The 129,572-nt window shown below is 39.9% G+C and overlaps 6 protein-coding genes and 1 long non-coding RNA gene across 8 annotated transcripts; 5 read left to right on the top strand and 2 right to left on the bottom strand.

Moving 5' to 3' along the window:
- Window positions 1-13,377: 13,377 nt before the first annotated feature.
- chrnb1 (cholinergic receptor, nicotinic, beta 1 (muscle)) lies at window positions 13,378-52,560 on the top strand. Of its 2 annotated transcripts, XM_012854222.3 has the most exons (11): window positions 13,515-13,578; window positions 20,091-20,224; window positions 26,217-26,261; window positions 26,702-26,811; window positions 34,225-34,333; window positions 34,428-34,572; window positions 34,841-35,026; window positions 37,694-37,917; window positions 43,436-43,614; window positions 51,575-51,722; window positions 51,840-52,560. In XM_012854222.3, exons 1-11 carry the CDS (start codon window positions 13,515-13,517, stop codon window positions 51,984-51,986), a joined length of 1,491 nt encoding a protein of 496 aa, XP_012709676.2. In that variant the 3' UTR covers window positions 51,987-52,560. The 2 variants fall into 2 exon arrangements, with proteins under 2 accessions (XP_021167209.2, XP_012709676.2); XM_021311534.2 differs by lacking the exon at window positions 26,217-26,261 and having other exon boundaries at window positions 13,378-13,578.
- A 639-nt stretch (window positions 52,561-53,199) lies between these two features.
- On the bottom strand, window positions 53,200-55,731 carry LOC118565749. Its single transcript, XR_004932573.1, has 2 exons — window positions 54,401-55,731; window positions 53,200-54,095 (listed from the first exon to the last, which is right to left on the bottom strand). It is a non-coding gene; the product is annotated as an uncharacterized LOC118565749 (long non-coding RNA).
- A 2,616-nt stretch (window positions 55,732-58,347) lies between these two features.
- On the top strand, window positions 58,348-74,599 carry chrnb1l (cholinergic receptor, nicotinic, beta 1 (muscle) like). Its single transcript, XM_012854224.3, has 11 exons — window positions 58,348-58,886; window positions 61,345-61,478; window positions 63,172-63,216; window positions 63,397-63,506; window positions 64,748-64,856; window positions 65,285-65,432; window positions 65,518-65,703; window positions 66,748-66,971; window positions 67,052-67,233; window positions 73,970-74,108; window positions 74,249-74,599. Exons 1-11 carry the CDS (start codon window positions 58,799-58,801, stop codon window positions 74,387-74,389), a joined length of 1,506 nt encoding a protein of 501 aa, XP_012709678.3. The 5' UTR covers window positions 58,348-58,798; the 3' UTR covers window positions 74,390-74,599.
- A 7,436-nt stretch (window positions 74,600-82,035) lies between these two features.
- On the top strand, window positions 82,036-92,405 carry cldn7a (claudin 7a). Its single transcript, XM_012854221.3, has 4 exons — window positions 82,036-82,337; window positions 87,794-87,958; window positions 88,910-88,994; window positions 91,363-92,405. The coding sequence occupies exons 1-4, from the start codon at window positions 82,115-82,117 to the stop codon at window positions 91,529-91,531; spliced, it is 642 nt and encodes a 213-aa protein (XP_012709675.2). The 5' UTR covers window positions 82,036-82,114; the 3' UTR covers window positions 91,532-92,405.
- A 5,173-nt stretch (window positions 92,406-97,578) lies between these two features.
- On the bottom strand, window positions 97,579-102,561 carry si:dkey-112a7.4 (calcium/calmodulin-dependent protein kinase II inhibitor 1). Its single transcript, XM_012854220.3, has 3 exons — window positions 102,276-102,561; window positions 101,633-101,985; window positions 97,579-98,887 (listed from the first exon to the last, which is right to left on the bottom strand). The coding sequence occupies exons 2-3, from the start codon at window positions 101,811-101,813 to the stop codon at window positions 98,808-98,810; spliced, it is 261 nt and encodes an 86-aa protein (XP_012709674.2). The 5' UTR covers window positions 101,814-101,985; window positions 102,276-102,561; the 3' UTR covers window positions 97,579-98,807.
- An 11,172-nt stretch (window positions 102,562-113,733) lies between these two features.
- Window positions 113,734-114,607, top strand: LOC110367074. The gene is made up of 4 exons (XM_036146934.1): window positions 113,734-113,877; window positions 114,011-114,076; window positions 114,245-114,355; window positions 114,431-114,607. Exons 1-4 carry the CDS (start codon window positions 113,811-113,813, stop codon window positions 114,487-114,489), a joined length of 303 nt encoding a protein of 100 aa, XP_036002827.1. The 5' UTR covers window positions 113,734-113,810; the 3' UTR covers window positions 114,490-114,607.
- Window positions 114,608-118,558: 3,951 nt separating this feature from the next.
- LOC105919013 (placenta-specific gene 8 protein) lies at window positions 118,559-126,284 on the top strand. Its single transcript, XM_036146693.1, has 4 exons — window positions 118,559-118,567; window positions 118,655-118,761; window positions 118,852-119,006; window positions 125,278-126,284. The coding sequence occupies exons 2-4, from the start codon at window positions 118,662-118,664 to the stop codon at window positions 125,449-125,451; spliced, it is 429 nt and encodes a 142-aa protein (XP_036002586.1). The 5' UTR covers window positions 118,559-118,567; window positions 118,655-118,661; the 3' UTR covers window positions 125,452-126,284.
- The last annotated feature ends 3,288 nt before the right edge of the window (window positions 126,285-129,572 follow it).

Below are 129,572 nucleotides of genomic sequence, written 5' to 3'. Positions count from 1 at the left end.
AAAATATGCAGATTTTTTCTATATTTCAGTCATAAATCCAAACTGTGCTACAAACCTATATGGAGGTGTATATGCTGATAATGTGCCAAAACATAAAAAAAACTAAATCTTGCATTCTGTCTCTTATACTCCTCTCATTGAGTATGTTTGAGTGTGCCAAGTTACCTCGCTAAATCTGTAACTCTAACCAAACTCAAACATCTGTGTTTTTGGTTCATTTTATGACAAATACATTAAGCAGTTTGCTTCCACCTGGTGTTTATGTTTGATTATGCTGGTGTAGCAAGAACGCTGATTTGGTGAGGAAAATGATTAGTTATGCAGATGGTTTCTTTTTTTTTATAGAATGCCAAGTCCAAGTTAAGGTAACGCTTTTTAAACTAAGAGATTAGAGCAATGGGTTTCTATTTATTTCAGGTATGCCTGCAGCAGACAACAGTCAGGGTGATATTAGTTTGGAAATGGAGGAGGAAAGTCTTAATGTAGAGTCTATCAAGCAGCTTCCAAAACTCAAGCTAGCAATTGTTTTTATGTAAGCGCATCGCCACTCGGAGTCAAGCTGACATCTTCTCAGCGTTAAGTAAGAACTCGATGGATCTGAGCGAAAGGCTACTCAAAGCAGAGCTAACAGTTACCCAAGAGAAAAGAGCTGTGTCCAAATTCGGGGGGCTGTTAAATTGGCAGCTGGCTCTGCCCTCACCTCAGGGTTATGTCGCCTAGAAACATGAAGCACAGAGCCATAAGGACGCAAAAGCCTGAATTTCTGATTGGAATTTGGACACAGCAAAGCTAACACTTATTTAAAGTAAAGCCAACAGCTGATACAGTCAGAACAGTATTTACCCAGAGCGTTAATTTTCCCTCTGTGGGACCAAAATGGATATTTCTATGCTGCTCTAAGTGAACGTTTACTCAGAGTCAAGGTAACAATGAATCTAGCAAAATACTACTTAAACTGGAGCTAACAACTAATTAGAAACAATCAAGGATTTACCGAGACTAGGGCTGTACGATAATTCAATAACGATATATATTAATCGATAGACGTATATCCATGATAGAATAAAAAGGTCAATAAAAAGTTCAATAGCGTTTTAGTCATGTAGGTTAATATTACAGTCACTACATCCTCCCAACCAATCACAAACGCAAACCCATAACCTCCATAACCAAGCTCCGCCCCTTTGAAAGGGGCGGAGCTTGGAACTTGCAGTGTTGGTAAAAAGTTGGTTGAATAAAGGGTTGGGCATGAATTCAGTCTGTGTGTTCTGTATCTAAAAATAGATCATTAACAGCCTAAAATGGCTAGGGCTGCACTTAAGATATATGTTTTGAATTTGTTTATAGTTATCAATATCGATCAATATGATTTCTATTTTATCAATATGCTTTTTTTCTATATCATCCAGCCCTAACCCAGAACATGGTCTATTGAAAAATCATTTCTTCAGATTGGTGGAAAAATGTTCTGTTTTTTGTCATTTCTTAAAAGTAGAGAACCAGTGGTGTTGCACAGTTCCTTACAGCCACCACATTCAAGACTCAATTATTTTCATAAACAGGGTTCATGAAGATAAATTCCAGGTAACGGCTGTAAGGCACAACGTTTTATATATATATATATATATATATATATATATATATATATATATATATATATATAAACATCAATCAATCTTCAAGGTGATATTTCACCAATGCAAACTAAAATGTGTAGCCGGTCAGACCTTTTCTTTTACCTTGGTCCTACCTCGTGACCCCTGGGTTTTCTGAAATTTTCAAATTGTCAACAACACTTGGAGACTAAATTTAAACAGCTTATATAGGTTTTCAGAACATAATACCCTGTTTTCTTGACAAGGTGTCGAAAGGATAAATGTATGTGGGATGATAGGAACTGGAGAGTACGGGGTTTGGGTATGTGCAACGGAACATGAAGTGCAATAATATTTTTCACATTAAACTTTCTTGGTATAATATGCTTAGAAGAGTAATTGTTTCTAGCCTAGCAATAATGTATTATAGAAAAATTAAGGGAGGACCATTTGTTCAGGAACTGGAAGTAAAGCAACATAAAATATCTGGGTGAAGAAAAATGAGTCGGATAAAGGAGGCAAAAGGACATTTTAGAGAGGGTAATTAGTGATGATAAGCAGAACAAAAAGAGATTGAAGAGGGAATTATTGCACTGGACGGATGCACTTTTTTTGCACGCCTCTCCTTCCATGCATAATCTTCTGCTCCCTTGAACCTATGCTTGTAAATAATTACAAACGATAATCAAATCGGGCGAAGCGCTGAGCAAAGTAATCTGCTACCTGAAGCTAAGGCTTTCCACAAGAAACCAAAAGCAGTGTCAGCAGCTGATGAATAAAAATATAAAAGGAAATATACTGAAAGAGAAAACGAGGAAGCAAAGAAGAGAGGAACAGAATAAATAAACTAAAAATCTTTAACAATATATCATCTGTTGCATTTTCTTTTCCACTGACTGGCTTTTAAATCCTCACTTTCACACTGGGGGCCTTAAGAAATCCACCTAAACAGAAGGCTGTTTGTTTTTGAGCTTACAGCCTCAATGAAGCTATATCCACTGCTTGACAATTATTTGCTAAGCAAGTTAAATATTTAATCAAATAGGGCTCCACTCTGCTAGATTAGAATAGACTGAAACTGTAAACTGTTAGGTGAATATATTGAAAGAATTTAGCAAACTTGACTCTGGCCATAACCTTTCTAAAGGGCCTGGAAATTCACAGACATTGTTTTCACAGTTTGATTCAAGTTTATATTAAAGAATAAAAAGGCTAAAATGAGAGTTATGTATGTTTTATGCAATAAGTACTATAAAAATATTTATTTTAGGTTAAGGCTGAATACAGGCTCCGATTTAAAGGATATATTGGAGTCATTTTATTTTATATATATATATATATATATATATATATATATATATATATATATATATATATATATATATATACACATATATAGAGGAAGAGAAAGAGAGAGAGACTTTCTTTAGGGAAATTATAAAAGCAAGGGTGCTCCATTGTGATTGGTAATAACCTTTGAGATGATACTGATTTTAGTTCTATAGGTTATATATATTGATAGTTTGCTTCCTATGAAGTGGGACTGTATAGAGTAGATAGCAGCTGTCAATATCCACAAATCAATGATTGCCAGAATTGTTAGTTTTGGGAATCCGAATACAAAGTTAAACCTGAGAAATCTATTAATATTTTGACTTACAACAATGCTGAGTATTTTGCACTTAACTAGTTTTGGATGAGATAGTTGTAAACATTTTCTTACAGAAGTGTGCTAGTAGGATAACTTCATAAAATGAGATTACAGTTAATTTTCCTTTTTTCCCCTCTGTAAACACAGAACAACTGACACTAAAATTCAGTGACTACAAAAAGCAAACACAATCTTTTTTGGGGGGAGAGAAGGAAGGTGATGAAAGCATATTTCATCTACTCTTGCTGGTAGACTCAGCTGATAAGCTAAAGTGATTTTTAGCAGTAATAGTGCACAAAAGTATCCTAAAAAAGAATCTTCACTCTCAAGTCTCACGCAGCGAATGTGAGACACGTATTTTTCTGACTTCGCACGTGCGCACATTAAAATAATATACCCATACTGTCCGTTTAGAGCTCAGCCCAAGCCCCGCCTTCTGCGGAGCTGCTTTGGCCTTTTTTCGTAGCTTGGTGGGCATCTGTAGTTCCTGCTGCTGTTAGCGTTAACCAAGTAGCAGAGGAGCCAAAGTCCCCCCAGACCCGCAAGAACCTTAACCAACTCTCTTTGAACTTACTATTCAACTCAAAAGCTCTGAAAATAAATGACTTAAAGGGTTCCAGCAATAACCAGATTTTGTCCCCTAAACTACCAGGATAGTTTTGGGTTTGAGGATGAGCACTACTCTGATTCGCTATTAGCTTAACTCTTAGTTACATTATTCTGACCACTTCTTGTAGCTATGCTCGACATAAAGCTCAGTAGGTCTATAGCTATTAGCTCTAAGCTTAGCTATGAGTAGCTTTTAACTTGCCTCTTTTTAGCTATTAGCTTTACTACAAGTACTCATATAGTAGTAGTCGTGTTAGCTTGATTCTGAGTAGCCATTAACTTAGCTATCTTTAGCATTGGGAAGGAGTCACCTGTTAGCTTGACTGTAGTTAGCTTTTAGTTTTACTCTCTGAAGTGCCAATAACTCATCTTTTGTCAGCTGTAAACTTAACCGAGTTCTTTTTTCACCCGATTCTAGTTGTGGGCTTGACTTCCTGAGTAGCTGTTTGCGTTACTCTAGTCGGGTAATATTTTGACTTTAAGATGTTGTTGATTTGACTTTGAAGAGCTGTTAGCTTTATTCTACTTAGCTCAGAAGTAGCCATTTGCTTATTTAAAGTAACTTCTGACTGACTATTAGGACTTCCTACTTTTTTTATCCAAACTGAGATCATGCTCACTGTTGGCTGCTAAGATGCAGATTGCTCATAACTACTCCTGAAAACCTTCCATGGCCTTAAAAATGCATGGAAACTGTGAGTAAGATGATTGATTGTATGTGGTAGTAGATGTAAGAACAAGCAAAGCTAGAATGTTTTGACCAATACGTCAACATTTTGGTTATTTTTCTAGCAGTCCAGAAAAGCATACTGTGAATTTTTATAATTTTTAAGGTATACTACACAAAAATTGTCTGTTCCTTTTAGCCTCTAAAAACCAGTACCAGTCATGCAAAAAGGTACTATACAAAGATGGCTGACAAATCTAATTAGGTAAATGTAGTTTAACATTTTCATATTATTATTTTTTATCAGACCTCCCCATAATAATTCTGGACTATTCTGATTTCTCTTTAAAAACTATAACACAACATTATATGGACAACTGTTTTTTTTTCTGGCTTTCCTGACAAAAGCAGGGAGCAGATGAACACTATGTGTTAGAGCACTTGCTGTAAAACAAGGTTTTATTGTTATTTAAAGATGGACAAAGTGATTACAGAGATATTAGCATTTAGCATTGCCATATAGCAGCGCTAAATATGGTCACATTTACTTTATTAATAATAGATAGATCCTTACCTTGACTCTAAGGTCTCAAAAAGGCTGCCAACATTACGTAAAGATTACGTAATTTAAAATGTCTTCTTTGATCTTTAAGCATCTTCTGACCTCAATTATCAACACAGAATTGATGCAGAAAATATCTAGCACTGAGTCGTCCTCTCTCAGTTAGCCAACATCCCAAACAACGGCTCATTTATCTTTGCATTTCTTGAGTTTTCTGAGCACATGCGATAATTTTTGCAGAGACTGAATGGATATTGTCATTTAAGACCAGATTCATGATTCTGTCTACTTATTGTTGTGCTTTTTAAGCAGAAATATAGACCGGGCAACTCCCTGATTGCAGTGCTACTGCTTTACTTTGAGTCACATCAAGATAGAATTACTGAATCATTTATTGCGAGTTGAGGGCACGATTGTGCGTCTTTTCTGTCCTCTTGATCTGCTGTTAGTCTGCTCTCCAAGCCTCCAGGCTTCACTTCCGATGATTCTGCTTGAATTACACCACGTAAAGTTTGTCATTTATCTCTACACGGCGTCAATCGGAGCACATGTTTGATTGGTGAACTCTGCCTCCCGACGGTCGAATTTACCGCCTTAAACCCGCAGATGAATGTCTCCGGTTTCCAACTCCAAAACGTTAAATATCGGCCCCTTCCAGGAGTTTGGCATCGCCATTTGTTCGAATAAAAAGGAGATGGGAGCTGTGTGAGCGCCTATCGAAAGGGAGTTAAATGATGTATATCTGATTCAGCTGCTCTCTTCACACACAAGTTCACACACACCTCTCTCCCCGGGGACTCCCTTCACTCCCATTTCTCTCGAGTCAGGGCCTCCCTCCCTGCTTACAGGGCGAATTACAGCTGCAGAGAGAGAGGGGGGGGGGGGGGTCACGCAGGGTTTTGAAGGACTCTGAGAAACCAGGACGGGCTCTTGCTTCCGATAAAACCCACCTTCCCTTTAACCTGGAGGCAGAACGACTGCGTGAGAGTCCTGGTGTAAAATCTTTGTATACGTGTGAAGAAAATAAAATCAATATGCGGAAAGCAATAAAGTTCGTTAACAAGGGTGCCACTCGCATAGTCCGGGAACGGACGTGGAGGGATATCGGGCTAATGTGTGTTTTTATTTATTGCAAAGCTTTTATTTTTCCAACACTTTTTTTCCCCTCTTTTGTGTCGCGGCTGTTTATGAGTGGGTGCATTAGTTTGAGGTGGAGTCCCTCCGCCACATCTGCAATGCAGCAGAAAACACAAAAAAAAAAGAGAGAGAGAGGGAGGAAGAGAGAGGCGTCCGCTAAAGAAGGGAGCCTCTCTCAGACTGACTTTTGGTTGAGCTGCCTCATTAAAGTGCTTTTATACTGGAATCCAGAGTGCCTACTGTCACATCCTGTGTAGCAACAGATTAACTTCACATGTACACATTTTTAAGGCACATCTGCATTGCTGTCCCCCCCCCACCTTGCACCTCGCCAGCGTAGGAAGCAGAATGGATAGCTTTACAAAGACGACTGAAGGAGGGACTTCACCTCTCAGCAGCTAACACACTTAATTGTAACTTTGACCTGCTTCCTTAACTTGTTCCTGGCTGTTCTGACTGGATTTTAAAGCAATGTGGACTGTGTTTTGGGTATTGTTGGTGGAATTACTGTGAACTGTATTGACATTGAGCTTGGTGTCAATTGTAACTCCATAGTCGGTCTATATATGTGTGGATTCTTTGCTTAATTTGATGTCTAAAGACAGAGATTCATTATAAAAATGACCTGGTCTTTACCAGCTTATGAAAATATGTAAATCTAACTTAAAGTGAATGAGAACAAACAACAGGATCCAATCTGAATTTATTTATCAAACATAAACTGAGCCAAAATGAACTTTACAGCCCTTAATGCAACATCTTTTAGAACCACAACAGCAATAACCCTCGTAGAAGAAGTTTGGCCTGCTCTGATTAACAAAGCTGCTTCATGTCATTGAGTATGACTATTCACACAGGACCCTTAAGGTCCCACGGATAGTATTTCAATCACATTGAGGTCCGGAGTTTACATAGACCATTGTAACACCTTATCATGATTTCCACAACCTGCAGACTTCCTGTATCTGCTAAACAAGGTCAACTCATAACACCACCACCACCGTGCTTGGCAGACGGTTATGAGGCGTCATCTGACCGGGCTTGTGATTCAAATCTAAGCCCTAAAGTCGTATTCTTTATGTAGAGGAAGCACTTTTACATGCCGTTGCCGCAAAACAAGCCTTTTATTGTTCCAATTTTCCTGTCACGATCTTTACCATTTAACTCGCTGACTCGCTCTTGGGCCGTTTTGCATTCATTCCTGACTTTTACCCGCTTAGACCTTTAGGCCAATTTGCTGGGAGGTCGCCTTGACAAATTCTCACACCATAAAACGATGAATATCCAACAGTGTGGAAATGGCCGACTATTCCTTCCTAAGATCGATGAGAGAAAAAAAAAAAAAGCTTTTTTTTTTAAACTCAATGCCATGATGCTTTCATGTTGTCATTCTGGTGGCACACTTCCAAAAACTCTTGCTTTTGCATCTAGCTGCTACTTTCCTTGTTTAACCCTTAGGAAGTAGCATTGATTTCCTTATTTTACAAAAGTGTTCCCCATTGGCTTCATGTTTGTTTGATGAATAATGTCAGCGTGGATTCTGTTGGGTGTTTTTTGTACCCTCAGAGTTAGTTAGACTAATTTTAGAACTGGGTAAAGATCAAATAGTTTTTATTATACTGAATAACATTGAATGACAGTGTACTTTCTTTTTACCATGGCTGCATCTTTGTGTGTTTTACTTTTACGCTGTGGCACATGTGAGTGTAAAAGCTAACAAAGAGAGGAACATCTCAGACCAACCTACATTCAACACTTTGACTCCTCCTCTGGATTTTAACCTACAACTCTCACACACACACACACACACAAACACCACCTCCCCCCCATAAATGAAATCTGTTATTTTCTTTGAGTTTTATTTATTTCTCTACTCGTTGTGATTCTTCCAGAGAAACTGTAAGGAAATCATCGCAATGTTATATTTTTTGTTCCCTGTCTTCCAAATGCAAAAACAGCGCTTCGGTCTTCCAGTTATCAAAGCCACAATGAGACTATTTTTGTATTCTACTGGGGCAAACAAAAAAAAATAATAATACATATATCTATATATCCCTCTATATATGTGTATCCATGCAAGCGTGCCAGGGGAAACAGGGTAACTCCCCCTGTTTCCGGCTAGGTGGAACGACGCCGCACCTCTCTGCCATTCAGACCTATGGATCATTTGGGGGGGGGGGGGGGGAAGGAGCTAAAAGGGGGATCATAGAGAGAGCGTTGGAGCTCACAGACGGCATCGGCGTGGAGGGACGATGAGCATGCATGCGCTGATCTTTTTACTGGACACCTTCGGAGAAACAGGAGTTACCCAGTATTTACTCTTTGACCCCCTTTAACCACCTAATCGTCTCACTATCCCAAACTCTCTGCGTTTGCAATATGATCTGTATTTATTTCTATAATAACTTACACAAAGTTAAAAGGAGATGTATTATTGGATATAATTGAATAAAACAAACTAATATATTTGTATGATTGTAACACTTGTCTCTGAAGAGTTTGTTTATTATAGGGAGAGGGTTGATGGGGCTCGAGTACGATTTCTTTTAGAAGACCCGCTGGTGATGTACATTTCATCACAGTACTATGTAGTAAGTAGTACTTTTACTTATATATGACAACATTGGTGACTAAGCAGTAATGCTAGCAGTCAACATTTATCCTATACTCAGGATATACATTGATAACAGGACTTTTTCAGGCTGGGACCCCATTGATTAAAGGGGACATCATGCAAAATCCACCCTTTTAGCCCTTAAGTACATTTTGTTGTGTACTTGGATTTTCTGGGAATGCAGAAAATTTGAATTTAGTCTCCCCAGGAACTGCGTTGGGTATCTTGTTGGTATTTTTGGGTCATATTTTTCAAACCGTTCATCTTTTTTGTTTTGTTTTCTATTTTTGAATTACATCACAGTATTTGCTGCAGAACTGGTGAACAAGGTCTTAGAGGTGCGGCAAACCAATTTTGTGAACCCGCCACTTATTTCTCAGTGGTTTTGTAGTCCGAGGTCAAGATTCATCAGTTGTTCACTACACCGACCACCAGCATCCTACAAAATGGCCGAACAGGGTGGAGTGGAAGACTCTGTGACTTGGAGGGGGGCGGGGTGTGAAGTACCTCCTTTAGATTTAAAGAGACAGCACCAAAACGAGTTGTTCTCAGACGCACCTCAGAACTGGGGTAAAAAGGGGGAATGTGGGGATAAATGAACAAGGATTTCAGACCAAAGTATTGCAGTTCCATTTTACATAGAGCTCAACTGAATGATTTCCATGTGAAAAGGAAGAACTGAAAAGCAGGATTTGTCCCATTTAATCGAGAGGCTTTGCAAGGGCCGCCTTCCATGAAGACCTCTGTATTTGGTCTTTTTGATTGTTTTGTCACAGATAAAAAAATAAACAGAAGATAATCTCATTAGATAAGAAAGAAAATCTGGTTATTATTTTATTCATTATGAAAAAACAGCTGTCCAAACAAATCAGGCCTTATGTGAAAATATGTTGTCTTTTGCTGAATTAGGAATACTTTTGATTAAACACGTTTTTCTTTGGTTGTTGTTTCATTTCTCCAGCTACACCAAGTCACGAGTCCAAAAATCACCTAAATACAATCTCACAGCATGAAGCGGGCAAAAAAAATATAGACAATATAACAACATCTTACCAACAATCAAACATGGTCATGAAACCAAAAATGATAAGTCCACCTTTGAATGACTCAAAAAAATGCATAAGATGAAGGTTTTTAAGTGGCCTAGTCAAAGTCTGAAATTCAGTGGAGATGCTGTGTTATGACCTTGATCTGGCATTTCATGCTTGAATTCCTCATCTTATGGGTGAATTAAGTTTCTGCACCCCAGAGCCCACGGTACGGCGTGTTTCAGGTGTTTCATTTCAGCCACACACCTGACGTAAACGAATAGGTGATTAACAGGCTTCTGTAGCACTTGATGGCACGCTGAGGAGGTAATGCAATCATTTAAATCAGGTGTGCTGGGGGCATTTAAAACACGAAGGGCAATGGGACCTGAGGGCAACTACTGACTGATGCAAATGCTTGATGGCAGTCTCTTCTGCCAAGGGTAGTAAAACCAGGTAGAGGTTTAAGGGGTGGTTACTTTTTCACATGGGGTCAGTTTGGTTCGCATGGTATTTTTATTCATACAGGTTGTCTCTGATTTTTAGACATTGATTGAGTGAAACACAAAAGTGTGGCGGGAAAACGCAATAGCAGAAAACAATCAGTAAGGGTGCTGCGACCTTTCGCTGTATGTATATTTACGTGATTTTCCAAGAAGAAGGTACCAACTGAAAGGCAACAATAATTATTCCTGGAGAGAGACAATCCTGTTTATTTTTATCTGTTTTTTTTTTACCTTTTTTTTTATTTTGCCGACAAACCGAAACCCTGAAGTCAGGTAGCTTGTGGCCCAGTGCCGCTTTAGCTGACTCCGAAGATCTCCGACTCGATCAGCAGCTCATCCGTGTCTCAAAGTGCCCCCCGATACGCTCGTCTGTACGCGTACGAAAGCGCCGCAGCACAAAACGCAATGCAAATATGTGATAAGAAGCTCTGTCTGGGTGGACGAGAAACACATTAGGAAGCAAGATAAGTCTTGAAAGCCGCTTTGTCAGTAAACACCATTTACTCCCCTTTATGTCCTGGCCGGAAAGTGCAAGCTCGCCGTGTTTACCTGGATCCGCTCCAAACAGGCCAGCGCTTTACATTCACGGCGCCCTTTAACCAAATTAAACATTCATCCAGGTACATATCTGCAAAAAAAGGGATGACGCTAAACTGTAACCTGATTATTTTAATCAAGCTCAAGTCATGCATTGCTGGAAACAAGAATGAACCCTTAATGCGATTTAAAGGAAGCCGCCGGTGTGACTCTGAGTCAGTGCACACATCATCTTCGCCCGCTCCCTGCTGATCGCAGATGTGCCGAGTGACTTGACTCTGGCTGCTAGCTGTTAATAGTTACCTTCTTTCATAATTAAATTGGCCACAGGCCAAATGGCACAGACAGCGGATCGTAAATTAAGGCTGAGTGGATCGGTGAAAGATGGGTGTTAGAGCAGAGCGGCGTGAAAAGATGAGCGGAGGGATGTGTTAAAAGAAGAGAGAGAGAGAGAGACGTCTCACTTCATGGGCCTACGGAGAATAAAGCAGCATCTGGCAGGTAAATCACATCAACTCACTGGTGGACCAAAGCACCGGTTGCCTCTGTGTTGCCAATGTCTGCCTAGTTAGAATTTAGTCTTATTTGAAGTAATTTTACAAGACACCCTAAACTCAACAGCTAAGTATCCACTTTCATTTAAATGCAGTTAAATATCACTTAGTCAAAGGCTACTAACTACAACATTATCTAACAGAAGCAGGACGTAGGTTTAGGTATTTCGTTTCTGCAGCGACTTACCGAAGACAGTTATGTGAGGATTTGGGAACGGTTGGTGGAATTTAAGTTGTTTCTGATAATAAGAAGGAGAGCGATCACACTAAGAAATCTCACTGACAGCTTAATATGAAGACATGACCAATTACTACATCTATTTTTGAGCGAAGACTATGTTAAAACGGCAAATTTCCAAGAAACATATAAGTAACATTACATTATGCTACAGGGGTCTAGTTGTGTACAATAGAACAAACAGCAAAAAAACCCATTTATTAAATTTCCAGTAAAACAATATACGTCAAATGTTCGTCCCGTCGGTTTTCACTTCGTCTTTTCTGAGCCTGAAAAGAATTTTGCAGTGAGCGTACTGAGCAGACATAAACACTTGAGCTTACTGATTGCATGTAGCATAAGCGATATCATACCCCCTGTTACATTGTGTTGTTGTGGTAAATATGCAGAAATGTTTTTTGTTTAATAATAAATAGAGCATAAGCAAAGTGTGAAACGCAGATAAATTTAAAATAAGCCAACAGGGTGAGCTAGTTTAATCAGCTACTAGAATTTCTTAAAGTCGTGGTACATGACTGGGCCCTTAAACTTTATTACTCTCTGCCAGGGCTCTGCAACCTGTGGCTCCGGATAATTTTGGCAAAGCATAATGGAAAGATATGCTGGTGAAGATTCTCAGTCATCCAGGTAATGGTCATTCCAAAAAAAAGGTAAAAAAAACAAAGCAACTGGACTTGTTTTTCGTAGTTGAAGACGTTTCGCTTCCTCTCCAGGAAGCTTTCTCAATTCAAAAAGTCTGGAGTAATGATGAGTAACAAGCTTTTTACTACTGCCTAATAAAGGACTTGTAATGGCAACATCGCTCCTTTAAGCCAGGCCAATAACGACCCTAACGACTCCTCGTTACAGAGGAGTGGACCAGTTTCGGTTCAGTCTGCTGGCTTAATGGCTTTAATGACCGTCCGTTACTAAGTGGTGGACCTGTTTCTGTTGAATTTGCATGTTATCTAAGCCATTACAGCTTGCACCTAAACCACATTTCTTAGGTGTATACATATATTATGTGAAGGTTTGAGCCTGTGAGTGTAAGAGAAAATCCACAATAAATTCTGATTTATGATTTATTACTTCAAAATTATCAAAATATTGTGATTAATTCAATATTTATATAGCGCCAATGCACAACACAAATCCTCCCAAGGCGCTTTACAAAGTCAAATTCAATCAAATCATACAGAATGGTCAAAATGTTTTCTATCTAAGGAAACCCAGCAGATTGCATCAAGTCTCTCCAAGCAGCATTCACTCCTCCTGAAAGAGCCACAGTGGACAGTCGTCTGCATTGTTGATGGCTTTGCAGCAATCCCTCATACTGAGCAAGCATGAAGCGACAGTGGAGACAAAAAACTCCCCTTTAACAGGAAGGAAAAACCTCCAGCAGAGCCCAATAATTAATATGACCATTACGTCCACATTGAGCACATTTAAACATTTTCAGTGAAATCGCATACAGATAAACTTTCCCTCCCATTTAGTCATTTACCAGTTGAAACTAGAACATGGACACTGGTTTGATTTCCCTCATACCTTAAGGTACTTGTATTGTACAGTGTATTTGCTCAGACACATGCCTCAATGACATGGACTGAGAGCCTCTCTTGCAAAAACACCCGCCCCCCCTCCCTCCTGGAGGTAATCGGAGCGTGCACCAGTTGTCGGGCCTGGCCTGACTGACAGACAACAACAGCTCCGGCCAGCCAAACCGAACTCAAAGTGACAAAACGTTCCCGTTTGCTGGATGAGAAAAGAGGAAATCTAAATCTCAGGAGTTGGACTTAACCTGTTTGAAGATCCCAGTTTGGTTCCAGGGGCCACTATGAAAAGCCTGCCGAGCGCGTTGCTGTTGGCATGTTGCTTATTCAGCCTGAGCTCGTTAGGAGGTAAGGAGCAAGATCACAAAATGTACCCAGAACTGAGCTGTACAAAATGATTTAATCTATACGCAGATGCTAGATAAAAAGAGCATGTATGGAATAATATTGTGTCCGGTCAAAACGCCAATCCTGCCGTGCCCCTGGACAGAGCATAAATTACTGGAAAATGAAAGAATATTGTAGCTACCGTTGAAGAGTAGACTGAAAACCTGGTCATGTTGCTAGCTGAGTTGATGTGTTGCAACCTTATGCTCATGTGTGCTGCTCTGCCTAAGTTCCTTTCATAGCTTTGTTGGGAAAACTAGAATACCAGACAGTTACACACGATGACTTATTCTGCTCCACAACGTTCAGCAGATCCAGAACGTTTCTTTGGTGTTCTCATGATAAGTCACAATGACGAATAAAATCCAAATATGTGTCATTGTATGGCAGAAAAAAAGTAAACGAGTGCATTTGAATAAAATGCTCATTGATTGCAATCATTTTATTAGTTCATTTACTTTGAAATGTCTAGAATCTACCAAACCTGACATCATCAATGACTGATTGGTTAATCAAGGGTCACTATGAAATGGTATTGGTCAATGCCAATTGTAAACGCCCCAAATGGGGTTAAAAGTTCAACTGATGTACTTATTTCATGGCTGTTTGAGAAGGATAGATGTTAGATTGGTCTATACTCTGTGAGACAAATAGACGAAATAAGAAACTTCATATTTAGTTACATTTACAGCTGACTTTTTCTTGCAGTTGCTCTGATGACATGATTGGGAAAGTGATCTTTGGTAGGTTATTTTGTTGTCTGATTGCACATTATGTGGGATGCCTGAATGGGCAACGTTTTTTCTTTGGTTGTGTATATTTTTTTATGGCTCTAAAAGTTTTACGCTTTTAACATTGGTTCAAATGTTTATTTTTTTAAGTTGGGTTGGGTTTTACGTTGTGTTTGGGCTGGGATCTGTCAGTCAGATCTGGCAACCCAGGACATAAATGTGTGACCAGGAAAACTGAAACAAACATTGCCAATATGCACCTGAATTATTAAAGAAGAAAAAAAAAGGCTTCCACAACAACTGCATATTTTTGACTCAGCATGACTTTTTCATTTTTTGGAGCATTAATGACTAAAGAGTGTTAATAAAATGTTATTTTCTACATTAAATTTGATTTATGGAAATTTTCTCAAGAGCCCTCCATGTGTGACTACCTACAAATTGGTAGAGTCACGCGTTAACTTTGGAAACAGATAGTAGGCTTTTCAGTACGAAGAACAATAATTTACAATGGGGAAAAAAATGCTAATTCAAAAGAAATTATTGCAAAACAAAAATCAAATAAAAAATTATTTAAAAAAACAAGATTGGCGGTTGCAACGTTTGCCCTAATATGTACAAAAGCTGTCTGAACAAAATTATAATATTATGTTAACTTTAGGGCTAGCGTTGTCTAAATACCTTTCAGTTTAATATGAAGCTGTGGGTGCTAAAGGCTAAAATAAAAAACACATTCAAACTCAGAAATGCTACTTTGTAATGTTTGTTTTTTGTTTGTTTAGCTGCTGCAATTTGTTAGAGAAAAAACATATACAGTTTAAGTAACATCTCTGTGTGTAGAAATACAATTTACAACCAAATGTTTAAAATTGTATTTATTCACATGCTAATAATAAATGTTTAGCAACAGGTTTAGCAAGCTGCCTTAAGTATTTATTTAGCTTGTACTTACCTTGGTTATAAAATTAAAAAACTTGGTTTAAGTTAGATTTTTGACTCATTGTATTTGTGGTAACAGTTGATTAATGCTTATTTTACTGGTGTTCTTGAAACCCTACATTATTTGAACAGAGAAAGTCAGCAAGGCAGGATGGCTATGTAGAAATACTAAATGTGGAGCCATTTCAGCCTGTGGAGAGCAATGGCAACATTGAGAAATACAAAACGTTAATTTATTTGAAACAGAGAGCTGGGGTAAAAAGTAAGCACACCCTTGAGGGACTGCAGTATATTTCCTCTGGGAATCTCCAGAATAAACCAGAGAGTGAATGAATGGAAGAAGGAACAACAAAAAATAAAGGAGAAAGCAAAGGAAGGCTGGAAAGAAAAATGGATGGATGGATGGATGGATGGATGGATGGATGGATGGATGGATGGATGGATGTTGGGGGAGGGGGGACAATAAAGAGATGTACAGTGTAGTGTTGTAAAATGTACCGTTGGTACCTTATCAGTACTGTAGCTATACAGTATACAAAAAAATTTGTTAATACACTTGGTTGAAATGGTATTCCCAAATGTAATAATTATATTAATAGTAATATTAATTGTTACAACACTTTTCTTTATCACTCCCCTATCCCATATATAAAGGTTTTTACTATTTGAATTAGAACGGGCAAATTTCCAAGCAAGTAATTCAGCAATAGTCAAAAACAGTTTTAAAATGTTTTGTGCTTTTGCTGATTTTTGCAATCTTTGGTTCTCTATCTGCCGTCAATTGCTCTGGTTCCTCCTTCCTCTCATCTCAGTCTCAGCTCTCATGCACACTATGTGGCGCTCAGCCCCTTAAAATGCTCAGCCCCATTCCTTCTATTTCAAAATCTTAAAAAGCTTTGGAAACCTATTACTAAGAGGGCTAAATATCATGGAAATATGTGTATATCTATTTGTCATCAACAAGAAAAGTAAAATCTGTAAAGAATTCAGCTAGATTTGATTAACTTGGCAGTCTGTCACAATATTCCAACAAAGTAATGAGGTGAACAAAATGCCAATTGGCATTATTTAAAATAGTTGAAATGGACAAGAAGGCAATCATACAAGGCGCCAAAAAGGATGCCAGAATAACAACAATTTTAGGTGTAAGGATGAGAACTGTGTTACTGTCCAAAACCATTAAATGATCAAATAATTATGATCAAATAAACTACAGTCAGGACATCCTGTACAGAAACCAGTTACTTTCTTAACCTCAGACAGTTGATTTGATGACCGAGCTCTGATGGAAGACTTTAAAGGTCTTCAGTGATGTTTAAATTAAGCATTATTGCTGCCAGTGTCAGTCTTTATATTAACTTTATCACCTCTTTGTGCGTTAAGTTGAGTTATGAACGCTAATAAGAAGTGAAACACCGGTTTAGGCTGTTTCCCTATATTAAAAAGCAGCTCTGGTTGTAGTTTTACATTCAATAACTGTGCTTTTTTTTCTGACCAGCCAGTCAAAACCACCTTCGGTGGCCATTCCTGGTCTATGAGCAGCCATTTCCCCCTGTGCCTCGCTAATAGAGGCGCCTCGCTGGGTGATTGTCGTCATTTATTCCTGTCAGGTCAGATTCTGCTAGAACCACAGCGATGCCAAATGTGATGGATGCCACGTCACCAGCGCCACTGATTATAAATGCTTCTAACCTTCCAACACCAAGGAGGAAATGGTTGCAAATAAAACAGAAGGTGGTCCGTAAAAATGCAGTGAAAGGGAAAACAATGTTTATTTGAATAGCAAAGAGTCTTAAGACCTGCATTGATGCCTTTAAAGCTCCTTTAATCTTAAAGAATGCTACAGGTGCCAGATTTAGATCCATATTTTAATGGGCAGATCAAGGTCAGACTTCCTTTCCTTTTTTTTCAAGCAGTGCTCTTGTAGTCATGCTCTACCAACGCGTTTAAATGCTTTGTCCGACCAGAATTTTATAAGCTTTTCGATCAGGAAATGGATATATTTAGGGGAAAAAATACTATGACGAGCCAGTTTGGGACAAATTTCCCTAGAAACTGATTTTCTTACCAGTGCTTTATGCTAACCTGGCCTGCGAGCTGAATTCTTGTAGTAATTGTGTATTCACAAACACACTAGATCTCATCTAGTCCCGCCTCAACCGTTCGAGAACAGACCCAGCACTGGACGGCCAATCACGTTGCAGTATTATTGAAAGTGGGACGTACGGCTTTGATGAAAGGAGGAGCTGCCGAATCCACTGCCGGACTAAAATAAACAGGAGGACGAGCCATGACCAGTGTAACCTGTTGTGGTCTCTCATGGCGCCTGCTGCTTATGACGTTTTCATTTGAAACCGTGATTGGCTAAAACCCAACTGTGATAGGTTGACACTAGCGGTCGCTTCGCCCAATCAGCTTGGAAAGCTCTGCTGAATGTCCCTCCTTTCCCTCGAAAGGGTTTGATGGGAGCAGGCTCACGTTGATAACGTGCAGAACTAAACTGATGGTGCTACACATTATCAATCTGGCATGCCAGGTTGGTTTTGTGCAGCTTTCCAGCAAAGAAGAATGAATTGTAGAGTCTCCACCAGAGGGATGGTATGAAGCAGGGTTGCCAAAGTCCATTCATCGAAAGCTACGATCCTGTTCCAAGACAACTGAATGCAATAAATTAGCTGTCCTCTGCAGAGCTGAATCACTGATTATGAGCTGATTAGGGAATACAGCCATTTGATTACGCTGTGCTGGACAAGGGATGCATCTAAAAGTTGCGTGGCTAGACTTGGGCACCCCTGAAATAAAATCTCTGCATCGCTGTAAAAGTAATTGTGATCAGAGACTCTATAAGAAGAATGGTCGTAATAACCTGTAAGAATTTACTGTCTAGAGGTGAATGAATGCCTGCAGTACCTCCTCATGTTTATGCAGAGTTCTGCACATGCCTGGTGATGAGCCATTCATTTGACCAGGAAAACACGTACACCATGCAGGACACCGTTGAGCACTGGAGTTCGCTATGCCTGGTCAAGAGTCATTTCTTTAAAGGATTAGCTTAGTCTCTGCACAATGGTCTCTCTAGAAGGAATTAGCTTCATAGTGTCTGGAAAAAGATTTGTCTTCAGAGTCTCTGCAAGAGGAATGAGCCTTAGAGTTTTAGCAAAAGCAAATTTTGTATTTAATGCAAAATACAAGGTCTTCAGTGTCTCTGCAAGAGGAATGATCTTTATGGGCTGTAAAAAGAAAGAGTCTGTGTGGTCTTTAGGAGTTTTTGTCAGAACTATGTAACAGGAACAGTCTAAGGTTTGGATAATGGCTGCTGAAGGGTCTTTAAAAGCTCTGTAACTGTGTTTAGTGTGTACCACACAAATGCTCTTTAAAAGGCCTATATAATGTGAAATCTACTTTTTTCAATTCAATTCAATTCAATTCAATTTTATTTATATAGCGGCAATTCATGAAACATGTCATCTCAAGGCACTTTACAAAGTCAAGTTCAATCATATCATACAGATTGGTCAAAAATTTCCTATAAAAGGGAAACCAGTTGATTGCATCAAAGTCCTGACAAGCAGCATTCACTCCTGAAAGAGCGTAGAGCCACAGAGAGAGTCGTCTGCATTGTACATGGCTTTGCAGCAATCCCTCATACTGAGCAAGCATGAAGCGACAGTGGGAAGAAAAACTCCCCTTTAACGGAAAGGAAAACCTCTGGCAGCCTTGAGCAGCTTTGAGCCTTTAACTATTTTCTGATGCTGATTCCTTCATCAAAATCATGCCCAAATTGATGTTTTGCTTGATTCGTGCATGTGTGAATGATCCTCACGCTCTCTGAGCAGCACCCTCTCCGTCTCCTGGAAAATGCGTGGCCATGGCAGATCTATGTAGAGCAGTCATTACCCGCCACCTCCAGGAAGTACCCGGGGAATACAACCGTCATCATTTCTGCTCAAGCTTCAGACAAAGGGGCTGTTCTGTGGTAAACGGACTGAACTTATACAGCGGTCTTCCAGTCATACTGACCACTCAGAACCCTTCCCAGTATGACCCAATCACTAACGAGCACACATTCATACACAGATACACAGACTGGTAGGCTGCTTAGGCTTGACTGCCTTGCCCAGGGGCACATCAATGAGCAGCCAGGGGCACACCTTGGATAAAGAAAGTAAGAAACAGTGAGTCTGCAGCCATTAGCACCACATGACAGTAAAGAAGGTTGTACTCCAGCTGTTGGTTCTTCATTGCAACTCAACTGACCTAGACCAGTAGACTTTGTTTTTGTCTTAGAGGGTCTTAATTTGGGCATGCTGGCTCTTTTAATTACCCCACATTGACAGAAAAGATGAATGAAATGGATGACAGAATCCGATCTTTCCTCAGCAGCTGCTGCTGGATTTGGACTAACAAGCTGATCATGAAAAAAGTTTTACTGTTTTGGGGTCATCTTCACTGACTCGGCCTCTGGCAATGGAAACACCTGCAGTTTTCTCTCTTTATACAGTGAGGGATCCATTTCCCACTGCGTTGACCTCAGTCTCATCAAGCAAGAGGAGTCACAAATCCTCGGCTTCACCGTTCGGCAACATCAGAATGTCTTATTGGGTTTTTCAGTAAATCATAGGAACCAGCAGAGATTCTGATTTCCATATTCAGCTTCAACGCACAGTTAACTTGTCTTTCTTAACTTCTGAAGATTGTTTGTGTCCCAGCAGCCTTGATAACTTTAACCTTGTCCCTGATGTATTTGGACACCTCCTCCTGCACAAAGGTTTGACCTGAAGCTCTTCTCTTTGTGTTGATGAGGTGCTGTGGAGGCAGAGCAGACATTAATGAAGAAAATCTTCGCCAACTACAACCTGAAGGTGCGGCCTGCTCGCACCCCCGAAGAGAGGGTGGTGGTTCGCGTGGGGATGATCCTCTCCTCCTTCGTTGGACTGGTGAGCAAATATATCCGTTATCTCCTTATTTATTTTCCCCCTGATATGTCAATTAAAAAAGTGCTTTGTCATTGTACAAACTATGTACAACTATTACTCTGATAAAGAAGCGTCCCACGCAGTGAAAACAAATCCATGTTCTACTGCAGGGGTGTCAAAGTCATTTTGGTTGAGGGGCCGCATTCAGCTTAATCTGATCTCAAGAGGGCCACACGAGTAAACTCATTGCAAGATTAAATAGAACTAATAAAAGTGGACTTGTTATTGATTTTTATATTAAATGAATTTAACTTTTACACAATATATTATGAATAACCTCAGCGTTTTTAAGAAAAGTATGTGCAATTTCAACAATACTTTTACTCAATTAAACATTTACTTGTGCATTATGCACAAGAACTGATCACTGTGATTATACAATGTTGAAAAACATTTATTCACATTTTTTGGAACTTAAAAACACTGTCCTGCATGACAAAATACATCAAACAGATAAAAATTTAGAAATGATTTAAATTTTTCCACACCTGAAGCTTAATCTGCTAATTAAAACAGCGTCACTCGTGGACAATATAGGAACTGCATATTTTCAATTAAACGAAGTACATGTTTTTTTTTCAATAATTGTTTTATCATTCTCTTCCTTTTATCTCCTCTTTCTTTCGCCTTTTCTTTTTTCTTCTTGTTCTTCCTTTCCTCTCCTACTTTCCCATTGTAGTGTCCATATCATTTAAGATATTCCCCGCATGAATCATATTAAAACTATTCACATTCATAAACCAAGCGGAGCACTATGGCAAAAGCAGTACTGCTCCACTTGTGAAAGTCAAATCTGATGAGTTCTTTTTGGCATTAAGACAACAATTCTTATTGCCACAATGCCAGAAAGGACACTGGGGAAAAAAAAAAAAAAATTATTTTTTTTTTAATAATGATAATGCATTTAGCCACAGGGCTGGATTAAATTGTTTGGCGGGCCAGATCCGGCCCGCGTGCCGTATGTTTGACACCCCTGTTCTACTGCATTAGCCTCACCCTGAACTAAATGTGTTGCAAAATCCAGCCATTTATTTAACATAGTAGAAAGAAAATGTTTATACAAAATTGCTTTTGTTCACATTTTTTTTGTACCTCCAGCCATTCTCATAAAATACATTTAATTCAAGTACGTTTGTAATTTGTTCTTTAATGGTTTAAATGGAAAGTTTTGATTAGCAATGCATGGATTCCTGTTTTATTGGAGTATATCTATGACATGAGCTTTTCCAAATACCAGCACATTTTAAATAGACCCTGGAAGATAAGTTGAAATGGATGATCCGGGTATCTTTTAGCAGGGTAAATGACCCAAAATCACAATGCAGGACTGGTTAAACACACAAAAACCATCTACATAGTCAACTCAGTTAAAACTGAATAGCAGAGAGCAAAGAAAGGTCAGAGCTGAAGTCACTCAAACAATTTATATAAACAGTTTATATTATGATTATGTGTGTGCTATGCATCTTTACGCTTCATACTCTTCTAACGGATGCAGCTATGTTGGAGAAAATGTTAAGTGTTTCTGCATTTTAAAGAAGAGTTTGGTTTTATATCCAGACGCGTTTAAACCCTCTTTGTGTCACAGTCACTGCACCTCTGCGGAAATTAAATATTTTATATTCTCATCGCTTTCCTTAATGTCTCACCCTCCAGTGTGAATGATTCATAACTAACCAGAAGGCAATGAAGTAAAAACAGATCAACTTGCTTTAATAAAAGCACACAGACAAAGCAACGTCGACGCGCGTTGGTTTTTCACCTCATCGGAATGTCTTGATGCATCACGAATATTCTACAGGTTCAGATTTTAAATATTGGGCCTCTGTTAAGTCTCTAATGCTAATTTTTTTTAGTATACTATGTTCTATGCAACAACACGTTTTATGATGATACCCTGCTAAAACTATGACCTGCTGGTACATCAGCCATAAACATCTTGTTCCCAGTGATGCCTCACCTTTCTTCCATAGACCCTGTTACTTCATTTTTAAGTTTTCAAGTTCTCCTGAAGCCCACGTTAGTCACACGTTCTGCTGTCCTCCTTGATATTTTCCACAGACACGCCTAATAATAACTTCTGGGCCAGATCCTGACACACAATGACCCATTCTCCTCTGATAGGATCACGGTTAGTTGACATTTCTCTCCTCCTGCTTTGTGGGAACGGACCACGGGTCAGTCAGGACCACAGTATGGTGCTGAGTCCAAAAATCTTTTTTCTTTTTTATCTTTAAACCACTTTACCACATTTTTAATCTAAATTTTCTATCCCAAGCTGGCCTGTTGGGATAGGTTGTAGGGTGTTGGGCCCCACCCTGTGCTCGTGTCAGTGCCCTTGGGCAGAACTTGGGGAAGCGCTCTTCTCTGGATCTAAACCATCCCCACATGTGCTCTTCAACAAAATGTTTTACTATTTGCAGAACAAAGGACTCATGGTGGAGTTGACTTTGATTTTTTTTCAGATAACTAACACAATCAGAAGGAGGATGACTGCACTAATCTTCCTGCAGGATTTCATCCTGTCCTCAAGCTCTGCACCGGCGGCTCTTAGAGCTTCTCCCTCCTCTGGGGGCGATAATTTTAACACTGTAAAAAACGTCCTACTGAAGCTGTAAATATAATGCTGCTGTAGTTTCAGTTTAAAGTTTCACCCCTTTGAGTTCACGTAACAAAGCCCCAGCAGTGACCCTTTGCATTGTTCTTTAGTCCTAATTAACTACAGAATTTAACTTAACATACACACAGCACACTCTTAATTCAACCCTTTCAATGCGCTGACAGCTGCTTCACTGTTCTGAATGTTTACAACTTCAGCTGCAGTCTTTTTTTTTTTTTTTGTTAATCAGCTACCTTTGATCTTAAATACTTAAGTTTGACCTTGAGTCACCAATTCTTATTTCTGAAACAGCTGTTTGTACAACCTGGGCAGGAAAGAAAAGAATAATATAAGACTATATGTTTTAGTCAACTTGATGCAGAATAACAACTACATACATAAATGAAAATAATACTGACACATGCATCATATATCATGACACACACCAAGTCCTTCTCTGCTTCTGTGGTTGTACCCCGGCGCCTTTATGGTATTTAAACATGTATAATGTCCATCTACATGTCAGTGTACGCAGCAGGTGAAGCCAGTCCCTGACATAATCTCTAACACCTCCAGTCAGGGTCAGATTCACTCCTGACAGGAGCTCAGAGGCGACTCTTTAGGCTCTGGAGGGAAACTACATATCATGGAAAGTGAGACACTTTTTGTTAACAGGTGGTCAGCTGGCTACCTGGAGGTGAGCGGTTACAGGAAGTCTGAGTAATGGCAGAAATGTGTTTTGTGTTACAGAGAGAGAGACGGTTCACATACCCCCCCCCCCCCGCCACCCCCCGGGTGTCGAGCCAGCTGTCTCGCTTACATTCCTCTTTGTGTTTTAAATAGCGGGTCAGGCTCAGGCAACCACAGGTCTTCTCCGTCAAGGCATGAATTATAAAGCAACGCTCCCACAATTCAATGCATTCAATGTTAAAGACATAAAAACGGTACCTCAGTGAGCGAGGGAATGATTTCAGTTTGATTAAGACGTCAGACTTCAATTTGCTGTTCAGCAAATAACTTCAAAAATAGACAGTGTTGGAAGAGTTGCTACTATTATTATTATTATTATTATTATTAGTAGTAGTAGTATTATGCTTGTCTGAGCCCCTGCCTACGCCAATAGGCACAATTAGCTTTGCAAGCAGAGCCTTTTCCGTTTCATTTGAACCTTCCGATCTGAGTCAAACGTTTTTTTTTTTTTTTTACTTAGTTTTTGATATATGCTGTAAAGTCCTTGCAAACACTAGTTTTGTGCCTTTAGAAACTACACTAACACTGGAGCCATTCTTACTGGATTTTTTATATTTTTCTGTCTGTTAACTGACCCAAAACAACCATCGTCACTGTTTTGGGAGAATATGTTGTCATTCTTAGCACTCAATTTAATGCTTTAGTTTCCTTGTGATTTGCAACATAACCAAACCAGAAACATGTTTAATCCTACAACACATTTTACACTTTTTGTGTGTTAAAACTGCAACCTTTTGTTTGTAGTTTTAAAACTATAGATAAACTCAACTGTTAGTTTAAACACAAATAAACTTTCATTAGTGCAAGACAGAAATAATGTACAAAGATACATTTTGAAAATGATAACAGATGATATCAGCAAACAGTTTTGGGGTCTTTCATTGAAATGCTGTTGTTTTCAATGATCTTTTTCTGTTCTGTCTCTCCTCGAGGTCGGTCGGTTTTTCTTCAGCTCTCCAGAGCTCCTTATCTGCTTTTACCCTGCCCCCATTCTCCTGCTATTTGCTTCGTCTTGTGTCTTTTGTGACATTTCTTCATAGCAACCGAAAGCTCTAAGGCAATTATGGATCTCGTCAGCTGGTCTCTCAACGCTATTGATCAAATTTTTTCAACTGGAAAGCAAAGGACCGGGGAGCGTGCCTGTCCCGACGGAACTTTTTTTGCGGGATACATCTTGGACCCGTGGCAGAAATGGTCCACGGTGTGCCTCTCAATTCTTTCTGTTGAGGACGTCGAAGATGTCTACTTATTCGGATTTATGATACTTGGATTCCTCATTTTTGGCTTTGGAGGATATTTAATGTATCAACACCTTCAAAAGCTGCTGGCGGTAAATATGGCCCTGATGAGACTGCCAGTGGCAGTCGACGCGATCACGAGGTCGTTGAATGAACAAAACGGACGGCTTGATAAGCTGACCGCGGTTGTGGTACAGAGGTGAGATGGGATAAAACCTGGAAGTGTGAACGTTACTAGCCCATCGATTGGATTATTGGAATATTGGATCCTGGAGCCAGCGGCGAAAAGACTCTAAGGCTGACAGAAAAGTTGGTGTCAGCTTGTTCTCATAACAAATTCTGTTTTCTTCAAATCGGACTCCCCGCTATCAAATTCTCCCTGGTTGTTATGGCGACATCGCACAAATTCCCTGCTACCCCACATTCCTGCGGACATCTGTGGAGGAGTCAAGCCGGAGCGGCAGAGTGATAAGACTTTCCACCAAGGACACTTGCCTGCCGGAGGACGGCCTTCATGGACATACAGATTTCCACACAACATGCACCCAGACACACATATGCTCACAAATACAGATGACTTTACCCGACCAGAACTCAAATGTTTACCTTCTGCATATATGTGTCTCGTCATTGATTGTGCTTTTTGTGCAAATGAGGTTTTTTTGTCGGATGCTTCACATTTTGTGTGGAAACACAAATTGTGCAGCACCTGTCTTTTTTCTCTCCTCCACTAGCCCAGTGTAAATCTTTTTTCAACAGATCTCAAGGCAGCGCCTAGGGACCCCGTGTAAAGCGGGGTCTGGGGCAGTTTGGGGAACGCACCTCACGGCTAGCGCTCATGTAGCAGCGGCCGACTGTGTGTGTTCCTGGCAACGCAAGGCCTCAGTCAATCGTTCCCCCAAAATGTTTGTTAAGTGTATGTGATGGACGGTTGTACTGGAACTGAAATTTCGATTGTAATGCAAATTGCAGTTGACTAATAAAATTGATTGATTGATTGATTGATTGATTTCATACATAAACCTTAAACACTGCAAAAGGGGAACTAAAAGTAAAATGTTCTTGAAATTTGTATATTTTACTTGATTTGAGCAGCTAAATAAGACTATTTGCTAGTGGAATGTATATTTTTACCTCTAAAATAAGATAATTAGATATTCTATATATAAGATGATGGATTGTTCTTATTTTAAGTGCAAAACTCTTATTCCATTGGCAAATAGTCTTATTTTGCTGCTCAAGTCAACGATAAATACACTAATTTCAAGAAAATTTCACTTACGTTTAGTTCCCTTTCTGCAGTGAAATTACTTCAAAAAGAATCACGTCGGCCTTTGTTAACATGCTGTTTTGTGTTTCCTTTCAGAATATGAAAAATGAGGAAATGAGCACAATTGTTGTCATGAATCTGGTAAGTGTGTTCGCTGTTCAGATCTGTTGGCCTCAGTCTAAAGGATTCAGCAACACTCATTAATCTGGAGGTGCATAACTTCTGCTTCTGATCGTCTTAAAAACAAAAATAAATCTTTCACGGTCTTCTCCGTGTTCAGCTCAGCGCGTTCTCTACTGATCCGCACAGCGCAGACAACAGAGCATTTGGAGAATTTCAAGCAGAATGAAAGCATATGCAAATGCTGTTATTTTTATGCAAATGCAAAGAAAATCATCCCTGGGGACTCTAATTAAAGTTGTGGGGGGAAAAAAAACGAAAAGGGAGGAAAAACTGATGAAATGACAAATTGCTTTAGATTTGTACTGAGTGAGCAAAGTTTCTGCCTGCTGTCCTTTGCTGTTTCTCTTTCTCCTGTCTCTTTTTTTTCCTAAACACCAAAAACTAAACTCTCATAACAGGAATGGACGGATTATCGGCTCACATGGAAACCCAAGGAGCATGAGGGGATTGAGGTGCTGCGTATCCCCTCTGGAAAGATGTGGCTTCCTGACATTGTTCTCATCAATAAGTAAGCAGCTAACGGTGACAGTAGGAACTGCTCAATGCTACCAAGTTTCATGTATATAGTGCTCTGAGTCTGAACGGTCCCCAGGTGCTTCTTTGTACCATTTTTCATCGTAAAGGATAGATATGATCTTTACAACTTTTTTTTTCTTTTCAATTGCCTTGTGGTATGTAGCTGATAAATTAATTCATTACAGTAATTTTCATGTCAGAGGAATGAAATGAGCTCGAAGCAGCCAAGCACACAACCGAACATTGCCTAGAAGAGATTATGTGACATAAGGAATACCAAAGTCGAGCATCAACGTAGGAGACAAGAGACGCCTGAGAAAAATTAGATGTGATAGAACGACTCCAGCTCAGATGAATTCTGGAAAAATGTCATCAAAGTGAATTAGCTAGGATACTTAACTAACCAGCACCACTTCCAGCATCCCTTCCCAAGGATTTAAAAGTTCTCTGTCGATCCAGTCAACATGTACTTCATGTGGCAAATGACCACTCGTGACCAGAATTGTTATTCATGAAATTACTTTTCGGTTAGCATGAAGATCGTGGGACTCTTACAATGACAACAATATTGGTAAATATTGAGATGAGGATATCAGTTGCAATATAGGCCTATATTATTCTTCCTCTCTTTCTCCTCTGTGCTTCCCAAGCCTGGTTTATGCTTGATGCATCCGCGAGGTCTGCACAGCCATATTACATCATTTTGGCTAACATGCCCCTCTGTAAGGCCAAAGGTTTCCGCTCTGCGCAGGAAGAAACCTTCGGCCTTGCAGGAGGGAAATTGTCTAATGACACGCATCGTCCCGCACAGAAAAAGATGGCGGACAAGCAAGCGCTACTTCTGGCGGAGGTTCAGAAATATAGACATCTTTATGATTCGGCCCATAAAGATCACCGTGATCAACAAATTGTTAACAATTCCTGGACATCCATCATTCTTGGGAGAAAGTTAGAGGCTTAAATGTTGAAAAAAAAAACTGGTTTCTACTTCTACATGTAGTGAAGTATAGTACACTTGGTGTAGGAGCACAATGCTGCCCTCTAGAGTCTAGGAGAACAGTGCCACTTCAGAGGAAAAGTGCCATGGAGCATCAATGCTGCAGACATGTCCACATGTCTCATTTCCATTTATGTGCATCAAGCATAAAGAAGCCTTTAAGCTCTGTGACCCTTAGCATTTTAAGCAATGCCATTCCTGTCCAGTGTGACCATCACTTGCTGTGAGACTCTGTCCAGTTGCAGACTGGAAATGGTAAAAAAAAAAAAAGTTACTTGCTTATAGAGATCGGAACAGACATTTTACTAATTTTTAAAATAATTTAATAAGAGATTGATCTGCAAATATTTTGTACAGACAAAGCCCACAGAAAAAATAAAATACACAGAAAAAAAACACACCTTCTCCTACCTATACACTTTATGCTCTTTATAGAACTTATCTAATTTCCCTGCATTGAAAGATATTTGGGGAAAGTAGTGCTCACTTTATCCCTTTCTACAGTTCTTTGTTCTATCAGTTGCGCATATTCCTGTTATGCAAGGTCTTTTTTTGTAATAAAACACTTTATTTCTCTTTATACAATTGGTGACCCAGCTTGGCTGTTACATTGCCTACATTATCATCCATATTCGATTAAAATTCAATTAATTCAAATTCAAAAATACTTTACTAATACTTATACTATGCAGTGTGACCGTCACTTGCTGTTAGACTCTGTCCAGTTGGCTACATATTACATTGGCATGTAAGGTGCCAGATTACAACAATTGTACTATATTAGCCAACAATTATTGCACTCCAAACAGTTCTCTGTAGTCTGAACAAAATGACATTTGTATGATGATATATTCACATAATACTGTGCAGCCTGATAATCAGACTTTGAAATTTAGGCTCCAATTCTGACCAGCATCATTACAATGATAAACAATATTGGGAGTACTTTTTTTCTGAGAACTGTTGTCAGAATACTTGTATAACAGCGAGCTGTGCAGTGATTGTGTAAAATACAGCAGCACCGAATGGAAACAGCCTGTTACAATCAGTAAAATTGTTCACACCTACAAAGTCACTTTAAGCTGCTACACGAGGTGAGTGTCTTTGGCTCAGGCACTGGTAAAAAAAATATCTGTAGCTAAATAATGGGGTTAAAACCCACAGAGGAAACATTAATGACTAAAGTGTATTTGTTAAGCACCTTTCACAAACAAAAGCATCACAAAGAAAAATAACTATTAAAATTAACTCCTAGTAAAAAGGAAAATAACACACATCAAAACACACAATGTAAATAAACATTCAACAAAAAGCCTGTTTAAACAAGACAGTATTTAACTGTATTTTAAGAGCCCACAGAGTTAACAATACGTAACTGTGGAGACTTTTCCACAGCCTTGGAGCCGCAGACTGAAAGACTCGGTCCCCTTTGGTCTTCCGTCTGGACTGTCGAGCAACTAGAAGATTCAGAGGATCTGCATGTAGAAGGCATTCGACCGTGTCCCTCGAGGGATCCTGTGGGGGGTACTCCGGGAGTATGGAGTACCGGACCCTTTAATAAGGGCTGTCAGGTCTCTGTACGACCGGTGTCAGAGTCTGGTCCGCATTGCCGGCAGTAAGTCGGACTCGTTTCCGGTGAGAGTTGGACTCCGCCAAGGTTGCCCTTTGTCACTGATTCTGTTCATAACTTGTATGGACAAAATTTCTAGGCGCAGCCAAGGTGTTGAGGGGATCCGTTTTGGTGGCCTTAGGATTGCGTCTCTGCTATTTGCGGATGACGTGGTCCTATTGGCTTCATCATGGCGTGATCTACAGCTCTCACTGGAGCGGTTCGCAGCCGAGTGCGAAGCGGCCGGGATGAAAATCAGTGCCTCCAAATCCAAGACCATGGTCTTGAACCGGAAAAGGGTAGAGTGCCTTCTCCGGGTTGGGGAGGATGTGCTGCCCCTAGTGGAGGAGTTCAAGTATCTTGGGGTCTTGTTCACGAATGAGGGGAAGATGGAGCGGGAGATCGACAGGCGGATTGGTGCAGCGTCTGCTGTGAAGCGGTCGCTGTACCGATCCGTTGTGGTGAAGAGAGAGCTGAGCCAAAAGGCGAAGCTCTCGATTTACCGGTCGATCTACGTTCCTACCCTCATCTATGGTCACGAGCTTTGGGTCGTGACCGAAAGAACGAGATCCCGGATACAAGCGGCTGAAATGAGTTTTCTCCGTAGTGTGTCTGGGCTCTCCCTTAGAGATAGGGTGAGGAGCTCAGTCATCCGGGGAGGACTCAGAGTAGAGCCGCTGCTCCTCCACGTCGAGAGGAGCCAGTTGAGGTGGCTCGGGCATCTGGTCAGGATGCCTCCTGGACTCCTCCCTGGAGAGGTGTTCCGGGCACGTCCCACCGGGAGGAGACCCAGGGGAAGACCCAGGACATGCTGGAGGGACTATGTCTCCCGGCTGGCCTGGGAACGCCTTGGGATTCCTCCTGAGGAGCTGGCCCAAGTGGCCGGGGAGAGGGACGTCTGGGCCTCCCTACTGAAGCTGCTACCCCCGCGACCCGACCCCGTATAAGCGGGGAAGACGGACGGACGGACGGACGGACTGCATGAAGACAGCGGGCGCATCAAATTTAGATAAGGAATCTGGGACCTGGGTGTTTTTATGTTGGCGTGATACTTTTAAAACTTTTAAAATCTATTGTTATCCAAATATAAAGAGTATACATATGAGCTTGCTTGCTGGAACATGTAAGTAATCTAGCTACCGCATTTTGTACTCTTTGGAGGTGTAGAAAACTAGTAAACAGGGCATTGCAATATCCTAAAAAAGATTACATAAATACACGGATAATATTTCCAGTTCAGTTGAAGAGACCATTTGTTGCAGTTTGGAAATGTGCCTTAAGTAAAAGAAGCATGAATGAAACAGAGTTTTTACCTGCAAATCAAACCCAGAGAAGAGTTGAATATTATAGCAATATTTCAAATGGTGGACTTAGAGTTGGACAAAAAAGAAAAGAAAAACAAGATCTACTGATTTTTGTATGTAGTTTTGGAGGAGCCATACTGATTTTTTTTCTGTCTTTCTGGTTTTTAAAATACGTTTATGCTGAAGACACATATCCAGCTGATGAGGCTTAAAAGACATTAGCAGTTGAATATCATCTGCATAAAAGTGATGAGAAATGTCTTTATAATATTGAATGATGTCAGCTAAAGAAAGCATTTAAAAGCAAATACTAATGAACCCAAAACTGACCCCTCTGGAACACCACAAATTAGAGAGGTGATCTTCAAAGGGAACTTGTTTACCATAACAGAAAAAAAGTCCTCCCAGATAAATAAGGCGAAAATCAATTTAGTGCAGAACCAGAAATACCTGCTAAAAAAACCCAGCCTATTCATTAAAATGTTAGTGTCAATGATTTCATAGGCTGCTATAAGATCAAGTTAAATTATTATGGAACAATTTTTTGCATCAGAAGCCATTAAAAGATAATCATAAACCTTCGAAGGAGCCGTGTCAGTGAAGTGCAATCTTTAAAACCCAGACTGGAAACGGTAAAAAAAAAAAAAAAAGCTACTTGCTCATAGAGATCTGAACAGACTTTTTAAAATTATTTACTAAGAGATTGATCTGCAAATATTTTGTACAGACAAAGCCCACAGAAAAAAATAAAATACACAGAAAAAAAACACACATTGTCCTACCGATACACTGTCTGCTCTTTATAGATCTTATCTAATTTCCCTGCAATGAAAGATATTTGGGGAAAGTAGTGCTCACTCCATCGCTTTCTACAGTTCTTTGTTCTATCAGTTACGCATATTCCTGTTATGCAAGGTCTTTTTTGGTAATAAAACACTTTATTTCTCTTTGATACAATTGGTGACCCAGCTTGGCTGTTACATATCCTACATTATCATCCATATTTGATTAAAATTCAATTCTTTCAAATTCAAAAATACTTTACTAATACTTATACTATGCTTTATGCTTATACCAATACTTGTCCAACTGCAGGTTGGTCAAGTGTGAGCCACCAGGACTGACAAAGACTCCTGGATAGTTGTCGAAACTTTTTCAGAAAAAACTGAACAAAAGTCCGGTTGCCTCTGAGTTAAGCCTGTTTTCTGTTGCGATAACTGAGAATTTGCACGGGCAGTTTACTAATCTCAAAGGGCAACCTAATAAATATCTGGTAATTATGTTTATTTAGACGGGTATGGCTCCAAAGGCTCTTTTAGTGTCAGCAAAGTGTTTTAAAACGACTTACCTGCTTTGAAAAATGACAGAAAGCTTGATTAAGATGAATTTATGTTTTTGCTTACACTAAAATATGACACATTTGAGCTTTAATGTATATTTTGCCTATGGGACAGTGCCAAGACAAAACTCAATGTGATACTTGAAATCAGAAAATAACAATGACATAACCAGAAGACATCAGCTAAAGAGGAGTCACATTATAGCGTCCATTTGGTGGAAAAAACGTCAGACGAACGCATTGAATTAGACACACAATATCCCAACATGTGCATGTCCCAATTAACATCAGTGTAAATATCCTCACTATTCCCTTTATCAACACTTTATAGTCAATTAAGCAGCATGGCTTCCCTAATAACAAGGCTGATGGCTCTGTTCAGCAACTTCAGAGTGAGGGGCTTTCATTTGGAACCGCAAACATTAACGTGCAAATATCTACAACAACTCAAGCCTCGTGGTACTTCCCAATATGGATGATCTAATCGATACTGCTCATTACAGCATAACCCTCACAGACTGTGGGGTTTTATTTGGGCTAACGTTAGGGACACAAGTCTCTTCAATTACTTGCATCATAAAAACCTTTAACAGTGCACTGTGAGTAGGTTAAATCAGTCTCTAATTAACTTGATGTCTGTAAGACCATCTGCCAACAAAGCTTTGTGTACATGATCCAGTACTGGCCCATCTAAGTGCTTAGCTAATGTTTGGTCTATACTACTCATGCCAAATAAAATGCTTTAACGTTAGGTCAGAATGAGGCTGGATCTAACATGTGCATATGGAAACAGCATAAACTGTAAACTGAAAACTTCACAAACTGTTAGATAAGCAAAAAAAATAAAATAATAATAATTAACTGCAACAGCTTCTAGGGAGGTCCACATATAGCGGGTTTAATTTTGTGAAAACAAAGGACAGATGTGTGCGTGTGTGTTTTAATGATCCATCTGTTTCTGATATTTAGTTTTTTTTTAACTGGGCGTTATTTGGAGTAGTTATGAACAGAATAAGGAAAACTATTTCTTGTGAAGCTTAAAGCTATTCAGAGTTACACTATATTTTGACTTTAGCTAAGCGTACAGCATTGCAGCGTAAAGCTAACAACTAAAGAACAGCTAACAGCTAGAGCTAATCAGAGTCAAGCATTATTTACCAAACTGTGAAAAACAGTGAAGATGAAACATACTCAGAGTTAAACAACAGGCTAATAGCTGCTTTTACTAAAAGTAAACAGCTATGTAGCATTAAGCTAACAGCTATCCGAAGTTAAGCCAACAGCATTGCAGAGTAAAGCTACCAACTAAAGAACAGCTAACAGCTAATCAGAGTCAAGCATTATTTACCAAACTGTGAAAAACAGTGAAGATGAAACATACTCAGAGTTAAACAGCAGGCTAATAGCTGCTTTTACTAAAAGTAAACAGCTATGTAGCATTAAGCTAACAGCTATCCGAAGTTAAGCCAACAGCATTGCAGAGTAAAGCTACCAACTAAAGAACAGCTAACAGCTAATCAGAATTAGGGTTCATCTAAATGACTTAGCTGTGCACTTTTTCTCTGTATTGTAATTTAGCACACCTGTGCAACCAGTTACTCTATATCCTTGTCAAAGGTTAGCTTGCTACAAGGTTTCCTAGGCAGATTTTCTTTAAACAGTCATAGCAATCACAGCTAACTTTGCCTACCTAAAAGTCTTTGTCTTGCCTCTGTCTCATATTAGGTGGAGCCATCTGCCATGAAAAAATTTCTACTAACAATGTATCAAAACATTTTGTACTCACTTTGACGACTGAAAAGCTTACTGTAACTAAATATGATTTGTCTCTTGCTTGTAAGGTTTACAGGTACAAGATAGGCAACACACAATCAGGAAATAGGGTTAGGTATTGTTCAAAGCAACAAGTTCACCTGTAGCTGTGGATCAATTTAAGAAAATATTTAAGACTAAATGTATTTTAAGAACCTTGAAAAAAGTGCTCTCTCTCTCCCCTTGAATGGGTTTTCTCCAGCAAGCCAGGATTCATGATTAATCTGAATCTGTTGGTCCACAAAAGCAAGTAACTTTGAACATAAACATCTGTTAAATTTAAACATGAAAATGTAAAAGCAAGAACTTTTTTATTCATGTTCCCTCTACGTCTCTGTTTGCAGTAATGACGGCGTGTTCGATGTGGCCCTTCAAGTCCATGTTCAGGTTTACAGTAATGGCAGGGTGACGTGGACACCCCCTGCTCTCTACTGCAGCTCTTGTGGAGTCAAGGTGGACAGATTTTGTTTTTTTGTGTGTTTCTCCTATGATGGTTTTCCCTTTTGGTTTGGTAAATTACTCACCTTTTGATTGGGATTCATTACAGGTTACATATTTTCCCTTCGACTGGCAGAATTGCTCCATGCAGTTTCGCTCCTACACGTATGATTTAACAGAGATCGACCTGCAGTATGCAAGAGACGCCAGAGGCAAGGAGATCAGGGAGATCCAGCTAGATGGCGGCTTCAGTGGTGAGCTTCAAACCACGTTTTAAATGTTCGCCTAAAAAGCCAATTATGTCTCTGATACATTAATATTAAAAGCTTTTTTCAAGGTATTTTTCCCTCTAGTTGGATTGTTTTTTTTTTTCTTAGTCCCTTGTGGTCAGCAGATTTTGGTCTTTTCTTTGCCAAGTTGATTACTTGCTTTACAGAATTAATAGATTGTCTGCTGACACAATTGCAAGATTTCCAAGCTGTTCCGCTAAATTGAAATAATCTCGTTTTAATGCGTCTCCAGAGAGCGGCGAGTGGTACATCAGACACAGACCAAGCAGGAAGAACATGAACGACGACATGTACGAAGAAATGACTTTCTACCTGATCATAGAGAGGAAGCCGCTGTATTACATCATCAACATCATCATCCCCTGCATACTTATCACAATCATCGCCATATTCAACTTCTACCTGCCTCCCGATGCAGGTAGACACTTTGCAAAAGGAATTTAAATCACTCTACTATTAGCTGGAGATCAGCAGCTCTACATTTATTTAGTACAGAAGTCAGTCACGTTTTTTTTTCTTTTTCATTTCTTTGGGAGGGTTTAAAGTAAACAAACTGGACAATAGCCGAATCTCTGCAGCAAATAAATCAGAGACATGCTTATTCTATGTCACACCTTACATGTTATTAATAGCACATGGTTATGTCCACTCAGTCCATGTTGGCGCTTGAAGCACCTCTTCTGTGTTACAATGGCGAGAGTCCTCACATGATTTTGAAAGAAATGTCTTAATCTTACGCAAAACCTTTCCAGGGTGCAGAATAAACATGTCACAATTAATTTATCCATTTACAGCCTGATACAGGTAAATGTGAGAAAACATCACATTTTTAAAAAAATTATATTGTTTTTGGTTAAAAAAAAATGATAAAACATCAGGCTTTCAAAATTTCTTTGTATCGCTATTGATACATTAGACCAAAAAAAATTTTTTCCTCATGTTTTATGCATTTTTATATAGGGTGTGTAAAATACATTAATTTGTAAGAAAAATGCTGAATTTGCTGATGAGGTAGAGGTTCAAGTAATATTTGTATCAAAAATAATACATTAGGAGTTATAGCATTAAAAATGCAACATTTTCACATTACTAATGGAAAAACTATGCCTCCCGCTGACATAAAAATGCATCTGCACGAGAAATGAACGATACGCAATAATGGAAAACACAATTTCAGTTTAAGATTTGATTTATCAGGAGACCAAAAAAGTTAGCTGGTCATTACCAGGTTCTGAAATCATTTAAGTGTAATCTAAAGTGAACAAAAATACACAACACATTACAAAGCTTCATAATGTAAAATGGATGGATGAACACAAAATAGAAAAGCTGGGTGAAAAACTAAGTAGATCCCGTTGTCCAGCAGGTTTAAAGCCTCCTTTAGATCCTCCATAATGAGAACAAGTAGTCGTTTTCTGTATTAACATCAGTCTCCCTCGTCATTGTGGAATAATTTTGGCCCACCACTCCTCGGGACATTGCTTCATTTCACTGACGTTTACATATATTTGTTTCTACATGACTATGTCAAGGTCTCACCAAGGAATTTCAATCAGACTGAACCAATTCTAACGTATTGATTCTTTTCAATTTTGGCCATTCAGTTTAAAATTTTCTTGCTTTGTTTGTGATCACTGTCCTGCTAATGACCCAGTTTTGACCAGCTGTAGCTGTCTAACAATAATTCCCCCCACATTTGTCTCGTTTAATAAAGAGTTCAACTCAATAACTACAGGAAGGTTTAGTGGCGACCAAAACAAAAGCCCATATCATCATAACTCTGCCACCATGTTTCACAGATGCTATGAGGTGTTTGTGCTGCTATGTTCTGTCCAAACCACATCGATTCAGGTGTCTAGAGGAAGAGACTTCAAATTGGTTCAAAACAGCTGTATAACTCTTCAGACTGTTGGGCAGCAACAGCTCATTGATCAGGTTTTTCTGTGTGCTCCAGACCAGCAAACTAGGGAAATTTCTGCCGTTATAGAGGTGGTGACAGTGATAAAGTTAAGTTAATCAAGTGAATTTGATTTCCAAAAAAAGTAAAAAACAAAGCAACTGGACTTGTTTTCCGTAGTTGAAGATGTTTCGCTTCCTCTCCAAGAAGCTTTCCCAATTCAAAAAGTCTGGAGTAATGTGCAGTACCAAGCTTTATACTGCTGCCTAACAAAGGCCTTGTAATGGCTTAGACAACATGCAATTTCAACCGAAACAGGTGTTCTGACCTTTATATTGGAGAAACCAAACAACCTCTCCACAGACGTATGGCTCAACACAGGAGAGTTACCTCCTCAGGTCAAGACTCTGCTGTCCACCTACACCTTAAGGACAAAGGACACTCTTTTGAGGACCAAAATGTCCACAAGAAGACAGATGGTTTGAAAGGGGTGTGAAGGAAGCCATCTAAGTTAAGAGAGAAAAAAACAACCTAAAGTTTAGGAGGAGGCCTTAGGTTTCGACTCTCAAAAACTTACAATACAGCTATAGGATTAATTCCGGCCAATCATCACCTTAACTATCACCCTCATATGGGTGATCAAAACATCGTTCCTTTAAGCCAAGCCAATAACAACCCTAACGACTCCTCATTACAGAGGAGTGGACCAGTTTCGGTTCAATCTGCTGGCTTAATGGCTTTAACGACTGCCCATTACTAAGGGGAGGACCTGTTTCTGTTGAATTTGCATGTTATCTAAGCCATTGCAAGGCCATTGTTTGCCAATGGTATAAAGCTTGTTACTCCACATTACTCCAGACTTTTTTAATTGAGAAAGCTTTCTGGAGAGGAAGCGAAATGTCTTCAACTACGGAAAACAAGTCCAGTTGCTTTGTTTTTAACTTTTTTTGGAATGACCATGACCTGGATGATTGAGAATCTTCACCAGCAAGTGAATTTACTCTATTAAAACATGTGCTTCAAGATATTTTCATAAAATGTAAAGAAGCAGCAATGGTATACTTGTTTTTTTTTAGCTTTTCATTTTTCTTTTACTGACTCCGGGCCTTAAATAAGTTGATATTCACCTATTTTTTTTAGCCAGAAGTGAACTTGCGTTATTTTATTCTCTCTCTGTCTTTTTTTCAGGAGAGAAGATGGGTCTGTCCATCAACGTGCTGCTCACCCTCACCGTCTTCCTGCTGCTGCTGGCCGACAAGATCCCCGAGACCTCGCTGGGCGTCCCCATCATTGTCAACTACATCATGTTCACCATGATCCTGGTCACCTTCTCCGTCATCCTGAGCGTGGTGGTCCTCAACCTGCACCACCGCTCGCCCAACACCCACATGATGCCCATGTGGGTACGCAAGGTCAGCGGTGCAGATGTTGGCTTTCTAACACATAAACTATAACCTTCAAACATAACTGGTGACTTGGAAGGTATCACAATTCTCCACTAGAGGGAGTTTCAGTGTTATAAATCCATGTTTGTAGACATTATTGGAAAGTAATTGCAGTATATTGGGTTGATATAACTACCCGTAACAAAGGACACATTAAATTAATCTAAAATGTTTTAAAGCTTAGATTTAATAGAGGCTGTATGTTGGTGACAAGAATTTCTCATCCAATATGAGGCATTTGGTGGTTAATTCAGCACTAATCTGTTTGAGGAGGCAGCTATTGTTGACAGAGCCGGCAATGTAAATGTCATCCCGTACCATTAACCTCCATCAGCAGTTGTTGCCCTCGCTGTACATTATGGGAAGCCATTTACAGCTCTGTGTGTTGGTATGGCACCATTTCAGAGAGCATTCGCCTCGTATTGCACCTCAGCACTGGCGTACGGTCTAATGGAGCTGAGCTGGAGGAGATGGCCTTTATATGGTCTGCTCGTTTCACTCCTACTTTCCAGAAGATCACTGAGTTTGGAGGAAGTAAAGTTTTACAGGCAAGGTATTCGCTAAAAGCAAATGTATGGTTGACACCTTATTTTTGTCTTTATTAGACATACAGATCCAAATACAATTGAAGCCATATGTTTACATTCACTGCACAAAAAAAGACGCAACCATTTTTGTCTAACTTTAAATCAGACTAAACGTTTCTTGGTTTAGGTCAGGCAGGTTTCCTGAAATGGATTTCTATTCGCTAAATCCCAGAATATTGAGAAAGTATTTATATATTTTTTTACTATTTCCTTCAAAGTCAGAGAACACAGTTGGAGAGACATAAATGATATTTTAGCACCACAGATTGAGTCCTAAAGAGCAGTTCACTGAGAGCTCAGAGGTTTTATTTCTTGTTTTTTCCTGTCTTAAAGTTATACTTTCAAGCATAGCCCACCAGTTTTTTAAGGCTACCTAATCTTATTTTTCTGTCAAACATATTATAAATGAAGTAGAGGTTGTTAAATTCAATGCAGCACAAATATAGAAATACATATTTGTATAATGTAAAGCAAAACATTGATTATAATAGGGCAGAACAGTAAGTAAACAAATTATCCAGTGTCAGGCATGTAGATTTTATTTTATTTTAAAGCTTTAAAACTTGAATAAATAATACGTTTCTGTACCATTCATCCTACTCCAGCATTACATTTATTATATAATAAGACTTGGTGTCGTAAAATCATGGCAGCCAAGTCTTTGTATTGCGATCCTTGGTACGTGTTCAATATGCATCAACAGGCCCCACAGCTGCATTAAGCCTGATCTATGCTTGACACATCTGTGAAAACCAGGCAGTCATATTATGTAATTTTGGCTAACGCGGCACTCTGCCCGGCGCACAACACTGCCCTCTAGAGTCTAGGAGAATAGTGCTGCTTTGGAGGAAAAACTGCACGGAGCATAAATGCTGCAGACATTGTGTCCACGCGTCTCATTTCTGCGTCGAACGTAGCTGCGTCAAGCATAAACCAGCCTTTAAAAACCAGAAGCAGTTTGAGGCAATTGCACTACAACAGTCTTAAAGGAGTAGAGACACACAATCTGATCTCATGATTGGATACCAGACTAGAAATTAATAGAAAGGAGCCAAACTCTAACAACTTTAGAGAGACTGAAAAACTTTTGATCCGGCCCGCTTTAAAAGGAGACAAGAAAGCCTATCAGCAGACATCTTTATAGTGGCTTCCTAAAGCCTTTTGGTTCCTACTGTAATGTCTCTGAGTTATCTCAGTCCAGCGCTGCCGGTGATTTAGACTGAGGAGATAAGATAATCTACCTCAGGTCTCACAGTGAGAGATTCAGCTCTGAGGAGAGGCACAAACATGTCAAAATACGACATAATCTGAGTTACTGCCGCTACTGTTGGAGAATAATGTCCTTATATACAGTATGAAGTAGTGCTCTCCAGTGGGTGGTTTACTCTACTGCTTTGACACCTTATTGTGGTTCAGGCTGTAGGAAATCTAATGGATGCCATAAAAGAGCAGGAAGGACAACACTCCAGTGGATTTTAAAAACATAATTTGTATTAACAACCTTTGAAATGAAATGAGAGGAGTCGATGCCGTTACACCAAGATGCCTCCTCTCAATCTATGCGCCATAAAAAATAACATTAGATTTTCTTCTGGTGAGACTGAGCTGCATGTTTTATTCTATCACTCCCATCAATCAAGTATCCAAGGAACATGAACAGTTTTAAGTGTAGGGTAAGAGGGATGCTACTTCTTGCTGAAATTTGATTGGCCTGTAAAGAGCCAATTACTGATAGCTGGAATATTTATGTTCAAGTTCAAATAAAAAATTTGGCCTTTAAAACATTAGTTATTATCAAAACTGATTTCATATCTTTTATTTTCAACAGTGCATACAGTCATAATGTTTAGAATAGGCACAACTACATGGCAGACATTATTTTTGATTAATCTTTCAGACTTGAACCAAGAAAATAATTAATAAAGTCAAGTTAAGACAGTCAAGTTGACAGAAGCTATTAATGTTGGAAAGCCTTTTGTGACCTATGAACACAGCAGACAGGTCGGGGCGAAAGTTGAGAAGTTCAAAACATAATTAGATTATAAAGCTATATTCCATCTCTCAGATCTCTATTCAATTCAATATTGTGGAATAGAAAGAGTAACACAACTGCAAACCCACCAAGATGTGGCCATTCACTTAAACTAACACGGCAGGCGTAGAGAGCAACAACTGCATGGAGCTAAATACGTACCAGTACTTTTGGGTCATCAATTAGGAAGCTGCTTTAATCGTACGAAAAACATGGTCCAGTTCTGAGTGATCAAAATCCACAGTGTTGTTCCCAATCTAGTGTTTCATTGACCCTCCACTGTTCAAGAGAAACCTCTTTAGGTCATGTTTGTTTCTACATGTGAATTAGCAGGGAGTGAAACAGAAAGATCTCAGGATGCCAAGTTGTGGCCCTACATTGATTTCTTAACATATCTAAGTTGATAATGTTTAATTCTTGGTCTTTCACCCCTTATAAAATGTCATCTTGCTTATTCATTGCCAGTGGGGTATTATTATTATTAAGTCCCATTGGTCAGTGAGGGTCAGACAAGAGTTATGTCAAATATCATCTTTAAGCACATCAAACAGAGCATAAATGAGCCAATTACAACATTTATTATATTGATTGAGGCCAACTTTGGCCCCTGTGGCGTGCTATTTTATCACTGAGTGCCCTGGTAATTCTTTAAAAGGCAACTTTGAAAGGATTTTTGTTCTCTCACAATAATCTATCAAACTGTAGATTTGAATTTAACAGCAGAAACTTGGGTGGTGCCCAACACAAGTCTTGCCCTAAAGTGCTTCATTGGAAAATCCACAGAGTTATGTGCTTTCCTCAAGGGCATCGTGAGCCTGCAGTGAGGAATTAGAAAGTATAGGCTTCCTCTCAGATCTTTGAGCAGCAACGTTGCTGAAGGGATGTTTTCCTGCCGACAGACACAATATATGGGCATAATCATGAAACAGGATCCATCCATCCATACATGCTTTTACCTCTACAGACCCTTAAAGTGCCTGTAGAGGTAGAGGTCCATGTCTCGTAGATGACATTCAGAGGTTTTAGTAGCTCTCTATGTGTGAAGTGTTGACAGAGGGATGGTTTGACCTGGAGGACTTGAGGTTGGATGCCCTAGTAGCTGTAGCCATATTTAAGATCCAAACTATTAGATGTATGGTACCAGACCGAAAAGACTAAAAGACTTGGCTGGATTGTAAAATAGGGATGCACAATATTAGAAAATCTTTCCAATATTATTGGTAAATATTGAGATGGCAGTACCAGTTGGCATATCTGCCAGTTTTATTCTTTCAATTAAAATTTTAATTCAAATAAATTTTATTTATATAGCGGCACTTCACGATACACGTCATCTTAAGGCACTTTCCAAATTCAGTCATATTATACAGATTGGACAAAAAGTTTCCTCTCTAAGGGAACCCAGCAGGTTGCATCGAGTCTCTCCAAGCAGCATTCACTCCTCCTGAAAGAGCGTAGAGCCACAGAGGACAGTCATCTGCATTGTTGATGGCTTTGCAGCAATCCCTCATACTGAGCATGCATGAGGCGACAGTGGAGAGGAAAACTCTGCTTTAACAGGAAGTTAAAACCTCCAGCAGAACCAGAACCAGGCTCAGTGTGAACGCTCATCTGCCTCGACCCACTGGGGGTTAAAGAAGACAGAGCAGAGACACAGAAAGCACAGAAGCTCACATCGATCCAGGAGTACTTTCTATGTTAGATGGTAATAGCGGATGATCTGCCTTCCCTGGATGGTGTCAAAGCTAACAGAACTCCAGACCATGTGTACCTACTATGAAGAGAAAAATAAAAAAAAGTTAAAAGCTGAAATAACAAAATTAATTGGAGAACAGTAGGAGAACTAAGCAGCGTGAGAGAAATAGACCCTGATGACCTCCAGCAGCCTAAGCCTATAGCACCATAACTATAGAGGTAGCTCAGAGTAACATTAGCCACTCTAACTATAAGCTTTGTCAGAAAGGAAAGTTTTAACATTAGTCTTAAAAGTAGACAGGGTGTCTGCCTCACGGACCAAAACTGGGAGTTGGTTCCACAGGAGAGGAGCCTGATAGCTAAAGGATCTGCCTCCCATTCTACTTTTAGAGACTCTAGGAGCCACCAGCAGACCTGCAGTCTGAGAGCGAAGTGCTCTGTTAGGAACATACGGGGTAATCAGAGCTCTGATATATGATGGAGCTTGATTATTAAGGGCTTTATACGTTAGAAGGAGAATTTTAAATTCTATTCTTGATTTAACAGGAAGGCAATGAAGGGAAGGAAAACATTCCTCTTGTTCTCAATTCCACTTCCCACACTCTGATCTTCAGTGTTTTGAGTAATTTCATTAGTGTCTGGGGTGAGCATCTGCTACCATAAATCCAACAGACTAAATAATACATGTGCGTGAAAAATGCAGGTTATATCACTTGGAATAATATTAGCCAACAATTATTGCGCTCCAAACAGTCTTTTGCAACATGAATATTGCACACTCTGCTGTTGCAGTGATTATATATTTATGATATATTGAATTGAATTGTTCACAGAGGCCTTGCTGCCTTTTTCAAGGGGCTGCCTTTTATAGAGTAAAAAAAGGAATACATTGGGATGGTTGAGGGGGAAATAAAAGGAGTGCATTTATCGCACTCTCTTAGGGGGAACAGTAGGAGGATGCAAATAAAAAGCCCTCAGCACAAAAGCAACATACACACGACATCATAAGCATAACGTTACACATTGGAGGCAGTGAGAGAAAAAAAAATACTACAACTTTTGTATTCTCAGAACAGACACCTGTCAGATGGTACCTTGGCAAAGTGGAACCGGCTGTCATTTAAACTGTAGCTGTAACTCTTTGGCCCTTAACTCTCCTTCTCCAACCCAGATCTTCATCCACATGCTGCCTCCTTACCTCTACATGATGCGTCCAAAAGTGGAGACCCCGCTTTCCCTGGAGATCACTCCCCGCAGGGAGAAACAGATGGTGATGGCCATCAGCAAAGCCGCTGACGAGTACTTCATCCGCAAACCTGACATGTCCATCCTGTTCCCCAAGCCCAACAGGTGAGGATGGTCCCCTCACTGACAACATAAGTTAAAGCACCGGAGGAAGGGTCCGTTATTTGGAAGCAGGTTGTTATACGTGCAGAGAAGTGACGGGCATGTGAAAGATTAGATTTGCATGGAGCTAGCGGGCCCCTGAGGGATTATTAGTATAACGATTACAGCAGGATTTGTGCAGGCAGTTGCTTCAGCATCCAACAGTGAGTCGAAACAGTGACTGAAAATGAACGGAGGATCATTTGTGGGATGTAGACTCCTTGCAAATCAAATTACTGCCAGGCCCATGGCTAACCTGCTTGGTGGTCCAGTTCAGTCCAAATCAGCCCGTTCACCCTGTATGCTACACTTGACTGTGTTTGTCAGTGATTTTGGTAGTTTTTTTTTATTATTCTTTAAAAAGAAATATCCTTTGTTTTACCTGACATTCGCCAGGACACATGAATAAAAAAAAAAAAGTTGCATGTAAATTTGCAAGTAAATGAGGTCAAATCCTGATTTAGCAACTTGTTTTATTCTTTTCGTCACAAGTTAAGTATTTAAATGCTACATGCATTTGGCCTTTAATTTCTTAAAAAAATATATTTAGCTAACTTTGTCATTTCCACCAAACATTGAGATGTCTAACGAAAAATAATCATTCATGGAATAATCTTCAGCAAATTAAATTGAAATGTTGGAACAGTTTTCATTCCACTGTTTCCATTGTTTTAGTTTATTCCTGTATCTCCTAAATATTTTTTTGTAAAACTTTGATCCACTTTTCAGATTTTTAAAACAAATGTATCTAAAAGAGCAGTGAAATACTTTTTAAATCGTGAAACTTTATAACCTGACTCTCGCCAGACGGATGTCGCTCCGCCTAGCTCCACTCACATCCATATGGGACCTCTCCATAGGAATTGCCTTTTTTAAAAGGCTGGGCCTTATCAAAAATCCTTGCATATGATTGGATAAGCCACTTGTCTGTCATCTTTATCGACGTGCTATTTCAACCACTCACACCGAAGCTAACCCGTGATGCTGTGAGAGCGACGCAGGAAAAAACAAACCTTTTTTTTTTTATGTGTTTGCGGCTCTAGTGGCACGCGTTTTATTGACAGTGAGCTGACAGGAAGAGGGGGGAAGACAGGCGGCAAAGCGCCGCGGGTCGGAGTCTATCCCGGGCCGACCGCGTTGAGGACTAAATGCCTCCTAACATGGTTTGCGCTAACCGCTCTGCCACGGGCGCGCCCCGGAAAACAAAACTTGCCAAATCCGGTCAGGAGAAGGGCGAAAACATCGTTTCCACCAACAAAAGCCTTCAGAGCCGTTCTCTGATGTTCTTTTAATGAAACAGTATTAGGTAGATTGGACAACACGGAAGAAATAGCAGCATCAATGCTAACGCTTGCTTCCTCGATGCGAGCCGCCATTGCTGTCAAAACAGTCTCACGTCACGGTCGCTTCTCCACTACGTCACATCTATCAAACTCCAGCCCTGCGTCCTGATTGGCTGGACAATAAAATTGGTTGAAGAAATCACTCTCTATGGGCGATGTCCCAGATGGATGTGAGTGAAGCTAGGCGGAGCGAAATCCATGTGGCGAGAGTCAGGTTGGAAACTTTATAGGTTAGTTAAGACATTTATGGTGTTTTAAAAGCAGAAATTCTGGGGTAATTTGTACTCCTCAATTTCCATTCAAAATCTGTGAAAGGTTGTGATACAAAATCACTCAAAAATGCTCAATACTCAAAAAACAAAACAAAACTGAGCAACTTTGCTGTAATTACGTTAGGCCTTCCTGTTATCCACAGTAAAGGTTGTTCTCTCAGCCTACAGCTGCCATACCTTGGAATAAAATAGAGTTTGTTTTTTAGAAACATCTTACCTATTTTGTGTTTCCTGTTAATTCAGCTCACTGATACTGAAAACACCTACTTTTCCCTTTTCCTCTTTCGGTGTTAGCTCAATACGGTTTGTTCAGTGGACAGAAAAGCAACAGATATTTAAGTTTCCGACTGGGAGGGTCACTGATCCTGTCCAGTCAAGCAGAACATCATCTCATTCTAGTCAGCCTTCGATTTCATTGTTTCATCTCAGTGAAGAACATTATCTTTGGAGAATATTAAAAAGTATAAACCCATCAAACCCCTTCAATGGGGGTCCAGATTTATCATTTTCATCACAGGTTTTGCAGATTGCCTGTCCTGAAGCTGCTGAGAAATGAGTTGGATTTGGGCCAGTGCCGTGTGTGTGTGTGTGTGTGTGTGTGTGTGTGTGTGTGTGTGTGTGTGTGTGTGTGAACCCCAGTCTGTCGATCAGTACATCTTGACATTCAGCTGCGTGACGTCCTAACAATCCTGCTTTCGTGTCGTCATTGTTTTTTTTTTCCCCCATTGAAAACGCTCCAAAACTGTCCTAACCGTGTGAAGCTGTCCCACCGTCCCCCCTGTGAGAAGTAAAATATGTCTGGAGGGAAAGAACAGCCGCTGAAATAATTAATGAAGCGCACAAATTGACTCTGACACGTAAGAGCCGGAAGATGTGTGTCTCAGTAAAAGAAGGAGGGGCGGGGGGGGGGGGGGGGGGCGACAGAGGGTGGTTGTGTCAGAACAATTTGATGAGACAGCAGTATCTCCCAGTAGGCCGTATATACACTCACACGCACCTTTCTAATTGGTTTAGTGGATGTCTTGGCACCAGATGTGGCCAGTTTTGCTCAAAATTAATCTCCTGAATAGTAATTTTCCTCCTGCTGATGAAGTACGGCTGTGAGTCATAAAAGACGGAGCAGGGGAGGAGGTGAAAGGCCAAACTTTATCTCTTTTTCATCCTTTCCCTCTCTCCCTCTCTCTCTCCTCGTGTCTCTTTTTGCCGTCTACCTGATGGAGCTTCACCTGTCTTAGGTCGCAGCCTCCTCGCCTACGTTGCTCAGAGAGCTGCTGCACTGTAAACTCACCATTGCATGAACAGAATACCAAGCAGCTGCTTGTCTGTTCCCCTCTCACTCCAGCAGGCAGTCACAGTGCAACGCTGCCCTCTGGCGGGGAACCTCTGCAGTACATTTACCTTTTAAGAAAGTTTTTTTTTATTTGTTTTTAAGCATGTAACAAAACTGGGCATGTAAAATATTCATTATTATATGACAATTTATAAAGAACAATCAGTCTTTATGATTATATTATTATCATTGCATTGTTATAAATGTTATAAACACATAAAATTATAATTTTAGTGAATAATATCTAGTACTTGCATTAACATTACTTTGCATGATCTAAAAAGCAACCAGGATGGTTTATGGATTAAAGTGATACAAAACTTTCAAAAATGCTGGAACAAAGCTTCTCAGTGATCTGCATGACACAGGCATGTGTGTTGTTTTTTTTGTTTTTTTACCTGTTCAGAAAAATTTAAATATTTTAAACCTTTTTTAAAATAACAGAGTATATCTCATGGTGCCCTTTATTCTGAACAGAGGAACCATCCTTAGATCCAGCGTTCCAGCGTTTTCATAATCCTGCTGCATAAATGTTTCCAGCAGAGAGGCCTTTTTTTGGGGGCGATGAGGAGAAATCTGTACTTTTCACCGTCTTATTTCCATTGAGTTCTTCTGCATTTCCTACATAGATAGTGTTGGCTGGAAAACTGCTGGTAATATAGTTTTATTTTTGGCCCCATTTTCTGATAAAAAGGTAAATTCTGGCCAAAAACAGTGCGTATTATTTGTACAATGACACGTCTGATAGTACAACTAACACCCCCCCCCCCCCCTAAAAGGCTCCTTTTGATTCAGAAATGTGTAAAATTACAATTACTTTTCTGCTTTGAAAAACAGTGGGAAGGCCAGTTATGCTTTATTTGTGTCTCACTCGTTAAGAAACTTTACATTTATTGATGCTAGAATATGAAGACATTCGACTTTTAACAAACATGGGTGTTTTTTTCTTCTTCTTCTTCTTTGTTGTATTTTACTAACGCTCCACATTTATTGTCTTTGTCACTGTTTGTTGAAAGGAATCATTTTGTTGTAAAATGTAGTTGTCGGTTATGCAGAATGAAACTTTGCTGATGCTTTGCTGACGATGGCCTCAATGCAAATCTGGTCATTTCACGCCTTCGGCTGTTAAATCCCCGACTTTTTCAGGAATGAAGAGGAGCCATCCACCACGACCCGCTTCGTTCTGACCATAGGTCCATTTATTATCGCCTCGGGAACATAACGTCCCCCTTTTGATTTAATATATTTTTAGAATCTTCTCATAATATGCTTTGAGAAAAGTATAACTATAAAAATTTCACTGTCAGCAGATAATAATATCCAGCAGGAGGAGGTCCGTCACATTACAACTGGTCAAAATGTAATTTTTATAAGTGCCTCGTGTGGATCAGAGCCACAATTAATGGTAATAGTGAGTGGTAATAATTTGCTAAAAAATAAAAAAAATCACGGTCCGGGGTCATAAATTAAAATAAGTTTTAATTCATGATTTTCTTTTCTTTTTTCTATTTTTTTCCCTCTTTTTTTCTCCTTTTTTCCCCCTTTTCTTTTCTTCGGTCAGCAGTAAACACTGTATATCTCTTTATTAATATTATTATTATTATTATTATTATTGTTATTATTATTATCATTATTATTATTATTGTGTTTTTTTATTTAAAAATGTATTTTATTTGTCACAAAAGAGAAGAAACAATACCACTTACAATATCTGAATAAAAAGGAACAGAAGTTAGAAAATCTTATGTTATCTGCCCCTTTTAATTTCTTAAACCAATTTGATTTCATTATGTTCTTAAACTTAAAAAAGAGGACAAAGGTGGCGTATTTATTTAGTGAATACAGAACCAACAAGGCTGTACCGAATATTTCCAGTCAGAATGTTGTACCGTCACAACCCTAGTGGTGAAAGAAAATCATAATAATATTAGAAGTAACAATTAATGAGATCTTCATAGATACTTTTTCCATAAAAACAGTTCCTATTTCTTTAAAACACTTAATGGCTAAGAGAAAATTACAGATATTCAGTTGTTCAGAGTCCAGACTGACGAAGAGGCCGAGTAACTTCGTGCAAAATGTAGTTTTGTTTTCTGTTTTCTTGCAGTGTTAGTTTGTTGCGTAAAATCTGGATTTTTGTGTATTTCGCTGATAAAAATGTGAAAGTTTTTGTGAAATCTGCTCATGTTTTCTATTGTATTACGTTCTCACACGTCGTATTATCGCTTTTGTTGGCTCTAGGAACTGTGGTTTTGTTTTTGTGCCACAGCTCTCAGCTTGGTCTTCCTGCAGCACGGAAGAAATGTTTTCGTTCATATAAATTTATTGAGGGGGAGAAAAACGTTTGAGTTCGTGTGTTTGGGCCCCGGTGTGAACATTTCTCAGTGACAGCTGTGTTACGAAGGCACCCTCGGCAGCCTTTTCCTGGCTTCCCCCAGCGGCTCCTGGCACCAGCGGCAGCTGACGGGCCCGGTAACTGAGGGAAACGAGTAAACACAGAAACATTCTCACATACTCACGTAGAGATTGTGGGCCAGAGAAGCCCGGTCAGCAGGATCCAAGCAGAGACTCCCGCAGTGCCAGCAGGGGGGACAGGGAGCTCCTCTGACCTTTCCTTTGTTCCCCTCTGAGTGACATAAGAGTGCAAAGCCGATGTACGGCCTCCTTCACACATACTTCACTGTTTTATAGGTTTTAATCAGTGTTTGGACTTAGACCAGATCACCGGCTGCTGCATTCTGCAACCTGGTGTGTGTTTCTGCAGTTTGGATATACGGTGTTTGCTTTTTACCAAAACATGCCGATTTTATGGCTCACTATTTCATACACGTGTGTCAAAACGCATAAAATGTAATAACCTATGTGCATAAATAGCAAATTAAAGAAATTTACTCGCTGATACATCTAAGACTTTATTGCATAATCCCATAATCAATGGTATGAAACATAAAGAATAATTTACATCAGGGGTCACCAACATGGGGCCCGTGGGCACCAGGAAGCCCACAAGCCTGTTCAAAAAATAGCACAACCCTCCAGTGAGCTGCAGTTGCCCTTGCTTTTTAATCATACTTGTATTTACATAGATTTAGAAACAATAAATGCATTAAAAACGTGTTTATATTACATTAAAAGTTAAGGTGAGCTCTGACTCTACTAGTTCAAAGGTCGCCCCTTTGTACCACACGGTAGAAATGAAGTAGCTCTCGACTTCTAAAAGGTTGGTGACCCCTGATCTACATCACAATGTATAAACTAACAAAGTATGTAGTGGTGAGAATTGCATGATGCTGAATTTCAAAATAATAATAATAATAATAATAATAATAATAATAATAATAATAATAATAATAAAATCCGATAAAAGCAAAAAATTTCAATTTTTTCTTGGCTTTCTCTCCGTTCTGAATAGTTTTCGACCTCTTACATTAGAGATGTGGGGATCGTTAACCATAACACTGAGCAATGTGTCGCATCAAAAGATATGATCTGGCTTTACCATGATATACTCTGTGGTAAAGTTAATTTTTTGGTTTACATGTTCATGTAATACTGTTACATGTTGTTGCTCCAAAACTATGAAGCAAGCGTCTTCCTATTAGGACCTCCCCAAAGTTGGAAACTTACAAACTCTGGTTGCAATGTCACTTTTACTTATTGGCTTTTAAATCAGAATGAGTCCTACTACTTTTCATTTGTGTTAATTGTTACTGAGGTTTTTTTCCCCCTCCATCGTTTATAAAATGTTTTTATTTTATCATTTTGCCCCACATTTGTATGTTATTTGATTATGTTAGATGCACAGCACTTTGGTTATAGCTGTCGTTTTAAAGAAGAAGAAAACATCTTTTTTTCATTGCAATTGTACATATTTAAGGGATATTTTGTTTTTTTGTTGATAAACCAATGAACAGTATGAGGGTTTTGTGACATAAGCAGCAAACGTCTTACCTGTTTGACATTTTGTAGAGAAATCTCCATTGAAGAATCAAGAAGATTTATTTTTGTTTAATTGGGAATAAAACTTTAAAGGGGGCAGATCATGCAAAATTCACTTTTTTAGCCCTTAAATATAATTTATTGTGTACTTTTAGTCTCTAAGAATACCAAAAATATGAATATAGTCTCTCCAGTTACTGCGAAGATATCTTTATCTTCTGCTTGGGTCATATTTTTCAAACTGTTTTCTCTATTATATATTTTTTTAACATTTACTGTTAGAGAAATGTGAATGTAATCATTTTATTTTTATCAAGTTACAGGCATTTGGTTTGTTTTAGGAGTTTGATTTCAGGAAGGTTCTGTTGTTTTTAACCTTAGACAGGAATAACAAACGGTTCTCCCAGATAAGGAATGTCTCCCTTATCCAGCTGTGCATGAAGCAGGTGACTGATCATCACCCGCAATAAAACTTGCTCCCTTCTTTGTTTTTCAACCCCATGTTGTAAACTCCTGAATCGTCCTGAACCTTCTTTGATGTGTGACAATAAAGGTAGAAAGACAGAGGCAGCCCAGCGTAGATGATCCCAGATTGTCAGGGAGTAAAAGTTCTCCGTTTGGGTTTATCCTCGGTCCTCTTCTATAGAACAGTCTAAACTTGTGTTGTGTGGTTTTCATTCTAGGATAAAAGGGGTTATTTATAATAACCCTATCATTTATGTCACAGTATCTGCTGTAGAGCTGCTCAACAAGGTCATGCACTTCCAGCTAACCACATTCGAGAAGCCACCATTTTTATGTTTTCCCCATGAATTTGTAGACCAGGCTCAAGGATGCCAAGCTACAAGTGGATGAGTGAAAATGTTCAGGGAATGGTGTGATAAGCAGACGTGGAGTTGCTCCATCATTCCCGCCAACAGGACTTTCTCTATAAAACCCAGAGATGTCCTTATTCCGTTGATGAAGGAGCAATCTCCAATCCTCCACTCCTTTTTGGCATGAGTAAATGCAGCTCTGCGCTTGTGTCCGTTGCTCCACAGGTTCCAGCCAGAGGGCCTGTGCACAGATCTGAGGAAGTTCATTGACGGCCCGAGCACCTACCTTACTCTGCCGGACGAGCTCAAGTCAGCTATCGAGGCCATCACGTATATCGCTGAGGCCCTGCAGGCTGAGAAGGACTATGAAGCCGTGAGTTTTCCCACTAGCTCCTTACACTCAAGTATCCATGCAAACCGAATTTTACACGCTCTGATTTTCGTTGTCTCCATCGCCCACGTCCTCTTCTCCGTCCCTCTCTGCCAACAGCTGAAAGAGGACTGGCAGTTCGTGGCCATGGTGGTGGACCGCATGTTCCTCTGGATCTTCGTCGTCTTCACCACCGTGGGCACCCTGGCCATATTCGCCGACGCCAGCTTCAATCACACGCCCACAGACCCCTTCAAAGGGGCCTGAGGGACTGAAAGAGAACGCCGGGAAACGCTGCGGAGCGTTGTTCCATAGGACTAGGTTCTCCCACGGTAACAGTTTCTGTCCCAGGAAGGAAGATGGACGTTGTATGAACACTGTTGGTCACGTGAACTTGGTCCCTTTCACCCCTGCTACATGTGAAGGGGTTAAGCATTGCTTGAACTGTAACGACCCGTCTAACTCTAGCCTAATTCTTGTCACGTGTTAGTCTAGTATGTGACATTTGTGTTTTTAAAGCATTTTAGCCACAGTTGAGCTCAGATATTCCCAAATGCTGTTGACAGATAAACACCATGAAAAGCCAGCTGCTATAATAAGCTGGCGGTGCGCCTTTCACAGTGCCTGTGTGGAGAGTGGGGCACATCCCTGGGGGTAATCCTCCTGTGTGCTTCAGACACCGGCGCGCATTTGTTTGGAGGCTAATCCTGTATTGCGGCGCAGAACAACAGTGTCCTCCGTGTCTCCCTTTGTCAGGGGACGCAAGGACACCGCAGGTCCGTTGTGGTGCGTGCTTTTGTTTTTGTCGTTTTAATAAAGATCTGAAGGGGAGGACACATATCAAAGGCTCCATCTGTTGTCACAATGCTTCAGCACCTGTCCGTTCAGCTAATATTAGTCCAATTAGTGGGTCTAATAATAGGCAGTGGTTACTGCACGCTGGGTTTCTCCTCATACGTCCCCATATCTATTGGTTTTAGGTATTTTAGTCACTCTCAAAGCTTAAAACATCAAGATATATGTAAAAAAAAACTTTTCATATTAGCTGTTCATCCAGGTTATACACTGCAAAAAGCAAAAAGGGAAATAAAATAAGTAAGATTTCCTCTAAATGAAATCCAACAGAATAAGATGTTTGCACTTGAAATAGGAACAACTCATCTCCATCATCTTATTTCAAGTGCAGTATATCTAATCATCTCATTTTAGGGGTCATAAACTTATTCCACTGGCAGATAATCTTATTTACCTGTTCAAATCAAGGACTAATACACTAATTTTAAGAACATATTACTAACTTTTTAGTTCCCTTTTTGCAGTGCAAGTAGAACAAAGACATTTCTTGAGTAATATGGTGTGCAGTTTACTGCATTTTCTTAACAGTTCCACAAAATAATGTTTTTTTTTTTAAAGTTTTGCCTTTTTGTGCCTTTTTTAGAGCTTTTGATTTTAGTTCAAATGGGCATATTTGAGGATTTTCTTTCATATTGTCCTTTCTAGGTGTGTTCAGACTTTTAGCTCACAATTGTTTAATTCATTTCAAGAATTATGTAGAAAAGCTTGTAAGAATAAACAGTTAGAACTGAACTATAAACTCCTTAAAATGATGACAGTCGCCCTTCTTGCTACTATCCAAACCTTCCACATTGTGTAACGTCACCTGTTGATGACACGTGCTTGGCTCCCAAAACTGGTGGAAATAAGCATCAGGTCAGGGTTACCCCCGTATCCTCCGTGCTTGCTCCGTTCCATCCACGCATGTCTCTAGTCTGACCAACGGAGCGACTGCGCTGTGATTTTGATTAGTGAGAACAGTTACACGTTCTCCATGGATACTCCGAACGTCACCGTCGACGGACACGCTCTCCGTCGTTCACCGTCAAAATACAGAACAACTCCGATTTTCTGCTCCGTTCTGGTCCACCGGGCTCCGGCCAGGTCAGGCTCCACAACTGTAATCGTAGCAAAACAGGAAAAAGAACGTCAACAGCGTCCGGTTTGTAAAAGTCAAATAATGTAAATAGAGATTGTTAACCGCAAATTATTATTCATTTTTATAGTCACACTGAAATGAACTGTTGTACTTAAATATCGGATGCAAACCATTCTTTTTGCACCAAATAAGGAAGCAGATTTGTCATTTTGCTACAGGAGCGGATGATGTGGAATTACGGGGTCAGGGTTAGAACAAGTCTCAGGTCGTCTGTTGTGGCGTGTGAAGGAGTGCTGCATCCAGATGTGTGAGCTGCAGTGCCTTGAAATGTATCTTTATACCTGGCAGTAGGAAGTCATCTCACTCTGGTCAACCAGAGAGCCACGCAGATGCGTCCGAACGAAAAAGCTTGGAGGACACAACAGCACAGCGCCCAGACAAGCCTAAAGATAAGAAATACCGAGTACCATAGCGGTCGCTTCTCAGAAGAACTCAACAGTTGAGATTTGTAACTCATCACGAGAGTAATTCTGCCAATTTATGTAACCCTGATCCTGAAACCCAACATTAAACATATTTCTATTAGCAGAAATAACTATAGCCTGAATATTGTACATGAGATACATGTTTTTTTTATATATTTTTGATCACTTTTAGTTCAGGATTTTCTCTGATGAGTTTCAGTTTTGTATTGGTGCAGTGCATGCTGATATTTCATCCAGCGATCCATCATCTGTACCCGCATCACCTGGGCTGGTGTCCATCTCCAGCGGCCATCGGACTGGAGGCAGTGTTCACCATGGACGGGTCGACAGTCCACCACAGGACAGACAAACATCCACCTACGGCATCGTACCTAAGGACAATTTAGAGACAGCAATCAACGTGTTTTTGGACTGTGGGAGAAAGCCGGAGCACCAGGAGAGGACTCAGGCGTGCATGAGGGAAAACATGGAAATTCCACCAGAACAATCTAAGACCGGGATCCAAACCCATAATGAATGCTGATATGTGCTTCATAAATCTAGTTAAATCAACAAAAAAATACATATTTATAGGTAATAATGAGTCAAACATACAGAATATTTGTGATGATTTCTCTAGATCTCTGCCTTTGGGAGGCTTGTACAATGCTTACTACATGCGCTATGTGCTGAAGCATTTAAAGCAGAAACCTTCTCGTCAGCTCTTCCTGTTGACACTGCTGATAGCCCTTCAACACTATACACATTTACGCAGCATTATCGCTGTCCTCCTGGTCAAGCTGCACTCTTCTCCTTCCTCAGATTCTCAGTAAGCACTGCAGCCTCGCATGATACTGCAGATTAGCTGTTTAGCGGAAGGATGAAGATACACAGGAGCCCCATGTGACCGATGTATTTATACTCGGTGCGTTGGCATGCACGGGGGCAAACCTGACACATTTTGCCTCTCTCAGCCCTCATTGGGGCTCTGATTTACAGCCAGAGGTTTTTTTTTTTTTTTAGGGAGAGGGGACAACATGACCCAGAAGGCAGAGAGAAAGAGTTGGGAAATAAATGACAGACGAAGAACAAAGCCTTACTTCACATTGACCAGCTTTGTGAAAGGGCAAGTTCGGCCTGTCCCAATGAAGAAGATGCCAGGTTGAAGAGCAAAGTCTTACCAGTTCATCTGCATTTCAACCTTCTGCAAGTGTCGGGACATATGGATGGTGAATAGGTACAAGATCTCAGATGAAACCTGCTCAAAGTGGGTTCTGTCACCTGGGTAGAGCTCTGAGTATAACCACACCCCAAGGGCATCAAAAAGAGTTAATCGAAGTGGTTCAGCCGACAGTCTATACTTGTTTTCCTTCCATCACATCACAACGAAGCTGGTTTGTCATGGGCAGCGCTAGGGGGTAGCTTAGCTTAGCTACAGCAACACCAAGATTTGGCCTAGCAACTGCTAAGCAACCCCAAGATTTTTGTTATGGAAGCCGAAAATACACCGTAGTAATTTAGTAATGAGTTAATTAGTAATTTTAATTTCAAATATAAAGATTGCTCAACACAGTCATTAATTTACTTAATGACTGTGTTGAGCAATCCTTATATCATGTAAATCAGCAAAGCGGTAAACTTGTAGGATAACGGTGAGTTTGAAAACGGAGAGGTTTTCTCGTTCTGCCATACAGCGACTGCTAAGCTACCGCAATGAAAACATTCTGGCACCACCAATGTTGTTTGTACTTTCATAAGTCAACCAATCATGCATGTTCAGTATGAGGGATTGCTGCAAAGCCATGGACAATGCAGATGACTCTCCCTGTGGCTCTACGCTCTTTCAGGAGGAGTGAATGCTGCTTGTCAAGACTTAATGCAATCTGCTGGGTTTCCTTAGAGAGGAAACTTTCTGACCAATCTGTATAATATGATTGAAAGTGTCTCAAAATGGCATGTCTTGTGAATTGGCGCTATATAAATAAAATAGAATTGAACTGAATTGAATTGATTGTCACATTTGGTCACTACCAGAAATCCTGTTGCGATAGTCCCATGTGGTCCTGGCTGAAGTGTTTTGTGAAAAGAATGTATGTGTAACTCTGTTCAGTTTAATGTTACTGAGAACAGGCAGATATCAAGGAGGATGCATGCCCTTCCATTACACCTGCCAGTGCAGAGCGAGACACGTGGATTACAGAGATGGATGTGCCCTGATATTTCATACTGGCTAGATGGAAACATAGTAATGAGTTGGGAGTGGGTTAGAAGAAGCTTGCAGTTTGCTCCAGTAACACCTTGGAAAGGAATCTGTGCTACAGATGGACCGGAGAAGTAGCCAGGATGGCAAAAAGAAAAAAAGAGGGAGCCCTTATGACACCTGAGGTGAAAAAAGGCTGACAAACTGATAGCAGAGGCGCTCATTACATGAACGGAGCAGTGTCTGAGCTGAACAGGTGGGTGAATCTTCCTTTTACAACCCATCCCCATGGTCACCTGACCTCTACCTGACAGCACTGATCCCACAATCAAATTATTAAAAATTTTTAATTAAAACTCCAACATCACTTTCCTTTGGATTTAACAGTGAAGCATAGACAATTTGATCTTCACTTAACCTTGATAGCCACAGGTTGTTCAGGCATATCAAAATATTCACCCAAATACATATATGTCATATAAGATTCACAGGTGCACTACTGCTGAGGAATTAACACATGTGTGAGTCCAACGTTCACCCAATAATAGCATAATGATAGCAATAATAACATGACCTAACCAAACGTAACACTATGAAACACAGAGGATTCACTCACCTGTGGATGCTCAATGCTTGAAACTGATAGTAAAATGTATTCCATCATCTACTGTCTGATTTATCTGGCCTAAAATGATCTTAAAACTTGGGAGCACTTACAGAGCACATCTAATACGGTAAGTTGATCCGTTAATATAAATAAATAAGGAACATGAAAAAGCAACATCTTTCGTCGAGCAAAACACACTTCAAAGACATGACAGATGTTGGCGCTCCACCATATCCCTTTGTTTCCTCACGTTTAGACCAATGTAACACAATCTTTAAAGTATTTTTATTAATAGCAGCAAACAAGGGAGGATAAAAATGAGCAGGACATCAGCTCGAAGTAAAACACAGGTAACTTTTTGTTTGAAATGATCAAATAAATTAAATATTGAGTTTAACAATGTGATTCCCGCAGATGGTTTAGAAACTGACAGCAGGGAGAGGAAATTTGATCTCATCTGGGAAAGGAGGAGAGAACGGTATCCAAACTGTTTGCAACAGGGGCTAAATGACTCAATTTTAAAGTCATTGTTATCTGTGCAGCAATAAATTATTATCAATATTTCCATCACACATTATTATGTTGCTCTACAAAAAAAGGTTTTTGGTAGGAACAACAATGGAATATGACTCGGTCTTTCTCAAGCCTCTTTCACACTTACAACCTTACCCAGTAATATACTGCGTCAGGGTTATGTGTGAACAAAGCCAGAAGTGATTTCCCGGGTAAAACTGACCCGGCAAGTAGCCAGGTCAAGACCTGGTATCATATCCGCTAACTTACCGGGACATTTGCGTGATTACATAAGAGGTTCTTAGTCTCAGTTTGTATTTCTCAAAGCCATTGTTTGTTGTGGCTAACCGTTTGACTGAGAACATTTCTGGCTGGAAATTCTTCTTTAAAGGTTGGATTGATCGGTTAAAGCTATATCCTTTGCATTACTGCCACCTGCAGGTCATATTAGGTATATCCAAGTGTGAAAAGAGCTGACCTGGTAATTTTCTGGGACTAATTTGCATCTCACAAAGGCGCTAGTTTTTGTTCAACCCGGGAATGTGGTCCCAGTAAATTACTTGGACTTATGTGTGCAAGGGGCTTTAGGAAAAGTTCACTCAATATATTTGCTAAAGTCTGTTCTTTAGTAAATGTTGCTGTTTTTTTGTGGTCCTGGTTTCCATAAAATTACAACAACAAAAAAAAAACATGTCATAAAAGACAAAAACGTTGTGTTGTACCTAAAAAAAATTATAAAATACAAGATTTCAGTGAAAATCTCACCCTAAAAATGACAGAAAGTGTCCATCTGCATCAAACGCAATTTTGAAATTTAGGTTGGGGGCAACACAAAATCTTTCCAGGGGCCACAGATGGTCCCCGTGCTGCACTGTGGATTCCCCTGATTTATGAGATGGAAAGGAAGTCAAATTAACAACAGATGCCAGCTATAATCTTCTTCATCTTCAATAGATTATCAATCCTCCACCTGTTACTAGAAAAAAAGCCCTCCTGGCCGTCATCTCATTCTGTCCCCCTGAAAATATCTCCACTGTCACAACCCCATCCCCTTCACTTCCTCCTCCTCCTCCTCCTACTCCAACCATCCACCCGTCCCCTAACCTCAGATTGGCGAGCACCAACAGGTGTCCACAGGCCTCCCAGTACAAACACATTCCACCCTTTCGTGACTCCCAGCATGGGCACCCAATCAGGCTGTGGTTTCGCCCGTGGAGCCATGACCACAAAGATACGAAGGGGCGGGAGAGAGAAGCGCTGGACGGACAGAGTGTGCCGCCGGAGGAGCCGTCATTAGGAGATAATCTGGATTCAGGGGGTACAGAGGAGCCCGAAAGACCGCGCCCTTTTTACGAGGATGCAATGGCTGCCGTCAAGGGACAGATGAGGATGAAGTTTAACGTGGACACATTTCTCATCATCTGTGGCATTCTTTGTTTCACCTGCACAGGTAATCTGCGATATTTTCTTGGTACATGTTAAACTTTTACCCTTTCAGAATGCTTTGAGTACTAGTAATCTGTTTAGATTGCAGTGTACAAACCAGCTTCTTTTTTTCTCCATCTTGTTTTATTTGGTAAAGCATTTAGATGCTGAAAAGGATAAAGATACTTTTCTTTTTAAATAGAAATATGTTGTAATTACCCCCACCCCACCTCCCAACACTCCGTCTATGACCTTCGACCCTAAGTAATGCTCAGAAAAACAAACCGTTGCCCTTTGCTGGTCGGTGGCCTGTGGTGCACCCGGCGCTCCCAACACTATTATTATTTCCTGACGTGCTTCCCCTCCACTTCCTCTGCAGCACATATCTTAAACCTCTACAGATGGGAGATTTGACATTTATTTCCTTTTTTTTATCAAAGTTAGACCCTAGTCTTTGTTTGTTCTTCTGAGGTTTCTTTGATAACTCTGTAAAATTATGTATAATTTTAACATTAACAAATTATTTATGTCATGAGATTCACAGATTTATTACACACTGAAGGATATATTTCTGATCGTTTTGATGATTACGTCTGACAGCTAACAAAAACACCAAATTCCGTCTCTCAGAAAATTAAACATATATTTAAGATTAATTAAAAAAAATTGTGATCAAGAAATGTTGGCCTAATGAAAAACACATAATTGTACTGTACAGTATATTCACTTGAAACTTGGTCGTTCATCATTTTGAGTGAATTAATGCGTCAGTGCGGCGTGACATGGAAGAAATCAGCCGCTGATGAGGTCTACAGGAAGCCCCGGTTATTTAAATCACTGCCTTCAACCATTTTCTGAGGTTTTCACAATGTTAAAACTAGAATTATCAGGAAAAATATCTTTATGTGTAATTAATTTATATAAGCTTCCTTAATTGAACTTATTTCCTGATGGTAAATACAACTTTAAGCACCTGTAAATCTTGTAAATCTTCCTCAGTGATTTAATGTTAAACTCAACAGAACAGATTGATTTCGTTTTGAAGCGATTAGAGTATGAATCAAATCAGTGAATAATACATTTTATGTTCAGCTGACAGGTTTATATTGCTCATTTTAGTCAAATTACAACATGTTTCAATGAGTCTGGTTAGTTGCATTGAAAATACCTTTTGAAAATAACATTTCAGCCGGTATTGAACATGTGTTTTTACTGGTCTGATGAAATATTCTAATCTTAAATGTCATGTTTCATTAGCTGTAAGCGGAAAATCATCATATTCAACAGAAATAAAGGCTTGAAATCATCCTTCTGTGCATAATTAATCTACATAATGTGTTTAACTTTGTCAAGAGAGTTACTGAAATGACTGAACGTTTCAGTAATATTCTAATTCAATGCTTATGGCTATAAATATCTTTACAGATTTTCTCTGTTTCAGTCTTAAAATGTTATTCAGTTCAAATTGAACTGCCATTTCTATTTAACAAAAACCTTAAATTACACTTCTAAATATAACAAGAATACAGAAAAGTAAGATGAAGCAGTTTGTGATATTAAATTAAATTAGTTCTCCAGTGGCTGTCATAACATTGGAAAGGCACAGTAGCGGCCCAACCCCTTCAAGTCCACTGGCTTTAGGACATGATGAATCCTTCCTCTATTTACAACTGATGAACAAATTTGTGAATATCTAGAAACTGTTTTTCAAAAAAATAAAAAACAAAGCAAACTGGATGGCTGAGAATCTTCACCAGCTCTAGAAACTGTTGTGGAAATACACATATTTACACATGTGTATCATCTACCTTTCCTTGGAACGTATTTATAATGCAGAAACCTATTTTTGAAAATCTCTTAAAATCGTCCAACAAAAGTTTTCAAGTTTTCCGAGCTCCTGTGGTTTTGACTTTCATCCAGACGAGTTCAGTTCATCGTCCTGGACCCCATTTGAGAAAGCTTGATCTTCCTGCAACACACGTTTAATAAAAAAAAAAAATCACCAAGGATGTTCACCGAAGGGCTACAATCCATCCCATCACATCGTTGGGCTCATCTCCTGCTGGGAGTTCCTCACCAGGCTACAGAGGGCACACTTTTTGTTGTTTTCTTTTTCCTTTTTGCCGGATTACTCGCCACCTGCTAAGAAATGCTCTGTCTTTACCAGTCAGCCGCCACGAGGTCGGTGACCTCTGCATTAAATAGCAGATCAGCCATGCATCCTGTTGATAGCATCAGATGATATTTTTAGCCTGTAATCTTAGTTGGAATTGAACACAACACCAAACCGCAGCAGGTGTGACTTATCGATCCAGAGAACAAACATGCTGTTGTATGACTTTCAGAGGCTTAAGAGGCGAGTCCAAGCACACTTTGTTCAATGGGATCCGATTCGTGGCTCATCAGTAGCACTTTGACTCACTCTATGGCTTTTCATAATTCTTCCCTGTATTATCTGTCACGATAAATATTTGGTCCCCCAGGAGCCTCAGAGACGGAGCGAAGACTCCATCAGAAGTTGTTCCAGAACTACAACGTGAAAGTCAGGCCGGCACGTCACTGGAAGGAGAGGGTGACTGTGCGCGTGGGGATGACGCTGTCCCAGCTCATCGGCTTGGTGAATATGAATAACCGGGAAAAGCAATACGAACCGAGCGTACCATCCATAATAACTTGCACCTCTGATAGAGAGGTGTAAAAAGCCTTGCAATACATTAATTTTTTATTCTACTGGCTTAACTTCAGACTAAAAAATACACCTTTAATTTGAGTACAATCCAAACAATCCAAAGCTTTGGGGTTATTTTACCGCATTCTTGTTCTAAATGATTTGTCTCTGGGAAGAGCACTAAAGTCCCTACTTACCTACACATCAGCATTTTATATGTAATAATGTGTGCATTATTACATTTATTTCAAACACTCAACTATACAAGCTTAGAAGAAATTACAAATCAGTTAAGCTCTTCCTCCTGCTGTCTTGTCTGGTACAGCACTCAGTTGGTTTAAATCCCACCTAAAGAACAGGGACTTCTTTGTAGCAACAGGTAGCTTCTTACCACAGTGGACAAAAATTACATGTGGGGAACCCCAGGGTTCAATCCTGGGACCCCTTCTATTCAATATCTACGGGCTCCCAGGTTAAAACAAGGAACAAGATTAGTCACCATAACTACGCAGATGACACACAGCTCTACAGCACAATGTCACCAGGTGACTCTGAACCCATCAATGCACTGAACAGATGCTTAGAAAGGGCTGCTGTTGCTGTATCAATCCTCCAGACCATTCAGATCGTCTGGCGTTGGTCTACACTGCATATCCAGAACCAGAACCCAATGTTAAAAAGCAGCATTTAGCTTCTATGCTCCACAAACCTGGAACAAACTTCTAGAAAGCTGCAAATCAGTCAAAACACTGAGTTCCATTAAATCAAGACTGAAAACCCACCTGATTAGATTTGCTTTCGGCCCAAAATAACAGGAACATTGACCAACATGTTTGATGTGTATTGATGTTTTCACCTGATATATTTAATGTTTGTTTCTGGTCTCACAACCAGTGGCTGTTTTGATGTGTTTATGATGTTTTTATGCTGTAGAGCACTTTGAACTGCTTTGCTGTTGAAATGTGCTATACGAAAAAAACAAAAAAACAATTTTACTTAAAGCAGATGTTTGTCAATCTTCATAAGTCAAAGAATGGCAACAAAAACATCTGCTGGAATTTTCCCATAATATAGTCAGAGCAGTTATTAAAATATTTAAAACTACTGTAACTGTGACAATACAAGGCTGGAGGAGGGCTCTAATCTATCTTGTCATCAGAGAAAGTGAGGAGGATAATAAGGGAGATGCTCCATATGTGATGTTATGTGTGTGCCAAGGGAAAGTATGGGAGGCATGTCTGGTGAAAGCCTATTTTCTGGTCCAGCTTAATAAACACTGTGAGTTTTCCAAATGCTGCTTGGCCTTTAACTGTGACTCCATTGATGGAAATCTATTCATTCTCTTCATGTAAAAATTTGATATCCTGATGCATCTCAATTAACCTGACTCTCACCAGACGGATGTAGTTCCGCTGAGCTCCACACGGCTCCTCACATCCATCTAGAACTTCTGTCATTGGTAGGCATTTCAATACCACACAAAATGAACGAGCCAATCAAGATCTCTCGGGTTTTCGTAGATGTGACGTATCGAGAAGCGACTTTGGATTCAGACAACAATGGTTTTAGACAACAAAGGTTTAGGTGCCTAAAGCACACAAGTGGCAGTAACATTAACCTTTCCCTGTCTGCCCCACTACAGAATGAAAAGAACGGCGAGATGACAACAAACGTGTTCATGAATCTGGTATGAAGATGGAAACACTTATCTTTAACACTGAGCATCCATCCTGAACCTTTCTTTGTAGCTTTAATTTGGGTTTAACATAAATATTTCTTTATCTTCTGGGTTTACTCAGTAATCTGTTTTTGTTCTATGTTTTTTCCACTTTAACGTTGCCTTCTGTTTTTCCTCCATCCAACCCAGAACTGGACAGACTACAGGCTGTCGTGGAAACCAGAGGAGTATGACAACATCTCGGTGGTGAGAATTCCTCCCAACAAGGTGTGGCGTCCTGACATCTACCTCATAAACAAGTGAGTCACCTGTCTCCACCAGCACTATCATCTATTACGATTAGGGCAAAAGAGTCAATCCAAGGCATAATTGAGTAAATTGTATTAATAAATTGGCTTGCAAGCTAACAGCCACTCAAACTAATACTTGTTCAAGCTAATCAGGATTCAGTCGCTTGCAACTTAGAGTAAAGCTAACTTCCACTGAAGCTAATAGTTAATCAGAGTCACAACAACTGTTGGTGAAACTATTGCTAACATGTGCTCAGGGTAAAGCTAATAGCTGGTAAGAATCAAGCCAAGGGCAAAAAATAATAAAGTTAACTCACAACAAAACATAAGATTTCCTACAACATTACATTTCTACAACCTAAATTAACTAATTTAAAGTTTCCTGAATATCCTCACCAGTGGTGTCTCTGGCATGATAAGTTAAGTGGGGCACAAAAACTCAACACCTGCTAGCAGCGACAATTTTTTTTGTGACGCACACAACCTGGCTTTGATCAATGTTAAATGAAACAGATAAATTTGCATAAACCAACACAGCAGAAATGCAATATAAGCTAAATGTAGTTTAATTTTTATGCATAAAATTATAAATAAAGGCTCACTCCTAACGCTAATTTATTGAACACAAAAGATTCACATCAATCCTTCCTTGAGCTAGCAAGGACAACATCATAGATTGTTGCACACTTTCAGAACGTAAATGTAACATGTGAATTTCCAGCATTTTGATTGGACGATCCGAGCTTGGGGCCGTATGATTTGCGCCCCACGGCTGTCTACTGAGAGCGTGTTGGGCATGCTCTCTGCGATTTAAGATGTTCATTATTTAAACGTTGGTGGGCCGGTCCTAATATCAAGACGCCTCAAGAGGATTCAGCTACTGAGCTTATCAGTTTTCTGGCAGACTTAGATATATATGACACATATATTTATAGCAGAATTTTAATGGTAAGGGTCTTTTTTACAATATTACTCTATAGCGAACGATCCTGTCCCACTGATTATTGCGAACATAGAGCTCCACGGTGACATCTCGTTGGGCCAAGGTCCCACTTGCCCCAAATGCAGAGACGCCACAGATCCTCACATTTGTATGTACAAGTTATTTATTTTGATAGTATTTCATAAACGGCATAACTTTGATGTTGCTAAGTGTGTAAATCAAAGCTGGTTAAAAAAGAAAAAAAAGAAAAGAGAAATGGAGACGTTGTAAAGCAAACCTCACATTTTGTCTTTATTCCTCCTCACAGCCATGACGGACAGTTTGACGTGGCTCTGTACGTTAACGTCTTGGTTTACAGTACTGGGATGGTCTCTTGGTTGCCACCGGCCATCTACCGTAGTTCCTGCTCCATCGAGGTACTTGTGTCCTATATTAGTACGCTCTGGTTAGAAGATCCCCCTCCAGAAGACGGGATAGATGTTGGACGGTTTTAAAATAACCATTCTGTCCCGGTGGTCTTAGCATTCTTACCGCCAACCATAGCAAGGGAGATAGCAGACATGTTTGCAGGTTTTGTACGACATATTTGGGATGTTATCTCTAGTTTTTCAGTTTTGGTCACATGAACTTGGTGTGAGAAGCGAGACAATAGAGTGAGAAACCTTTATACATTTTTATTTTTAACTATCCCAATTCTTAACACTTTCGCATACACTGATGTTAGCTGTTGACACATTCACTGGAAGCAGATCCTCTGTGGTTGAGAGAAAACTGAAACTTCATCTTGATGGCATTATAGGTAAAAAAAAATGCATAGGGTTTGCTTCTATTGTACAATCTATAGGTGGCATATTTCCCATTTGACTGGCAAAACTGCAGCATGGTTTTCCGCTCGTACACCTACGACGCCTCAGAGGTCGACCTGCAGTTCTATCTCGACGAGAATGGGTCGGAGATCCAAGAGATTGTCATTGACAAGAACGCCTTCACGGGTTGGTACCAAACGTATCCTTACCCACAGTCATTAATTCTGGGATTTGTTAGTCCCGTTAATGTGCGTCCTCTCCCTCTTCACAGAGAACGGAGAATGGGCCATCTGTCACAAACCGAGCAGGAAGAACGTTGGGGACGACCTGTACGAGGACATCACCTTCTACCTCATCATAGAGAGGAAGCCTCTTTTCTACATCATCAACATCATCGTTCCCTGCATCCTCACCAGTGTGTTGGCCATATTTGTCTTCTACCTGCCTCCTGGAGCAGGTCAGACCCTTTGACATGCTTTGGCATGAAAGGAATACAGAAAGTGATGCTCTATGTGGGACCATCATATGCTGTGTGTTTTCAACGCAGAGGGCTTTATACAGTAAGCGTGCACTGTCAAAGAAACCTATTCATACACGGTGGACTTAAAAGGGGTAGCTGAAGCCTTCTCCGTGCTGAAACAAGGATTTTGCAACATGTTTTTCATCTATCTTTTAACTTGGTCATTGCTAAACGTACCGATCAAGGTGAATCAGAGGCGTAACAGGGGTGGGCCGTTTCCTAACATCCCATTTCATGGCAACACCTGTTAAGCTAATTGTGAGGTGTACAAAACTTACGTAGACTGTGAATAAGAGGACAATCTTAAAGTAAAAAATATATATATATTTTTTTTGTAAATCGGGAGTTAGGTAATTGTGATGACAGATAACTAAGATCCATCCATCCATCCATCTGTTTTCGAACATGTGTATCCCTTATGGGGTTGCAAGGGTTGCTGGTGCCTATCTCCAGCTGTCAATGGACGAGAGGCGTGGTACACCCTGGACAGGTCGCCAGTCTATCGCAGTATAGCTGAGATAAATAAGTCAATTATGACATGACAACATGACATTAAATATCTTCAGTTATCCTCTTTTATTTGATATTCACAAGACCAACCAGCCAGTTGTTAAACAGTATATGTACCACAGCTAAAAACAAAATAACTTGATTGCTTGCTGCACAGTACACACGCTCTGTGCTGATGAGGATTTTCTCACCTTGAGATGCTGAATGCTTGATTGGCTTACACAGCTGGGTGGGGGGGGGGGATTCCTGATTAATTAGTTCATTAATTAATAAATATTTGACCACTTGGGCGAACTCAGACCGTTGAGCTTTCAGTCCAAGATGCTGAGTCCATTATTCTGTATAGATGAATAACAAAAAGGCTACTTAAGCAAGTATTAAATGGTCTATATTTATTTATAATAAAAATCTGAGTTTGGGCATACGTGCTAATCCTTCTCCATTTCATTGTTTTGATCGTTCTGATTCCAGGGGAGAAGATGACTCTCTCCATCTCCGTCCTGATCGCGCTCACTGTTTTTATGCTGCTGCTGGCCGACAGAGTGCCCGAAACCTCCCTGGGCATCCCTATGATCGTCAACTACGTCATGTTCACCATGATCCTGGTCACCTTCTCGGTCATCCTGAGCGTGGTGGTCCTCAACCTGCACCACCGAACACCCAGCACCCACATCATGCCGAACTGGGTTAGGAAGGTAACAATGCGGTCGTCCGTACCGATTCAAAACCTCTTTTAAAATGCAGCTTCGATTTAACCGTAGACCTCAATTTGCAGGTGTTCATTCACCTCCTGCCCAGATACATCGGTATGATGAGGCCAAACCCAGAGGAACCTTTGCTGGAGGAGGAGTCTGAGAAAGAGGACGCGCCATTCCGAGGTTTCAGTGGACGACAGCCTGGAGGAGAGTACTTTTTTCGAAAGATCAACCCTGACCTCGTCTTGCCGTGGCGAGGGAGGTGAGGCTACGTTCAGGTCCAATGTCCAACAAAAAGCTCACATCACCACATTTATATATCATTTTTAGCTTTAAATGTATACTATGCAACCGGGGTTGATTTTCCAGTGAGGCTCCCCCCAGAGGGCGAAAGTAAAAGTGCACTGTCGTAAAGATGCTCAGCTGTTCTCCTGGTTTCTCTGTCAAGCCAGGCGTGGTTGTTTTGAGCTTAGCAGACAGGCGAACGCAACAAAAAGTCGAAAAAACGGCAGTACAAACAATGACTAACACAGTGAAAGTATGAACATCCACACAGAGAGAGAGAAACCATTCCATTGTTACTTACAATCGCATCAGCAGAAACGCGAGGTCCGCGTCAGCCTTGCAGCCTTCTTTTTCTTTTAGCTCTCGCCATTCGAATAAAGCTTGCCCGATGTTCACCCGTGTAGGACTCCTCTCTCTGTCCAGAGCCTTTTTCTCTTTCTTGCCTGCTCCGACATGGGCTTTCGCTGTTTTCTCGCTGGTTCCGCCACGATAACTGCACAAATATCGCCACTGTGCTAGCAACGAGCGTGCCTTTCACTGGGGGCGTGTAGCAGTTCTCACCGTAAAGCAAGACCGACTCTCGTGATGCACCAGACTTCTGAGCCTGTGGGTGCGGGCCGAGGGCTCCTGCAATGGGGTACCGCGAGCGAGCTATTTTTAGAAACGTAACGTCACGATGACGTCACATCACGTGGTACGCAGTAGGGCAAGCTTGCATAATCCGCTGCTGTGTCGCTGTAAAAGAGACGTGCGTTAGCCTAGGTTTTACTCGGTAAACGACTGCTTTTTCCAAATCTAAGACCATGGTTTTTAAACATCGTTGCTATGGAACGTGCAACAGCGACTCGAGGTACGCTGATCGGCCGCATATGAAGGATGTTTTCTTCAAGACTGCCAAGGAGAAATGTGTGCGGGGCGGTCGGCCTACATATGTAGCAAGCATTTTGTTGGAGGAAAGGCCCCAACCAAAGAACATCCTGACCCAATTCCAGCGACATCAAGTAGTGAACAGGTAAGAGTATTTTGGTGGCCGACATGTTAATATTGAAGCGCCTGCTACCATGATAGCATATAGGCTATCATGGTAGCAGGCGCTAACATGATACCCTGCTACCAGGTTAGCTTACTCAAAAACATTTCAAATAAGACAAACATTAAACATATTACCGATCCCTGGACGGTGATTACAAACAAAAAAACGGCCGACGACGCCATGACCGCCGCTCAGGAAAAAAAAAACCAAAGCTTACCGTTCGATCAACTCGGCCCGTTTTCCGTTTTTTTTAAGCCCTCGACACTCAAGCCATCGTTTGAGCTGAAGGTTGGTGTGTTCTTCGACAGTGCGACCAGTAATCCGGGCGCCTGGAACATCGTCTTGGGAAAGTTTAACGGCTGCAAATTCGGTCATATCGCTGGTTCTGTTGTGCGTGTAATAGCTGGTTGCTACGGGCGTTCTCTACCTGTTTGTCCTACCTAGGAAAAGGGGCGTTGCTCTTGAGTCGGTGACGTCACGTGCGCGGTACGCCATTGCAAGTACGGTATTTCCCCTACAGACCACCTGGGCGGCCGAGAAAACCTTTGTTTGACCTGAAATGTCTCATTTAATCATCCAAAACGGTATGGAACACATTAATTAACTGAAAAATGTTGCATAGTATGCCTTTAAAGGTAATCAAAAACGCAACTGCTATCAATCACACATTGTTTTTATTTTTGCGATAAAAAGAAGATACTTTCTCCACCTTTCATTTGGGTCGATAACGTGCTTCACCGCCGGCTTCACTCCGGCTAATCTTGAGGATCCCGAGGCTATGCACTCAGCTCTGGCATCAGAAACATCTCAGGGCTCCCGTGAACCCCCGTTCACGGGAGCCCTGGTTCCTAGGTATCTCCTGTCCCGTTCCGGGGGCATCAGATTCAGCCTCAGCTAAGCCCCCACACTCCCATTCACAGTCGCCAGCCACTAAGCCTCTATTTAGGTTGGGCATTAGGGGGTAATCCCGCTGAAAGGAGGTGGCGGGTGGGGGGAAAGAGCAGAAAGGGGGAGACGAGCGTCGTCGCTGAGTGATGGGGGCACAGAAGGCTTGATGTTGGATGGAGTAGAAACAAAGAGCTTTCATCAGCCTGTCTGCCTTTTGCTTTGGCTGTTTAGCTTAGCTTGTGAGAGAGAATGAAGGTATTTTGACAGAATTAAATGGCTTTCATTTGGTAGACATGGTGGAAAAAATGTCTTTACTCACGTGTGTCTCTTGTGTGGATCAAGCTAGCTCCTTTATGGATTAAAGCCTGGCCTGTATTACATTATATGTGATTTCTGATGTTTCTAACCTTTGGGTCACTGCCTTGGTTAGGAGCGCCTCAAACTAGGTAAACTAAAATTTTGGATCTCCAAAAACCTGGTATTGAATGTGCATGGTGTGTGGCAGGCATTCCACTTACTTACCGTTCCTTTTCACTCATCTACAAGCACACGCATCACCCTTCAATCAGCTGCTTCGTTTATTTTGTCCATGTGCTGTCACACTGTCTGCGTCTGGCTCTCCTGCCGGTGCCGTACATACTGCATGTCGTTACCAGTATGCACGCCCTGTAACCGTACACTGCACACACAGACTGTATAATAGACGGCCTCGCTGTGACAGCTGGGCCCTGCGCACATACATATGGAAGGCGTTCAAAGGAATCCCAGTGTTTTGGGAACCGAACGATGAAAGACGCGAAGCGAAACCAGGAAAGCTAATTGTGTAACATGTAAACTGACCTGAATATCTGCGGTTTGTTTGTGGTGATCTGGTAGAGGTTAATTAGCCCAAACTTGTATCTCTAAATTGAACGTATACTGTTGTTATTTTGTTTACATATGCTACTAGGGCTTGTATTCTGCACATCACTTGTCACGCAGCAATGGTTACTAGATGTGCACCAAATGCTCAATGGGTGAATGGAATCAGCCATTTTTTAAATAGCCATAGGAGAAATGAACTAAAACATGGTTTGGGGAAAAATAAGAAATTTCATGTTTCGTTTCAGATATTTACATGAAAAGACTTACTGATTTTGGAAAGTCTTGCATTTGTGAGAGAAATGGTTTTCCCTAGATGGAACGTATAGAATTACAAGACCAAAAGCAGGATGTTTGATACTGTGACGTGACACATTTGCAATATCTATCTATCAATATCTATCTATCAATATCTATCTATCTATCTATCTATCTATCTATCTATCTATCTATCTATCTATCTATCTATCTATGTAATATTAAATAAGACTGCAAGGTGATCCATTTGAGCCTGACCGAATTTTGTTTTTTTTCAATAATTGGTGAGTTTTTAATGAATATTTATTACCTATACACTAGAGAATATGAGGAGGTCCTTACAAATGCATGACTTTACAATGTCAGTAAATGTCCATGTTTGTATTGTTGATCTTAGTCGTTAATTATTTGTTTTCACTCTTTTCCCTTAATTTACTATTTTACTAAATCTGAGAATATCCCAGTTTCCTTCCCATGAATCCCTGCCCTGAATCATTGATGATGTCAGTTTTTTCCCCAAAATATGTAATGTTTTTAATGTTAAAAAATTACACAGATGTTGTAATTCTTCATTTTTTTCTGAGATTTTTCAGTAATTTCTTCAAAGATTTTCCCATTTCATTTATATTTGTATTTAAAATTTGAAACTTATAGTTTCTCTGTTTGCCTCCTGCTGCTGATTTAATGACTAAATCTGTTACTGTCAAAACAAAAGTGGGGCAGAAAACTACTGGCCATTTATTTAGTGTTTTCTCTTTCATGCTGTTGGACTGAAACTGGACTAAATGGATTTAACTTTATTCAAAGCCGCATTTCTGATAACTGATTTGCTGGATAATTACATGACAGTGCTTATTTTTGGTCACTGTTAAACATTGTTGTTTTCAAATATTTAAACAACACCATTATATTTGCTCTTCCACAAATACACCTAGAATAAACATCTGTGATATTAATTCTTTTGCACCTTTAAGTCAGTTATAATATTCTTATTTGATTACAACAGCAGATACAAATGGTGAACATGAAACTATCAATGGTTAATTTTGCAATAACAATTCTGTCCGAGAGGCGCGTTGCACATATGATTAGTTTTTAAGGAACAGCTGTGACTTGGCAGAATACTTTGGAGGTCACTGCATCACATAAATGTTGCCTCAAAGTCACCAACTGCGTAAAGGTAACTTCGAGTCCATAATGTTTGTCACATGCAGGACAGATAATGTCACTGATGGTATGCGACTGTAGAGCTGAGCAATGCATTCAGCCATGACATAAATCACAGCTTATAGAGCACCTGTGAAGGGTGTTGTCTCGTATTTTTACCCACCCGCAGAATGTGGACGCTGCAGATGTAACCACAAAAAAAAAAAATCTAGATTGAGAGCTATTACGGGAAGTCAAGAGCAGTCAAAAAAATCTAGGAATTGTGCAAGGTATCGTTGACATTTCTGACAATATTAGCTTAGCATGCTAAAAGTTGATTGTGAAAATAATAAATTGACTAGTGCAAATATCATGTGGTTACCAGCTTCCCTATTCTAATTGTAACAATATGCAAAATGCCGTGCCCAAACAACAGCCAGCCATTTTGTTCTGAACAAAATAGAAAAGTATATTTTTTCAGTCCATTAACAGCGCACAGAAAAAACACACCCTGTTTAATATGTTAACTAGGACAGAATTTTAAGCTAGTATCCTAACAGTACATGCTAACTTTTGTTTGAATATATCAGTTTTTACACACAATCACCTATATGGTTTTCGGTCACAATTTAAACAAAAATGGGAAGTCAGTTGAAACGGTTCAAAAAACTAATCACATTAATCATGTTAACCTTCATAGAGTTTTAATGCAGTAAGCTAAGATGGTGTACTAACCTCAAATGTTTGAATGTCTCAGTTTTTATAAAATGTCAGCCATGGGTTTGAGAACAAAATTGCAACTATAAATTCCTTTTAGCTGATAAAGCTCAAATATCTAAATAAACTATTTTTGGTATACAGGAAGTTAAGGTAGTATGTTAAGCTAGTAGGCTAAGCTAGTGCGCTAAGCTAGCAGGCTATGGCAAAAATAGAGCAACCAACAGGCTCTGAACAGAGATATAATGGTGCGTCCCTTTTGCCTCGGAGGTCGGGACAGACGAGTCCCAGATTACGTCACATCCGCCTTTTTGCGTTGCAGTTTCCCTCATGTTGGAAATTAGGAAAAAACATGGACGCTTGCAATGTTGTTAACACAATAACAATGACAGCAACGCCGATCTAGGCAGTATTCTGTGCAAATAAACAAAGCTGAAACATCCCGTCTGATGAACACTAAAAGGCTGTACGACTGAGTAAATGTTACATTATTAGCAGAGAGCTGCTAAAAAAAAGTCTAAATATGAGGTTTTTCTGAACGTTGCTGCGAGTAGCAGCCATCATGAATGCTGAAGCCGGGTACCATCCCGTTGCACCGAGTTTACAACTCGGAGTACCGACTTTAGGGGCCATTCAAGTTAAATTCTCCGACCCGGATATCGAGAACTCCAAGTACCGAGGACAAATGGAACGCATTATCTTTTATTTGTTTATTTCTCACCAAGAGTATTAAGAAACGATTAATTTATTTTTAGCAGTGCTATTTAAGGAAACTGCAATTGTTGAACCCAAAATGTTTTACATAATATAGATAGATAGATAGATAGATAGATAGATAGATAGATAGATAGATAGATAGATAGATAGATAGATAGATAGATAGATAGAGATACTAAAGAATTCCCACATTGTGGGACAATAAAGGAATTTCTAATGGGTCACCGGTGACCCATCGGAGCGCATCTTTGATTTTCACCAGGAAATATGTGTAAAGCTTCTGGGGAGACCCAAATAGCAACAGAAGAAGTGGTAGAGTTTGTCACAGGAGTGTCAAGGTTTTTTCTAAATACTTGTCAGAAACGTTTTGGAGAGCCTACAGAAAAACAGATCTCGAAAACTCATTTCATACTATATTGCATTCAAATTTAAACCCATCACAGAAAAGACTTGTCTCTTTTGGCTCCTTTATCATTCAGATAGAATCTCCTTACATCAGCCTGCAGCTGCTTGTCGAAGAAAAGAAAAAGACAAGAGCAAAAAATTTAGAATTTCTGTGTGTTCCAATAACTAAAAACTGGTTACCAGTTAAAAATGTTAAAGTGTTACTATTACAGAGACACCAAGCTTTTGCCTCTACTCCAAAGGGTTCAAAAGCATCTGATTTAATTTGGGTATATATGTTTTTAGACGTGTTTTGGAAATTTGGGGCACCGGTTAAGCGGTTAAGTCCAAAGTGTTTGTATAATGAACTCTCCAGAGCAAAGGTGTCACACTCATTTCTATTTTGGGACACTTTTACATCAGGAAATCATTAAAAGGGCAAGTTGCATGTGTATAGATGACACTTTTGGTTTCATTTAATTTCAGTCCACATAGAAATATAACACAAAGCAGCACCCTTAGTTTTAGCCACTTAATACAATTTAAAATGATATTTGCCTCTACTTTATAACATGATATGCCTTTTTTTTGGCACTGGAGGGCCGGATAAATTGCCTTGACAGGCCGGATTTGGCCCTCGGGCCTTGAGTTTGACATCCTTGCTCTAGAAGTTCCTCTCATTCCTCACTCTTTCCCGTGTTTATTTCAGGTGTGAAAGCACAGTGCAGCTCCAGCGGCTCCCGGACTCAGACCGGTTCTGCCTGATCCTCCCTCCTAACCTGAAGTCCGCCATCGACGCTGTGACCTACATAGCCGAGCAGCTGAAGAGGCAGGACACGGACGACTCGGTGAGTGTTCTGTCCGGCGTGTTTTCCAGGACAGTGTGCGGGCCCAGAGCAACCCTGATTCACAGTCGTTTCCAGTCATGTGTCACCAAACATTGCTGAGTCAGCGTTTACAGAAAGCTTTGCTCCTGTTTGTATTCCAGATGACAGGGGACTGGCAGTTCGTAGCCCTGGTGGTGGATCGTCTCTTCTTATGGCTGTTTGTCATCATCACCACCCTGGGAACCCTGGCAGTGTTCCTCGATGCTAGTTTTAATTACACACCCGACAACCCCTTCCCATAGAGGACGGGATCGTGCACACATCCAAACCCTGAAACGGGCTGTATGGTTTCCTAAGATCCCCAGGTTGGACTTTAATCACCTGTTCACTCTGGTTCTGGTCAGCTTGTTTTGTGAAGTAAACCGTACACTGCACAAAGGCAACTAAAAGTAAGTCAAATCTTGTGGAAATTAGTGTTTTTGTCCTTGATTTGAGCAATTAAACAAGATTATTTGCCAATGGAATAAGTATTTTTACTCCTAAAATAAGATAATTAGATATATTCACTTGAAATAAGATGATGGAGATGAGTTGTTCCTATTTTAAGTGTAAAAACCTTATTCCATTGGCAGATCATCTTATTTACCTACTCAAATCAAGTGCAAATACATTCATTTCAAGAAGATTTGACTTACTTTTAGTTCTCTTTTTGCAGTGTACCAAATGTTGACCCAAATGTTGTATTATTTTTTCTACAATTGATGTATTCAGTCTGGTTTTATGACTCCAAAAACTTGAACTTTGTGTATCTTGAACTGTAGAATAAACTAACTTTGACACAACACTCACTTGGTGCAGTTTGTATGTTTAGCCAGTAGGGGGCAGTGACAACGTTAACAACAGCTGAGGGAAACTTTGAAATGCTTGCACACGCTTCAGTAGATTGCTGCACGTCTGTTCTTGTCTTTGAGAAAGCCATGTTCTGCAGTCGGGATATTAGTATTAACTTTAAAATAATGTCTGGTGTTTACATGTTTTTTTTTTGTTGTTCTTGAATTATGAAGTGTTCCTCTGTCAGATCCAGCTGAAAATTGCTGTTTTAATTTACAAAAGCCCTAAACAGATTTACTCGGCCATTCCTTTGTGATCCCACAATAAAGTCAAAAGTAGAAGAAATGTCCAAAGTTGCTCATAGAACTGAAAAAATTCAGCTTCTTTGCCATCCTCTGAACATCTCTCTAAACAAAAAACTGGAATTTATCAGGCTCTATAGGATTACCAGTTTATATTGCTAATTTATTTAGAGAAATGTTGACTAAGAAATGCCCTTTTAATTGTTTTTTTTTACATAATGTGCCCACATCTTTATTTGGCAATATTTATTCCCTCTGCCTTTTACAGATTTTCCAAATCACAGGACATTTAGTAAAGTGAGGACTTTGGTTTAAAGTGAGGACCTTTTTTTGGTCCCCACTTTCATCATAGGCTAAAGGCTATAGGTTTAGCTCTGTTGATTAGATTTATTTTTAGTTTTATTATTGTCACTGTAGTTTTCTCCAATTATTCTAAGCGTATTCCCTGCGTGTCTCTGTTTTACTTCACGATGGACTCACCACCTGTCCAGATGCCCCATCTGTACTGTCCAATGTTAATGTTTTGTATTTTTTGTATTTTTGTACGACAAGATCAATTTGAATCTTTGTAACCTCTCTGCAAACTGTAGATACAGCTTAAGGAATAGAAATGAGCAAAATGTCGGGAAAACCCTACTGGGACAGTTGAACTTTATTTCAGGTGCGTCAGATTTGCCATGAACTAATTGCAGGTGTGAACTCAAGAAGTCACTAAAGTTGAATCAAAGGTTGTTTCCAGCAATTTTGAGCTTAAGGGTGTGCCCGTGTGTGCAGCCAGGGTATAGCGGTCCTTTCTAGATTTCTACTTGAATTGCACTACAATATGGTCTCATTGTGTAGCAAGAGAATTAAGTCATTTAACAGTGAAGTGGAGGACCTGAATACAGAGAGGAGGCAGCAGGCAGGTGGGTGAAAACATAAAAAAAAAATAGTTAAAATCCAAAAGTTACTAAAAGAAAAGTCCAGAAGAAAAATAAAAACAAGAAGCCATAGGTGAGCCATGAGGAACAAACCAGGCTGGTAGTAACAAGAGAGAATCTGACACGTATTTATTTCTGGGGAGCTTTAATACTGAAATATCAGACAGGTGAGTTAATTTGCAGGGAGCTGACATGCTGTCCGTAAGCCGGCTTTACGATGACTTTCCGTGTTCCCCCCATCATTTAAATGCTGTACGACAATCCACACCGGATCTGTTCATGCATCCAGACAGTCTCCCCTCTTATTTTGAAATGTTACTCTTCCCATGTCAGACTTCCTGTTCGGTTCCTATACATTTTTTTTTTTGGAAATGTACGCCTTTTTCTCCGTCATCCGTCAAAAAATAGACTCGATCCATATTTCTGAAAGTTGACGGATGAGGGCGGTCAGTCATGCCACAGCATCACTGGAATGGCAACTATTTGCCACAGACCGAAAAACGCACAGATGATCCTAACCTTGCACGCTAGATTGATCATTCACAGCACTTTCTGTTTAGTTCTACACGTTATCAATCATCGGTCTGCATCCGTTTGGGGAAAGGGGGGACATTCAGCAGAGCTTACCAAGCTGATTGGGCCTCTAGGACACCTAGAGCCCGCCTACGAAAGGTTGGCTTTAGCCAATAAGGGTATCAAATAAAACTTTGGTAAGCAGCAGGCGCCATGAGAAACCACAACAAGATACGCTGGTCAAGGCACGCTTATTCGCATAGTGACAGTCGTGAGAATCCTGGATTCTGACAAACCAGATATGACAGCAGCAGCTACGTGTGCTTCCAAACGAAGATGAGTTTAACTGTATCCAACAAACGTCTTTGTCGGTTTAGGGGTCCCATCCAGACGAAGCGGCCAAAAAACTGACGTTTGAAACCGGTTCCTTAGAGTGAGGAAGTCTGGACACCCCTATCTGCACAACGGGCCCCAGACAGACGTGTTAGCACGTGTTAGCACTTTCTCCCTAACACACATGAACAAACAGCAGCAACGAGTTAAGGTTGTGTTTCAGACACTCTTTAATTCGTTGTGGATTTTACACCAACACATTTTGCTCCACTGCTGCATTTGCATGGACCAGTTTACATCGGTCCACACATCCACTGAGCTATATAATACACTGGAGTGCTGATTTTGCCGAAAAACTGAAGTCACTGGCCGCCATCTTGCTACTCCCTACTCTCACATAATCCCACAGGATTTGGTTGCAACAACAAGCAGTTTTCTGGCTGAGTGAAAACGTTTTACAGGTAATTCTACAGTCAGTGGATGTACTAACACTATCAACTACTAGGAAATTAGGTGCTGAAATATTTTACATGTTATTCATATTAAATATATGTATATATAAGTATGTGTATATGTATATATGTATATATATGTATACACATATGTAAATATATGTTTTTGTATATTGTTATTTATATATTTATAAATGTTAAACATATATATTTAAATGAATAAAATGCAAAATATTTCAGCACATGACTTTCTCAGTACTTGATATTTTTAGAACATAACATAAAACTATATGGCATTTGACATTTTAAAAGTTTTAACCCCCCCCTGAACATGAGAAAATCCTCGTTATTCGATGCTGTAGCGCACATATTCCCTAGTTACTGGGGGAAAATAGGGAGTACCAATATGGCGGCTGGTGGCTTCAAAGCAACTCGTTCAAACAGACGGTGATTAGCACTCCAGTGTATTATACAGCTCAGTGATCTTATCTTATCTTATCTTGTGTTTTTTACTGATCTTCTTCTTTCCCTACTTCTGTGGTAGCATTACAGCGCCCCTCACTGGCGTGGCATAGGTATTACAATGTCTATTACAGCTCCTCCGGCTGCATGTGGGTTTTGTGCAGATACAGTATTTGAATCCATGTAGATTCAAATACTAAAACAAAAAAAACAAAAAAATTGTAATTATATTTGCCATAGAAATCATAAAGAATCAAAAACAAACTTAATGGCCACGGCACATTTTCTTTAGTTTGAAGAACAGGTCATTCTGTGCGGGTGTTTTTTTTTTTTTTACCCGGTTTTGTTCCATGCTGATGCCCATTGAAGCGCTCACACATGAGAAGAATGAAGCCACAAGAGCAAGAAGACAGTTTCTCAGTATTCTGCAGTGGGGACATGAAGAGGACAGGCGCCGTCCCCCCTCACCGACACCCCCACGGAGCCTTTTCGGGGGAAAAAAGCCGAGTGTTTTATTGCTAATGCCTGAGTGACTTCAACGGGCACTTAAAGGACTGTGGTCGCTGACTTTGTACTGTACTTTCTCAGTTCAGACCCACAGGAGGCCTCAGAAAGAGGAGGCAGAGCACCTGAAAGAATGTTGTTCAGACTGATTTAGACATTATTTCTTTTCTTCTTTTTTTTGGCTCCTTCCGAGCATTGTGCAACGGCAAAAAAAAAAAAAAACACCAAGATGAATGTGTGTTTACGCTTTAAAGAAGTGGGAAAAGGGTAAGGAGAACTGAAAGTGGAAATGTAGGGGGTGTGTGGAGAGCTTTTCTTTAGTGCCTACGACTTGCTTGGATTAGAACGTCATATAAATCAGGTTTCCAGTAGTAACCACTCTGGAAGGGCTGGGATTTGCCTATATTCTCCTGCCCGTCTTCCTAGTCCATTATTACATTTTTGTGTGTGTTTGACCTTTAGATTTGTTTAGATCTATAAGGTTTTCTCCTCATCTTAACTCCGAATATTACAAGAACAACTGAAAAAAACGCAAAAGTTAAAAACCCTCATCTTTATTGGTTGTTTAGATTCCTTGCAGTCACTCCTCCCCAGCAACAATGAGGTATTTGTTGCCTTCAACGGCAAAAGGCTGAAGGCCCGCTACACCAGCCTGGATACAGTTGAAAGGAGGAGAGTTATAGTGACAGGAGAGGAGGTTGAAAGGACAAGAATGTGAGAAACTGAAGGCATCGGAGCAAGGCAGAGAGACAGAGGGGTGTATGGGTAACTGAGCTGTGTGAGCAATTAGCCAAAAGACTGTCATTAGCCGAAGTATGACCTTTTTTAGGATGCGATTCGAATCATTTATATAAACGGCCAACCCATGATGGGTTCATTGGTCAAAGCGTGTTGAATATGTCATGTATTAAAGAGGAAGAATATTTGATGAAAGTCCGTGAACACAGAATAACAGAAGTGGAAATCTGATGGTAAGGAAAAACAGGAGAGCAGGTGATAGGCAGGAAAACAGAAGGATCTGAAAATGTAGCAAAGAGGCGTACAGGCTTCAGACTGCTGGGGAGGTGGATGAGTGACACAAGAACAAGACGAGGCTGATCAGGAGAATGGAGAGCAGCGGAGGGAAGGACTAAACCAAGGAAGTGAAGGAAAGTCCCTCATGAACACGCAAATTAACAGAGTGTTATGCTTCTGACTGAGGAGATTCTCTGATTCAATGCAAATAATAATTAAATAATTAAAAATGTCCTGTCCTTTCCTTTCAATTCAACAAAATTTTATTTATATAGCGCCAATTCATGAAACATGTCATCTCAAGGCACTTTACAAAGTCAAAACCAATCAGATTATACAGATTAGGTTTCCTGTTTTACTTCTTGATAAATGTTATATGTAAATTACATCCAATGTTATAATCTAATCTATTGTCACAACTTCCTTCCTTCCTTCCTTCCTTCCTTCCTTCCTTCCTTCCTTCCTTCCTTCCTTCCTTCCTTCCTTCCTTCCTTCCTTCCTTCCTTCCTTCCTTCCTTCCTTCCTTCCTTCCTCTTTTACTTGTATACTGCCCTCCATTACAAAATCCTTCCTCCTTCCTCCCTCTCATCTTCCCCGTCCTGCCTTCCTACCTTCTTACATTACCTTCCTTCGTTTTCTTCCTTTTCCTCCTGTCCTTCCTGTCCTGCCTCTTCCTAAGTCCTCCTTCCTTCCTTCTTCCTTCCTTCCTTCCTTCCTTCCTCTTTTACTTGTATACTGCCTCCATTACATCCTTCCCTCCCTTCCTCCCTCTCATCTTCCTCCCTCCTTCCTTCCTTCCTTCCTTCCTTCCTTCCTTCCGTTCTTCCTTCCTTCCTTCCTTCCTTCCTTCCTTCCTTCCTTCCTTCCTTCCTTCCTTCCTTCCTTCCTTCCTTCCTTCCTTCCTTCCTTCCTCTTTTACTTGTATACTGCCTCCATTCCATCCTTCCCTCCCTCCCTTCCTCCCTCTCATCTTCCTCCGTCCTTTCTTTCCTCTCACCTTCCTTCCTTCCTTCCTTCCTTCCTTCCTTCCTTCCTTCCTTCCTTCCTTCCTTCCTTCCTTCCTTCCTTCCTTCCTTCCTTCCTTCCTATTGTCTTCTCTTACTTGTACCCTGCCTCAATTCCTTCCTTGCGTGCATGCTTCCTTCCTTCCTTCATCATTAAGTTGTATACTGCCTCAATTCCTTCCTTCCTTCCTTCCTTCCTTCCTTCCTTCCTTCCTTCCTTCCTTCCTTCCTTCCTTCCTTCCTTCCTTCCTTCCTTCCTTCCTTCCTTCCTTTTTTATTATCCATTCTTACTTGTATCCCTCCTCCATTCCTTCTTTCCTCCCCCTTCATCCTTCCATCCTTGCTTCCTCGCTCACTTGTATACTGGCCTCTTCATCTCAAATTACAAATTTAAAATAATAATAAGAAAGGGAGGGAAGGAAGGAAGCATTGCACTGAACCTTCATAATAATGTCTTTTTGCACCATAAACATGGTGGAACATTCTTCTGTTTCTCTCCTGCATTGTTTACATTGATCACTGCTGCACTTTATATTGTAATGTTATCTTATTCCAAGTGCAATCTCATTACACTGTTGTAAGCCGTATGCAACGAAATTTCGTTCTGTATACACTCTGCACATGCAGAATGACAATAAAGTTGTCTAAGTCTATATCGTATACTGCCTCCGTTTCTCCTTCCTTCCTTCCCTCCCTCCCTTTCTCCCTCCTTCCTTTTTTTCTTTCCTTTCTTCTATCCTGCCTCCATTCCTTCCTTGTGCCCTTTCTAATGTCCTTGCCCACAACTTTTCCTACTACTTCTACTCACTTACTTGTAGATTTTATAATTTACTGGCTGTTAACATTTGTGCCATAAATTCATGGTGAACGTTTTATTTTTAGTTTTCAATATTACACAATTTGAAGTAAAGATAAAGAACTGGGAACAATGTCAAGTCTGGAAAACTGTGCAATGGTGGAATGCATCAAAGCAGGGGCGGTTCTAGACAGGGGCCAACAGGGCCAGTGCCCCTGTAGAAATGGCCCTAGCCCCTGTTAAGGCCCCTGTACTAAAGACATAACATTAAATACACTTCTTACGATCATGTGCACTGGCGAAGAAACCAAAACTGATTTGTCACTTTGACCAACTTTATTTTTTACCTATAAAGTTTTAGGATTTCAAAATTAAGGTGTTTCACGTTTAGCTTCAGCCATATCGAGCTGGAATCACAGTTTTCATCTGCTTGATCAGGGGTCTGAAACCTGCAGTTCCAGAGCCACAAGTGACTCACTTAGTAATAATAAAACAATTAAATATTGCCCTGTTTTATCATTTCATTCTTTTGTTCTGTGCCCCTCTGAAAAAAACACTGGCTCCACCTTGGTCCCCCTGCATCGAAACTATCCCTGGCTGTTTAAATCCGTTTCTGGTTCAACACTAAATCTGACGCGAGTTCAACCAAACATGTGAACTTCTAATTATCTCTCACAGATAGTTAGTAGTTGTAAGAACCCTCTGAGGGGGAACCGGGACAGTAGGAAGCAGAGGGAGGGGTTTCCCATCAGAGCAGACAGGACCCCCACACCCTCCCCGCACCACCCACCCCCTCCGTGGAGAGCCCACCCTCTGCCACTCACCTCTATCTGGACACGGACGCTGCGTGAGGCTGTTAAACCTAACAGAGCCTGTTTACCTTTGAGGACGGAACCATGGCCAACTCCGGGATCCAGCTGCTGGGCTTTTTCCTGTCTCTGATCGGGATGGTGGGGCTGATCATCGGGACCATCCTGCCTCAGTGGAAGATGTCTGCGTACATCGGGGACAACATCATCACGGCCGTGGCCATGTACCAGGGGCTGTGGATGTCCTGCGCCTTCCAGAGCACCGGGCAGCTGCAGTGCAAGATCTACGACTCCATCCTGCAGCTGGACAGTAAGTTTTCATCACGTTCACGCAGGCTGGAAGGCATGAGCAATCACACTCAGGTTGGATACATGAAATAAAAATAAAAAATAAACTATAATGCATGTGGGCAAACTTTTTAATCAGTACACAATCACATTCAATCATTTAGAATATGGGGTCGACAACCCTCAGTACAGATTAAAAGTAAATAACAACAACAAGAAACAACCTTTAAGTACGTATTAAATATTTCTTGTTTTCTGTATTTTTGTATAAACATTGTTAATTTGTCTGATGTAATATTCTCATCCTAAATAGCCTATTGCTGTACATTGAAAATCATCAGAATTAACATAAAGGCTTGAAAGCATAAGTCTGTATATGAATCAATAAAATGGTCTCATATATATATATATATATATATATATATATATATATATATATATATATATATATATAGCCATTCATTTTCTGACCCGCTTAATTCCTCAATGTTACTCTTGTAAAATTGGGCAAGGAGATGTCCAAGTATTATCAGTGAAAATGGAAATGATGCGTAAACCGTTTTATTTATTTCCATCAGAAACCAGGTATTCATTTACAAATCAATCGACAGATATTCACTTCAATTGCTATACTTTTCTTCTTCTTACTTTCAATTTGTAATTTGAGACGATGAGGGAATAAAGGCATTTTTTAAACACCTTGTAACAAAGTCAAATCTATTCAGATTTATTTTAGTCTTTTGCACCAGACAATAATATTATAATATTTAGTCTGAGCTTCAATAAAAGAAGAAAGTTGGAATTAAGTGTCAATATGGACCAAAAATAATATGTCAATATTTTTAGGCTGAATGTCGATATAGGATATTTATCTTTATAGGTTTAATGTTTTTTTTATATAATAAAGTAATTATAAAAAGGCTTCTTTGAATCAAAGCTTTGTCCTAATTATTTCAAAGGCAGATTTCTTAACAAACAGCTGTACATAAATATGAGAAACAGGTGAAAAATAACCTACTGGAATACATAAAAGTATAAATATAATGTACAATGTAGTCTCTTCTCTTTTTTAAAAAGCTTGATACTTTTTAAATCTCAATATATTGCCCAGCCCATATCAGAACTAAAATTCTCTCAAATACAGTATCTTCAGACCATAAAGTGCACCAGATTATAAGCCGCACTAAATATTCTTGTGTAATATCATTCCGCCCCTCCGCATACACAGCTCTGTCCTGAGAGGGAGAGCTATCCGTCTCTGTGGGGAAGACAGAGTAGTTGGACTACACTGCTGTGTTTCTAACATAAGGCCAAAATAAACTTTTATATTGAACTAACTTACTAGGTTTATTGTTGCTAGCGTGTTCTCCAGGCGCAGGCTGCCTAAAGGCATACTCGGGCGTACTGTATGCATACTGTGAGCTTGGCGGACTCCCCGCTGATTCTCTGCGGACGTTTTACCCTTCATAGTCGAGTGTACTGTTGGGCAAATTCCCACAATTCCCACACTTTTTGCCAATAAGATGGAGCAGCGGAACGGATGGTATAATGTGTGATTAGCTAGCTGAGCAACTAGAGCCGTTTCTTTTCCAGCAGGCTCCCACCGCACACCTGTCAGTGAGAATAGAGAGGGACTGTGATGCTGCTTGGAGCTCAGTGTATCAAGCTCAATGTCACATATGAAACAGTTTGATGTAAAGACTTCTTGCCTCCGAGAAGTTTACAGTGTGACACTCATACTCGGTCGTAAAAATCCACGGAGTGAAGTACACCAGAGTATGTGGGGCCTTTACACAAATGCACTTCTAGTTTCAACATTACTGTCAGGCAGTCTTGTAGACAGCTCAGGGGTCCAATCAGGTAGTGACACAGTGTACCGAAATGCTCTGAATATCCGTTGAGTGGAGCGGCTTCGTTGCTAACCAAAGTCATACTTCCAAATTTTAACAGATATCTGAGCACATTGCACCACAACGGTAATCATATATAAGGCGCACCGGATTATAAGGCACACCACTAACTTTTGAGAAAAATTTAGTATTTTAAGTCCACCTTATAGTCTGATGGCTGACAGAATATGTGTCCACATAGTCTGTTGGACACAACACTTCTTTTAGTTTAGAAGCATGTTCCTGCATAAATGATTACCGAGGCAAAAGTGTTTCTAATCTTACCTTGAAGATGTTTCATATGGATCAAAATCCAAAGAACTCAAACACATCTTGCATAATATTGTTACATCTACGCAGTGTTTGTATCACTTTTAGTTGGTCCTGTTTTGGATTGCACATTCACAAGGTTCTAGTTTTTTTTTCTCCTTCTTTGGTAATGATACCTTGATGATCTAGGGTGAAAGTTCAAAGCTCTATACACAACCTATAACTGGTCAAATACATATTAAGGGAAGGAATCAGAAAAAAGTCGGACTACCATCACTAGGAGCCACTCCAAGCATTCAGCAGGCTGGGGGAGTGGCGTGGGGGGCGGGGGCGGTGGGTGTGGTGGGGGAACTTCTCCAGTCCAGACAGGTCAGGGCTGGAACATTTGTGCGGTATATGTGGGGTCCATGAATTGTGAAACTCATGCTGCAGCATTTTCTGATATGTCCAAAATATCTGTGGTGATACTAAAGTGTTATTTACTTAAAGCTTGGTAGTCCAACAGGCATAAAACCAACATGTCTCTCTGCAAAAGACCAAAAGCTGTAGACCATTTTACACCATTTTAAATAATTGCAAAGAAAGATGTTCTTTTTTAAAGGAAAATAAAGAAATAATGGGTCCGATTGTAGACATTTGACTGGTGCAATATGAATGAAGGTGTTGTTCACCATCCCCCCCTGGACACACACCTGGTCTGCCATCAGACCCCCTCCATAGACCCCACTCATTAGGTTTACCTCTGTTACTATCACACTGAGCCAGCTGTGAGGACACTGGCATCTTGTTTTCTATTCTGCTACATTGTGTTCTGTGAAACCTTCCCCAGAGTCAGAAACCCTCACATAATGTACATAATGTCCATCACACACTGTCCATGCAGCGCGGTTCTCAGGATGGGTGGTGACAGAAAGTCTAGTTGTGTTACATTCAACACATGGTTCTGAGTTGCACCCTTTTGTCAACAAGCTGTTATCAAAATCTCGGCTCTGACACCATGTGCAGCTCGTCCCATCTGTTTTCAGCAGAATGCTGGAAAAAAAATGCTGATTTTTTTTTACACTCTTTAATTCAGAAATACATCGCCCACCACAGTTGCTGGCACCCCTGTTAAAGATGTGCAAATAGCCTTAAAATAAACTAATCTTCTGTTGCAGTAGCATAATCTGGTATAGAAAAATAGAAATCTAGAATAGAAAATAAAAATATCTAGTAAATAAATGTAATTTCTGAGGCCCATTTCTCTTGGTCACCCTTTAAAATAGGGAAGACAAGAGAACACGCCATTGCCAATGCAGAACGTGTTTGTTTCTCTTATTGAGTCAGTAAATGACTACAAGAAGATAAATATTAGTTTTAATCTGCCCCCATCTACACTCAAAATAATAAAAAAGTTTAAAAAAAAGATACAACTATGGTTATGCTGCTTCCACATACAGAGAGCAGTACGGTAAGGAAGGGAAAATAGAGTCTAAAGCACAAAGTCCAAAGTGGAGCTTAAACCTTTTCTGCAACAAGCTCTCCAGGTGGGACTGGCATGAAACAGAGGCTGAATATACGGAAACGCACTTAGTGTCCACTGTTAAGTACGGCTGAGGACCTGTGATGCTGTGGGCTAGTTTCTCAAGGGAACCTTGTTAGACTGCATGAAATCATAAACTGTTTTTATTCACTAAGGGTAGGAAAATGTTGGTTTCAAGCAATGTATCTTGGGTAGTGTAGTCATGGCGTAACAGTATAAAGACTTTCTGGCTATTAATCTGTTTTTATGCATTTTCAGTGTATGCCGGCTTACATATATACACCAACAGTAATATTTTGTGAAATGTTCCTTGGTAAGCTGCACCATGACCATACACCTTTCATTTCTTTGGTAGAGTTTATCTAAATCAGTTGGTTTCCTAGCAAAGGCCTTTTTTTTTTTTTTTTAGCATGATCCCATTAACAAGGTTAAGTCTGGGGTCATTCCAGAAACTCTATGTTAGGCTGCTTTATCCTCTCCAAAACCAGTTTTAATGCCTTTGGGACATTTTTTTGTGTTAGAGTACCCAATTGTTTCCTAGTTTCAGATATCTAGCTGTGGTCGAAGTCTTTAATCCTTGTTCCATCCACTTTGTGCAACGCACTACTTCCACTGGCAATGACCACAAGCCATCAGCATGACGATGCCACAACTGACACAACATTATTGGGGTTGAAAACCTCAACCTGAGACGTCCAAACTTATTTCTTGTCATTGTGGGGAAACTACTTATTCTTTGTCCCACTTGACCAACAAACTTTTATCCCAAAATGAGAGGTTTGGTTGGCCCACTTGAATCCGTCACCAAGCAAAACGGACTTTCTAGTTGAATGTGACACTGTTGACGGGGCAGTTTCCTGCTTATAGGCTTGAACCTTGGTGGTTTCTGGCTTCGTGTGAATGTTCCCACCAGTTTCCTCCCATAGGAGAGGAGCAATGCAGACTGTTATAAAATGATGGGACATCCAAATTTGAACTGATAATCCAGAAGTGTCTCAACTGGCCTTTCCTTACCTTTGCACCCCTCTTAATTTTGGTCAGTGAAAGCTTCTCGGTGTTCCTTAAGTTAGAGGATGTGATTATATTAGAACTAGAGTGGTGTAGTACACCTCCTTATTATGGAGTCTCTTCATCCTGCTGTGTGTTTATTGCATAATCCAGCCTATTGTTTCCCCATTTCCCTCTGATTTACGTTCTGTTTTATAGCCACTCTCTCTCCATCCTTCGCTCCCTGCTGGATGTTTTTTTGGTCTGTTTTGGGCAGGCTGGGATGGCCTAGGCTGGCACAGACTGGTTCTAGGTGGACAGAAGGGGGGGGGAGGAGGGTGGGGGGTGGATTAGACAAAGAGGGGCCTTACCCTGTGATAGGTTTATAGGGTGAGGGGGCGCTAACAGATGAGGACCCTGACAGGAGGCCAACCAGTGGGATTCGGTTCAAGTGAGAAAGCTTTGTTGTTTCTCGACATTTGTGTGTTCATGTGTGTCCCATTGCTTCTCTTCCAGGAAAAAAAATCACATTAAAGTGTCCTGACAGGCTGACAGGAAGTTGATTTACCAAGCTGCAGACACACAGATACAGCCTCGCTGATCGTTTGTTTGATCGTTCTGCTTCCACGTTTGGATTTTTCAGATGTTTTTTTCTTTGACATTGTTCGTTCCACGTTTCCGAACCTTCCTGAGCGGCGCTCGCACATTCCACCGAACAAAAGGCCTCTTTATCCACAGCTTTCCTGGGAGTAACCTGCACGCAGCTAACTCGCCGTCTTTGTTGTGTTTCCTGCACTGTGACCTCTCCAGGTTCGCTCCAGGCAACTCGCGCCTTGATGATAGTTGGCATCATTGTGTCCGTCGCCGGCCTCGGCGTGGCCTGTATGGGAATGAAGTGCACCACCTGTGGAGGAGGCGACAAAGTGCGCAAGTCTCGCGTTGCCATGACTGGAGGCATTATTCTGCTTGTAGGAGGTGAGGATGAAGGTGCTCCAAGCTGTCGATGCTAGCTTAATCTAAGAAAACGCAGGAATAAATAGGCCAATGTAGGATTTTAAAGGTTCACTCGTCAAATGTTGATGATTTACTTAAAACTCTTTGTAAAACGTGTGTTTACAACTGTTTTGTGAAGGCCTTAAAGGTTCAAGCTGCTGCTCTTATCAACAAATCATAATTGTCCAAATTGTAGCTCAGAAGGCAAAAAAAGCAATCGAGTCAACTGTGTTGGGGCACAGAGCACATCTCGAACATGCAGGACATTTGCACTTGAAGTCTAGAGATGGACACCCCTAGTTTAGGTGGGTAGCCATGCCCTGGTTGTCTAGCAGCTGTACCGTACTCTTTCAACGTTAATATGAACAGTGCCCTGAGATATTTAAGCCTCTGGATATTCTTTAAAAAAACAAATGGTACTTTAAACCTCTCCATAAACTTCAACCCTAACATGGGTGAATACACTATGTGTCATGTTTTTTAGTTTATTATTTATCAAAAGTTGAAAACCATGCATGTTTCTTCATTTTACTTATCAATTCTGTGCAGCTTTGGATTTTGCTGTAACGGCAAATCTCTATATAGCACACAGAAGTATTAGCTTGCAATGTGAGAAAATGTGAAAAAGTTCATCAAAGATGTACTCGGTTCTGCTGCTGGCCATGCGTGAACCTTGGGGAACGTTTAATCCCGTGTCCAAAAAGCTTTCTTCCCACTAATCTGCCCTCCAGTGGTCATTCGACTGCATGAGTTCAGCACCCCTGGCAACGATACGAACATCTGATGTCCAAAGGGCTTTGAAGGCTACACTGACAGCTAATTGTGCTACAGTCAGAGTGGGTGGCTGCTGGGAATAAGGGGGATAAAAATAGTGTTTCTCCTCTTGACGTTTGATGGAATAATTTATTGTTTCCGTTAACTTTCTCTTTGCAGGCCTGTGTGCCATTGTGGCGTGTTCCTGGTTTGCTCACAATGTCATCAGAGCTTTCTATAACCCCTACACTCCAGTCAACACCAAGTAAGAAAAGAAAAACATTTTTCTATATGTTCTATTATGATTATGAACTTGATTCTTTGTAGTTGTTGCTTTTATTAAGTTATTGTGACAATTCTGTGTTTTGCACATTACTTAGTAGTTATTTTATGTGGGAGTCCTTAAAGACATTGTTAGGTTTTTATGAACTGGGGTTTTGTGGAGTAACTGAGTAGTCACGTTATTGGCTCTGATTAGCGTTTCTTAGTTTGATAATTGCTAATTAAGAGGTAAAAATAACAGTGGATTCATTTCTGACCACAGGATGCATTCAGGAGTAATGTTCTGTCATTTCAAAAAGTTAAAACTTGTTTTCCCCATCACAGTTTTTTCAACTAACAACATGCACACTGCTTTACTGTGCACTCTAGAGCTATATATCCAATCTAAACTCAAAATCAACAAGAAGTTCAAATAGGGAATTATGAAAAAAGGTGTACTGGGGACCTATTTTTGGGAAGTAAAGGGATTTATTTATGACACCAATCAGCAGTAATTGAAGCAACATGAATTCTGACGCACTAACATTTTAAGGACATGGGATCAGCTTCAATTATGCCTGATTCACACGGCAAGGTTTTTTTTTTTTTTTTAAATCTATACTTGAGAGACCCTACATATCATGATAAAAAAAGTTGTAGATGTAACAGATTTCACCCAGAAACACTCACATGTGTGAAGCGACATCTTGCAAAACCTCTCAAGATCAAACCTGAGTTTGGAGTAAGTAAACATTGACCATGAGGAAAAACAATAACGATAGTTTGTAGACTAATTTTACCGGAGAGAAAAAAACATTACAAAATGAAAAGACGTTAGTTAAAGGAGTGGAGGCAGCATGTACAGGGAGGTGATTTGTTTTTTCCGTCAACTTGCTTTCTGATTGACTACACGACAAGTTCAATAGGCGGTGTGCTCGTTTATTCTCAGGGGAACACCACACATGCTAAGATATCAGACACAGACAATCCAACATGTTGAATATCGCCGATTTGAGGCTGCAGCGGTTCCTTACGAGCACACTAGATCGTGCTTAACATACATCAATCACTGCAGGAATATCTCGTGAAATTGTCTTAAGAGCCATCCCGATAACTGGGGCGTCCTTAATATTGAAGGAAGGGCAAAAATATAACTAATTATCTTGCCATGTGAACCCATCATAAGTCTTAGACAGATGCTAAGTAGCTGTTAGCTTGACTTTGAGCAGCTATTACCTTGACAATAGGGAAACTTAATCTAGACTTCACCATCTTGTTGCCTTTATATGGAGGGTATGTTAGCTTGATTTGGAGTTGTTGACTTGATTTGGAGTAGCTAGATATTTCCTTAACAAAACTTCAACTTAGCTTCCCATTGATTTGCTGTTAGCTTAATTCTAAACTTCTGTTATAGCATGATTAGCTGTTAGCATCACTCTGAACAGGTGTTAGCAAATCTCTGAGTAGATGTTAGCTTTACTTTAAGCATCTTTTACCTTGACAATTGGAAGACTTCATCTAGACTTCACCATCTTGTTACTTTTATATGGAGGGTATGTTAGCTTGATTTGGAGTTGTTGTTGACTTGATTTGGAGTAGCTAGATATTTGCTAACAAAACTTTACTTACCTGTTAGCTTCACGTTGATTTGCTGTTATCTTAATTCTAAACTACTGTTATAGCATGATTAGCTGTTAGCATCACTCTGAGCAGGTGTTAGCTAATCTCTGAGTAGATGTTTGCTTGATTCTAAATTACTTTTACTATGGCTTTGATTAGGTGTTATTCAACTTTAAGTACTTGTTAGCTGCTTTGAACTGCTTATAGCTTGACTGCAAGTACATGTCAGCTTGAGCCAAGGCCATTTTAACAATTTTTATATATTGTTAAGATAATATACAGATTGAAATAATTGAAATAACCTCATTTTAAAAAACTATAGACTAACATCCATTATAGGAAATGTGTAGTGCACCTATGTACAAAACAAACCAAGTAACAATTTGAGGAATTAAGTATATTTACAATAAACAAACATAAAAAGCACATTGGTTAACAGAGATTATCTAAAATTAACATTGTAAATATACTTGAATTGCATGAGAAGATTTCTTTGTTGTAGCAGCCAGATATTGAAAATTAAAAGTCTTGAAAATGTTTGAGTCGGTTTGCGACAGAGCCATGGTTTTTGGTTCTCTGAACTGAACAAAACACTGAACTTGAAAAGATGGTGATAACGAACACAGAGATGTTTGAACACCCCCAAAGATTAAATTATAGTTATAAACTTCACAAAAAAATAAGCGGTGTTCACTCCAAATAAGAATTGTTTTAATTCAAAAATTATAGATTTTCTTCTTTTACGTTCCCAGGTTTGAGTTTGGAGCTGCCATCTTCGTCGCTTGGGGGGGCGCCCTCCTAGATGTTCTGGGCGGGGCCATGCTGGCTGCCTCCTGTCCAAGGAAGAAGCAGGTATCCAAGTACCCTAATGCGGCCGCCTCTCGCTCCAGTCCTCCGGGCAGCAATAAGGAATATGTCTGAGATCGCCCTCTGCTGGCCGGGACTACTGGGTAACAAGAAAGAAAGAAAAAAAAACTGAGGAAAAAGTGCCCCCTCCCCAAACGTTGCAGCGTCAAAGGAGCAAAACCGAAGATGTGAGAGCAGCAGACAGAAAAACGGAGCACAGAAATGAGATCTTACTTCACTTTTTTTTTTTGTACAGCCGCGGCTTTAATGAGCATTTAATTGTCAAGCACTGCTCTGAATTGTTTCATCAAAGATGTTTCATACTGCAGCCACACATTCCACAGTTGTTTACCATTGGTCTTCTCGAATAGATTATAATTGGATGCCCGTATTTAATACACGAGGCCTCCAGGGTGTGACCACTTTGGGTTGCAGCCTAATATTATGGATTAAAGCCAACCTTTGCGGCAGTGTGTCAGAACAAGCTGTTATTAGCACATGTCATGTAATTGAAAGTAATCAGCTGCACCATGGTGTGCTGGCTGCAACTCTGTCCACGTGAGCAGAAGCAAATGTTTTATTATATCAATGTGTACTAAAATAGACGCGGCGGTGAGCATGGTGTGACTTCTCACACAGGCCTCATTGTGAAGAGTGACTATACCAAACAACACCCATCGCTCCTCAGATCCACCTGTTAGACACGCTTAGATAGAAAGATTTCTTTTTTTTTTACCCTGATTGGACTCCTATTTATTTTGTTGAGGGTAAGTGTAGATTTGAAGAATCTGTAGCCTGATGGTTGTGTAGGTCATTCTCTGAGCTGTAACTCGTGTTCTTTGTACTCGTCTGGCTCTTCTACCACGATAATGGGAACATAGAAAATGTATGACAAGAGTGTTTTTAACATGTATAGTGGAATAAAAATAAAACACACTACAGTTGTATTCAAAGTGTGATGGGTTGCAAATTTCTACGTACAGTATGGTGGCGAAAAGGTATTATTCACTGATTTCTCCAGTTTTGGTGTTATTGTCACGCCTGCGTGTTTTTGATTAAACAAAGGTTGACATCAGATAAATAAAGAATTGAATTAAAACCAAACGCTTCTTGACCAAATTATGGATTGTGCCACCATCAACAGCAACAGCAGCCATCCAGTGCTTATAATAACTACTAATGAGTGTTTTTCATCACTGTGGGGGACTTTTGGCCCACTCTTCTTTACAGAACCGTTTTAATTTGGCTTCACTGAAGGGGTTTCGGGGATGAACGGTCTGTTTACGGTCATCGCACAATGTCTCGATCAGATTTGAAGCCAGACTTTGACTAGGCCACACACAGGTCAACTTGGTCCGTTGTCCATTGCTCAGAACCCGAAGCGACTTCAACCAACGGTCCCAGACTGATAGTCAGACCTTCTCCTTTAGGTTTTTCTACCAGAGAGGAGAATTTGTGTTTTTAACATTTCAGCAACCGGTCCAGGTTTTGATGCAATCTTAAGTCATCCCTTTACCAACTCCATGTTTTTCTGTATGATCCTCTTTTTCTGACACGCTGTGTTAGTTTTACACCAGATGTAACAGGATGCAAACCACCCCCCAAAAAAAATTTGACTTTTGTCTCATCAGTCACAGAACACTTTCCAGCAGGTCTTCGGGATGAACCAGAGGTTCTTTGGCAACTGTGAGACGGGTCTATGTGTTTTTGGTTTCTTAGCGCTGAATCATAAATACCGATCTTGACTGAGCCAACGTGGGCCGGCAGTGATGTAGATGTTGTTCTTGACTCTGTGACCTCCAGGATGAGTTAGGTGATGGGCTCTGGTATTATCTTTGGTAGGCCAGGCTCTCCTGAGAAGGTTTACCACCGCTCCATGTTCTCTCCATCCCTCTCAATGTTGTTTGCTGGAATCCACCAAAGCCTTAAGGACACATTAGTCGTGTCTGACCTTGGTGAAAAAAAACACCCCTCTATCATTTTATATTTATCAACCCACACCAGCAGCATCTGCTCAGTGATCGATGCTCTTTTTTAAGCCTGGTCCGTTTAGGAGTGTTGATGCTTCTGATAAAACCATCCATGGATTAAGCTCAGTAATCTATTTTGTCTCTGCGCGGTTCAACAAGACCTGTTCATTGTGTGTTTAAGGCCCCAACTAAGGTGTTCATTTACGAAATGCTCTGAGGCGTCTTTGAGGTGCATTCTCCTTTAGAAATGCTCTTGAAGCCCTTTCCAGACCAATAGACACCAATGGCTTTGGTTCTCATCCGTTCTTTGATTTCCATGGATCAGGGTATGATCATTCACTTTTTAAGATTTTTTGCCTACTTCATGTTGCCAGATAGGTTCCATTTAGGGGATTTCTAGCTCTGTAATATGGAAAAAATACTATTAATGTTGGGAGTTAGAGAGGAATTTACAAGTTTTAACCCATTTCATATCTGTTTGCTTGGTCAATTCATATTTTAAATAAAAATTAACATCTGTTTTAAAGTCAAACAATTAAAACAGCAAACAGTCGATGGTCATCTAACGAGTGTGTTATAGTCTTAACCTCTACCTTTTTCTTTGGCCAGAGCTAAGAGTCACGATCCTTGATCAAATGTCAGTTTTTGTGGTGTAAAACATAACAAACAAACTACTTATAGAGAGAATTTAAAAACAAAACGTGTGCAAACCCCTCAGTTAATGCTCTGTGGTGAAGTATTTTGCTGTATTTTTTCTGCGTTACAGTAAGTCCAAGCACAAATACAATTCAACAAATTAACTTTGAGGGAAAATGGCAAGTTGTGGAACAGCCCAGCCAGAGTCCAGGGCTTCACCTGAGGATGGCTGTGGACAAGATACGTGTTCACAGTCCGAGAGATTTGGAAAACTTATGCAAGGCACAAATATTGTCGACCCTGAAAGATTCAAGACTGAATGCAGAAACTGATTCGAAAGATGCTTCGACAACGTTTTAGTTTCAGAGTGTGTCCACTTGTGCAACCAGGATGTATTTTTTTTTTTTTTTCTAACAAAGTGATTGTATTTCTGTTAAATTTAACAGCATAAATTTGCCAAATAAACATGAGGCCCATCCTATAGCTTCTATATTGTCTTCATATGATACATTTATTGTCAAGCTTATATGTATAAATAAGAACTTTAATTCTTCGCAGAGGGTGAACAGCTGTGGCGCCCCCTAGTGGCTGTTAGATCCCAGTGCAGTTGCATTGTCCACATGCAGGCACGCCTCAAAACTTTTAAACATCATGAAATGTCATTGCCCACGTATTCCAGAAGGTCAAACTTATATATCTATATCTATATATATATAAATATATATATGATGATGATTATGGCATAGAGATAATTAAAACCCAAAATTCATTGCCTCAGAACATTTGAATATTATATAACATTAATTGAAATGTCTTAATGGACATATTATGGCCTTCAGAATGATAGGGAAGACTCTTGTTTTGACAGATGCCCAGAAGACAGGTTTCTTTACAAAGTGCTATATCCAGGCATATGTGTAGAAAGTTGAGTGGATGGAGAAGTGTGTTTAGAAAAAGGGGCGCCACCGACCAGGCTAAGTGCAGATTTAAGACGAATCAAGACTCATTTGAGAATTTGGGGAAGCTCCACCAGGAGTGGACTGAGGCTGGAATCAGTGCATCAAGACAAAAAGCATCCTAACTGAACATCCTAATGGTGGATGAGCTGAAGGCAGCTATCGAAGCTACCTGGGCTTCCTGAACACCTATGCAGAGCCACAGGTGGATCGACTTCTATGCCACGGCATGTTTATAGTATAATTCATGGAAGAGGAGGCCCGCCCATGTATTGAGATCATAGAAATGGACATTCAATTCAATTCAATTCAATTTTATTTATATAGCGCCAAATCATGAAACATGTCATCTCAAGGCACTTTACAAAGTCAAGTTCAATCATATTATACAGATTGGGTCAGATTATACAGATTGGTAAAAAATGTCCTATATAAGGAAACCAGTTGATTGCATCAAAGTCCCGACAAGCAGCATTCACTCCTGAAGAACCGTAGAGCTACAGGAAGAGTAATCTGCATTGTACATGGCTTTGCTGCAATCCCTCATACTGAGCAAGCATGAAGCGACAGTGGGAAGAAAAACCACCCATTAACGGGAAGGAAAAATCTCCGGCAGAACCGGGCTCAGTATGAACGGTCATCTGCCTCGACCGACTGGGGGTTACAGAAGACAGAACAGAGACACAACAAGAGAAACAAAAAAGCACAGAAGCACACATTGATCTAGTAATCTGTTCTACATTAGATGGTAGTAGCGGGTGAGCCGTCTTCTCTGGATGATGTCACAGTTAACAGAACGCCAGACCAGGTGTACCTACTATGAAGAGAAAAGAGAGAGAACAGAAAGTTAAAGCAGAAATGACAACACATAATGCATAATTGAAGAACAGTAGAACTCAATAGAGTGAGAAAATTAGATCCTGATATACTCCAGTAGCCTAAGCCTATAGCAGTAAAACTATAAAGGTAGCTGAGAGTAACATGAGCCACTCTAGACATGCTTTTCACAAGCCAGACACTTTTTTTTTTAATTGATCTTATGTAATAACTACATTTTCTGAGACACATTTTTCAGGGTCATCATTATCTGTCATCCAAATTAAATAAATTATAAACCCTTTAAATATTTCCCTCTGTGTAATGAATCTGTATTAGTTTCCTGCAAAAAGCGGCAAAAAATATAGGACCTTTCAATAATATTCTTAAATGTTGAGATGTACCTGTGTAGCAACAATCATTTGTTATTAATCAGGCCTGAGTGTGGAGATGGGATTAAAACGTGAACATGTGGTTAATCCGAGTTAATTTGTGATTTAACAAGTGGCGCAGATACTTTTCTACATAGTTCCACGTTTGCTTGGATCGCTTAAAATCCTGCTTTTCGATTTCGCTCGGGTTAACTTTGTCTCGTATTAAAACGTGCGTTAAGATTCCAAAACATTTTCTCTTACATAAGTTAAAAAAACAAAAAAACAAAAGGTCTGTTAGGAGGGGAACCTAACGTACATCTGAGCACTAGGAGAGGTCATGACGCTGAAGAGGAGCCTGACTTGTGATCATCCAGCTGGAAAATCCATGGAACGCATGTTGGGAATTTCCACACTGCTTCTCTGGAAGCTGTGTGGAAAACTTTAAAGCCTGTACTGGAGGTGTGGAAAACCGGTGAATCATTAACACCAAGCACATTTTAAAATATCTGTTTTTAAAAAGTGGAAGCTGGGGCGTCACACAACTCTGTGGTAGAGCACCACATGCTGAGGCTGCAGAGTCCTGGGTTCAATTCCCAGCCCCTAGAATAGGAAGTCTGCCCTATATCCTGTCCAGATGCTAATGAGTAAAGCACACAACAGTGCCACAAAACCCTGGACAGCCTGAACACAATATCTGCGAAATATTCGCTCCCGTTTTAGCTGGAAAACATTGGCCAATTATTGGCCTTCATGGTGTAAAAAGCCTTAAAATAAATCATTTCACTGCAGAGGATCCTCGTCTCACGTGTAAATATTAAGAAAAATCTTACTTTTAAATAAAGTAAAATTATACAGAGTGGAAAAGCAAACCTACCATAATTATTTGCAGCTCTGGTGATTCCTTCAACATAAACAATTTATTCTATAAAACGATCTGAGCACATAGGAGCCTTTATGTTCCATGTTACTTTGTTTATAACATGCCACTGTTCAAAATGGGAAAGACGAGGGACCACGCTGTTTGAGCAAGGCAACTGTTAACGCTAGGGCTGGACGATGTAGAAAAAAACAAAAACATAACGATAAAAAAATATATATCATATTGATCAATATCGATAATTATAATTCAGAACATATTTTAAGTGCAGCCGTAGCCATTTTATGCTGTTTAGTGATCTATTTTTAGACACAGAACACAAGAACACTGAATAAAAACAACTTTTTACCAAAACTGCAAGTTTAAAAAAAATAATAATAAAAGAACGTGCGATCTCTGAACTCTTTGAAGGGGGCGGAGCTTGGTGACAGAGCCTTCCTGGGTCTGCTCATGTTAACCTAAAGTTTTTTTTTTTTTTAAATAACAGACTTCATGCAGTTTCATAGTTTTATTTTCAAGAGATGCATCATAAAAAGTTGATCACTTTCATGCAAAAAGGCAAAGACAACCGCGCCCGCTGAGTGAGACGCGGCCTTTAAAAGCGGTCAATTTCCTCCTAATTCCACCGCCACCTTTACGAAACCCTCAACAACAGCGACAGCCAATCAGAGCCGCCCGTCTCTTATGACCTCACGCTGTAATTCTAACCTTTAAAATAGCTTGTCTGACTTTGAAAGATGCTGTAACAAAAAAACAAAAAACAAACGACTTCATCGACATAAACAGGCCAGCTTGAGAATCACGTGCATGCGGATCAGAAGATGCTTAGATACAAATCTGATTTATACTCTCTGGCATTTTGTCTTGAGAAATAACAAAAAAAAAAAAAAAAGAAAGAAAGAAAGTGCATAAAGATTTGCTGTTCGTGACTTTTTTTTTCTCTTGCTGAGTCAGCAGCTAGCTCTGCAAAAATAAAATAAAAACAACAACAGTGTTTTGGTTTAGGAAAACTACTCCGTAGCCCTTAGGTCACAGGACAGCAGTTCGGGCGCAGACCTCATGCACGGGTTCCTGCGCAGCGTCGCGGCACATGACAGGCATTCCCACAAAGTGCACCGTTTGGAAACGGCATAAATCTCCAAGTAGAAAACAAGTAGAAGCCACAACAACAATGACAAAAACAAAAGATATATACACACGTTTCTTTGAACAATAAATAATTTGCAGTAGTCGTTTTCCTTTAGCTTAAATAGCGAGCGTCCGCCCGGGGGTCGGCGTAGTCATGCCGTTCGCTCGTTGCGCCACCAGAACTTACGTTCTCTCACACATTAACCGGCTCCTTCACACGACAAACCCGGAGAACAGTCGGTAACGCTCGTCGGCCACGCCCGGCCCATCGGCAGCAGTGTAGCCCTTTACGGGAAAAAAAAAAAAATACCCTTCGAGTCCTGACAGCCCATGAACTACAGAGGTACAGAGAGAGAGAGAGACGCGGTACGATTCATTCACAGTCTGAGAGCACTTAAATAGACACTATTTACAATCAGGGTACCCCTCCTCCTGGAGGGGAGGGGTGGGGGTGGGGGGCTTCAGCCGGCACTAAATGAGCCGGTTTGGAGCCCTGCTGGGCCACCAGGAGCTCCGTGAGGACGCTTAGGACCAGGAGCGCTGATGAGGAGGGCGTCTCTGGGTGGGGGGGTGTTATGCCGCTTCTTTGAGAAGTTAGGAGATGGGCGACAGGGAGACGGGGCACTGGCCGTTGTTGTTCATGAGGTCGTCCAGGTCTTCATCGTCCAGGTCCACTGCAAGACAAGAGGGAGGACGCTTAAATGGAGCAAACACTTAAATGTACCGTATTTTCTGGACTATAAGTCGCACCAGCCATAAAAGGCATAATAAAGAAGGAAAAAAACATATATAAGTCACACTGGAGTATAAGTCGCATTTTTGGGGGAAATTGATTTGATAATATACAACATTAAGAGCAGACATGTCATCTTGAAAGGCAATTTTAAATAAAAATAGAACGGAGGCAACAACAGGCTGAATAATTGTACGGTTAGCTTACGCTACATGACACAACTGAGAACGTGCCTGGTATGTTAACATAACATATTAAAAGCTATTCAGATAACTATAGCATAAATAACATGCGAAGAAGTTAACCAAAGCGCCCGTGTCACTCCAAATAACTAAAATTTATAGAAATCTTCATCCTCGGTGTCACTTTCAAATAACTCTGTTAACTCCGGAGGTAGAAGGTGCGGCACTTCCGCTTCTACGTCGCTTACGTCTGATTCAACACAGGCCTAGAGCGCCCTCTGGTGGTTTGGTGTGAAAATAACAGGTGTAATGATATACCGGTAAAAATGTGTAATAATTTCACACATAAGTCGCTCCAGAGTATAAGTCACACCCCCGGCCAAACTATGGAAAAAACTGCGACTTGTAGTCCGGAAAATACGGTAGTTATATTTTAAATAAAAGGCTTTTAATTTCTTTATTCTCTTTGACTGTTTGTTTGTTTGATGACTGAAACCTGGTGTTTTTTTGTTTTTTTTTAAAGTGATTATTTTCTAAATTCAGTTCAATTCAATTTTATTTATATGGCGCCAATTCATGAAACATGTCATCTCAAGGCTCTTTCCAAAGTCAAGATTCAATCAGATTATACAGATTGGTCAAAAATAATGTCTTATCTATGGAAATATTTCCCTCTAACCTGGTTCTTCACAGAGCCAATGGGCTTCTGTGTTGTTTTTATTCCCATGGAAAGCTGGGCTCCATCATTTGCATGAGGCAAGTTCAGAAATAGAAACATCTCTGTGTGCAGGAGTCAAATGAAAGGCGGCACTAAAACCTGCCGGCTCCACAGCACCTCCAGGTCTTTTATCCCGCAACCTACACGCCACCCCACCCCCCAGACACAAAAACTGCGGGTGCGTCTGGAATAAAACCAAAAGGATGGACTTGTGGGAAAGCACCTCAGGCGGACTGTTCGGTCATGCTGCGGGCCTGTTTCCCTCCCAAAAAGGACCCAGTAACCTTTTTAAGACGGGATATTATCCACCGGCTGGTTAAACTTTTAGCCACTGATGTTTTTACAAGGATTAGAGATCAAAGTCACATTGTGGTGTCACTTTTCAGGGAAGCGCATCTTATGTGCAAAACCCATCATAAATCGCTGGATCTGGAGTAAAAACAGCCGATTTCATTATAGATTAAAGGGTGTAGGTTAAAGAAAACCAAACAAGTATTCACACCCTTAAGTCTTTCTCGCCTTACAAACAGGAACCTTGATGTGTTTGGTTTTAATTTTAGGTTACAGACCGACAGCGGACTGTTCAAGACAGCATTAATCAGAGAAGCAGCCAAGGGGCCCCTTTTACCTCTGGAGGACCTGCAGAGAGCCGCGGCTCGGGTAGGAGGATCTAGTGACGGCACAGCTAATCTGGCTTTTATGAAAGAGCGGCGAGAAGAAACTGCACTTTGTGGTCAAAACACGGTGGAGGCATCATCCAGATGTGGGGATCCCTTTCTGGAATCTGAGGTGATGAGTAAATTAAGGAGAATCCTGGATGAAACTCTGTTCAGGGCAGCAAAACAGAATCAGACCGGGCCGGTAAGGTTCACCTTTCAGCAGGACAACAGCCCTGGTCGTACAGCCAGAACTACGACGGCATGTCTTGGGTTCAAGTTAAAACGACCCGGTCAATGTCCAGAGCTGAATAACACTGAGAACCTGCGGAAAAACGCATTCGCTGCTGCCCACAGATGAGCTCCGTTCAGTCCGACTGAGCTGGACCAAGAGGAACAGGCGAAGCTGGTGGAGATTTAATGGTTAAATGCTTCCCCCCCCCCTTTTTTTTTTAACTATTTCTAAAGAAATGTTGGAAACAATGCGTTGTTTTTCTTCATAAAAATGCTCTACTCTGTGTTGGTCTGCTACACCAAACACCAACGCGAAGAATTAAATAATGAGCAATTACGTGAGGGTGTGAATACTTTTGCAAGTGATTACGTCACAGATATCTTTTATGCTTTAAAAAAAAAGGTGTTTTTAAAAGCACTTAATTGAGCTTAATTGAAAAATTATTTCAAAACAATTCACATTCCATGAAACATTTTCTTTCAATTTGTCTGAGGAGGAGAGGCAGGCAGAAGTAAATACTTATATGACCCTTCCCTTTCCTAAATATCTTACTTCACAGGGTAGTCTTTAGAAAAAACAAAAAACAACAACAAAAAAAGAAAATGAAAGAAACAAGACTTTTTTTTTTCACAAGAAGAGATACGATATCTAAAACGCAATTTTTTAATCAAACAAAGAATCTGCAAATTATGTTTACCCAAATAATAATAATAATAATAATAATAATAATAATAATAATAATAATAATGATAAAATAAATAAATAAAATGATTTATATACATACACTAATTGTTTAAAGGGGTTTCATGATTACAATGTATGTGGAGCTAAAATTGTAAAAAAACAAAAAAAAAACAAACAAACAAAGCAACAAAAATAAATGCTATTCGCTCACCTTTTTTGGTCCGGCCGATCTGCCCCAGCTTCGGAGCCCTCTGGCCGAGCCGCTGGGGGTTCTGGCCGCCGCCGTGCCCGTCCCCCTGCGGGTGACCCGGGTTGAACTGGCCCGCCGGGCCGGGCTGCCGCGGCGGCCCGCTGTGCGGGATCAGCTCGGGGATTCCTGACGCTCCGTACATGCTGCAGTTCTGCCGAGCGGCCGCTAGGTGTCAGCGCAGACCCGGGCGTAGCTGTGGCGTCGCAGCGAGGACTCTCACTTCCGGAGTGGCTCTCAACGCCGAAACGTGTAGAAGCACACAAAAACACACACGAAAAAACAAAGAGAAACACGCCACAAATGTGTGGGAAAGTCTGTGGATAAAAGCAGAAACAGTCGGTATGAATAAACTCTGAGCGTCTGAGCGACCCGGCTTCACCAAAACACACAGTAACTCGATAGTTAAACAGAAATAAAGCGCATTTATTTCCTGCTTTCTTACTACGAACAGGTGTAAAAACCATTCCCCCCTGCGTCACGCAGCCGCCTAAACATTACAGTAACCTGCGTTCGGCTCGAGCCGCGGGGTTAAACGCCACTTGGTTTCCGCTCCATTTGTAAACACCGTCGTAACAAGACGAAGACGCAGCGAAATAAGACTCACCGCGGCTGAATCCGTCCAAATGAGCCGCCGCCGCGTTGTTGTTGTTGTTGTCGCTCCCTGTTTCTCTGCCTCTCTCCGCTGTTCCTGGCACCTCACCAAAGAGGGAAGGAGTGCGTGGATTTAAAGGGACCTCCCGTCAGCTCTCTTTCTTTCTTTCTCTCTCTGCCGTGGGGATTTCCCCCTGTTGCGTCTTGACTCACGCAGAGCCGGGGACGTCAGAGTGCGGTCGACACGGTGCCGAGCAGTTGTGACTGCAGTCAGGAGGAGGCTGCCTACACGGTGGGAGGAGGAAGAGGAGGAGGAGGGAGAGGGAGAGGGAGAGGCAACGCAACTCCTTGTAGCGACAGAGTGACTCAGAGGCCAGCCAATGACGGGCACTGCTCTACTACTAGTAACAACAACACTTGACTACATAGTGAACTTGACTCAATGCCCTGAGGGCACAAACGAGCTGACTGGTCATAAAAAAAGTCTGACTCGGTCGAATTGTATGGGGCACCATTTGTGTCAAAAATATGTTAAATGTGGACCCTCCAGGCTTTCTTGAGGTTTCGACTTTGGTTGCTTTTTCTTTATTCCCACTAAGCTTTCAGCAAAGCGTCTGACCGATTTCAGAAGAACGAACGGCTGTTTTGTTTTTAAACCACAAAACTTTTGATTAGGCACGAAAAGTCCCCGGGTCATGAGTTTGTCACCTGTGAATTTCCAGTGCTGTGCCGTGTCATCCTAGGCAGGAACTAGTCCTTGATCTCATCTCAGCCCGGGTAAAATGAAGTCCCTCATGTTTATAGTCCAACACCTATATGCTCTGAACTTGAAATATCTCGTTCACCTTTCACGTTTAGTCTGAAATGAAGTTTGAAAACCTGTATAAATGTTGATTATGTCATCGCTTTACATTTGTCACCTACCTTACCTCAACACTTTGAATCGTCTTGTTACTGTAAGGTGCTTTATAAATAAGCTTGCCGTGCCTTACTTCTATTTCCTTATCGCTTGTCTTTGCTTACACAGGCAGTGTCGAAGGCCCCTTTTAAAAATAAAAACCTCTAAGCAGCTGTTTCATTACATTCAAAAATATTTGAATGTAATGAAAACTAAATTGGTTCATTACAATGGTAATGCATGGCTATGACATTAAGGTACTGATTGGAAAAGGTTTTTTTTGAACCAAAGCTCAGAAAGCTTTAGTTGGATTATTAATTTTTTTCTGAACAGTAACAAAAAAAAAAACATCAACCGACATAAGAAAAGCCAATTATTTATTTATCTGATTGTTTATTTTATTTTTTTATATTTAACATTTTTATTTTGTTCTTCACAAAACAGAACAAACACAATACACTAAATTAAAGTTCTTGACCCATTACTTCTATTTCCTTATCGCTTGTCTTTGCTTACACAGGCAGTGTAGAAGGTCCCTTTTAAAAATAAAAACCTCCAAGGAGTTATAGAATGCGTGTTTTAATTAGCCGTAAGCAGAAAATAACGAAAACGAAGGCCTAAAAGCGTCAGTCTGTGTTTTATAAATCTATCTTCACTTATTGAATGGAGATCCTAAAAGTAAACAAACACCTCAGGTGGTCTTTAGGTAATAATATACAACTGAATTAAATTAGACACGATATCTGGACATCTTTAGAACCATTTAGTTTTATAAATTATTAAAATATTTGAATATAATGAAAACTAAATATGTTCATTACAATAGCAATACATGGCTATGACATTAAGGTACAGATTACAGAAAAGTTTTTTTGTTTTTTTTAACCAAAGCTCAGAAAGCTTCACTTGGATTATTAATTATTTTCTGAACGGTAACAAAAAAAAAAAAAAAAAAAAAACATCAACCGACATAAGAAAAGCCAATTATTTATTTATCTGATTGTTTATTTAATTTTTTTATATTTAATTTTTTTATTTTGTTCTTCACAAAACAGAACAAACACAATACACTAAATTAAAGTTCTTGACCCTTTACAGATGTTGTGCTTTTTGGTCAAAAGGTAATGTTTCAGATCATCAAACACATTCTAATATCAGCCACAGATAAACTAAGCGAATACAAAAGGATGGTTTCAAACAAGGATTTATGGAGAAAGTGTTTCATACCAACATGGCCCTGTGTGGAAAAGCCCCCCCCCCCCCCCCCCCCCTTACCCGTGCTGTCCTCCGGTCAAAAACATCAGACATAGTCAAGAGGATTTCTGTAATTTAATTTACTATTTACTAACTTACACAACTACATGTAGGCATATGAGCAGTGAGCAATATTCAAATATCTCATTTTAAAATGTTGAAATAAAAAAAATCTTGATTTATTTATCATTTATTATTATTGTGACATCAGTTTTTACAAAACGAATAATGCATGGTCTTTCAACAATTTCAAGTAAATAATATAGCAATTTATGTAAAATATATTTTTAAAGCATGTGTCATGTGGTGCCCCCCATGGTTGGTGCCCCTGGGCACTGGCCCTTATGGATAATCCGGCCCTGCCAGTAGACATGTAACCACAACACCACTTTTACTCACTTTAAAGACTCAGCACACCTTTATTTGTTCAAAACTTTTAAAAGCCACGTCTCCTTTTCTGCTTTACGTTGGTCCTTCCCATATAATCCAAATAAAATCCATTGAGGTTTGTGGCTGTGATGCGACTAAACGTGTAAGAAGTCCAGGGACGTGAGCCTTCCTGCACGGCCAAACTGCTCACTGCAGATGTTTCCTTTAACCTCAAACAAAATTAAATATAGAAGGACTCCTACAGGGTGCACAACCTTGATAATTATAAACAACCATTGCTGTTCAAATGCAAATGTTCACTTTATTAAAGCTCTCCATCGCTCCGCTGTTGTGTGCTTGCTGACAGATTTGCATCCATGCTGCTTAAGTCTGGTCTCTGTTCAGCCTGAACAGCCTCAGGTGGCCTTTCACCTCTCAGCCTGCAGCTTATTGACAGCATCATCCCACTCAGTGAACCGTCTCTGAGTTTGCGATCTGTGGACTAATTCAGAGGCAGGAATGGTGAAACCAAGCGATTATTGACATTCTGCTGGCAGACAGAAGTTTACATCCACCCATCACGGCGAAGAATGTCAGGATATCTGTATTTTAATTATTTATCTGAAATATTCATCTTCTAGGGCGGAATGGCGGCTGAACATACAAATAAATGACTTTTACAGACAGCAGCTGGAAGTTTGAATCTAATGTGTTTTTTTTTTTCCTTTAATCCACACAGGGTGATGGTTAACTTTCAGCTTCCGCAGCCATTCGCACCTTGAACCCTTTTGCTTTTTGTTGCAACCAACAGGCTTGCAGCACAATTCTGGTTGATAGAGCTGCTGAGGTTCATTTTAGTTGGTTCTTTTTCTGCCATGGACCCCACTTTTACGGAGCCCGGGAGAGCTCACTTTAAGTGATATTTTTTTTTCAGGTTGTGATAATTTGTGAGCCCGTTTCCTTTAATTGAGTCCTCGAATTAATAAAACGTGCACACAATTTATTCGAGCACACGTTTTAATTATTCGTGGGTGCGTTTTGGTAGATCGAGATCTAGAATATACTATAACGTGCTCATGTTTACATGTGTCAAGACAATATTGAGTGCACGTTTTACATATTGTGGCCACGTTTAAGTAGATCGTGCACACAATGTTCTATAACCAAGTTCACTAAATTGTGCTCTCGTTTTAATAAATTGTGCCCTCGTTTTAGTAAATAGTGCACTCGTTTAATAAATTGTGCCCTCGCTTTACAATGCTTAAAATGAGAGCTCAATGTAGTAAAACGAGCGCACATTTTCTCAACATGCAAAACATTTTGCGATGACCCCTCTAGGGCTCCATATACTTTAAAGGGTAGTCAACATAAAAAATAAAAAAAAAAGGCAAGAACATTTTAGATCAGGACCATTTAGATGCTGCTTTATTCAGTCAAAAACAAAACATGTGATTGGGCCAAAATGAAAATAAAAATAAAAGTGCTAAACTATAGACTTTATATATAAAAAATAAAGTCAAGCGTGACGGAAATCTGCAGCGACTGACATGGACAAGCCAAATGACTCCAAGAGGAAAGTTTTATTTGGCTACAATGACAAGAGGAATACTTAGAGGAGTCAATGAGGCTTTCAAACCTAAGAACGTTTTACTTGTTATCAATAGCTAAAACTAGGCCACAAATGGCTTGTTCAGTCCAACGACCCCAAAGCTCTTTACACAACAGTCAGTCACACCCTGGCGGTGGTGAGCTAAGTTATTAGCCACAGCTGCCCTCTAGCAGACTGACAGAAGCGAGGCTGCCATACATCGGCGCCACCGGGCCCCTCAGATCACAGCCAGCAGGCAGTTCCAGTGAAGTGTCTTGCCCAAGGACACAACGACTGAGACAGTCAGGGCTGCGGACCGAACCGACAACCTGCCAGGATCAAACTCCCTAACTCCTGCGCCGCCGTCGCTCATAACAACACCCACGAAAGCCAGTTTTAAAACTGGAAATAGAAGCTCATGGTCCTGCACACGTCTGTGGTTTCAAAGCAGCTACTTTAAGGTTTTGCTCGCCTCTCTCCGCTTCAGCTTCTGTGAGTCGAGATTCTTGTTTTGCTCAGTTAAGTGAAGGTCTGCTCTGGCGAGGAGGCGTAATGTATGTTATTAGCCGTATCAGATGTCATTAGAGTGCGCGAGTGACCCGTTTACTGGAATTAAATGTTCTCACCGAGTGTAGCTTTGCTCAATGTCCGTTGGGATTTACCTGTCGTCCCGGTCGTGTTTGTGCAGGAGCAGGTGTTATCTCCCAGGTTCATCGCATTTAGCGAAAACAAATCAGCGCAGCGATTAGAGATAAACCCTGTTCTCAAAATAAGGGTTTATCTGACATGTCGTGACCTATCCAGGACTCTGCAGCCCACGTGGATGAGGAAGTGTCGGCGCTATAAAAGTGGCCTTGTTGGAGCAGTTCCTCCAGAAGCATTTGAAGCGTCCGGACACCATGGCGAGGATCGCCGCAGCGACTCTGCTGCTTCTTCTTCTGGTCGTCTGCTTTTCTGACAGAACGGGTACGTCCAAAAGAGAGAGTTTGTTTCTAATGTAGTTCAAGAGGCAACTAATGCTGTTTCGTGAGCTGTTTTCTACTAAACCGAACAATAAACATTGACTACATCTTACTTTCTCTTTGGCTTTTCCAGCTCATTGTGATGAATTTCGTTCTGCTGGATTTACCATCAGGGAAATCCGTAAATGCAGATACTCAGGTGAGAAATCATTATTTATACACAAATGCCCAAATAAGCAAAGAGTGCATTTATTATTTAAGTTTTCTTCTCCTTATTAAATATTTAAAAGGTCTGATTTTGGATATCAATATTAGATAAAGAAGGTGATATAAACAGATGTTTTCATTGCAGTGATCCACCGTGGCAGAATAAAGTGTGCCCATCCGCTCACTGCAACAAATTATGAAGGACAAAAGGCTTGTAGAAGAAATCCAAATGGTAAGTAAAATATCAACATTTATTGTATGGCATTGTTAATATCATTCAAAGCTTGGTACAACAAAATAATAAAAAGTGGTTCATTTTCAGAAAAAAGGTGTTTTATTTTCACATTTTATTTAGATTTCTCAATTTTTTCTGTATCAAGTTTGATACACTGGGCATTTACTGTCATGTATTTATCTTTTCCCTAACAAAAGCATTGTTTATCTTAAACACAAAGCAGAAATGAATTAAAATAGCAACTGGGGCATCGACTGATAAAATATCCAAGCCAACTTTATTTTTAAGCACATACAACTGACTAAAGTATTAAAAGGCATTATGTCAGAACAGAGATACAAGAAGGTATACCTGGATCCTCCGATACGCACATTTTCACCTGTTTATCTCTTTCCAGACACGTAATATTTTTGTTGCATTACTGAATTTAAGACTCTTTCACTTATACACTCTAACTGAGCGCAGAAGTACAGGATTTGATACGGCAGGTTCTTTTTTTTAAGGAGAGTACCAGCGTTGTTCAAGAAGTCAGAGGTCTCAGGAACATGTGTTTCAGAAATGACACGTTTGGTGTTTTGTGATTAAACAGCTGGTTTTACGGGAGTTTAAAAGAACAAATACAAATAACGGCCCCCTTTTTTTCCCCTCGCAGGTCTTCTCAAAGTGAAAAAAGGTCCGCCACCTCAAACATACTATACCAAAAGAGAAAAACTGACCCTGATGCATTGCTTCTGCTGTAAAATAAAGAACAGGTGGAGAGACAGTAAGTCTAACTGTGTGGGGGTGTTTGTTCTTCTCTCCTTGTTTATACATATATTTATTTAAAAATGGAAAAAAAGAGATGCTGTTTGCTGATTTTTCTCTCCTTTTCCAGGAACCGCTGCCATTAAAGCATTCTGCAACTTCTCGTGCAACCCTCCAACCCCTTTATAAAACCAGAGGACGGTGTGAGAGTCGTGCTTTAACCCACAATCTGAATTGATGTTTTTGGTCTTAATCAGCGGCCGTATCAGTTTAAATTGTCACTGTCGTTGATTTTTAGCTCCGTCCTTGCTCTGTTGTTTGTTTTAAACTGCTCTTTTGAATTTCACTGTATCGTTTGCTCCTCAGCGGCGCTGGAAATGAGGGTTTCCCCGGCATAGAATGAGTAAATGAAACCAAAAAAGTATTACACATGGATCAGAAGGAACCAAAAAAACAACATTATTCAAAGTCAGCTGCAGTAAAAGAATGCATGATGAGAAGTCTACAAGTTGTAAATTTATCTCAAATGTCAGTTTTTTTGTGTGTGTTTAAGAAAGAAACTTTGTAAAACTGCATGTTAAGAAAACAGATTTTTTTCAACTAAGAACAAAACGGTTATTTAAATAAAATCCCCTTCAGTTTAAGTCTGTAGTTTCTTTCCACACCGTGACGTGTTTGTGTAACAAATTCTGGTAGAAAAGATGGTAAAGCTGTAACTTCTGCACCAATCTGTCACCAATTAACGAGATACGTTGCTGAACATTTCTTAAACAAATGTTCTTCCAGTTTAAAAAGAAAGGGAGTGAGGATCCCAGCGATTTCAAACATGTAATGTTTGTGAAAAATGAAGCGTAATATAGTGATGAAGCAATGAGTCAATTGTAGTTTTATCAGGAAATCCAGTTAGGTTGGTTCACAAGATGTTTTTAGCTTCACCGAAAATAAAGGTAAAACACCCTGAAACCTATTGGTAAAGATGAGGACATGCAAAAGTAATATACAACTTAGCATTAGTCAAGTCAAAGTAAAAGTTTTTTTCCATAGCACATTTAGTACCTCTTAGGCCCCAAGGCGATTTCCTGAAAATGTGCTCAAATTGAATTAATTTTTTTCCCAGCGATTAAATGACAAATCAGACATTAGTCGAATACACAGACATTGCAAAATTGTTTGAAATTGTTTTAACATGATTATTTAAACATAGTTTGTAACTGCAAAAAAAAAAAAAAAGAATTAGAAAAAGTTATGATGCTCCTCCAGTAGTGGGGGCTGCAGCTTAAGAGGTTTTTTAAAACAATGATAGTGGACCAAAGGGCTTCACAACATATACATCATAAGTAGCATAAAGAGTTTTAATTGAGAAAAGTATAATTAAAACAATAAATGAACAACAAAGTAAAATGTGTAGTAAAATATATCAAAAAAGTGTGAAAATTAGCACAACGGAAGCTAAAATAATCTTTTCAACTTAAACTAAAGGGTGTTGGCAGTTTATTTAAACTGTTTCCTTGTAGATTTTAAGTCCCTTCTTTATTTTATGGGAACAATTTGTACAATGCTTTATGTTTTTTTTTCTTAATGGAGTGTTTTGCTCTTCTCTTTTGAGTATTGATGTGCTATTATTAATAAAGTAAAAGGGGTAAAAAAAAAATAGCTGTAGCATGATTTCTGCCTTTAATTTGAATAATTTCTTCAGTGGGTAAAAACAAATCACACATATTTTCTAAAATCCACAACAATCAGTAGGTAGTTTTTAAGTAAGTATTCTTTCATTTAAATAACACCTTTTGGAGATCTAAAATCACAAAGTGCTTCATAACAATAAAAGAAATAATCAAAAACAACCAATTAAGTAAATGTCTGTCTAATTAAGTCTTGAGGTGTTTTTTTAAAGGGTCAGTAGATTCTCTGGGGCGTAGGGAAGGGAAGGGAGCTCCAGAACCTCAGAGCCACTGTCTGGAAAGCTCGATCTCCTCTTGTCTTACAGTAATTACGGGGAACTACCACCAGCAGCATCGTGTTAGATGACCTAAGAGGCTGCAAAGAAGACATGGGCTCTGATAAGTGCACAACATATTTAGGGGCTTTGCCTTGGAGTGCCCTAAAAGTTAAAACCACAAATCTTTAACTGGATTCTAAAATTAATAGGGAGCCAGTGCAAAAAAGCCAAAGGAGGGGTTATGTGGTCTGTCCTGTTAGCCAGTTAAACGCCACGCCGGCGTATTTTGCACAGCCCGAAGGTGACCTAGATATGCCTCGTTTAAACAACTAAAAACACTATCACAGTAGTAAAAGCAAGGTCAAATAAAAGCACGATTTCGAAATCTGTGTTTGGTGCAAAATATCTCAGTTCAGAGATGTTTCTTAGGTGACACAACATTTTATAACAAGTTTACAGAAAGTCCCAAGCGACAAAGTGCTGTCAAAGAAAAAAAAAAACATTTTTTTGACATCTTTCACAGAAGGAGATAATAAAAAAAAAGATTTTATGATTGGGAGAAACGATCAGGGTCTTCTTGATGTTAATCTGTAAGTAGTTTTTATAGAGCCAAGGTTTGATTTCTGACAAACTTGGGTGTTTGTGCAATTGAGACAATTTATTGGAACAATACAACTGAATATCATCAGCATACATGTGATGACACATGTTTTTAAAGCCTTTAATGATTTATAAACACACTTTATTCATAAAAACTGTAAAATATAAGATATTATTTAAACCACTTTAAAACAAGACCAGAAAAGCCAAAGCAGTCCTTCAGTCTGTCACAATTTCATGTTCCACAGTGTGGTAATATCCAATAAAATCAAAACAGCGTGCTGTCCGGAATCAGCCGCCATCAACTAGAAATGTTCAGTAAGGTAATTTCAGAGCGCAGTTTATGAAAACAGGTTGAAAAACATACGTGATAGCATTGGCCTCCATAAAGTCGTTTAGTTGTTTAGTGGCAAGTTTTTCAAAGATTTTTGAGAAGAACTTTAACTTAGAGACTGGCCTGTAGCTATTGGGGAGAGTTGAATCCAGATGTTGTTTCTTTAGCACAGGATCTGACATGGTTTTTTAAAAACAACTTGGGACTGTGCCAGATAAACGAAAACAGTTAATTAGATCCACAAAACCGGGGTTCAATCCAATCAAATACATTATGCCACATGAATAGGAGTGGAAGGAGAAAAGGAGGGGTGTGAATATTAGAAATAGCTTACAACATAAAGTAATAAGCAGCATGTCAAAAGTGTCCTAAACAAGCAACTCAAAGATCGCAAAAGCAATACAACATGGTTGTAAAAAAGAACCCTCTTTGCAGACAGTTCGTAAAATATAAAGCAATAGAGGCGGAAAGTAAACATAAGAGCTATAAAAATAAACTAATTGATGTTGTATGGACTGGTAAAGAAGGATTATTATACCAAATTATTACACTATAACAATAATAACATTAAAACCATGTGGAGAATTTATGATACTACTGTCAGAAACTATATAAATGATGTTGTTAGTGGGTTTAATACATCTTTTCTAGCGTAGGGCCAAATTTGGATGCAGGAATAAGTAATAAGGAACATAACTTATATAGGACATTTTTGACCAATCTGTATAATATGGTTGAACTTGACTTTGTAAAGTGCCTTGAGATGACATGTTTAATGATTTGGCGCTATATAAATAAAATTGAATTGAATTGAATTGAATTGAATAACTTTTAGACCAAATGGTCTAAAAGTTATGTTCCCTGAAACCTATACTTAACGTACCTGCAATGGGTAGATGAAAAAAAATCATAGACATTGTCAATTGGTGTAACACTAAAACATAAACAGACTGGAATGGCAAAGACATGGCAATGATCAAAAGTGAAATCAGCAGTGTTGTAAAACCATTCCTCTGCAATTTATCTTTCCTTACTGGTTTGCCTCCTCCAAAGATGAAAAATACCAAAGTCATCCCATTAATTAGGAGAGAAACATAATTTCACTAAATACAAACCAGTTTATTACTTTGTCAATTTTCCAAACTACTAGAAACACAGTTCATAGCCTAATTGCATAAATTCACTGATAAAAACACAATCTATTTACAGAAATTCAACTTGGCTTTAGAGCAAATAGATCAACGATAGTGGCATTGGACGTCATGGAGGACGTCATGGATGGACATCATGGAGGAAATCATGTATTGTATTGAAAAAAAAGATGTATTAGCAATGTTTATAGATATGCAGAAGACATTTGACATTATTGGTCACAGGGAAAATACTTATATGAGGAACAGGTGACAGTTTGTTCAAATTGGTCAACAAAAATCCAACGTTTCAAACATTACCTGTGGTGTCCCTCAGGGGTCAGTGTTGGGTCTTGTTTTCTACACTCTAGAAAAGTTACACGTTGTCTTATTTTCTGATGACACTAGCAAACTTTGTTCAGGGCACATGCCACAGCAGCTCTGGGAGGTTTTTACATCTGAAATAAGTAAACGAAAACCCTGATTTGACTTAAACAACTTTAAATCTGAGCCAAACAAAACATCTGTTTTTTTTTTTAGGAATCTTAAAAGTAACATAAGAGTTTAAGTCAAGATAGATAATATTGACATGGAGAGAGCAAATTGTTTTTATTTCTTCTTTTTTTTTCAAAAGATATTCATTCGAAATAAATAAACATTCATTCATTCAAGTCAAGTCATTCCAGTTTAATCCAATACAGTCAGATTTAATAAATGAATATAAAAAAATCAGTTTGTGCAAAGGTTTTACATAATAGAAAAGAATTAGGTACTAAACAATTGATAAATCTGATTAAGTATTGAATAATGAGAGAGATAGATGACTTTTGGGAAGCCACCAAGGAAATAGCCAGTAATAAAACAGTAACTGCATCCTAACTCCATATTATCTGGTCAAAGCAGAACTGGGCTCTATGTGAGTCTACTGCATGTAGCTCAGTTATGGTTCCCAATATATTTTTACCCACACTTAAGTTTCTGTTAGTTGGAATGATCGTCATCTCCCATCTTGGTCATCTTGGATAAATGCTTCACAGCACACACGATGGATAAACTCCAAACATCCTCTCAGATCTTTATTGCATTTTATTAATGATCCAATGCAGAGATTAAAGATTAACATCCACCCTCTTCCTCCTGCTTCTCCAAACATGCCAGGACAGGTCCTCAAAAAAAACAACCTTCACAACCCTACATGTCCGAGGCTTGTGAAGGTATAAAAGGGTCTGTGTGCAGTTCTGCAGAAGCTTTCGGACGCCTTGGAGAGAAAAGATAGAACACGGAGAACATGGCCAAGCTCCTGGGAGCCCCTCTTCTGCTGATCGTACTGGTCGACTGCGTCTTCAGCATGACGGGTCAGTAAACGCTAACTCACGTGAAGCTGCTTTTGTGTTGCATAATGATGTAGCTTCCTGTCCGTAGCCATTTTCAAGAATTCTGTGTGTTTTCTGAGTGCTTATTTTATTTTATCGTATTTTTCGTTCGCAGCCTATCATGATGAATTTCATTCGGCTGGATTCACAAGAACAGAAATACGTAAATGCAGATGCCAAGGTGAGTTGTGACCACATTTGGTCTTTGCTAAGAAGTTCTCATCGTGATCAAAACTTGTTGCATGTGAGAATGGAAGGGGCAAAGCAGCACCCTTAAAGCTAATATTAAATTAGAGAGCAAAAGAGTGTGAGAGCTGGGATTTAACCATCTTTGTTGTTGTTGTTGCAGTAACCCAGTCTGGCAGAATAAAGTGCCCCTTTCCCCTCATACCCACAAATCAATCAGAGAAGCTGTCTCTGCAGAGATGCCTCTGCTGTACAAGAAACCCCAAGAAAAACAGTAAGTGAAGCAGAATCATGTTGCTTTTATTTTTTTACATTACTCTCTAATTATTGTTTTCTCTAACCTTTATAGGAACCACAAAGACAAACGCATTCTGTCGCTTCCAGTGTTTTTCTCAAACGCCTTTATAGATGATGGGGCTTAGAAGATATAGCAATGAAGACGTGGGTGTCTTTGTATGGAGAAAACAAGACATCAACTGATGACTGGGATATGATAAAAAAAAAATCTGTGTATTGTATAATGGAATGAATATTACTGTATTAAAAGTTACACGTTGTATGAGCAGGGCTGCTGTCCAAATGAACCCTTTTCTGTTAAAATAAAATATTAAAATGTAAGCCTGCACTGAGACAATTTGAGCCAGGAATAAAACTATTGTTAAAAAAAAAAAAAAAAAAAAGCATTTATGTAGAGAGGCCTATTGTTATTGTTGTTTCCTCTTTTTTTTTTAAATGTTGTAATATTTTTAGTTTGCTTTTCACTCTATTTTAGAAATTCTTTTTCGATTTTACTTAGTTGTCTTTTGAGAAAGAAAAATTGTAAATTATTTACCTTTTCAATAGAAATTTCTTTTTGATACTCTGCTAGTAGTGAAGTTATTTTCACATTCTAAGTTTGTGATATAATGTGTATATTATTGTGAATAAAAATGTTTTTACATAAAGATAGGATTTTGGATTGTTTTGTTTTTTTTGCCTATAGTTTGATTGGACACATTTATGTAAGCTAAAAAATATAAAGAAGAAAAATAAAATATTATTTGAAAGAAAAGACGAAGTTCTGATAGCTCCTTTAGTCTACCTATCAAATTTATTACATACAGATTCTGACCATAACATAACCTATTTTTACGAAGTTATATATTGCTTACATATATATAAACAATATTGAAAATATTGTTTCTCCATTATTTCTTATCCTTATTTTCGAGTAAACTAATGATAAGAAAATAACCAGCAAGATGTAAGCTTAGCCTGGGTTAGCATATAATATTTAGCGTAACACTACATATGGCTATAGCTAACAAAATCCATTCAAGATTTGTTGTAATGCTAACCAAATAAAACACACCATAACAAATATGGAGCACGAACTCAAAATAAGTGTTTTTCTTTTATAAATTTTGGAAGCAAACAGTTTTCCTTCAACCACAGGGGCTTACAATGGATACCTGTAGCTAACTATTTACGGCAAACTATTGACAATGGGGTATTTAATAAACATGAAACAATGAGGAAATATTCAGTAATGTAAAATTTATGAAAAACATATTGAGATCAGATACAACAGTTACATAAACCTTTGCTTATGTTTCTCTCTACTTAGAACTTGCATCACTTTCCATTCTAATATCCATTGGTCTCCTCCTATATATTGTTAGCCTCAGAGAATAATTCCCTAAGCCATATTTCAACGTTTTCAGAAAATGAAAACAAAAACACTTTTCAGCAAGCATGTGAAATTCTTTATCGATATTGTAACTATAAGCCATACTATGGCTTTATGCTATCGGCAATTATGCTATAAGGCTAACGATACAACATATTTTTACGATCTGCAAATATAATATTGTTATTGTTTTATTACCAATTTCAGCATTTGGTAAGATGATAAGTCCTTTTCAAATGAAATCTGGGGGCACTTCCGGTATGTAAATAAAAAATAAAAATCATGATGGGTTGAGCTGTTCCGTTTGGGATGGGTTGGGATGGTGGTTGTCCGGCGTGCTCGCACGGTAATGTAATGCTAAAAGCAGCGCGACCAGCTGCCAATAAATGTTGATTCATAAAACACTGAAATCGGGGACATTCTGGTGACAGCTTTATCCGGAGACAGAGTGACCAAAACGAGGACTGTCCCTGGAAATCGGGGACATCTGGTCACTCTATAAAAACTTTGTCTTTCGGTGGCTAACAGTGCTAACATGTTCTTGCTCTAGTTACCGATTCATGCACAAATGTTAGTGAGCTAACTTTAAGTATTTAACAAATACTAAACTAATCAGGGCTGCACAGCACCATGGCAGCTTTGGTACCCTAACCCTTGCAACAATAAGGTCCTGGGTTCAAATCCTGGGCTGGTGTTTTTCTGCATAGATTTTGCATGTTCTCCCTGTGCATGTTTGGGTTCTCTCCAGGTACTCTGGTTTCCTCCCAAAGTCCAACAACATGACTGTTAGGTCAACTGGTCCCCCCTGAACTGCCCTTAGTGTGTGCCTGGCTGTTCGTCCTGTGTGTCTCTGCCCTGTGATGGACTGGCGACCCGTCCTGGGTGCACCCCGCCTCTTTCCCAATGACCACCATGACTCAAACAGATAAGCAGGTATATATAAAATGGATGTAATGGGTGAAAACTGATAAAAAGAATCAATTATGTACTGCTTATAAAATATGTAGCTCAGACATAGTTGTTTCTCTGCCTGTTTTTCTCCGTTTCCATGTAAAATCTCCCCGTTCCCTTATTTCCCTGTTACGTTTCTGTCTTTGACCATTTATTCTGCTCCTGTAACTAATCAGCGCTTCTATTTGAGAGCAGATGTGAACCATGCTTATCTCCGTTGTGCCATAGATGTCACATCTGGTAATCTATTGTGAAATCCAGCCTGTCAGCTTGAAAGTCCTCATGTTTTTGGCTCGGTTGAAATACGGGTGAGATTCCCCTAACGGCATCTTTTCTCATTGCTGTTATGCTTGCTTTTGAAAGAACAACGGAAGATCGGATCGGATCAGCAGCGGTGTGTTGTTTACGTGAAAATCTAACTGTAAAAAAACGGGGCAAGTTAAAGTGCGGCTGACACAGTTGTTGCAGGTTATTCTATCTGTCATTATTCTTGCTACTTTGGTGGTTTTCCAACTAATAGACACCCAGAAAGCTCAGTTTATAAGGAATGGCTCTAGATTCTAACCTAATGTTTTCTATTAGGTTAAAATCTAGAGCCGGTGTTGTAACATTTGGGTCTTGATAATAATTACCTGGCAATGAACAAAGTATTTATTTAGTTCTGAAGTTCTGAAGCTGTTATGGCCAAGGTATTGTTGTCAATCCCATCTATATAAAAATGTATACTGTCTAGTATTAATATTCCAGCTACTGAAGCTTACAGTGTCTACAGTCTTTCACCTAATTAGTTAGCAGTCATGGGAACAGAGCTGCCCTGTTTACCATCTGAACGTTTCATATTTATACCAAAACAAAGTAAAAGAGGGAAGACAGAAAGCAAGTGACATTCAGTTACACGACGGGACAAAATAGTCCACTGTGCTTGGATTTGAAGATATTTAAGCTCCTAAACGGGTAAGTCATTTAAACTTTTAAAGCACGTTAAAGATCTTCCGTTCCACTTCCTGTTTGGAGAACTCGGACGTGAATCATATCTGTGAAAACATCGGTTTGGCCCTGAGCCATATGTTGCGGACTGCTTCTCTTCTCTGAATTTGGCTTGTGGCAAAAAACAAAAAACAGAACTAAAATACAACTTATGGCTGAAAAAGACAGGATTTATGATTTTCTGTATGAACAGGGGGGTTTAGGGTTGAATTTAGGAGATATGTAGTTTGTGGTAAAAATTCCAACATCTAAGTTTGTTGTTTTTCTATTTAAATTTTCTTTTTGTAACTGGAATTGGTTTCTATAGATCTAAATTGATTAGTTGTGTAAAGTCTTGCAAGGCCAAATATGTTTAAAATGATGATTGCTTTACATTTCGTTTTTTGCCAAACGACATCAATGTGCACATTTTCCCTTTTAGTGAACCATTTCAATCAACGTTGCATTATCAACAGCAAACAGGCTTAAATTGGAGCCAGCCAGACTCTCTCTCTCTCAGTTTCTCTGGAAACCTTTTAACACCTATCCAGGGGTCAATTCTGGAAACTCGCACTTGAACGAGTCACCACTGCGGTATTAAGGAAGAGGGTCACTGTTATAACTTAACGTGTAAATGCATGACTTGTCGCCAAAGGAGAGGTTTTTCTTTAAAAGCACATTTGCTAATGATTCACAAGTGATTTGGAAAGTTAAAATTCGAGACTCAAGAAGGTCTGGTGATCTTTCCATTATCCACATCAAGGAAATATACGGCACGTTCCCTCTCTAGTAAATGTTTAACTTAGATTACTCTTGTGACTGATCAGATATTCAAAAAAACCTATTAATTACAATGGGGCCTGTTTTCAGTATGAGGGTAACACTGTCTCACCCAACTAGGTGATATGAGCTCATGAACCTAATAAATTGGGTTTGATCTGAACTTATTTATGAATATGACCCTTTTACATGGCATTGGATGTGCAGCGGAGCTATGTCCAGACATGTGGTGGGTGTGCAGCCCAAGAACCGGGTCGAGGAGGCCGGGGAGTGGAGCACTGGCCTGTGCGAGTGCTACAAAGACCTTGGAGACTGTAAGTGGATGTAAAATGAGTGAAGATGTCAGGATTCTGAGGCCAGCTGTCGTTTATGTCCAGCGTGACTGTGTCTGTGTGTGTTTGCAGGCTGCTTTGCCTGCTGCTGCCTCCCGCTGTTTGCCTGTAAGGTCACCGGTGCAGTGGGTGCCTGTCCCTGCCTGCCTCTGCTGGACTGTATCAGCTGCGTGCCTCCGGCCTCTCTGGCCATGAGGGCTTCTGTCAGGGAACGATACGGCATAAAGGTGTATCTCGCCACAGATAAAACATCTTTATATATATATATATATATATATATATATATATATATATATATATATATATATATATATATATATATATATATATGTATATGTATATGTATATATATATATATATATATATATATATATATATATAAACAACTTTGTTTTTAGAAGCTAACATCTGACTGTCAGGGTTTTAGGTGTCGGACTGAAGCTCAGGAGTCGCCTGTAGAAGATGGTGATGAATTTAGTGAAGATTGCAGGCTTAGAGAACACAAGAACAGGAACACAACAGGGATAAGACGAGACTAGAGTAGCAATAAAGATGAAGACAGAGGACCTGACAAAGTGTCTGACAGAGTGAACTGGACTTAAAGAGCAAAGAGACGGAGGGAAACCATAGGTGGATAATTAAGACAGCTGAACTGGAAGAAGTTATTCTATTTGTAGCTTTGGACAGGTTGGACACAATCACTTTGGCTCAGAAATCCCCAAGAATACACTTTAACTTATTTCTTATTATGACCAGAAATTAATACAGTCTTTCTGTATGTTTGTTAATGTATGAAAGAAGTCCAGTCAATGATTTACTTAGCTCATTCCTTGGTTTTCCCTCTGTTTTAGCTGAAAGGTCAGATCAGAGACCTTAAGCTTTAGCTTTATGAATTGAAACAATTAAGCTTTGAATTTTTAGTGATGAAGCGCGTTCCAGTGAAACAGCAAAACAAAAGAAGTTATTCTATTTGTAGCTTTGGAAAGGTTGGACACAATCACTTTGGATCAGAAATCCCCAAGAATGTACTTTAACTTATTTCTTAATATGACTAGAAACAAATACAGTCTTTCTGCATGTTTGTTAATGTATGAGAGAAGTCTAGTCAAGGATTTACTTTGCTTATTCCTTTGATCTGACCTTTCTGACACTACAGCTAAAACAGAGGAAAAAAACAGACCTGAAGCTGTAACTTTATGAATAGAAACAATTAAGCTTTGAAATTTTAGTGATGAAGCGCGTTCCAGTGAAACAGCAAAACAAAAGAAGTTATTCTATTTGTAGCTTTGGAAAGGTTGGACACAATCACTTTGGATCAGAAATCCCTAAGAATGTACTTTAACTTATTTCTTATTATTAATAGAAACGAATATGGCTTTCTGCATGTTTGTTAATGTATGACAGAAGTCTTATCAAGGATTTATTTTGCTTATTCCTTTGCTTTTCCTACGTGTTTTTTTCTGTTCATGTACGACACTTTGAGTCGTCTTGCTACTGAAAAGTGCTAAATAAATAAACATGCCTTGCCTAAATAAACTTGCCTTGAGGGATACAGTCAGGCTGAGGGAAATTAGGTGTGATGAACTGGCAGGCGCAGGTAATTAAAACAATATATATACTATTATAGTACAATATAGATACCACACAATGCTATAATTCGCTATGTTAAACTACAGGAAATGTGCTTGATGGACAGTAGAAATCACCGTGATCAATACGGATATCAGATGTATAGCTAGACATAATGTGACAGATTAGTAGTAGAATTGAAATAAAGCAGATTCTAGATTAGATTAGTTTAGATAATTAAATTCAACTTTATTGTCATTACACAGGTACAGGTACAGGGCAATGAAATGCAGTTTAGGTCTAAGCAGAAGTGCAATAGCAGCAAGTGCAGGATAAACAATGGTTCCATTAGTACAGGACATGAGTTTTTACTGAATAAATATAGAGATGTATACTATTATAAACAGAATTTTACTGATAGACTTGTCCTATGAGTATAACATATAGATAACTAGTATTGTGAACTAAATTTACAGCTGGATATGTAGCGAATATAATACACAGGAGGATTACAGAATCACAAAACTTCCGTCGGCAACCCGGTTGAGCCCATCGTTGACAGGGTGAATCTCAGACTCTGCTCATGTAACTGGAAGCTGAGCAGTTTTTGATGTACTGTTTTCCTTCATTACTGATTATGATTCTCTCAGTGAAGTGCTGTTGAGACGTAATAAACACCGGCTGTAATCGCTGAGCTGATTGTACCTCGACGTGTCCCCACTTTAATTACTCCGAGCTCCAGGAGATTTGAATGGTTGTGATTACTGCCGAGCGCATGGAGACGCCACGGTACTGGAAGGCAATAAAGACATTAGACAACGGTCGTCAGTAAACGTCACGCTTTAGTAATACAAGCAATGAGTCGGTACATAGGGTAAATGCTGACGACAAAGTAAAAAAGGAGCTAAGAAAACTGGCAATGGGGGATGTTTCTCCAAACTGGATGCGTGACCAAAGACTGCGATAGGCATCGGCCCTCCGTGCAGATACTTGACATGCAAATAGCACATGGCTCGTCAACGGTGCCGGTTCCGTGTTGCAGAAGTGCAAGAGTCCTTTTCTGGGACAGTGAAGAGAGGAGAACAGATAAGGCACGATGTGGGAGTGGTTGGAGGCCCGGCAGGCAGAGGCTGGAGCGCTGCCATCGGAGACGAGAAGGTGGCTGGTAATGTTGGCTTACTCCGAAGGCGGAGTGGGCCGAGGATTCAGGGCTGCAGAAAGCGAGCTAGGAGGATGCCAGGAATGCTTACGAAAACAAGTCCAGGCCTGTAGGTTGTTTTGTTTTGCGAAGCGGCTGTTTTCCCACAAGATGAGAAGTAAGAAACCCGTCGCAGGGTGGCTCCTGCGGAGAAAGTTGATTTTTAAGCAGTAGCTTTTTGGTCACGTTTGATGGATTGATTTTGTGTATGATTGTGCAGAGATAGGCGCCACTGTCACCAAAAAAAAAAAAAAAAAAAAAAAAAGCTGGAGGGTCATGTAGTTTATGGAGTCTAATTGTATGTCTGGGGATCTAAGTGAATGAGTCAAGCTGTTTATACTGCCATGAAATGTTTTCATCATATCAACTGCACAAGATTAAGCATTGGAGAAGCAGAGCTACGGTGCGGCAACAACTTCCAGCGTCCCCAAAGAGGAAGTAGATTCTTTATTTACTGGTGGTTCAGAATAGCGACAAAATTAAACCTAGCTTTGGTATATAGTCGTTATGACAGTAATAGGAATGAAAGAGCTTCCTCGTGCCAGCCTACCCCACACCCTGGACATGGTATAAAGAACACCGGACATTGTTGCGCAACATAAGCTTGCAACACATTCCTGCAACATCTACACTGTTTCACAGCACGTCTGAAGCTTTGGATTTATTTTCCTGTTTTTTCTGTTCCTGACGGATGCCTTTTTTGACAGTGAGATCCATCTGATGCTTTGGAAGGCGTCTGTAGATGTTTGCCCTGACATAAGAATTCAAGACAACCCTAACAGAGCAGCTGACTCTAAATGACTTAGAGTTAGACTTAGAGTTAGACAACTTTATTTGTCATTTTGTATGCAGAGAGTGCGTACAGAACGGAATTTCGTTTGCAAAACGCTTGGAAAATCACAGTATATTGCAGTAAATGACAGTAAATTACAGTGTCCCTTTTGTGGCTTCAGCAGTTTTAACAGTTCAACAGTCTGATGGCAAGGGGGAAAAAGCTTTTGCAGAACCTGGTGGACCTACAGCGAATGCTGCAGAACCTCTTTCCAGAGGGCAGCAGGGAGAATAGTCTATGGTGGGGGTGTGAGGGGTCCCTGATGATGTTACGGGCTCGGGACACACAGCGCTGTGATGAAATGTCCTTGATGGAGGGAAGAGGAGCCCTGATGATCCCTTCTGCTGTCCTCACTACTCTCCTCACGTTCTTCCAGTCGGCGGCACTGCAGCCTCCACACCACACAGAGAGACAGCTGGTCAGAATGCTCTCTATGGTGCTTCTGTAGAAGGTCGTGAGGATGGGCGAGGGCAGGTGGGCTCTCCTCATCATCCGCAGGAAGTACAGTCGTTTCTGTGCCCTCTTCACCAGTGACGTGGTGTTCACAGTCCAGGTGAGGTTGTCCGTGATGTGCACCCCCAGGAACTTGGTGCTGCTGACCACCTCCACAGCTGAGCTGATGATGAGCAGTGGTTGAAATGAACACGAGTTTCTATTTAGTGGCTATTTCTTAGCACATGTTTTGTTTTTTTCTAGTGAGGACGGGTCAAGCACAAAAACACGGGGTCGGCTGGCGGAAGCTCAAGCAGGCAGAGATGGGATGACCTGGCGAGGGATGGTTTGTGGGAAGCAGGTTTAAATGGGCAGAGTACAGCTGGTTATGATGAGCAGAGCCGTGGATGAGGAGATGTCAGTCAGACAACTCACAAAACACAAACAAAAGCCAGAATTCATGACAGAAAAATGAGTAAAAAGTTAGTTTTTCATGATGTGCCACCTTTAAAAATAACACAGCTTTCACAATTTGGTTTGATTGATAAATAAGATGGTTTCCCTCGATTTATAGTCTTTGAAACTTGAAAAAGTAGCAATGAGGGTTTAACATTGTGTCATTTTTCTTCCATTTTAAGCTAGATTTGCTCTCAGTTTGTTATTGTCTTGTCTGATACCTGACGATGTTATGGAAGAGGATTACGGCCACTCAAAAAAAAAACCATGTAAATCTACTAAATTCTGACTTTTTTCTCCGAATTCTGAGATTAAAGTCAGAATTCTGACTTTTTTTCTCAGAATTCGGAGAAAAAAGTCAGAATTGAGTCTTTTTTTTTTTTTTGAGTGGCCCTAATCCTCTTCCGTACAATGTACTGAGAGTAGTGGTAATTTTTTTGTTATCACTAAATGCTGAAGACCGGCACAGATCTGCACAGGCTGATGGGAAACGCTCACTGTCACCTTCAGGTTTCCGCTGATCATAACAAAGACGTGTGCCTGATTCAACACGGTCGCTGGTTTTCTTCCTCCAACAAAACAAAATGAAGCGTTGAACCTGTTGACATGTTTGTGGGCGGTGAAATTATTCTGGGTGTTTGTGTCACCTCCCACATGCGAATCACAGCGAGGGCCTGTGGTTTTACACCACACTGTGTTTTTGTCATATTCTGTGACTGTCCGCGGACCAGTGGGATAAGACAGAGTTAAAAAGAAGACGTGTTGAAGTGGAAAGGTGGAAATGGGTCAGAGGTGAGAAATGAGTAAGAGACGTTCAACCAAACGCTGAAGGTCACATGATCCATCCATCCATCCATCCATCAATCCATCCATCCATCCGTCTGTCTGTCCAACCGTCCGTCCGTCCGTCCGTTCATTCATTTATTCATTCATCCTACCTTCCTTCCGTCCTTCCGTCCATCCATCCATTCATTCATTCATTCATTCATTCATTCATTCATCCATCCATCCTACCTTCATTCCTTCCGTCCATCCATCCATCCATTCATCATACCTTCCTTCCATCCATCCATCCATCCATCCATCCATCCATCCATCCATCCTACCTTCCTTCCATCCATCCATCCATCCTACCTTCCGTCCGTCCATCCATCCATCCATCCATCCATCCATCCATCCATCCATCCATCCATCCATCCATCCATCCTACCTTCCTTCCATCCATCCATCCATCCATCCATCCTACCTTCCTTCCTTCCTTCCATCCATCCATCCATCCATCCATCCATCCTACCTTCCTTCCTTCCATCCATCCATCCATCCTTCCTTCCATCCATCCATCCTTCCATCCATCCATCCATCCATCCTTCCTTCCATCCATCCATCCATCCATCCACCCTTCCTTCCATCCATCCATCCATCCATCCATCATCCATCTATCCATCCTAAATCAGTGAGTCAGTCAGTGATCCATCCATCCTTCCTTCCTTCTTTCCATCTGTCCATCCATCCATCTATCCATCCATCCATCCATCCATCCATCCATCCATCCATCCATCCATTTATCCGTCCATCCTTCCATCTGTCCATCCATCATCCATCCATCCATCCATCCATCCATCCTCATCCATCCTCATCCATCCATCCATCCATCCATCCATCCATCCATCCATCCATCCATCCATCCATCCATCCATCCATCCATCCACACATCCAAATGTTCTGGGAAAGGATGGACATGTTGACATTAATAAAGGAAAGTGCAGCTTTGGTTCCACATATTAAATGTAATCCAGATTAATTTTATTGTTTTATTGTAACTCTGTTTATGACTGCATGCAGTTTTCAATCTGTTAAGATCTTTTTTCCAGGTAACCAACAGCAGTAAAAGTTGGTCTACTGTACAGCATTATAAAATGATAAAAAAAAAAAGGTTTCTTTTGCACCTGAATGTAAATGTTCACCTTTCTGCCTGGGCCTCCCACTTAAGTTCAGTTCTTGGTGTGTGCAGGGAAGCGTGTGGAGCGACTGCCTGTACGGATGCTGCTGCTATACGCTATCTTGGCTTCAGATCTCCAGGGAGCTGAAAAGAAGAGCAGCATCCCACGCCGCCTCCTCCTCGTCTTCCTCCTCCACAGCCAGATACAGTGCTCTGACCTCCCTGCAGGGGGAGCACTTGGTCTAGACACATGTGGGACCTCTTCTTTCCCTGGTGCCAACCAGCAGGAGAAGATTTAATCACTCTTCCTGAGGCCTGGAGCTGCTCCCTGATTAACTCCAAAGGGACATAATGAGTCCTAGAGGCAAATGTCTATTTTCTTTTTTCAAAAGCAGAATATAAATCGTATGCATTTTATTTAAATAATTTATGTTTTTCCTTATATTTTTTAGATATATGTATAGTTTGAAAAAATCAGTTTTCTTTGTCAGATTGACAAAGAAAAGTTATACAATATTACATGTGAATATGTTGCATAACTAGGCTCCAAAATAAATGTGTAGGAGTAGTTTTCCTCCTTGTTGCAGTTTATTTTTTTATTTTGACTTCATTGCTTGCCAGACTTTAACATTTTTTCATGAGTGTTCGTCGATTTGTTCTTTGGGTCATTGTTCTGCTCCAGAAAACACAAACCTTACTATATGGCTGCTGTTCTTTTTTTTTGTGTGTGTGTGTGTTTTTTTAAGCAACATTGTGCTTAAAAATATTAAATTTTCATTGTGCTTATTTTGTGCCCAGATTTCAGTTTGCAAGGTGGCTCGAAACTTCAAGAGCAAACCCAGGATAGACCAAATGTGCATGAAAAAAGTGGCAGAACGGAGCAGAGTGTCAGTCGGTGTTTGTGTTGGCAACATGTAACGCAGTGATAGAGCTTGAATTATATGATATCACCCTAGTTTGTTGTAAAACAGGACATAAACAGGGTGGCATTGCCGGAAAACTTACAACTGGACTTTGGTGAACAGCAATAAAATAATGTGGATCATATTTAATGGGAACAGAGCTTTGGCTCAATTCCACTTAAATGTGTTTAAGTAGAATTGCTTATGTTGCATTCACTGCATAAAGGACAGAAGGAGCAAACATATATGAAAAAACAGATGAGAGTAAATGACTTCTCAGTGCTATACCTTATATCACAACTTATAACACAACGTCACAACTAGCCGCTTCAGAGCCACCACGTAGTTGGAAAAGCAGCAGCATTAGTCGCTTTCTGTTTTGTAAAAAAGTAGAGAAAAATCTTTTTAAAAAAATCTTTTAAACTGATCTATTGCACATAATTTTTGTGCATTTTATCAAACATTTTAAGATAAAAAGTAAAAAAAACAACTATCTGATTGTTGCAAGAGGACCTGTTCAAGTCTTGATAAATGCTATTAATACATTTTCCTCCTGGAGTTGAAGTGGAATTACTTTGATGCATTGTTTAGACATACATGTGCGGACTGTGATCGTCCAAGTAATTAAAAATGAAATGTTTTCCACCATCAGACATCAGTATGAGCACAAGGAGATGGATCTGAGGAAGGGTCGATCTCTTGCTGCTATAGTTAAAGTACCAGGCCTGTCGGATGGTGTAATGCTGACAAAGCTGATGATGGCTTTCACTGTCACGTGTCATGTTTTCTATTTATTTAAAGCACGCTGCGTTTGAAATCCATCGGCTACCCAGGGGTAAGGCTTTTGTCCCTCTGGACCACAAGTGAGGTAAGACTCAAAGAGAACTAAAACTACTACAAAACACACTTCTGTGTGTGTTTTGTAGTAGTTTTAGGAACGTCGGCATCTTGTTTGGTAATAAAAGAACCCTCAGAAAGCAGAAGCAGGTTACATCACACCGCTATGTGTTTTCTCGGTGATAATGAGGATCTTACTTTGTAGAAATATTGTGACCAAACAGATTTCTGACATTTAAAACCAGAAACTAAAAGACAAGCTGCTGTTTTCCAAAGAACTTTCATCACTCTTGTAAGAAAAAGCAGCCTTGCAAGTTTCAAAGTTGTGAGAAAAAGGCAGATCTGGACCAACCCGGCCGTCCCTGAGAAAATTAGACGCCCCCTAAACCCGATAACGACTGCAACCAGACGTTTGTGAGCTGGGAAGAGGGAGCACATCACCCCTATCCTGGCTCCCAGTGCATTTTACATTTCATTTTAAGATTCTTTTATTTGTTTTTTAAAAGTTTACATGGTCTCTCCACCCGTACTCTCCTGCTCGTTGTCTCAGATCTAAACTTAAGCTCAGAGGACACAGAGTTTTTAGTGCTGCTGCTCCTAAGTTATGGTTTTACTGTTCCATATTAGAAACGCCCGTTCATTGTCCACTTTTAAAACTTATTCCTTGACTTTTAACACATGTTGAGACTTTTTCTATTATTCCCTTTTAATATTTCTATTGTAATCTTTGTTTTTTTCCCCATTTTAAATGTTTATTGGTTATTGTCTGTACAGCGTTTTGTCCCAGCTGCTGTTGTTTTAAAGTGCTTTAGAAATAAAGTAGTAGTAATAACTGGTAATGAGTGTTTTTACTTTGTAGGGAATTAATGTCCCATTCGTCTTTGCAGAACGGGTTTTTGGGGCCTGAGCGGCATGTTTGGGGTCATGCTACAGCATCTCCATTTGATTAAAGCATTCACAGGCCGATTAGCTGGTGTGCTTTAGATTACTGATCTGCTGCGTAACCCAAGAGTGTCTGAGGTTGAGGTCAGAGACCGATGGCCAGACATTTTGCTAGAGAGCACAAGTTTTGGTTTCATTGTTTAAAGCGAGTTTTTCGGGTCCTGATGCAGGAAAGCAGCCGTATCATCACTATATCTGACTTTTCCAAGAAACTCCCCTCATGTCTGCTCAGTCTTCAAATGATTTCCCCAAATAATCTCCCACGTAATCAAGATGTTTTGGGAAATATGAGACGGGCCTTTAGTAGTTTAGTAGTTTTAGCCTTGCTATTCTCCCATGGACGACATTTTTTGCTTATCCAACAGTAATGTTGCATCATAACACCGGGGCAAAACATTGTTCAACCAGGGCATGATGGGTTTCTATTTAAGCTCTTTAAGCTACTGCATGTTTTCAGATCTGTCACGTTCTGTTCTGGTTTATGTTTATTATTTGGTTAAAGAAGCTCTTTTCGCCCTTGGATTTATTTCCGTTTTTGGATTCTAGTTTAGCCCCTTTATTGTGTTAGTTATCTGGTCCCTGTTTTAGCTCTGCTTTTAGTTCTGTGCTTGGTTTGCTTGGTTTTGTCTTAGGGTTATTTTCTAGTGTCCTGTCTGCTCCCTTAATCACTCCCACCTGTCCTTGATTAGTTTCCCTCCGCTCACCTGTTCTATCCGCCTATTTAAACCTGCCTTAGTTCTATGCTCCCCGTCGGTTCGTCACACTTGTCACCCATGCGTCCACTGCCTCAGTTTGGTAAGAGCTCCCAGCACATTGATCCTGTCTGTAACCTGATCTGTTTTGTTCTGCCCAGTTCTGTTGCCGGTTCCCTGTCAAGTTGTCTGGATGTCTGCCTTACCCTTTTTGGACCCTGTTCTGTTTGACTGTTTTGATTCCCTCTCCTCACCTTCCCTCCATTAAAACACCGTCAAAAGCATTTCTACAGTGTTTGGCTGAATTCTGGGTTCTTCACCACATCATTCATTACAAGATCGGTTCTTTTTAAAGTTTTTATTATTATTATTATTATTATTATTCTGCTGTGATCAGCCCTGAGTGTGGCTAGTGAAATTTACCCAAAGAAATGTGATCAATCACAGTTAATTCATAGCTCAATAAAGAGTTACAATTAGTTGTTCACTTTCAAGATTTGGAAAACTTTTCCCCTTAAAATAGGAAACCTTCATTTGATAACTGCATTTTTCTATTTACGCAAATTATCTGTGTCTGATGTTAAAACACGTTTGATTATCTAAAATATTTAACATGATAACAAAGCAAAAACAGAAAAAAAAAATCTTCAATGGAGCAAATATTTTAACTTATCATGACCACCATGTCCAAACTTGTTATTAATGTTGAGCAAAGTGTGTTTAACAAACTGGTGATGACGCTTAAAGCACAATTCAAACACTTAAGCAAAAAACACACGAGGGGAAATCTGCAGCATGGAGCCGATACATGGCGCTATTCAATCATTGCCTTAGGACACAACTAACAACCATTTTCAAAATAAATTTAATTGGAAAGCTTTTAAAAACTCAGCTTATATCTTCTGTTCTTTTGGCAGGATAGTTGAGAAACCAGCCTTTGATTGCCACCTCCCAAACTTTAGACCAAAGAGCGTTTGAGGATAACTGGCCCGCT

The sequence above is a fragment of the Fundulus heteroclitus genome, chromosome 14 (genome assembly GCF_011125445.2).
Source record: "Fundulus heteroclitus isolate FHET01 chromosome 14, MU-UCD_Fhet_4.1, whole genome shotgun sequence".
NCBI classification, from domain to species: Eukaryota; Metazoa; Chordata; class Actinopteri; order Cyprinodontiformes; family Fundulidae; genus Fundulus; species Fundulus heteroclitus.
This window is presented reverse-complemented; position numbering and strand designations above follow the sequence as displayed.

Bases quoted from the DNA above. Each gene is read 5' to 3' on its own strand.
- cldn7a (XM_012854221.3), top strand. From the start codon at position 82,115: ATGGCCAACTCCGGGATCCAGCTGCTGGGCTTTTTCCTGTCTCTGATC. The intron at 82,338-87,793 runs GTAAGTTTTCAT...TGACCTCTCCAG, and splicing joins CTCCATCCTGCAGCTGGACA to GTTCGCTCCAGGCAACTCGC. The intron at 87,959-88,909 runs GTGAGGATGAAG...TTCTCTTTGCAG, and splicing joins CATTATTCTGCTTGTAGGAG to GCCTGTGTGCCATTGTGGCG.
- LOC110367074 (XM_036146934.1), top strand. From the start codon at position 113,811: ATGGCCAAGCTCCTGGGAGCCCCTCTTCTGCTGATCGTACTGGTCGAC. The intron at 113,878-114,010 runs GTCAGTAAACGC...TTTCGTTCGCAG, and splicing joins CTGCGTCTTCAGCATGACGG to CCTATCATGATGAATTTCAT. The intron at 114,356-114,430 runs GTAAGTGAAGCA...TAACCTTTATAG, and splicing joins AAGAAACCCCAAGAAAAACA to GAACCACAAAGACAAACGCA.
- LOC105919013 (XM_036146693.1), top strand. From the start codon at position 118,662: ATGTCCAGACATGTGGTGGGTGTGCAGCCCAAGAACCGGGTCGAGGAG. The intron at 118,762-118,851 runs GTAAGTGGATGT...GTGTGTTTGCAG, and splicing joins CTACAAAGACCTTGGAGACT to GCTGCTTTGCCTGCTGCTGC. The intron at 119,007-125,277 runs GTGTATCTCGCC...TGGTGTGTGCAG, and splicing joins GGGAACGATACGGCATAAAG to GGAAGCGTGTGGAGCGACTG.
- chrnb1l (XM_012854224.3), top strand. From the start codon at position 58,799: ATGGCTGCCGTCAAGGGACAGATGAGGATGAAGTTTAACGTGGACACA. The intron at 58,887-61,344 runs GTAATCTGCGAT...TTGGTCCCCCAG, and splicing joins TCTTTGTTTCACCTGCACAG to GAGCCTCAGAGACGGAGCGA. The intron at 65,433-65,517 runs GTTGGTACCAAA...CCCTCTTCACAG, and splicing joins TGACAAGAACGCCTTCACGG to AGAACGGAGAATGGGCCATC.
- chrnb1 (XM_012854222.3), top strand. From the start codon at position 13,515: ATGAAAAGCCTGCCGAGCGCGTTGCTGTTGGCATGTTGCTTATTCAGC. The intron at 43,615-51,574 runs GTGAGGATGGTC...GTTGCTCCACAG, and splicing joins CTGTTCCCCAAGCCCAACAG to GTTCCAGCCAGAGGGCCTGT. The intron at 51,723-51,839 runs GTGAGTTTTCCC...CTCTGCCAACAG, and splicing joins CTGAGAAGGACTATGAAGCC to CTGAAAGAGGACTGGCAGTT.
- si:dkey-112a7.4 (XM_012854220.3), bottom strand. From the start codon at position 101,813: ATGTACGGAGCGTCAGGAATCCCCGAGCTGATCCCGCACAGCGGGCCG. The intron at 98,888-101,632 runs GTGAGCGAATAG...CTTGTCTTGCAG, and splicing joins GATCGGCCGGACCAAAAAAG to TGGACCTGGACGATGAAGAC.